We start from the raw sequence: 138,194 nt of genomic DNA, 5'->3' as shown, positions 1-138,194 counted from the left end.
TCTCTCAATGGGTGTGCCATCCTTGGTTACCTGAGGAGACTATCTTCACAAAATCATAGCTCTGGCATGCTATTAAGATTCTACAAATTTTCTCCTCATCCTACAGCACACCTTACCTAATTGGCAATTCAGATGTAGTATGTTCAACCCCCATATACTTATATACTGCAATACATAAAACCCCATCTTCTTTGTCTCAACCAAAATTCCAACACCAAATCACACAAAAACTGTACATGGAACACTCTAACAATAACAAGCAAATAAATTAAGACGGCGTACATTTAACACGAGATGCTACTTGCAACTAAAACCCTACTATCTTCGATTCTTCGCCTAAAGTCTCAACCCAAATTCCAACGCAAATCAGACAAAAAAACAACTGTACAGGGAAGCGCTGTAACAATAATAGAAACGAAACGAGGAGGAGGAAGGAGGGGCAACCTTGGCGTAGTAGTCCTTCCAGACGCGGCGGGCGATCTGGTGGCCGCCGAGGTCGAAGGCCTTGAACTTGATCTTGCCGATGCTCAGCTCCTCCGACGTGGGGTACTGCGTCGGCTGGTGCTGTACGAGCCGCTGCGATCAATCCAACAAACCAGATCAGGAATCCCCGTCATGGGAAAACAAAACAACAGGACTGGAATTCGCAGGGGAAAGGGCGGTGGATCGGAGGGGGAGAGAGACCTCATCCTTGAGCATGTGGAGGAGGGTGGTCTTGCCGGCGTTGTCGAGGCCGAGGAAGAGGATCTTGGCCTCCTTCTGCCACAGCCCCAGCGACGCCAGCACCCCGTAGAACCAGTCCACCAGGAACATCTCTGCTCTCCTCGCCCGCGATCTACTCCTCCTCCTCTCCCTCTCCGCAGCAGATCGGCCGACGCCTCCTACTCTTCCTGCCGCCTTCTCTCTCTTTCTATCGACGCGAAGAATATTCCTTCCTCTTTTCTTCTCCTTGTGGCCTGCGTGGCCTGGCCGCCTGGCTGCTCCGTTCTAGATTCTTCGGTGGCTTCTACTAGTTTGTTGTTTCTAGAAGAACCTCCTCCGCTAACGTCAGATCAGGACCATTGATGCGTTGGCCTCCATGCGGATTAAGAAAAAAACCGTGACCCTTTATTTTTTTAAAAAAAAACACAACATCAACTACGGAGTAAAACATAATGGAACAGCTAAAAATCATCTAATATTTTTTTATAAAAATAATTAACTTTTCTTTTTACCTCGCATGGCTACAAGATGCGCGTCACACTAAGTTCTTGCTTATATTGCTCCTATTTTATGATGTTGCACTAAGTTTCGTTAGTAAATTCAATAGCTTGGTTTTGCATATTATGAGGAAATGGTTTCATACTCACTATTTTCTCTAATCACGGATATAAATATATAAATATAAAAATATAGTATTTTAAATAGAACACGTGGTGTGTTATGAGAACAAATTTTCATGTAAATCAAATAGTATCAACCTTATGTCGTCACTCTATACCGTTTAATAAAATTTGTGGTCAAAAGCTTAAATTAAAAGGTTTTCTTAACAAAAAAATAAATGGGCTTCTTTTCGTTGTCAGAGGTAGATTTCTAACTCATCAATTGATAGATCACGCTAGCTCTACCATGAAACAAAAAGCTAAGATGCCTGTCAAAATGCAGCTACGTGCTTATCGATAACTGTAAATTTGCTAAGTGGATCGAGAGGATTAGGTTAGACGTTGTTGGCCAAATCGGAGGAAAGTTGGGCCATGGTTATTGGTGTCGTTTAGGGAGGAATGCAATGTGGGATGAAAAAAAAATCTAATATAAGGGAGAAGAATAATGGATCAAAAGAAGATAAATGATGTGTGAGAAGATGGCGGGGAGTGCGCTGGACGATGTTCATTGACTGACCATATTGGCACTTGGTAGGTGTAGCGTAACCAAGAAGCGCGGATGGGGGAGGACGGCTCTTCTTCCCCTTTTTCTCTTCTCTGCGACTGTTCCTCTTTGTTTTCTTTTCTCATCACGTTGCACTGGAACTTCAGCACTCGCTTCACACCCCAACCAAATCAATGTTAAATCTTTATGTGGGCCAGCTAGCTTTAGCCATTTAACTCGGCCCAGCTTTTCAGTTGCCCCGGCCTGGTAAACGACTTGTATTAACTCGGCCCAGTTTAAGTCGCTACTAAACGACTTGTAAACGCTGGTCCTACTGAATGTGTGCAGTTTCCGGAGCTGATTCGGCTTGACTTTGAAAACTATGGGGTGTTTGGGAGCACTCCACTCCACGAAAAATTGCTCCACTCCACCAACTCCGAAAATTTCGCAGCCAAACGCGTCTAGCTCCAGCAACTCCGGCTCCAGGAAAAAGGTGGAGCAGGGGGGTAGATCCACGTTTTTTGTGGAGTACCTCAAGGGGTGCTCCAAAAACCCCCTTTACAGACCTCCTCGTGGAGTTGGTGGGTATTTACCCACCATTGCCACTCGTTACACACATACCGGTTCGATTCAAGGAAAAAGGAAACACCCATCGCCGCCCCTCGCCCCAGCTCGCCGTGCTGCCCCTGCGCCCGCCGCTCGCCGCGCCGCCCTTGCGCCCGCCGCGGCGCCGCCGCCTGCCGCGCCCCGCACCCACCGCCCGCCGCTCGCCGCCTGCCGCGCCTCGCGCCGCCCGCCCGCCGCTCGCCGACCGCCGCACCCCGCGCCACCCACCCACCACCCCTGCGCCTCGGGAGAAGAAAGGAGAAGGAGAAGAAAGGAGAAGAAAGGAGAAGGAGAAGAAAGGAGAAGAAAAGAAGACTGACAAGTGGGACCCATTCACATGGGTATAATAGACCATTCACAACAAGTGTTAATGTTTTTGGAGCTGGAGCACTGCCATTAGCCAAACACGTGCAGCAGCTCCATATTTTTTTGGAGTTGATGGAGTGGAGCTAGGAAAATATGGAGCTGGTGGAGTGGAGCTGGTTTTTTTGGAGTGGAGTGCTCCCAAACACCCCCTAAGTGCTGTCAGACGAGTGCTAAACCATGAGGCCGCATGGCATTTCGATTTGTCACTATAGCACTGCCTTATGCCCTTATCCTAAGAATAATAACCAGATAGAACGGAACAGGGCGAAAATGGGTATTGGGGCAAAACTATATATTGCTTTACATGCATTAAGAAATATATAGCTTACATCATTCGAGCTAAACCTGAGAATACCTAAGGCGACACACTTTATGGACACTACTATCCCCTAATGCAAACACCATCTTTCATGAGACAAGTTTTGACCTTAACCTGTTCTGTCCTGCTTTTTCCAACAAATGCAACAATAATATCCTAACGACATCCACATACAAATAAGTCAGTTCAATTAGAAAATTTACAGAGAAAACTTCAGCGATACATCTATCTTTGGATTTGATCCGCGGCGGGGTTGCTAGTAGCTGATGATGCCGGCGTCTTGCCATTGGGAATCCCATTGTCTGCCGGGGCGGGTGTTCCCCACTTCCCTTCGGACTCCAAGGGCTCCAGCACTTTAACAGACCCATCTGACAGCCCGACCGCGAATTGGTTTGGCTCATTGGGATGTGCAGCGACGACAAGAGGGTGAACAGGTGGATTGCTGGAATCACGAGACAAACATTTCTTAGATGTCAGGGGCTATATAACAGGATCACATGACATTATGGCAATCTATGTATCATGAAAGGGCACTCAAATGTACAGTATGCCTGAAAGTTCATTATCCGATATTTTCTGAATCTGCCATAATAGCACCTCAACTGCCTGAAGCCCTGAATCAGCTCAATGGCGCTATGATACTTAGGGTTGGTCCATGTATGTCAACAGTTGCCCCACAAGTGTATAATACAATAATCTCAGAACAGTGACGATAATATATCCAATCTTCAATCACCAACAAAATCCAGAATATGCATGATACTCAACTAGCAAGCTAATAACTCAAAATCGATTACTCACTAAGCCGAACCACAGAGAAGCTCCCATCAAAACTTAGCCCCACGAAAAAGCCAGTCATTTATTTTTAGCAAACTTTGCTAAAGGTAGCAACTAACTAGAATAGGCATTGGAATCAGGACTCAAACATTACCAAAGTGAAATAGAAAACACACCAGCACAAACGAACATTTCATATGGTCAGCTAATACGCAATAAGTGTACAAATCGGGTACCTGTTTATGGCTGTCGAAGACATGTATACAGATGGCGCAATTCGGCATCTTAATCTCAAGTTCTCCGCATCAAAAACACCTACATTACCATCAGCGAAGGCAGCAAAAACCAGCTGACTGTTGCACGAGTACGATGCATGCGATATAGGAGCTGACAACGTGTCCTGGGGTATCCACTGAAACAAGAGAAAGACAGTTAATAGGCAATTAGGCAGTGACAAAATATTGACTTTCGACAAAATATATAGTGTGTCACCTGATAGACCCTCTCCATTTTTGACGCATCATATATAGCTAGCTGAGTTTCATGTACTACTAGCAAGTGACTTTGGTCAGAACTAAACTGGACCCTTGTATCGCCTGAAGCAGTCTTTCCAGCTGGCATCTGTATAGAAATGGTTCTCTTTTTCTCCCAGGTGTCATTGGCCCACACACACAGCTGAAAATATGAGCATCGCTACTATCAGAATAAATTCAGACAGAAAAACAGTAGAGGTCGGATGTGGGGGTTGTTAAAAATATGTTCATCTTGTAACATAAACAAGAACTGCATTACTTACCTGTGCATCAGCGCCAGAAGAAACAAGTACACCAAGGTTGGTGGAGAAAGCTAACCCAGTTATCCTCTTTTGATGTCCTTTGAGTCTAGTTTTTACCTGAAAAACCAAAAAAGGTCAGAAGGCTGAATGAAATGATTCAAGAAAAACATAATCTGCGCAGGCATTAGGCAATTATTACCTCATCTACCCTGACATTGTATATGTGGATGGTTGAATCTTCCATTCCTATTGCTATGATGTTATTGTCTTGAGGGTGAAACGCTAAAAATGTTGATGCTGGTGGAGGTGGCATGAATGTTGTCATCACCTGCACAGAAGATGCATGAGTAAATTTTCTTTATGCCTGAAAATTGCATCCGTATAAAATAGTTAAACGTTACCTTAAATGTCATCATGTTAAACAAGGAAACCTTCCCACCACAAGCGGACATCACATAAGAATCATTCTTGGAGAGTGCGATGCATGGAACTGCCTCCTCTGGATTGGTATCTGCTGTATCATTTGTCATGACAAGACCGCTATTTGGCTGCCAATGGTGTGGCACAACACCGGCTGTGGCCTGCTTAATAGAATGGAAAAAAATTATACCACAAACTTGATTAACATAAAAAAACCAACAGAAAGTAATATATACCTTTCCACTCGGATTTTGCTCATTTCGACTCCATTTCCATAACCTTTGAATGGCATTAGACCCTAGTGCTAGCAACCCAACACCAGAATTTGTGTACAGAAGGCGGACGACCTGCACATAAATGTTGTTAAACCCTCTCACATATTCCACGATGAAAAGTGTGAAACATACATCAAGATAAAACAACCTTTCTGGGCTGGTCAGGAGTTTCTGGCATTGTGGCTACACGGCATTGCTGAGGATTTAAGACCTCCATCAATTCCCAAGGTTTTGCCTTATCAGGTTTTTCTTCTGAGATTCTGGGCTTTATATCAATGCTTCTTGATGCTGTATCCCCACCATTCTATTCAAATTTATATTAAGTCAGATGTTGTTTAAATTGTTGATAAAATGGTAAGCAAGGAGGAATTGATCTCTTTTAGTCTGAAAATATGAACCACAATACCAGTATAGGAGATGGCTTTGCAGGAGAATTCCTATCTAAGTGATCCATTCGGCCTATGTTAGGAGAGATGCCAGTAACAACAGGAGCACCTGAGACCTGTAAATTCAAAGTAAGTGTCAAGATCGATCTAAATCGAGGCTGTGAATCATGAAAGAAAAATAGCAGACGAAAAGTCATGTAGGAACCTTCATAGAAGAAGCTTCATATTGCGGCCTAAATGCTTCAAAAGGTCGGCTTCCAAAAGCGCGTAGAGTTCTGAGTCCATCAGCATTTGCAAGTATCTTAAAACCATTGTCTACTGTAGTAACAGCAAGAAGGTTGCCTTCTTTATTGAACCTCAAGCGAGGAAGAGCCTGGCAATAATGTAAAATGGTTAGATTACACCACCCCCAAAACAAGGACAAACATGATAGGGAGCAGAGACTAACTGGGAGGCCTCCATCAGCTTCCGTGCAGGTCAGCATATTAGTGTTATCAACATCCCAGAATTTAATCTGGTTATCTTCACCAGCAGCCAAGAAGTGATTCTGAGCAGTATCAAACTGCACTACACCAGCAACACCAGCTGACCTTTTACGAAATCCAGAATATGTCCTCTTAATAGATCCTTCACTCTCATTCCACTCAACCAAATATGAGTCTCCCTCTTTGCCCGTTCCACATGAGAACAACCTTCATATCGACAAGCAAATTGTTTCATTAGTAAAAACTGAAACAACTGGAACCACTTTTGGTGGAAGAACAAGGGCTAACCTATATATCCTTACCTAGTTCCATCAGCACTATAGAGCATAGTAGTACACCACTTCCCAGGAGCATCATAGTCCACCCTAGATCCCACATTGTCATAAAGCCAGGCCTTAATTTTTCCATCAAGGGAAGTTGAGAAGATGAACTGCGTTAAACATAAGAAAATCATGTATAAGACTTGATTTTGATAAGGCTCCTGAGTTCTCAGAATAAGTGAATATTACAAGCATTTTAAATTAGATAAGACTCCTGAATTAATCAAATAAATTATGATGAAATATCAGGTCAAGAATTTGATAACATCATATTTCATAATAATAAACAATATGGAGTTATGTACATGCTCTAGAACAAATGTTATATATCGAATAAAAGGGAGGTACCATAAATACTATAAAAATCAATATGTGTCTTTAAAATCATGCTCTTGCAAACCTCCCTCTTTTCCACTTGAATAAACATATCATTCTATTGTGTGCAATTATGTAAAAGTAGAAATCCCATGATTGATTCCGTAACTTTAAACTGGAGCAAAGTCAAACTTGGTATAGAAAAAGAATCAACAGCAAAGATTATTGCATCCTGAGATATTGATGGGTTCATGATATGAAATGCACCTGAATACTCTCTTTATGATGAGGGCAGATAGAATACACAGGCGCCTCATGCCCTTCAAATGTGAATAATTTCTGTCCGTGCATATCCCAAACCTACAAAACGAAAAGGCAGTTCAAGGTGACAGGTCAAGTATGAGTATTAACCTGGAAGTCACATCTCATACCTTAATCAGTTTATCATCTCCACATGTGACAACACAAAGTTGCTTATTTGGTCGGGAGAATGCTATGTCATTTACTCCTCCGGAGTGAGCCTCAATCTGACATGACGAATAAGAAATTTGTAACACAATTGATTTATTATATCACATTTTTAAATATCTATATGAGTTTGTTGTAGTACCTCTAGAACATGGCGTGTCTCATTTGGTTGTTGATAAGCATGTAGATGAATCAAATGTTTTGTGAATGCGACTCCTGAAACCACAAAGGTAAATTTAAATGAAAATTGTTGCCTTCCAAAATATTAACTGAAAATGCACAGTATTGACACTAACCAATCAATTCTCCATCAGGGCTCCAGGTAACTCGATTAATGGATATTGAGGAGTCTTTGACCACAGCATTCTGTCCATAGGAATAGGATAGGCAAATAATGAGGCTCATAAGATGAAAACACACACACACATGTGAAGGAAAAGGTACACGTAAATAGCAATTAGAACTACGAAGTAAACTACAGCTATGACTTCAGCTTGTATATACCTGAAACTGTGGTGAACATGCATTTATGTCCCGAATTTTGAAGGGCCTTGAAAGCAACGTCTCACGCAGACCAATCTCATAAAGTGTGAATTCACCATTAGCAGATCCAACTGTGGAGTAAAACACATAAGAAAATCAATATATTGGTGTATATCAGAGTTCACACAGATTACATGAAAAACACATTTTTAAAGATAATCAAACAGCATAGTTATCTTGATAGTACCTAGAAGTAGTGTATGACGAGTCGGATGGAAATCCATGCTAGTTACATTAGATCCATGTGACAGTGAACAAGCAACTGTCCTAGGAAGATCATCCACTGACCAAGCAGGTTGAGGGATGGGGGCAGGATAGGTGGCCTGCATAAGCATGGTTGATTATTAAAATTCATACAAAATAAAAATGTCATGTTTTCTGAGTGCAAAATGCAATATTACCTCATCAACGCCATGTCCACTAGGCCTCAGTCGCTTCATTAGTTGCTCAGACTCTGCACTTTGATAATCTGTTATGGTTGGCCGTTTCAACATGGAGACAGCTGAGGAAACAATGTAATATAAATGCATCATGTGAAGTTTTGAGACATACAAATAACTGACAAGACAACATAAAGACATTTCCCATGACAACATACAAAACGGTTCTAAGCAAAATTGAATGCTCCCTTTTGTGAGCTTAAGCTTTACCAACTAATTGTTGTATGTGTAATGTCATACTTATTACTACAGAGGGGGGGGGGCATGAAAAGCACAAAAGGATAAGACTACGCCACGAACCATAGAGCAAACAGCATAAACTACCAAAGAGAGTGCTATCATACAGCAACCAATAGAATAAGATTGAAGCATACCCAAAAAAATAAGATTGAGACCATTAATGCATATAAGATACATTCATCATTGAATAATGTGTAAATTACAAGAAATTAGCAGCATCCTTTATATGTCTGGAACTGAAGTTTCGCATGTTCAGTTGTTTCAGGAATGTACTGATGCAAAGTACAAGGCGTACTAAACCATGCACTACAAATTTTGGTGTTCAATGTATCCATTGAATTGCACAAAAGATAGAAAATCGAGAAAATATATTCACGCAGATATGCTCAAAACAAGCAACCAGACGCATTTTGACGGAAACGTAGCCCACACATCCATACCTTGATTTGGTGCAACAGGTATTGATGCTGCTGCTACAACAGCAGACTGAACAGATGAAGAGGCAGCAGCATTTGCCATCCAACCAGCTAAAGATGGACCAGGTGGAGGAGGTTGGAATGGCTGCATGAACAAACACGTAATGTAAAACACAAGAGATCATAAAAGACATGCACAAGCAGAAAATTATTAAGCAAACATACAGTATGAGCTGTAAGTGGTGGGTATGCGGCACCAGCCTTCGGAACAGCTGCTAGAGGTACAGACACCGGTGATGCACGAGCTCCATTGGGAGGTGAGCAAGTATGATCAGTGAATAAAGTTTTGATATCTGGATTTGGACGAGGGTTCTTACAAAGCTGATGCTGCCAATTCAAGCTGCACATGTTGCCAAAGAAAAAAAACACAAATTCAATAAACATGAAAACAGAATGTCTGGTAATGTAACGATTGTTACTTTCAAACCTTTGGTTAATCAGAGTCCGTAGTCGTGATGCTTTAAGAGTCGGAAAGACAAGCTTTTCCCGGAAGAGGGGGTTTGCTTCAATAAGTTTTTTAAGCTCAATCAGCATAATACTGCGAGCTGATTTAGTATCCCCATACTTAGACAACTGTTCATTTTCTCTGCAAAAAAAGCGACATTTATTTGTCGATTTGAGATAAAAACTGAAAACAGAAGCAGCAGAAGGAATTCCAATACTTGGAATAAAACATTCAGAGGCAATAGTAATAAAATTTTATTTTTAAGCAACCAACATTTTCCATAAAAAAATATACAGGAAAAACCAGCATAACATAAAATCTATCAAATGAATATCTTGAACAAAGCTTAACTTTTTTTACAATTAAGCATCTGGCTTAGCTAACAGATTTACGCCACTGCCAGCTTGCCATGCCCACTCAGTTAACATATCAGTAGTAGTTGCTTGCCATGATTTCCTAATGGTTCATGATCTATTAAAATACGTGTCCGATTTTCACCACCTGTGAAGATACACTAATTGCAATGCAGCAAACAGGAGATGCTTTTGAATGATTATCTTAAAAGGTCTAAGAAGCTCCAAGAAATGTCATTTAATGCTTCTCAACCAACAATCTGATGCCATAGTAAATGATGACATAAAGCAAGACGAACAGACCTAAAATTCTCAAGAGTGAGAAGCTGTGTTATCTCCTTATATAACTCCTCATTGAATGTCGAGAAGACTTTAAGATCCTTGACAAGAATATCTACAGCCTTTGCTCTATCATGCCTGTTTGGAACATATAGAAGAGAAGTTAGTAAATTTTACAATAAAAAAAAGGAATGGAAAACCTAGTTCCTCTTTCAAATGAAGTGAAATATTAAAGAACAGTACCTATCAAGCGCTTCCAAATACTTCTGCTTCCTGATCTCAAAGAAGATCTTCATCGAGTACCTATTGTCATCTACCTTGGTGAATCCTGACAAGTATTTCTCCACCTCATCCCACTCCCCAGCATGGACCTTCTCCTCAAAGTACTTCATATTGAAGAAAAACCCTGACTCTTGCTCAAGCCTACAACACAATGTGGCATAGGATACACACTGAAGACCAGACCACGGATAATTCTAATTCTTAGAGAAAAGAGTGTGGGAGAACATGAGCTGCTAACTTTTCCAATCAGTCAACAGAATGAGTACACAAAAGAGCCCACGACTCCAGTGGTCAAAACATGGCATAAACCAAACAGCCAACCACACTGAAAGTTTTGAGCTTGGAAAGCTGGTCCTAAATCACTTTAACCAAGTTCATGCCATTTATTGCAGAAGACTCAGAAGTCAAACAGTCCAATTCTGACAAACCTCCCGGTGTGTTCTGCAATGCATAACGTGGTGGAGCAGAACAGAGCAGAGTGCAGAACACATTAAAGAGACCGAATTGCGAGGCCAAACTTCAAATTCCTCCACGAATTCTGTCCAAAATGATGCAATCCAGCTAGATTACCACCTACTGCATGGTTACTGATTACACGCAGGACACGACAAGGGGACCAGAGCGCCAGTACACCAATCACACTAATCTATGTGTTCCGACGAAATTAAGTAACCGACAGAGAAGACGAAGCCCAGCCCAGTTGACAAAAGAAGAAAAAACCATCAGGCACGCGATTGGTGTAGGAAACCGCACATGCAAGCTCCACAATTTCAAATGCGCCCCTCAATTTTTCGCGAAGAAAAGAAAAACTGAGACCACGAAAATCGATTTTGACCGGATTAATAAATAAAACAACGACTATCACGGAGAAAGCCACGAGGAGGGATATAAATGTTTTGACCGAAATAACCCCAAACTTCCATGAATTTACCGTACATAACAAATCCAACAGAGTTCGAGAGAAACCTTTTTTGGGGCAACAACTCATCATCAAAGCCCAGAACCAGGAACAAAAAAAGAATACGACCTAGAAAAACAGAGCCGCGTCTGGCCGAATTCATCACGAGAGAAAAGCGGGAACAAGACAAGCGGTGTGACAAATCAAATCCCCTAAAGCGCAGAAGAGCCCGATCGATCCCAACCACCCACCAACCGAGCACGCGCAGGTAACCACCGGACGAGAGGGAGACGGAGGAGGGGCTACGCACTTGTGCACGGTCTCCTTGAACTTCTCCTCATCGAGGAACTGGAGGATGAGGAAGACGAGCTCGCGGCTAAGCGATGACATGGCGGCGGCGGCGGCGGCGGCGGCGTGGACCCGCGCCCGGTGCTCGATCCGCGCGCCCCGGAGCTCGGCTGGCGCCCCCCGGCACGGAGGGCGGGGTGGTGGTGGCTGTGCCGCCCGGGCGGCCGCGAATCCTAGGGTTCCGTCGTCGCCCCCCTCTCTCTCGCGAGCGAGGCGGAGACGAGAGAGAAGCGGAGATGTGGAAGAGGTTGGGGAGGGAGGGAGAGAGAAACTTTAGTCTCGCTTTCTTCGATGCGTTGCAGACCTCTCGCCCTTTTCTCTCTCCCCACGCCACCCACCACTGGCTTATCTGCGATACGCAGGTTCCCCTATCGATAAGTGCATGTGCCTATAGGTAGGTCAATCCGCTTATATGATAGGCCGGGAGCGGCGGAATCGAAGGGGCCGGGATTAAATCGGGTGGATATTCGTGAGCTGGCGTCCGGTCGTGAGGGCGACGTGCGCGCGAGACGCTAGAGATCGCGTGGCGCGGGGGCGGTTCGGCGCGATTGGGGAGGAGTAGCAGACGAGACGAGACGAGATGGGACGGCACGAGACGGGGGCTTCCATTTATTGGTTCCGTTCACGTTCAGGCTGGAGAATGGCCGTTCGCGTCCGCTCCGCGGTTTCTCGGGATCGGCCGCGGTCGCTCGCGTGGCGTGGGAAAGGAAGCAGTGGCGCACGGCACCGACTGCGGGGAGGGGGGTGGGCCAGGGTCACGTGTCTCTGTGATTAATGGGGTGATGCCTGGTAAACCCCCGCCAGCCGCCCGCTTCTACAAGGGCTTTTTGCCAGGTTTTTATTTAGCCGCGTGAGTGGACGGTAGACCTCCAGCTGAGCTGACGAAAAATACTTGACACTGTGCAAATACCATAATTTGTGTGTTTTATTTTAAGTCAAATTATATTGATTTGATTAAATTTATAAAAGGATATGATATTTTTAATTTTAAGTCAAATTATAATGGGGTGATGCCCTGATAAACCCTGCCAACCGCCCATTTTTACGAGGCTTTTGCCGGGTTTTTGTTTAGTATTCGCGCGAGTGGACAGTAGACCTCCAGCTGAGCTATCGCTTTCCATCATTCGTTGGAGATAGTGGAGTACTTGCTACCATTTTCGTCCACATGACATGATTTGTGGGTTTTATTTGAAGTCAAATTATACGGAGGTTGACTAGATTTATAAAAGAACAATAATATTATTACGATACTGTATCAAATAAACATGATTAGATCCATTGCGAAATACACCTTTTCTAGTCTATTATTTTTTGGTATAGTACATGTTAGCAATAAACTTGAGCATATACTTATGAGAGTTTGAGTTAGAAAGCAAAGTGAGTTATGTCCAATTCTATGATGCATCATGAATCTAGACTAAAAGCACGGATGACCATAAGTTGAGGCAAGAGAAGAATTCAAATAAGGTACAGCTTACTATGAGCTTTTCTCATCTTGTTTTAGCACGCTTGGTCAACATATATCTTATTCTTTCCTACTTTTTATGGAGTTGTACGAAGACAAGACTTGCGTGTGAATTTGTAGTGATGTTTTTTTTTATTACAGGATCACAATGAAAACTTGTGTGAATTTCTAGTGAGATTTTTTTTTATTACAGGACCACAATGCATTACCATCAGTTCTTGAGATGCAAGGACAAGTGCGTGATTGGCAGCCATGACCACAATTTGAGGGAAAGACATTCATGTGGAGGTTATTATTGCTCTAGAAGACAAATGAAACATTTTGGTGAGTGTTGCGTGGTGTGAAAACTGAAGCATGAACAAAAATACAAGCATATGATTATTAGTGATGCTATAACAATACTATGCTTGCCATTCTCTTTTATGAGGATTTTGTTAATTTTGTTCAATTTATATACTCCATCCACCCATACAAAATAAGTGCATCTATACAAAATCTTAGACAGATTGTTGTGAAAGAGAAAATATATAGTCGTCATTTAGTAAACCTCGTTGCCTACAATTGATTTATTTGTCATTGCACCTGATAGATTGATGACCTTTGGCTTGCAACGACTCGAGGAAGGGAGTAACGTGTGCATGACGTTTGAATGAAGATAAATGATAAGATACAAATCAATACCCTTATGGGGGCAAAAATGTTAGGTATACATGCACTTATTTTGGGATGATGTTACGACCATAATACTTTTCTGTCGTTACCTTGATTTAGGACGATACGGAAAAAGTTCTAAAATAGGCACCATTCTACACGAGCCTAATCTAAAACACGTAGTATGCATGGGGTGCCAAAGATCATTAGAATTCTCCTACGATGAATGCTAGAGAAGAGGTGACAGGAAAGGATTATATTCACAATCTAACACGATTCTTTGTCCTATTAAAAAAGCCGGTACTAGGATTTTTCCAAACACTTCCTAAAATGATCTCACTACATTATCTTTCCATCTTTAAAACAAGCGCGTTATCTTCCACAATAGGAACATTCCGGTACTACTGTATCTCATCAACTTTAAGTTTTAACTTTTCATTTTTTGAAGCAAGCTCTCTCCGTTCCAAATTACTATTCATTTTAGCTTTTTTAGTACATGACTTTTATTATGCACCTAGATACATATTAAAAATTATGTATATAGAAAAGCTAAAATGACTAGGTTATGTATATAGAAAAGTTAAAATGAATAGTAATTTAGTATGGAGGGTGTAAGTTTTAACTTTTCTAAGAGCAGGAATGTTTGGCCAGGCACTTCAAATCTTCGATCCGCGTAGCTTGCGGCAGTAACCTCCGAGAGGTCTTAGTTAGGCTATGTTTAGTTCTCTCCAAACTCCCAACTTTGACACTATGCAAAAAGAAGATTTCCCATCACATCAAACTTGCGGTACATGCATGGAGTACTAAATGTAGACGAAATTAAAAACTAATTGCACAGTTTTGTTGTACTTTACGAGACGAATCTTTTGAGCCTAATTAGTTAATATTTGAACAATAATTCACAAATACAAACGAAACGCTACAGTTGTGCATTTATGGCAAAATGTCAATTTTTGCCACTCCCAAATTGGAAACTAAACCAGACCTTATTTCACCCTGCAAGCAAGGTAACCAGATGCTTCCTCGTCAAGTTGGAACTTGCAACCACTTTCCCTCCCCGCGCCCACGATGACGAGCGGGTGCGCCGGTGCACCCAAAAACCGAAAAGGCTCCGCGCCCTCCTCATCTTTTTCCCTGTGCTAGCTGCTGATGCCCATAAAAGCGGGGTCGGCTTTGGCATGTGGAACCTAAGAAAAGTCGCCAATCAAAGAATGGGTAAGCTAAAACCAACCCCTCGCGCGCCCCATCTCTCCTCTTCACCTCTCGTACTCTCGCGTCTGCTAGTAACGATCTCGCGCGTCGCGTCAGGCGAGCAACCCGCACGCGGGATCACGTCTCGTCGTCCGCTGCGGAGGCACGAGAAGGAGACGAGGACCAGGTAGGGAGGAGGAGAGGACGGGGTGAGGAGGAGAAGGAGCGAGCGAGCGAGCGAGGCCGACAGCGACGGGTCTGTTGCGCCACCCGGGGGCCAGCGGTGCCGTCGGCCTACGGGACGGGTGGTGCTGGATGGATCTCTCTAGAAACCACGCGGCCCCGGGACGGGAGATCATCTCGCGGAACCGACGCGTTTTGGTGAGACGCGAGGACGTCGTCTCGTGCAGCTCTCTCCCGCTTTGCGTTGCGCGGCGAGAGGAAGTCCCGAGAGAGAGGGAGGAGCGATCGGAGGGTCCGTTACGTGTTGCTGCTCGCGGAAAAAACCGCACTTGTTTGGAATTAAAAAATCTCGTTGCGGGTGGTGAAGTGGACGGGAGATGGAGTGATCGACACGGCAGGGCCGGGGGCAGCCGCGGCAGTGGCCAGTAGGTGTAGGGGGCTGGCCGCTGCTGGCCTGGCTCTGGCCTCTGCCTCTGGGTTTGAACGAGCAGAGCCGCAGAGCTGCTGAGACGACCAGGCCCAGGCCTGGCCAGTGGCCACCACACAGAAGGGACTAGGGAGAGAGAGTGAAAAGCTGGGGGGGGGGGGGGGGGGGGGGGGCGGGGTGGCACGGATGGAGGATTAGCCGTTCACGAGCGTGTGTGAAGAGGAGTGAGCCAGTGGGGCGAGGAGATTCCTTTCGGGCGTCCGACAAGCGCTGCCGCGGGGAGGGTGCAGTCACCTGCGGTGAGCAACGAGCGGGACAGCACCTAGCCCTTGGATTTTTGATGCACCACTTGGGGGGCAGGGTACTTGCCAGCCGTGACGTGCCTCGTCGTCGTTTCCTCATCCCTCGGCCCAGCGATGCGGATGCGGCCCCGGGGGCGTGCAGCCGGAGGCGGAACAGGCAGTTGTGCACTCTGCCGGGGGGAGGACCGGACCGTACGCTGATCCATCCACGATCCATCCCTCTCCCTGAATCCATCCCTCCCTATCCATCTATGATCCATCAAATTTATATAAAAATATACTTACATTCACGTCCCCAAATAGATTTAGTATATGATTAATTTATTGATATTTATTTTGTATCATCAATGTTAGCACTATTTTTTATAAATTTTGTCAAATTTGAAATTAGTTGACTTCCCAAGAAGCGAGTTGCATTTCCTTTAGGACGGGGAGAGTTATGTTTATAAAAAACATCACATAGGACGAAAGGTTCTTTTGTATTAGGGCAGTTTTTAAAGAAACTTTAACAAATGATTTGGTATCATCAAAGAGCAAAGCAGTACTACGTGAAGGGTGCAGCTAAAGACCTAAAGTCATGTTGCTAAAACCGGCAACTCATTAACATCACTTGTCCCCACTTGCCATCCGTATGTCGAGCTTGCATCTAACGAGTGTTACATCAGTATGTACGAACTTGCCTCGTATGGAAGCAACGTCAACTTTTGCTTGCGATTCAGCGACTGCGATGAACTGATGATGTTGTACGTTAATTCTCGGAAGTTAGGGGATGTTTGTTCTTCATGAGATCCTAAAATTCCAGTCACATCGAATATTTAGATACTAATTAGGAGTATTAAATATAGACTAATTATAAAATAATTGCACAGATGGAGACTAATTTACGAGATGAATCTATAAAACCTAATTAGTCCATGATTTGATAATGTGATGCTACATTAACCATTTGCTAATGATTGATTAATTAGGTTTAATAGATTCGTCTCCTGAATTAGCCTCCATCTGTGTAATTAGTTTTATAATTATATTTTTTTTATTTGTTAATAATTTAAGGATAAATAGTTCACTAAGGAGAAGATAGAATCATAGCAAATGAAATTTCTAATTCAGATTAGAAAAAAAAAAGAATGAATACGAGCTCTCGGTGGTTCATTCATTTGGCCATAGATTAGATATTTAGTCCTCATAATTAACATCCGAATATTCAATATGACACAAACTAAACTTTAATTCATGGAACCAAACAGCCCTTGCTACACTAAAAAAACTACACTACACAAAGGCGGGTCATTTCTTCTTCTTCTTTCTTCCTTTCCTCAAAAAGTAAAAAAAGCAAGAGAGAGAGAGCTGCTAGTGGTGGTGGTGCAGGCGCTGCAAGGCTGATGTTCCAGTGGAGTACTGGAGTGGTAGCTGGAGATGCCGCGAAGGTGCCAAGGCTATCGGCGGTGGAGTTGCGGCAAGATGACGATGTTGTGTGGCATGAGTTGATGTCTCAATCCAACCGGTCAAATGATGTTTGTTGAGTTGAGTAACGAGTTGCTTGGTGCGGTGTGGTTGATGTTCCAATCTAACCGGCCGATATTGTTGTGTAGTTGAGTTGAGTTTGAGTAGTGCGATGTTGTGCGGCGCGTGTTGATGTCCTAATCTAACCGGCTAGCGTTGTTGTTTGCTCGGTTTGGACTTATTCTTCTTTTTAATATAATAGGCAGCTCTTCTACCCAGATCGATTAAAAAAATAAAAAAACAAAAAAGGCACTGAGCGCAGAGTATTCCCTGCAAATCAACAGTGGACATTGTTGAGCATGACATCCACTCTGCTCAAACCAGTAAGGAGTACGGCAAAAAAAACTCCATGCTCAATTTTAGAAAAAGAAAATCTTTATTTCAAAAAGAAATTCGAAAGGAAAATCTTTGCCCGATCGAGAAACAAATAAATACTACTGGTTTCAAAAAAAGATTAAACCTAACAGTGATTGATCCCTACTTGCTTCATCATAGTAGTAGTTCCTTAACCTTACTCCTCCTTTTTCCACTCATGGTTGTTCACCAAAATGGTTTCTTTAATTTGACCGCCACGTCCCTGGACTTTCCTACCTCCGCTTGCTCTGTCGGCTTGTGGCATTGCATACAACAATTAGCCAAAGACGACATTTTTTTCCGAAAGCCACAAAAGGTGCCTCATATTTGATTTATATCAAGAAAAACAATAGAACATAAAACGACATCTAAAAAAATAACTTTCTGGTTGTCTTCTTCTTTCGATTGTTGGTCGTCCACCGGAGCTTGAAAAGTGCACTGGAAAGGCAGTAAAGGAAAATGACACCTACCAATACCCTCGCCATACAAGACTTTGAAGACCGCAAAAAACACTCGCCACTAACAACGAGATCTTGAAACCATTGAAAAAACATCGGCTGGAGGAACACCCTAAGCAACACAGGCTTGCAATCCATCACCACCAAACACAGAGGGTTGAAGAAACCGGATCTTGTCGCAGAACAAACCGAAAGAAGAGGTCGAAGTCGTCACAACAAAAGGCAGCCAACTGCATCTCCTGATTGACACATCAACTGTAAAGATTTGGAGAGAACCTACAGATCTAGCAGAACCAACTCTCACTGGCCCTTCATTGAGGTAGGGAGAGGCCGGAGAGACCTTATTCCAAAGCACCATCGACGAGGTGGCGTCGATAACGCTGAAGAACCAACCCTAAAAGAAACAAAGACTAAAAGATTAGATCTGGGACGGATCCCCCTCCTCCACCCACCAGCCTCGTCGGAGGGATAGAGGAGGGGGACCGAGGCAGCGGCGAAGAGCGGCTTTTGGTGGCGGTGGCTTTACAATATCTAGGTCATGAATACACGAAAATCATAGCAACCTAGGGGCACTTGATCTAGCCAAGGACGATATTGACTTCTACTGGTTCTGATTTCCACCCACATCCAGACCTCTCGCTCTAACGTTGTAACGTTTATTAGTCAATATTCAGTGATCAGTAGTCACCCCCTAATCACATGCGCGTCAGTGCTAACACTTCCTCTTTTTTTTCCCCAAGAACGCCGCACGCAGCTGCGTGCGCTTCCGGAAAAGTAGGGATAAAGCTACGTCTCCTTTGGCGCAAATACAATGTGGGTGTGGGTTCGCCGAAAGCCGAGTGGAGAGGAATCCGTGTCCTGTCCCGGGCCGCCGACCTTCCCCGTCCTCCGATCCCAAGCACTTCGGCGGACGCTGGGCGCCTGGCGGATCCGCGCGTCGGCAGGTTGGACCGCGCCGCCCGTGCGGTCTCGCCGCACGCCGCTGCTGGGTTGCGTGGCGCAGGCCGATAGCTCCGTCTCGAACACCCTCTCCCTTGCGAGTTGTGATGAGCTGATGACTCGACGATTCTCTCGGTTGCCGTGGATCAAGCAACCTCGTACGGACCACGAGTCGTTCAGGTCTCCTGTTCTTGTTTTTCTTCTTCCTATCTTTCTGGTTTCTGCATAATGGAGCTTTTTTTTTTTACTAACGACTGCATGAAGCTTTGACTTTTCTGCTAGCTACACGCGTGGTTCAATGATGAACAAATCAAATGCCTGTCTGCACAAGGCGCAGACGATTGTTTTTCTTCTCTTACCAAAAAATAAATAAATAAATTCGGCTGCGTCCTAGCTGGGGCCGCTCTCAGTGAGGGTTCCATCCATCAGTCCCACAATTAAGCTGTACCCATAGGCAATTAGTTTAGTAGCGCTACTAATCGGTAGTGTACCTTTCGGTACTTGCTTGTCCGCGGACGTATCGCACATTCGCGCTAATCACCCATGCGACTCGTCTCATCCATGCATGCTAACTAATGCCGTCGCTCACCAACGCCATGATTGCGACAGGATCGGATGATTAATAGAACTAGTCAATTGCATATGGGACTCGTATGCAGCAATGTCCATTTAATTTGTATATTCTGCCGACCAGGTAAAATGGGCGAGACTGACCTTTCGGATCGTGAAACCTGACAGCAGTTTCAGTCCATGCTTGCTTAATTCGCAGCGTTAATCCTACTTAATCTTTATGGAAAGCAGACTGGTGAAGCTGTGGAGCGTACGGCGTAGTTTCCGTTACGACTAACTGGGACCTTTGCCTACCCAGCTGCGCATCTGAGTACTTCCTTCCTCCCAAATCGTAGGTCGTTTAAAAAAGTGTAGGTCATCTACAATTTAAAACATAGAGGGTAAACTGCTGGGTATCTGTCTGTTGGTATCTCCCCATGTCAAAGGCCTCTTCTTCTGTGTATAAATGGCCATGGTCCTTCGATCCGTCCATTTCATAGTATTTGCGACGACCCCTAATGACCTAGTTGATGACATGCATGTTTGTTACAGGTAGTACTCGACCATTTTCACAGCACCAAAGCTAGCAAAGGCAGAGAAGTTACGTGGAACTTGGTGCACGGACAATAGCGTAGCAGTCAACTTTCAACAATGGTGACTCGATCGGAACTAGTTTAGTGGAGCGACTGAGTAGGCAACATCGTCGTATACTTTGGGCTGTCGGAAGTCGTTATCCTAGACAAGGAGTTTCTATATCATATTATTCTTGGCAATCGGAGAATGGCACAGTTCATTCTTGGACCATTTTCAGTTTTCTCTTCTTTTCTTTTCTTTGAACACAACACAACGTGCCTACTACTAAAACCAATAGCCGTATGGCCCGTATATCATCGAGACGCACGTACATGATATCGATGTCAACCGCTGGAGATTTAAGGCTGACAGCGGCACAGCTAGCCACCTTGCACACCAAGAGAAGAGCCAAATGTTTGGCTCTCCTTTTTTCTTCCTCCTTTTGATTTTGAGAATAAGTGGCAAAGGCTGCCTGAATCTTTATCCTCCGTTTTATTACTGCTGATAGCGAAACGCGTGGACGATTTCGGAAGAAAAAAAAGGAACTCCACGTAAAAGGACCGTACGCGTAGGTATCATCAGTCCGGAACGAGATGGTAAGGCCCCGCTCGGACCTGGGACCTATCACATCAAATATTTAGATACTAATTAGAAGTATTAAATATAGGTTAATTACAAACTACTTGCATAAATGAAGGCTAATTCGGAAGACAAATCTATTAAGTCTAATTAATCTATAATTTGATCATATGATGCTACAGTAAATATTTAATCATAGATCTATGATTAGATTTTTATCTCGCGAATTAGCCACGACTTATACAATTAATTTTATAATTAGTTCACTTTTAGCCCAATTTTTAGTCCATGTATCACGCCCCTAATACTGGTCGTCACGCGACGGCGGTCATATCACGGCACGGCAACGGTCAACGTTGGATGTGGATGTTACGTCAGTCGTCGTCGTATTAGCTTTGCAGCTTCCAAAAAATCACTCATGTTTTAGAGCAATTGCAAGAACATAAAAGAGAGGATAATCCCAGTAGCTGAGAAGTCGGAACAACAAAATCATTCATTTTTTTAGGGATGAGGACCAGGTTTAAAATCTTTATCTGTCTGCAGTGCAAAAGTTTGACTTGTGAGGAGGTATGGAATATGGATGTACTACAAGACCAGCACAAAAGTAGTACGACGTGGTAGGAAGAAAAAGAATGCATCATCCTGTTCCTGCCAATGAGTTTGGCGCACCGAACGTCACTAGCACCGGTCCCGAATAGCTCTGCTCTGATGAATCGCGTCCTCGCCAGTCAGTGACAGGATGTGATTGGAAGATGGAATGGATCACTCGACGCAGCGCCACGCGTTTAGCCTTGTGAAATCACGTTGTTGGGTCACGATACATGGTATCAATCATTGATCCCACGAGAGCTGAAAGAATGCCCCCCCACAAAATTGCAGCGACATTCGTACGCGTGGGGGCTGCCTACTTTGGAAACAGGGGAGACAGATGTGTCCGTTCCACTCGTCTGTGACGAGGATTTCGCTTGAAAAAATATTCTTCTCCCTTCGCCTTCAAAGGACGTCAAAATTTTGATCAATGATTAGTCAAATTATCTAAAGTTTAGATAAATAGATTCATATTCCGAAGACCCTTTAATATGCCATTTGGTTTTATAGAATATAATGATAGATTGTAAAATGTACACCTAAAATTCTAAATACTGTTTCAAATCCTAACTAATATGCCTAATAAAACAAGCCCAGGTACGTTTCAAATCTTAACTGATATGCCTAACAAAACAAGCCAAGGTACTCTTTCTGTCTCAAAATCTATTTACTTGAGCTTGTTTACAGCGGCTTCGGTTGCATCTGCAGGCCGAGGCAGCGGTTACTGCAGCCCAGCCGTTCAGCTGCCTACGTTACACGCAAGTTTAAACTCCTCATTTCTATCAAATCTCCTTGTTATGTGTTTTTTAATTGCTGTTGTAATCCAACGCGTTTGCGTGGCTGCAGCACAACCAAAGGCTTGCAGGGCTGCAAATAAGCACATCCCTGATAGGGATTTATGAGTTTGTTCTAAACCAAACTATTCTAAGGTTAACAAATTTCTTTATAGAAAAGAACAACAAATAGTTGCGATGTCAACTATCAAATGAGCATGGTTAGATCAGGTACTAAAATAATTTACTTCTTTGATATAATTATGGTGGTTGTTTAACCTTTTTTCTATAAAATTGGCTAAATTTAGGATAATTTAGCTTAGGATAAGCTCAGAAATCTATTTTTCTTGCACCACAATAGTCTTTCAGGATTTGTGCACAGCACTATTCCCGATTCCTTCAACTGCCATAATAAACATACTGTTATACTGCATCTTTCCAGTGTCTTCAACGGTTCAACTACTAACAAGAAATCCCAGAACAGCAAGAATACCACCTCAAACTTGAGGTAGTTCCAGGCTTCCAGTATAGGCATTCATACCGAAGAGAAAGGAATTTAGCATACATATATCAATACAATGTACCCTCGGATTACAATAAAACTGTAGCAAGATGTAATCTATCCATGTTCCATTTACTGGGCTGCAACAACCAAAAGTATCCAAGCGGATGATACAACAACAAAATCAGTTACATAGTTGGGGTTTAATTCCCCTCGACGCCGGCTGCTGTCACGGCTGGTCCTTTGCCTACCCAGTATTTGTATGCAGCATAAACGGAGGACACAACTACGACACCAAGGACCAAGTAGGTGAAGATGGTGGTCACGCTGATTTGGCTAGGGCCCTTCTTCACTTTGCTTTGTGCCAACAACGCCTTTGGCTTGATCTTAGCCATGCCGCGCTTCTGATAATGCAAAGAGAAAAAGGGCATAATCAGTTTAAGCAGTCTGTGGATATTATACCAAAAATAAAAAGACTAGCATGGTTTTTGTCGGACATGTCAATCAAATAACATATCAACAGTAAGCCTGTCGCTATAAAGCGTCACGTTGCCAAAACAAAGATGTTGTTGAGGTGATTGTTTCTTCAAGCTAATAATACCAGATTCAGAGTGTAACATAGCAGGATATGGTAATCTGAACATCTGAAACAAGTATATAACGGATCCAATGATGGGATCAGAACTTCAGGTTGCAAGTGTTGCATGTGGGGGCACGGAATGGAAATGATTAAAAATTATTGCATCTCGATTGAACCAAATTTCCAAATGGCTTTCAGACATTCACAGAGTACAGTCTCTAGATATTCTGATTCCAAAAAAGCAGCTTAACAAGTGATGAATGCAATTGGGTGCAAACAGAGTAACAGTATTTATATTGACGCACTGAAAAGTTGCTGACATGCAAACTATTGTATTTGCCATTCATGGTTGAAAGACCTGATGGACAGGTAAAAAAATCATAGCCTCATGGAGTTTTATGATTACTGAAACCAGAAGCAATGAACCCATTTGGAAATTCCATACATAACACAAGTTTCAGGGAAGTGTTACTGTATGCCATGGCATAGGGGGCACTTAAATAGAGATGGACACAAATATAAAAAAGCTCATGAATCCATTTCTCCAACTTTGCAGCCTGACTTGACTTCTGCCCTCTATCAGTTTACTGGCTTGATAGGCGGCAGCAACTAGCTAATCAAACAAGTCATTCCGCTCATCCATCCTCCTCCAAGAGTCTCTTACTACTTAAAATATGGCCAAGGCATGTTCATACTTTGCTTTAACGGAAGTTCGAAATCTCAGCAATTATGCTTAACTACTATGTAGAAAAGACCAGCACGAAATCTAAATGATCAAGAAAAGATAATTCAATCAGCAGACAGTGAGTTTTTAACAAGAACAATTTTGGGAAAAATATTTACATTAGTATCGTATTTTCCTTTTGCTCTGTATATGCAAATGCTAGCTACAACAAGCCCACGAAAACACTTGTTTTTTTCAATCTATATCGTGAACAATGTCCTAAAGTAAATATTCACTTGCCACCTCAAAGCACCTTTGAAGCCAATATTGTTCATATAAAAAAGAAATTGGAGGACACACTTTGTTTGATGTACACATCCCCCGCTTACCATCGAAGGTAGCTTCCTTTGCTAAACAGCACAATGACTCTCTTAGTTATGAGTACAGACCAAGGTTCTGCATACCCACCATATCCTTGTGCTCTCAATCAGACTAAGATAACCACGGCAGACCTAACCGAGGGCACAGGGATCCAGAATTCCAGATGCACCACCCCAAACTTTTTGTGGAAAGAATGCTATCCAGGGGCAGGGGTTTGGTCAAAGTCTGACTATAGGACTAAGACTGCCCGGGGGCAGATTCAATGCAGTTTTCTGGGATCCAGATGCACCCCCAAAAATTTTCCGGGGAAATTTTTGCTATCCAGCGATCCGCGCAGCAAACAAACAGAGTGGAGCATCCACCCCAGAAAGAAATAATCGGAATTCGATTTCTCTCTGCCTCCAAGCAACAAAGAAAGGGAATAGCAGGACACGAACGGATCCAGAGCACGCGAATTTTGCACGGCTTGCCGTTGGGAACTAACTAGGCACAGATGGCTTATCAGGCTAAATCCTGCACGTACGCACAGAGTGCAGACTGCAACTCCACAAGCGATCCCAGCATCGCTATTCACTAGGCGTTGCTACCATCTGGACGGATCCATGCGCAACAGATTAAAAAACAGCGACGAACTAACGGATCGGAACGGCGACCTGCGCGCAGCGCGCTCCAAGCGAATACAATCCTTCAATCCATCTAAGCGAAGCTTGGGATTCCTTACCAGAGAACGGAGAGAGCAGCTCCCAAGCGCGAGACGAGGGCGACGAGTCGACGAGGGAGCCGAGGACGAGGCCGCCGCCTACGGGGCGAGTGGAATGAATAGTCTCGGGGGGAAGACTGCAACTCGGGAAGGGGGATGGAATGCCTGGACTGGATCTGGATCGAGGCGTCGTGTTGGAAGTTGGGAGGAAACGCCCGAGGCCGAGACGCGCTTGTGCCGTTGCGCGCCGCTCCGTTGGGTTTTAGCCGGGGACTTTGTTTGTGGGAGCTGGAAAGGAATCAGGTCCGGCTGCCCTGGTGATCTGAGCTGTCCGGCTGGCTGTTTGGACGCGAGGGGAGCTGCCCCATTTGCTTGGCCAATTTTATAGAAAAAATAAAAAGGGCTAGTTGAAAATAAAAAGGGCTAGTTTACTCCACCAAAATAATCAATACTACAACGTAAATAAAATGTAACAAAGTTAATATGCCTTTTGGTACTACTATATCCATCCTTATTGTGTGTGCTCTTCCAAAAATAAAATAAAATGAACCCATGCATTCGCACTGGCCGTCGTCGTCGTCACTTCCTGAACAGGTCGGCCGTGAAGGTGACGCCGGTGCCGGGCAGCCAGGCGAGCCCGTCGATGAACCGCCGGACGGTGAACCTGCCGGCGACGGCGGCGTCGACGATCGCGTGGTACCCGGGCCACCTCACCCGGCCAGCGACGCCCGCCCCGGGCCCGTAGTTCCTGTATTCCCCGTAGAACAGCGTGGCGAGCGCGACGGCGTGCTCCCCGGCGCCGGTGGCGGCCCACTCGAGCCACCCGCGGGCCTGGACGCCGGGGCCCAGGTAGGACTCCATGACCACCACCCGCGAGAAGGGCTTCCACGGCCGGCCCAGGAACGTCGGGTGCGCGGCCTCCACCACGCAGCCGTGGAAGGCGAAGCCCGTGTTCTGGTTCGGGTCCCTCCGGCCCTGCGCGGTGACGCTGCCCGTCTGCCCGGGCGCCAGCGGCAGCGTGGCGACGAGGGTGCGCTGGAGCACGGCGATGCCGTTGCCGAAGACGAAGTCCACCGTCCCGGCGACGCGGCAGTCGCGGTAGAACTGCCGGAGGGAGTGCGCGTACAGCGTGTCCTGGTACCCCTCCACGGCCACGCGGAAGAAGGCGGAGCGGTCAGAGTCCACGCGCAGCGCCACCGCCTGGTGCGCCGCCGGCCCCGCCGTGTTGCGGATCGTCAGGTCCCGCGCGACGAACCCCGCGCCGGCCACCGCTGCGCATGACAAGCAAAGGTTAAGACAGGGACATGGCGACATGGGTGGGATAGCTTGCTTCAAGGGAAGAACACGTGCATCCTGCCCCTCGGAACGAAGTAATGCATGGCAATAACTCTGCCGCCGCGAGCTTTTTTGTGATCACGTAGCTGAGATTATTAGAAAAGGAAGATCGATGGACAGCACGGCATGTACTACATGCTTACCGAATGTGGCGCTCCGGAAGGTGGTCCAGCCGCCGGAGAAGCTCCGGCTGCCGGAGATCACCGTCTCGCCCATGCCTTCGCCGACAAGCACGATGTTGGTCTTCTTCTTCCTCACCTCCACGTTCTCGTGGTACACGCCTCGCTTCACGTAGATCACGTACTTCCGCTTGCTGTGGCTCGGCGCCCGCGCCACCGCCTCGCTGACGGTCCGGTACCGCCCGCTGCCGTCCTGCGCCACCACGACGTCTACGCGCGTCGGCTTGCTGCCGCCGGTGTGGGCGCTCTTGGGCTTGGGCTTGGGTTCCTCGTCCTTGCCGCCTTCGCCCTCGACGTCCATCACCCACGGCGGCAGCTCCGAGCCGGGGTCAGCGGCGGCGCCGCCTGTGCCGTTGCTTCCTGGTGGAGCGTGGCGCAGCGGCGTGATGCTGCGCAGGCGCTTGTGCATGGAGAGGAGGTTGCTGACCAGCTGCGTGAGCTGCGCCACGGCCGCCTCGACGCGGCGCATCAGGCGGCCGTCAGTGCCGCGGAAGCCCTCGACGCAGGTGTCCTGGTTGCCCAGCGCCGCGCTGAGCCACGCGTGGAGGTCGTCCTCCGCGCGCCGCGCCGCCGCTGCGGAGCCGGGCGCGTCCGGCTCGACGCCGCCGTCGCCGGCCTCGGCCATGGCGTCGAGCGCCCAGCCGAGCTCGTCGACGGAGTATCCCAGCAGCTCGACGCAGTCGCGCACCGCCATCTCCTCGCGCGCGTGGTTGGACAGCGAGGCGAGCCCCCTGACCGCCCCCGCGGCGCCCACGGCCTCGCCGAGCGTGTCGCGGAGCGCGGCGCGCAGCACCGGCACGGGCCCGCTGCCGGCGCCGCCCCGCGCCGTGTCGAGGCGCGACACGCAGGCCTCGCGCCCGCCCGCGGAGACGTTGAAGCACGCCTGCCGAAGCAGCGCGTCCTCGAAGGCCTCCGCCTCGCCCTCGCTCTCGAACGACAGGCCGGCGAACACCGCGGCGGCGTTGCCGCGTCGCGCGGTAGCGAGGAGCAGGAGCATCAGCAGCAACTGGAAGTTGGTGGCACTCGTAGCAGGCGGCGCCATTGAAAAAAACGAAGATGCATGCAGCTTGCAAGTGCCCGCGAGCTGAGGAGTGTGTTGCCATGAGCACGAGGCGTGTGTGGGGGTATATAGAGGTATCCGCGTGCTCTCCTTGGTGCGAATGGAGGCAAGGTATAATTTGTTGTGGAAGAAAGGTGTGCACGATGGGCAAGTCTTTGCGAGCCCTTTTGCGCTCTGAGCAAAAGGGGGTTCGATCCTTAAGGCGGTAAGCGCTTACTGCTTAGTTCAGCCATGGTCCATGATGATAAACTTTGGAGCAAATCAATAAGTGACCATGCAGGATGCTGCAGATGATACAGGATTCGCAAAAAGATGCAGCATCTTTAGTGTCGGTGAGATACACTTGGCTCAACCAATAGATCTCAGTTCTCAAGCAAGCAATAAACGAGAGGAATCCGGATGGATGCATGAGGCGATGAGGAAGATGAGGTTGTGCCATGCTTGTTGTGCAATTCACATGCGCGTGCATGCATCGGATGCGCGATCGCGAGATGCTCTGGGCTGTGGCTACTTCCCGGAGCTGAAAAAGTGCGCGCAGCAGGGGCCGACCACCCATTGTGCACTCTCATAGGCAAATAGCTACTACCATAGATAGCAAGCTCAGGGCTCGTGACTCGTGAGAGCTTGGCATTAGATGCACCAACACTCAAGGTGTCTATTCCTTCGTTTTGCTTGGCGCCGCGGGCTTGTAGATGCGCTCGAATCAGCAGTGATGATTCCGAATCTTGCTCTACACAAAGTCTTAGACCAAGGGCACTTGCTTAGTGGGCCACCTTGTCAGGCATCACAAGCACACGCCACGCGGAACTGTCGTCAAATGCCTCACCGCACCGGCTACCCGGTGGGCCAACTCGATCGGCCAGAGCCCAGAAGCATGACGATACAAGGTAAATCAATCTACTACTAATAAAACTAAGTTAGACGCTTGAATTTGTGGAAGTGTTGAATTTGTGGAAGTGAAAGAAAGAAACCTTATTGATGAACCCATCTATACTATAAAGATTCTAAATAATTGAAAACGTTTTCCACCAAAATAATTCCTCAGTACCTCTCACGGAGGCCTCACATGGCAGGTCGAGGGGGTGTTGGAAAGGGGTGAAAACAGGGCGTTGAAAATGACTGCTGTTTGGACACTACTTTTTTCACCGGCGATTTTGCGATTTTGTTTAACTGCTCGCATACCCGCGCATGTCCCGCCCGTCAATTGCGCCCATAGATCGTGGCTCCCGCTCCTCTGTGCATCTTCTGCACTCATCTCTATCAAGGTGTTGATCTGATTAGTGGTACGAAGGAATTTCATGTGGTGCAGAGGCTTGATTTTGCCCAATACAATTAAATATATTTTTTTTCATTCTTCACCATCATTTTTGTGATATTCCTCTTTCATCAGATTTGTTTGATAGACTGAATCCAATTTTCCCATGACATGGTAGGACAGGAGGATAAGGTTGGTAGCCATAATTGATGATCTCTTGCAAGCATGTCGACCAAAACAAGTAAGCGACCAAACCCGAATCAGGATTGGAACTGTAGTCTTATGATGGGTTTCTCAGATGCAAGCCTGACCTGCAGTCCTTCTCCTGTTCACTCCATTTTACTCATTCCATATTCAAATGTCCTGGCTTGGGGATGGGGCATAGACATGCCCTCCTCTAAACCCTCATTCTTATGTTTTCTGGTGAATTCTGTGGCATGTGTTGTGATTAGAGATGGTATTCTTGGTCATGGAAGGCGGAAGTACCCAATGAAAGAAGTGTCTTAATTGAGTTCACACGGTGTGCTTATACTAGGTGACAAATGATGTTTGTTTAGCCTTCTCGATCAGTGGGGCACTTGGTTGCAATTCTCCAGTCGCTTGTTAATTAGCTGGTGTGGGTGTGAGTTTGATGCCGGGTGATGTCCATTTATGGTCTCACGTGCTACCTGGTAATATAATTGACTTGGTGGTTGACTATTTGTTGTCAGCTTAAGTTAATAGATGTATGTTCCATCTCAATAAATAAATTGAATAATGAGAAATGATAAGGGTGGAATGACAGGGTTGAGAGGTAGAAACAGGAGGGAGGTGGAGAGGAGTAAAGAGAAAACTAAAGCGAGAAGGCATTCACATGTTTTTTATCTGCACTTTGTTTTAAAAAAGCGATCATGTACTTTCATTCAGCTCTGCTGAAGTACTTAGACAATTTAAATAGTTTATTAAACCTTGATTTAATAATATGTTTAGATAATTTTTATGGCTTTGCTATTTATGCTGATTAATAAATATATAATTAGTCTATTTTACGAAAGTAAAATGGAAATCATGTTTTAAATTTTTCGAACACGTGCGTGCCGCAAGTGCATTTTACTAGTACGGAAAAGGATATTTGCATTTCAACTTTTTAGTGAAAGGACTCGATGGTAATCATGCAATATTTTTTTGCTGAAGTGCATCATAATCTCACAGATGAAAACGATGTTTATCTCTGCACACCTTTGGGAACAGAACTACTGAAATATTGAATGTTTTTTTAAATACAACACAAATACTGAATAGCAAATTACGACAGAGTTCACAGACTCATTGGTTAATGAGCGCCCAGCAGCACAGAACAACAACAACTAGTACTCATAAGGAAAAAAGAAGAAAAACAAAACAAACTTAAATCACACTGTTACCACTAGCTCATGGATCAATAACTAGCGAAATGATGATAAAGCGGCCCTCCCAGCTGAGGGAGCCTGTCGCCGCGCACGGACGCGGTGACGACGGCGAGGACGGCCATGGCGAGCGACACGCGCAGCTGCGAAGTCAGGAACGTCAGCAGCAGCACGAGGCTGGAGGAGGGCACAATGAGCGCACCCAGCTGGGGAGCGTGTCGACGCGAAGGTACTTGGTGAAGACGGCCAGCACGGCCATGACGGCGCCCCAGATGGCGAGGTCCATGGCGAGCGAGGTGCGCGGCTGCGACGTCACGAACGTGAGCACGAGGCTGGAGTAGGCCACCAGGAACGCGTACCGGACGAGGCGCGACTTGGCGGGCACCCCCGTGAGGAGCCCCAAGGTGAGGAGCATGGAGGTGCCGAACGCCGCCCAGCTCCCCACCATGAACAGCCAGTAACGCCGCCGGTGCTTGTCCCGCATGATCGGGTCGCCGGCGACGTGCCCCGCGCCGTCGTCCTGCCAGTAACCGCCGGGGATGTTGGTCCCCACCTGGTACGACAGCGCCGTGATCAGCGTCGCCACCACCAGCAGCGTGTCCGTGCCTTTCCCGGCGAACTTGGGCGCGCAACGTCCACCGCCGCCGCCATCATTCTGCGGGAGGCTATCGCCGCCCGGCCCCTGCTGCTGGCCCAACTCCTCCGTGTCTACGCGGACACCATTGCGGGGGGTGCTCATCTATTCGGCTGTGCGCCAAGTACTCCTAGAGTGGCGTATCGATGTTCTTGCTTGAATCTTGGGTGGACATTTATGGAGGGGGGATTCCCTTGGTTGCCTTGCTCCCAGTCCCTTCCTATAAGGAAGTGGTTGACCGACCTGTTGGTGCTCTGCTTGAAAGTCCTGACGTGAAGTCCTCGTCAAGTCGTTGTTTATCCATGGCTACCTCTCTTTTGTTCTTGCTTGCCTGTTGCTTGCTGGTTTCCGCGAAGGGGGCGTTTGGTTCCTCGAGCTAGAGTTTAGTCCGTATCACATCGAATATTTGAGACTAATTAGGAGGATTAAATATGAGTTAATTATAAAACTAATTGCATAGATGGAGGCTAAACGACGAGACGAATCTATTAAGCCTAATTAGTTCATAATTTGACAATGTGTTGCTACCTCCATCTATGTAATGGCTTTTGTAAATAGTCTATATTTAATATACTTCTAATTAGTATCTAGATATTCGATGTGACACCAAACACCCCCGAAGTGTATGCCATTCAGATTCCTTTGTGAAATAACAATACTGCCAAGTGGAGCCTAAGAAATTGAAACTAGGAATGCGTGAGGTAGATCTGGCCATCCGGGAAATCCTTGTTTAGTGCCTGCAAAGCTGCAGTTCACGCGTTCTCATGCCGCCGTGCTTGGATGCATCATCCCGTCGTTTTTGGCGTATCGATGTTCTTGCTTGAATCTTGGGTGGACATTTACACTGACTTATTTTTAGCACCCGTCATATCGAATGTTTAGATACTAATTAGGAGTATTAAACGTAGACTATTTACAAAACCCATTACATAAGACGAATCTAAACGGCGAGACGAATCTATTAAGCCTAATTAGTCCATGATTTGACAATGTGTTGCTACAGTAAACATTTGCTAATGATGGATTAATTAGGCGTAATTAGGCTTAATAGATTCGTCTCGCCGTTTAGATTCATCTTATGTAATGGGTTTTGTAAATAGTCTACGTTTAATACTCCTAATTAGTATCTAAACATTCGATGTGACACGTGCTAAAAATAAGTCAGTGGAAGAAAATTGCCCCTTATAATAGAGGGGTGATTCCCTTTGTTGCCTTGCTCCAGTCCCTGTAAAGTAATTCCCTCGGGACGCGCAAACTGTGAGCAAGGCTGGCCTTGTTTAATTGCTAAAGTTTGGAGGTGCCAAATTACTGTTACAGCACTGTAGCACACTGTAGCGTTTCGTTTGTATTTGTGAATTATTGTCCAAACATTGACTAATTAGGCTCAAAAGATTCGTCTCGCAAAGTACAACAAAACTGTGCAATTAGTTTTTTATTTCGTCTACATTGAGTACTCCATGCATGTACCGCAAGTTTGATGTGATGGAGAATCTTCTTTTTGCATAGTGCCAAAGTTGGGAGTTGGGGATGAACTAAACAAGGGCACTCCAAAATCCCAACTTTGGCACTATGCAAAAAGAAGATTCCTCATCACATCAAACTTGCGGTACATGCATGGAGTACTGAATGTAGACGAAATCAAAAACTAATTGCACAGTTTTGTTGTACTTTGCGAGACGAATCTTTTGAGCCTAATTAGTCAATGTTTGAACAATAATTCACAAATACAAACGAAACGCTATAGTGTTGCTACAGTATTTTTTGTCGTTGTCAAGATCAGCGGATCAGGACTTAGACTAGTAAATTTCTTTTATGTGCGTGAGCCTCAGATGGTTGCACGGGAGACACAGATTAGACTGGTTCGGGCAAAGAAGCCCTACGTCCAGTATCGAGGATGTTCGTGTTGCCCCCGTGCGGGGATTCTGTAGTAGGGGGTTACAGATGGGTGAGAGAGGGACTGGTACCAGGTCTCTTCAGTTTTCGTGTTCTAAAAGGAGTGTTGATCTCTCGATCTGCCGATCCCCCTCCCCGGCTCTAGGTTCCTCCTTTTATATCGCAAGGGGCCGGCCGGAGTTACAATTGGGGACCGGGTAAAAAGCAAAAGAGTAAGATGGTAAAAAAGGTCTAGCGGAAAAGGGGGGCAGAGGCCCCCGGCGCCCGACGTCCTGCTGACCCTGAACGCGTGCCGTCGTGCATGCCGGAAGGGGTGGCCGCCGGATGCCAAGTGTTGCAGCTCTTCGGAGGTAGCTACTTCGACGTTCGTAGGTATCAGGATAGATCATGATGAGGGGGTTTCGTCGTTACCCCGCCGTCCGTTAGGGAGGACGGTGGATACCGCCGCTCCGGCGATAGCTTGTAGAGAGGGGGAGCTTCACACCTGTACTGCCGTTCGTGCGGGACCCGAGGGCGTGCGGGACCCGAGGACGGGGCCGCTCCCTGCTTCGCTCCGGTCGCCGCAGGTCATGAGTACCCTACGACGAATAGAGACCGGCCGCCGGCACTGTAGCTCGCGCAGGCCGGTCGTGCTCGGGTACTTGCGCCAGGTTGCGTGAGGGGCGCGGTCGCCCTGCGCCCTGCCAGCTCTGCGGCGCATTTATGGTGAGGCCGACGGGGGGACCCACAGGGTTTTGTCCTGTTTATGCGGATCGTATCCGAGGGGATTCTGACCCCGTGACCCTCAACGCGCCCGACTCTTTCGCTCGGGGTCGGGCGAGGCGGAACTTGCGCGGTCCAGGGTCGGGCGTTCCCGACCCTGGGGTTACAGTCGGGCGAGACGGAGGCCTCGCGGAGGGAGGTCGGGCGCTCCCGACCCTGACGCCTGGGTCGGGCGAGGCGATAATTTGATCATGCTTTGGTGGGCCTGGGCCTTTATGTTTGTTTCCTTAAGCTGCGTTTTAGGGGTTCGTTAATATTTCCCCCCAACATTTTTAGCATCCCAAAGTTGGGCAACTAAACAAAGCCTAAGAGCTAAGTGTAAGTATAATAGCAGCCTGTAAGTAGGCTGAATATTGAGGTGGAGGAAAGAGGAGAGGAGAGAAATGAGAAGTAGGCAGTAAACTTATGGTCCGCTTAGACATAAGAATCAAGAAACTTTGTGAAAGAGATAAGTGAATCTTGTATTAATATTAAAGAGCTCACTAATATATGAGTGGGCTGAGAGGTAGGCTATAAAGATATTTACAGCTAGCAGCCCGAAGTGCGAGTGCAATTGGTTGACTGACCGACCTTGTGCTCTGCTCAGCGAAGACCCAAGTCCTTGTCAAGTCGTTTCTCACTTTCCCTCGCACCTCTGTTTCTCAAATCTTTGTTCTTGCGTTTTGTCTCGCACTTCTGTTTCTCAAATCTTTGTTCTTGCTTACTTGGTATCCGTGACGTCCTGACGTGTATGCCGTTCAGTAATGCATGAGTTGTGCTCTGCCCTCTGCAATAACAATACTGTCAAGTGGGACGTAAAAGATCAAAAGGAATGTGTAAGGGAGAAGGGGTGGCGGCAGGGGTTGCCTGCCGTATCATTCGGTTGTCTTTGGACTTTTGATAATCATTAGGCTATGGATCATGTTCACATAAATAAAACTTGAGCCTTGAGGTGAATAGTAATGTGGAAAAAAAGGGAATCATCTTGTGTAACTTTGTATCACGAATCGGTTCAACTGAACTGCATTCGTTGTCATTATTTCTTTTTACCATGAAAAAGGAAAAAAATCATAGGTACAACACAAACATGGCACACTAAATTATGCTTGATCTGTCTCGATTAAGAGTTTATTAGATCACCTTAAGTTAATCCCCTACTAGTTGGGGTTCATATTCTCCCATTGATTGAAACAAGTCATTGTGGCTCGATAAGTCAACGGGCAAGTATAAACGATTCAAAGGGCAGTTGCTTTGTGGACCAAGCGAGCATAGTTTAGGACCTGTTTGGGACTGCTTCGCTAAAAAATAGCTCCACTTTCTGAAAAAAAACAACTCCACTTCACCAATTTTAAGAAAATACGGAACTATATACCTGTTTGGCTACCGAATGCAAATTCAACTCCAGAAATTGTATGAACTAGTGGAATAGTCACTTTTACTCTTAGGTGGAAACTAGCGCTCGCTCCTCTAACTGTAAGATGGATGCTGCGACTTGCACACCCTACCTTGCCTTGCATTGGGCCGATATTTTTGACGACTCTGCAATCTCAGTTAACCATGCTGACAGCAACCAAAGCAGCGACCATAATTTCCTTCTCGATCGCTTTGCTTGCTCTTTACCTTGATCTTCTCTGTCAGTATGTACACTGCTGAAGTGCATCATAATCTCACAGATGAAAACGATGTTTATCTCTGCACACCTTTGGGAACAGAACTACTGAAATATTGAATGTTTTTTTTAAATACAACACAAATACTGAATAGCAAATTACGACAGAGTTCACAGACTCATTGGTTAATGAGCGCCCAGCAGCACAGAACAACAACAACTAGTACTCATAAGGAAAAAAGAAGAAAAACAAAACAAACTTAAATCACACTGTTACCACTAGCTCATGGACCAATAACTAGCGAAATGATGATAAAGCTAGCGGCCCGCCCAGCTGAGGGAGCCTGTCGCCGCGCACGGACGCGGTGACGACGGCGAGGACGGCCATGGCGAGCGACACGCGCAGCTGCGAAGTCAGGAACATGAGCAGCAGCACGAGGCTGGAGGAGGGCACAATGAGCGCACCCAGCTGGGGAGCGTGTCGACGCGAAGGTACTTGGTGAAGACGGTCAGCACGGCCATGAGGGCGCCCCAGATGGCGAGGTCCATGGCGAGCGAGGTGCGCGGCTGCGACGTCACGAACGTGAGCACGAGGCTGGAGTAGGCCACCAGGAACGCGTACCGGACGAGGCGCGACTTGGCGGGCACCCCCGTGAGGAGCCCCAAGGTGAGGAGCATGGAGGTGCCGAACGCCGCCCAGCTCCCCGCCATGAACAGCCAGTACCGCCGCCGGTGCTTGTCCCGCATGATCGGGTCGCCTGCGACGTGCCCGTTGTCATCCTGCCAGTACCCGCCCGGGATGTTGGTCCCCAGCTGGTACGACAGCGCCGTGATCAGCGTCGCCACCACCAGCAGCGTGCTCACCTCATTCGCGTCGAAGGTGGGTTTGGGCGGTCCACCGCCGCCGCCGCCGCCGCCACCATTCTGCGGGAGGCTATCGCCGCCCTGCCCCTGCTGCTGGCCCAACCGCTCCACGTCTACGCGGACAGGATTGCCGGTGCTGCCCATCTATTCAGCTGTGCGCCAAGTACTCCTAGAGTGGCGTATCGATGTTCTTGCTTGAATCTTGGGTGGACATTTATAGAGGGGGGATTCCCTTGGTTGCCTTGCTCCCAGTCCCTTCCTAGAAGGAAGCGGGACGCGCAACTGAACTGCGAGTAAGTGGTTGACCGACCTGTTGGTGCTCTGCTTGAAAGTCCTGACGTGAAGTCCGCGTCAAGTCGTTGTTTATCCATGGCTACCTCTCTTTTGTTCTTGCTTGCTCAGTTGCTTGCTGGTTTCCGCGAAGTGTATGCCATTCAGATTCCTTTGTGAAATAACAATACTGCCAAGTGGAGCCTAAGAAATTGAAACTAGGAATGCGTGAGGTAGATCCGGCCATCCGGGAAATCCTTGTTTAGTGCCTGCAAAGCTGCAGTTCACGCGTTCTCATGCCGCCGTGCTTGGATGTATCATCCCGTCGTTTTTGGCGTATCGAGTTCTTGCTTGAATCCTGGGTGGACATTTATAATAGAGGGATGATTCCCTTTGTTGCCTTGCTCCCAGTCGACCCAGTAAAGTAAGTCCCTAGAAGGAAGCGGGACGCGCAACTGAACTGCGAGTAAGAGCAAAGTATAATAGCAGGATGTAAGTAGACTGAATATTGACGCGGAGGAGAGGGGAGAGGAGAGAGGAGAAGCAGGCTGTAAACTTACAGCCCACTTAGACACAAGAATCAAGAAACTTTACGAGAGAGATAAGTGGGCCTTATATTAATATTGAAGAGCGCACTAGTATATGGGTGGGCTGAGAGGTAGGCTGCAAAGATATTTAAAGTCAGCAGCCGGCTGTATTATTAGCCTTGCTCCAAGTGGTTGAAGTGCGAGTGGGAAGCGCAGCTGGAATTAAAGTGCGAGTGGAAGTGGTTGACTGACCGATCTTGTGCTCTGCTAAGCGAAGATCCAAGTCGGGCGTTTGGTTCCCTTTGCTTATTTTTAGCACGTGTCACATCGAATGTTTAAACACTAATTAGGAGTATTAAACGTAGACTATTTACAAAACCCATTACATAAGCGGAGGCTAAACGGCAGCTAAATGGCGAGACGAATCTATTAAGCCTAATTAATCCACCATTAGCAAATGTTTACTGTAGCAACACATTGTCAAATCATGAACTAATTAGGCTTAATAGATTCGTCTCGCCGTTTAGCCTCCACTTATGTAATGGGTTTTGTAAATAGTCTATGTTTAATACTCCTAATTAGTATCTAAACATTCGATGTGACAGATGCTAAAAATAAGTAAGAGAAACCAAACACCCCTCAAATCGTTTCTCCCTTTCCCTCGCACCTCTGTTTCTCAAATCTTTGTTCTTGCTTTTTGTCTCGCACTTCTGTTTCTCAAATCTTTGTTCTTGCTTACTTGGTATCCGTGACGTCCTGACGTGTATGCCGTTCAGTAATGCATGAGTTGTGCTCTGCCCTCTGCAATAACAATACTGTCAAGTGGAACGTAAAAGATCAAAAGGAATGTGTAAGGGAGAAGGGGGTGGCGGCAGGGGTTGCCTGCCGTATCATTCGGTTGTCTTTGGACTTTTGATAATCATTAGGCTATGGATCATGTTCACATAAATAAAACTTGAGCCTTGAGGTGAATAGTAATGTGAAAAAAAAGGGAATCATCTTGTGTAACTTTGTATCACGAATCGGTTCAACTGAACTGCATTCGTTGTCATTATTTCTTTTTACCATGAAAAAGGAAAAAAATCATAGGTACAACACAAACATGGCACACTAATTATGCTTGATCTGTCTCGATTAAGAGTTTATTAGAGCACCTTAAGTTAATCCCCTACTAGTTGGGGTTCATATTCTCCCATTGATTGAAACAAGTCATTGTGGCTCGATAAGTCAATGGGCAAGTATAAACGATTCAAAGGGCAGTTGCTTTGTGGACCAAGCGAGCGTAGTTTAGGACTTGGGACTGCTCCGCTAAAAAAATATAGCTTCACTTTCTGAAAAAACAACTTCACTCCACCAACTTTAAGAAAATAGGAAGCTATGTACCTGTTTGGCTACCGAATGCAAATCCAGCTCCAGGAATTGTAGGAACCAGTGGAATAGTTACTCTTGATCTTAGGTGATTTTTTTCCACGTCCCTACAGAAACTAGCGCTCGCTCCTCTAACTGTAAGATGGATGCTGCGACTTGCACACCCTACCTTGTCTTGCATTGGGCCGATATTTTTGACGACTCTGCAATCTCAGTTAACCATGCTGACAGGAACCAAAGCAGCGACCATAATTTCCTTCTCGATCGCGTTGCTTGCTCTTTACCTTGATCTTCTCTGTCAGTATGTACACTGCTGACTGCTGTCACAGTTTACCTTTGGCAGCAGCTAGCATCAGGTTAGTTTTAGCCTTTTTTTTTTAGACTTTCTTCTTCATCGCGGCAGCAGCTAGCATCTGGGTGTTTGGATTTTAGTCCTCTTGAAAGTTCATGTCACATCGAATGTTTAGATACTAATAAGAAATATTAAACATAGACTAAAAAGTTCATGTCACATCGAATATTTAGATACTAATAAGAAGTATTAAACATAGACTAATTACAAAACCAATTACACAGATGGAGACTAATTTGCGAGATGAATCTTTTAAGCCTAATTAGTCCACGATTTGACAATATGATGCTACAGTAAACATGTGCTAATGATGGATTAATTATGCTTAATAGATTCGTCTTGTGAATTAGCCTCCATCTATGTAATTAGTTTTATAATTAGCTCATATTTAGTCCTCCTAATTAGCATCCAAATATTCGATGTGACACGAACTAAACTTTAGTTCATGGAACCAAACACCCCTGTCGACGCGAGGTGGTGTGAGCAGGCGTCCTCGAACATGCGCCACTTGCCGGCAGCACGGTTGTTCCAGGCAACGACGCTGAGCCCGAGCATCGTCTTGCCGAGCGGGGTGTCGGGTCGAGCTTGCTCTCAGGGGCGAACGGGTACCATCGGTCCAGCCAGTCGAACCGCTCCTTCGCGGGAGCCGACACTTCGTCGGCGCGCGGCGCCTCACGCGCCACGGCGGACGCGACGCTTGGCGGCAGGCGCCGCCGCGACACCGATGACCCAACGGGACGAGGCGGGTGGCACCTCACCTTGTGGAACGCGATGGCGGCGTGACGGTGGCGGCGAAGGGACGCGCGGGAGCGCTAGGAGGGCGAGAGGGTCCATGGCGCGCGCGGCGAGTGAGGAGCCCGGCTTGTCGTTGAGGAGTGGTGGGAGCAACGACAGCGACGGATCAGCCAGCAACGAGCTCGGCCATGGGTGCTGGCGGGTGGAATGAAGTTCGGCCGGAGGAGCGGGAGATGCGGAGGCTTAGGCAGAGGTGTTGCGAGGGAGGAGGCGGCAGCGGAACAGGAGACGTTCGAGGGAGGGGGCGGCAGCGGAACAGGAGACATTGTTTTTTTCCTCGAAGCGGTATGTGTAAATAGTGTGGCATTGTTGGGCAATTTCCACCTAACTCCAAGAAAAGGTGTGAAACTAGCTTTTTGGAAGCACCCTTTGAAAAGCCTAAAAAAACCTTGGAGTTGCCTCATATTCACCTTTTTCTAGAGTTGGTACAGTTGGAGCGGGAGATGTTTGACAAGATAATTTTGGAGCGGAGCTATAAAACTTGGAGCGGAGCAGTCCCAAATACACCCTTAGTGTATAAAATATGAATTAATATGTTTATACTTAAAAGTCAATTTGGATTGATATTGAGCCATTACTAATTGGCATCATATTATAACAGAAAATAACTTTGGAAGATTTTTCCCTCAATTTAAACACGCCTATCATTTCTCGATAGAGGGAGTACTATTTTGGTTTATAAAATTGATATATTAGATTATCCAATATTATTTGGTTTACAAAATTAATCTATTAGGTTAACCAATACTATCTCGATTACCTTTTTTTCCAAAAATAATTATTCTGATTTCTAACATCCAAAAATAAAATAAACTTAACTTTAGGGTATTCTTTTTGGCCCAAGACTTTGCCGGTGTTTAGTCTATGGCTACTTAGGTCATTTCTCATGACTACTAATCTGTATAAAAAAAATCTTTAAAATGCATTTGTTTTAAGAACTATGATTAATTAGGTGAATGGAGAAGCTATAATATTTTCAACAAAATGTCGGGTTTGCTAGACATGCGCAGTTAGCTTAACTACGTGCGTACGTACGGCTGATCGTCCATCTCCTAGGATATGATGTCATGGTTGTTCCTGTCCTGTGTCGGAGAGTGTGATTTTTTGAGCTAGTAGCTACTATCTGACACCACCCACATGTAAACTGGAATTCCAGCCCCCATCAACGACTTGTTCTTCGCTATCTGGATTTACCGCGTATCGTTGCCGGCGAATCAATTCCAAAAGAAGATACACAGCTTCTATGATTAACGTCTCCCAAACAATCTCATTGGTTAAAGGAAGCCGAGACTCTCGATTGGTTAAGTCCGGCAGAACGCGCCGTTTTCCCTTTGTTGGGCCGCCTGCAGCAATCGCTATATAAACACCGTGAAATGCACATAGCCCGGCACCGCAGCAGCGCAAGGCAAGAGCAAGAACACTGCGCAAGCAGCAATGGCGAACGCCAAGCCTCTCGCCGCACCACTACTGGCCGTCGTCGTCCTCACCCTGCTGCTGCAGCTGGCCTCGGTCTCGTGCGCCCGCCACCACTCGCCGGCGGTGTCGGCGCACACCCCTGCCGTGATGACGGTGAACGGGTTCGAGCGCGGGGGCAGCGGCGGCGGGGCGTCGGCCTGCGACGGGCACTTCCACAGCAACGGCGAGAGGATCGTGGCGCTCTCCAGCGGGTGGCTCCGGCTGGACGGCACGCGGCGGTGCAACCGGATGATCCGCATCACGAGCCGCGGCGGGCGGTCCGTGGTGGCCAAGGTCGTCGACGAGTGCGACTCCTCGCGCGGATGCGACGACAACATCGTCGACTCGTCGGCGGCCGTGTGGAAGGCGCTCGGGCTCGACACCGACGTCGGCAGGGTCCCCGTCACGTGGTCCGATGCCTGACGACGGCTGTATCAGTCAAGTGCACTGGCAACACATGTTACGTACGTGAATGTTGCATTGCCACACAGGGTGTGAGCCGGTGATGATCGGGTTAACGTGATGCTTTGTGTTCATGGCTTCATGCAGAGCGAGGTCAGAGTACGTAGCAGAACACGTGTGTGATGATATATTACGTCAGCAATCGGACGAGCTTGTCCTGTTTCTTTTTGGGTAACTGTTTGTGTTAGCTTTGCTGGTTGTAGCTATTTTTAGAAAAGGTTCATGTTAAAGTTGTACACCCTAAGTCCTATTTTTAGAAAAAAAAGTTCATGTTAAAGTTGTTCTGCAATTTTCTGATACTTTGACCAAGTTTATATGAAAAGGTATCAACAATTTTAACATCCAATTAATTTCATTAAAATTATTATGAAATATATATATATATATCTTATTACTGCATTATTTGTCCAGTAATAGATGTTAATATAATAAAAACTTGGTTAGTTAAGGTATGGCCGTATTATGGTTCCAGGAACGGCTGGCTCTATCCATCGTCGATCGTTAATAAGAGGCACGGGCGCAAGATACTTTTTCAACCCTTCAACATGACTTTTCTATCCGCTCCGCTGCCCTTACCTGTCTCTGCAACCCCCACAATCCGGCCACCACTAGTCTCTCTCTCCTCAATTAATCGATTCGATTCATTATTCCCTCTGCCGCCACCGCGGATCCACGTGTTGTAGCCCCTTTCGGTCTCGCTGCTGTGGACATGCTCCGCCCAGGGCATCCTCAAGCGCATGCTCCTCGCCGTCAATGCTACAACGCTCCACCTTCTCTCCGGGGCATTCCTCGCCGTCTCTACCAGCTGGTCCCTCTACCCGGCTGCGACCGCTGCCTCCGATAGGACGACAACCATCCAGGCCGACGTCCTATCACCGGAGGCCTGGCGCATGTGCAACTGGCGCAGGATCACCACGTCGTCGTGCTCGCAGCCCACCTCACCCAGGGCATCCTCTCTCCAATGTCCCGCGCAGTGTGCCTCGGCGGCGCGTAGGAGGCACTCGCGATACGTGAGTTGAGGGTGGTCGGCGCCGTCGCTGTCGAGAAGATGGGATCTCCGTATGCAACATGTGATGGTGATTAGCTAGGGTCTCCAGAGATTTTAGTTATTTCATTTTAATTCTCCCATTTTCTTCATTAATCTGTGCTGATTCCATTATTCTCATTCAGATTGGGACTCGTTACCCTCCAATTTTCCGTTCCGGTAGAAAACTCGTCTTTTCCCGGTTGTTAGGGAGCAAATCTCTCGAAAATCCATCCGGGACAAACCAATGGAGACAAAAGGGGGGTCTTTTATCCCGGGTCACCACACTAGGCGCAGTCCAAAAAAAAAGAAATCCCAGGGGATCCCCTCACGCGCACGTCGCAAGTCACGTGATTCTTCACACAAAATATGCGCGTGTGCGGTGTGTGGGATTCGAACCCACGACCTCAAGCCTCGTGCGTAGCTTCCTTGCCATCCCACCTACACAACACATTTGACTATATAGGGGATGCAATCCTTTTGTATTAACTCGTGGGGGACCCTTTTATCCTGGTTGGAAACACCAACGAGGATAAAAGGCCCCCTTTTATCCCGGTTGGTATTACAAACCGGGATAAAAGGGTTCGAGGGATTTCGTGTTTTTTTAGTCATCCGGGGGACCTTTTTATCCTGGTTGGAAACACTAACCGGGATAAAAGACCCCCTTTTATCCCGGTTGGTATTACAAACTGGGATAAAAGGCCCTTGACCCTTTTGTCTTGGTTGGTAACACCAACCAGGATAAAAGGGGGGGTCTTTTATCCTAGTTGGTGTTTCAAATCGGGATAAAAGGCCTCTCGGGGTGTTTTTTTCCACTAGACTTTGCAACCGGGATAAAAGGTCCCGATTGGTGAGCCCCCTGCCAGTGACCGAGCTTTAGTACCGGTTTGTGAAACTTTTTTCCCAGACTAACTTTAAATCGGGACAAAAGGGGGCGCTTGGAAGGTGAGTTCTCCATTAGTGTTACCACCCGGAGAGCACCAGGCAACGACATGAGGGGATTTCCTTGGTCTGTCCATTATTGCCCCTTCAACCCGTTCTCCACCCTTTTTCAGTCCTCTTGTTTTCTCCTACCATCTACGATTTACTCCCATGCCTTGTAGTCTAGTCTTAGGCCATTTTGTGGCGTGGATTTGGGGGTGGATCACATTTTTGTGTTGTCTATGGTAGTTTATTTATGGCGACCTTTGAGGTGATTCATAGTGGTAGCTAGCTAACTGATTTTTTGATAGTTTCATTCTGCCCCCACACCATTGAGGTAATTGAATATATTTGCTATGAGTTTCAACAAGTTTTCACATATGCGAGGCAAATTTATCATAGGGTCATGTGCATTACTAGAATACCCACCCCCTCTGGATTTAGAGTTAGACACGCTTTATTTCATCTCTATGTCAATGTAGGCATGCTTTCATATAGTGTGTTAGAAGCGTCTTTGTATGTACCATGTCAGACTTTGTAGAGATGAATTATTTAAGCGTTGCTATGAACGAAAGATACATTTTATAAGTTAGATGCATATCTAAAAATATTGATACAATTTTGCACACACATGTATAAAACATCTCTAGTGGTCGTAGTATAGTAACGCTTCATTGCGTGTTAAGAAATATAGATACAATTTATAGATACATATATAAAACATGCCTACTAATATAGACGCTTTTTATAATGACGCCTTATTGTGCAATAATTAGTATAGAGACGATTTAGTAGAGCGTGACAGGTGACGTGGCAGGTGACGTGGCGGGTGACACGTTTCATAGTAACACCAAATTGCGTGTTAATAAATGTCAAAACAATATCATAGATACATTTTTATTACGCGTCTATAGACACGTTTTATAGTAACACCACATTATGTATCAAGAAATGGAGAGACGATTTATAGATACATCTATTTTCATGTGTACTAATATATAATGATTATTTTATTTGCATTTATAAATCCAATATATCATTTTATTCTCTAATAGGTTAATAATGCCTAAATAAATTATCCATGACATTGCATTGGCAATCGATTCTTTGCTTCACCAAAAAGAAACTAAGTACTTCATTCAAGAACCAACATGTTCATTAATTAAAGTACTGTCAACAAGACAATTGCCTTGACAAAGAAACACAGATAAAGTGACAATATCATACAATTATTTCTAAATTTTTTAACCTACGCTTCATTTCCCGTTCTTGCCCCTCTCTCCATCGCATCTTCACTTCTCCCTTGAAAAGTTACATCACCAGGTTATTTTACATTTGAACTTGTAGCTTTCTTCACCTGCAACGGGGCATAGAGTTAGATGGATAACACAATTTGAAGATATTACGATACCGTAGGTTTAATATTTGAAAAAAACTTACATGTGAACGAGGCCAAGGTATAGTATAGCCAATAGCATCTATTAGTGTACGAATCTCAAAAATAGGTCTAGGTATCAGCTCATCTCCTTTATTTCTATTGTCAATATTTTTAAGACCTTCAACATAAACCCCAACATATTCCTTTCCAAGCATACTTCCTCCAATCTCTTGTTTGCCATCAATAGTCACTAACTTCGCTTTGGCCATAATTCTTCATTTGTTTCTTATTGAAAGAAGATAGACTGGAGAACAGTTCTACCATTTTGCAAAACATGAAGATAAGAGTTTCGTGCATTTAACTAATTTAATTATAAAAGAAACAAGAAAAATAGAAGCATACTGATTCTGGCTAGTTCAAACTGGGAGCTTTATCTCTTCGATTCCTCTAGCATAGGCAGAAATTATATTAGTCAAAATACAGCATCACTAAAGTAAGTTCACTCATTATAAACAATATTGCAATGTTAGCTTAGACATACCATGTTTGTCAACATGGGATTTTGTGAAAAATTTGTGGCTGCATTACCATTATCTTCATGAATAGAACTCTGAATATGTGCCTCCTGCAGCCACAACATAGCTAAGTTTATATTAAAGTTAACTAAAGAAATATTACAGGGTAGGTATACATGTAAGTGTATGAGGTTGTGTCTACTTAATTATGTCATACTCAACTAGTATGCTCTGAACAACACAAGCATACCTTGGCAACTATTTGCTCACTAGGTAAACATGTATGGTCTTCAGTGGATGTCTCCTGCTGCAAAGTGTCATCAACCATATTACATAATATATTAGCAAAAACTTAAATATTATTATTGTTGATGTGTACATTAGAAATATATCTACTCTATTACTTGCCCTTCATTTGTGGGAGAGTGCACATTACCAATTAAGTGTGCAGGCTGTGATCAGTATGACTTTCTTGTTCTGTAAGTCCATCCTTTAAAAAATAAATGATTCAAAGAGGGAGGGCTTACTTCCAGGTGGTAGGCACAAGGGGTGCCAGGCCAGAGGCGAGCTCCTCCTCCTCCCCCACGCTGCCCTCCATCTCCCCCGAGACAAGGACAAGCCAAACTATTTTTTGCGACTTCTTTCCCAACTCTGGTGAAGCAAGATCATCGCCGATCTCCTTCACTGCCACCCTACTCCAACCTATGGCTTTCTGAATCATGTTTCCCCATCCTAGGTGAGGTTCCCCTATGGTTTCCCTCTCCTCTCTCCTCTATTGGAAGATTCTCCATTAACCTCCCATGGAAGCTCAATCCAGTTGATCTTGCATGTCGTCCAAACCTTTGTGCATGACATTTTTATGACCCAAAATTGAATCTCCATCACCTAAGGAAGCTCTGGGATCAAATCCCACTGCAATCGGTCGCTGGAATCACCGGCAATACCATTTTCACAGTTCTTCCATTGAGGACATGAATATATCCTTGTTTTGTGTAGGATTTTAAGTGTTCTATCATGTACCTTCTTTTCCATGCATCTCATACATCATTGCACCATATTCATGTATTTTATTAATTATGCATCATTGCATTCGCGTAGAGATCGAAACATCGGAGCAAGAGGAGGGTGAGCTCGGCCAGAGCCCGTCACCGATGATGCTTCCTTTGAACCCCCAACGCAGGCACCTAAGCATCCTATAGCCCTATTTTGGATCAATGAAGTATATGTGTCTTGTATGTGCATGAGTTAATACTACGTATATGTTTTCTTAGCTCATACTTGATGCATTACCATCCTTGATCTAGAATAAAGCCTTTTAGGTGAGTATGCTTGTATAGGTGTCACGAACTTAATTGCTTATCCATGCTTAGTTTCGGTAGAAGTCGAGAAGTGGCAAGGTCACCGCTCGCGAGTTATAGGCATGTATGCTTAATTCTTACTAAGTAGCTAAGTAAATAAAAGTTGATCAGCATTGAATCATGAACTGGACTTGAGCAAGAATGGTAGGGCCATGTTGAGATTGGAGCTCACTTGGCTTAGACTTGTTTGAGTTGGTTAAGGACCAATCTTTGTAGCTAGACTCTTGAGCACTATCTAGTACAAACCACATGCTTAATATGGGAATTGTAAGTCAAGTAGCATAAGTCACACCTTGCCTTGACCGGATTCGGTACGGGAGGGGACGAGGTGTGATTGGTCGTGTCTGGTGCATCTATCCATTCCGACCGTTCGTTCATAGATGGGTGTGGGTATGTGAATGGTCGGGAGCATGAATCAACACTTATCCTAGACCTAGGGTATGGTTGTTGGTCTTGCGCTTCATGTGGGAAAGTTGTACACCCATGGGAAAGTTGTACACCCATGCAGGGTATTAACTATTGCAATAGCCACGCTCCCGGTCAAAGAGCACGCTCATGAGTTTGGAAACTCAAAGTAGAGTTACCGAATGGAGTTCATGGAAGATTGAGCTCACGTTCAGAATCACATTTAATTATTGCAATTATTTGATGCTTGACTTAGGGATCATAGAATGCTATGTCTTTTGCTTATTATAACTTCATCAAATTTAGATGCTTTTATGCAAATTAATTATCTATGCCATTCCTTGCTACTTAACCAAATGCATTCTCCTTATAGAGTCAGGTAAGCATATACCCATATTTTGTATAAGACATGTTGAGTACCTTTTTTACTGACGGTGCCAACGTTAAGTTATTGTAGGTGATCCGCAGCCGGATGTCGTCTTTGGGTACTTCTTCCCCACGAATAGAGGTCCAAGGAAGAAGTAGATGGCCATGGCTATGAGGGCACTATCAGCATATAGTGTTAACCTTCTTATTTTGTGTTATATCATGTGAGCGCAATGAAATAACTTTTCGCTGCAAAACTCGATGAGAACTTGGACCTCTTTATGTAATGTGATGGACTATATATGGTTATACTTATGTTGTGATGATGTTCAACTAGTTATGATTGTGGGTGTGTTTAAATCCTAGGCATTGATCATGACATATCTCAAGGAAGACAATTCATCCAATAACATTGTAACGTTCCAGCCTAGGAAAACAGCTCATTCCCGCTCTGCACGCTGAGTGAACCACACCTACACTGCAACATGTTTACACTTTCGTGCTCGCTTCGCGTAAAAAGGTTAACTCAAGCTATTTAAGTTGGCCTCACTCATTCTCCACTTCCAATTTGGAAGTGAACTTCCATAACTACCATGCAACATGCATGCTACTCCAAATTATTAGCCCAACCAGCCCATGAACTGAATGTTACAGGCATCCAATGCAACCTTTGCATTCAATAAGCAGAAAACATTGGACCTTGAATACCACCTCTAATGCTACGTACCCAAATGAGAGGAAAAGGAAAAGCAAGTTGATACATTGCAAATGATTTCTCACGGAATCAAGAAATTTCATACCACAGATAATCCAAACCTCCTTGTTCTACAGCACGCACTCGTCGATACATTACATATATATAAACAAAGCGGGCATGTGAGACAAGAGGCACTACACTGACAGGAAATTATGCTTATATAAACCGATGCATTCCAGTCACATCACCACCCCGTACACCACCACGCCACGACCAGAACGCCAACCCCCCACCCACCCTCCAGGCGGGAACCAGGATACATTCCTGACTGCACAGCAAAAATAATTTATGAAGGAATCCTTCGCGCTAAGCTTGACCAGATTTCGGAGCCTCAAGCGCCTTCCAAGCTTTTTTAGGCTGCAAGGACTATTATCACTATGAGCAGGACAACTCCGAAAATAACCAGCAACAAGCATATCTGCAGCAAGGGGGAATAAGAATGTGTGGCCAAGTGAGCAACATAAATATCCCTGAAAATAATTTATGAAGATGGAGGATGTTGTTTCTCAAAAAAAAAAGATGGAGGACATTAATGAAGTCCAAAGGGCTCCCGAAATTACCAGTGAAGAGTTCGACTTCTGAGTTTTAGCAGCTTTCGAAAGCTGGCCTTTTGCCTGCGAAGTTGATACAACAGCATTCTCTATATGCGAGTCAATATCATCTGCAGCACAAGACAAACAGAATTAGACGGGGAAACAGGCAGACCTATGCTTTGAACATATTGAAATGCAGATATATCATCTGTCAGCCCAACAGGTCACGTACCAATCATTGCTCCTTGATCATGGACTAGCACAGCAAGATCTTTGAAGATTTCGTTTACTTCAGTAATTTGGTGCTGAATCTCTTGTATTCCCTGATCCCTCTCCTCGATGATGGCCTCATTGAACACAATTTCATTATCCAAGAAGACAAGCTCTTGCCTGTGGTAAATCAAAGGTATAAAATTAGCACCTTGACATATTCAGAAAGATGACCCTTTTTTTAAGGGGGAAAGGCTCATTCTTGACATCCAAATGGAGGCTGAATGGGTTATCCAAGCATCTGTACATCAAGGAATAGATATCTCCAAAGTACAGCTTGAACAGAGCTAAGACATCTATACAAAATAGATCCACAAAACTCGACAGAACCTGTACAAAATAAGTTGTTCCACAACACAACAGGCATAATCAACTTACCTTCTAGATTCTAGAAGCTGTGTGCGCTGTTCAGCCAATTTATCAGCGCCATTATTCACCTCGCTTGAGTTGTAGCTGCAAAAAAATGGTCACTCTTAGGTTAGGCATATGGTGGCAATAGACTTAAACTGCTTTAGAAATAAACTAAGGCAAACGAAAAGAAAAGGAAGCAATGGTTGGTTAAAACTTATTGAGTTCGCAAACTATAGAAGGAAAATTATTGCAAAGAGAGGTATAGTAACATGAAGGGGAAATAATGTCAGAAGGCATAGCTTACAGTGTCTTGAAGAGCCAACTAAAATAAACTACACAAGAAAAATGACAAGGGCGTTCGGTTCTGGGATAGAAAATTCTCGCCGCAACATGAACACTATGTTTGATGCAACATTCACTATGAAACATGCGGAAACAATAGTTGCAACATCGATGCTTAACTACTGGAACATATGTCGAGCCATTCGATTTTTTTTTTAAGATTTTGGATGTCTGTTCTGTAGCATTACCGAATATTTTATCATGTGAAATCAAGACCGCCACATTTTCCCTAACTTCTTGCAACAGAAGTATTCCCAGCTAGAAAATGAGATTATGGAAGCAGGGCTCAGGGCCTTGCAAGCCACGGCTGCAATCATGAACCAACCAAATGCTAGTGTGCTAGGTCAAACGAGCTTAACTTTGTTGTGGCAAAATATGGCAGTGAACCAAACTTCTTTCCATAAGAGGCAATTAGACTTATATTAAGCAGAAATTATTCAATTTAAGGGCTCATCTCAGAACAGAATATAACTGATATTCTAGGTTAATGGCAGGTTGGATTAATTTTCAATCGATGAGTAACCTTGCACTGAAATTTACGATCAGGAGGTCCTGAAAGGAGTCAAGAAAGGTTCACTACAATTAAATCAATTTCCAATATGTATCTTTGTGATGTTAATAGGCATCTTATTGCACTTAGCAACTGGCTCGCAAAAACCTTGACCATTTCTAGAGTAACCAACAATCGAAGTATCGGGCCATCTCTAGATCAGCCACCCACCAGGAAGGCATAAGGGAAGCCAGAAAGTCAAGACAGCAGGAATCGGACCACTAACTCCAAATTCATTGGACTTTTTGTTATTACAACAGAGGCATGATAATAGTTTTCAGGAATTCTACTCTTACAGGCTACCAAGAAGGGTAGAAACGAACAACAAATCAAAAAGCTACAGGGCAATCATTTCGTCTCAAAGAAGAAGAATCCCTGTAGTAATGCAAAAATAAAACAGTAGCATGTGGCACCAGCGCAGAAAATTCTGAGCAGCAAATTACCTCTGGGGCAGGCCCGCTTGAGAAATGAAAGGTGCATATGCAGCTTCTCTCTCTACTGCTAACCGTTGAGCTTTCTGGAATTCTTTTAGGACTGCTTGGAAATCCTTAGCTAGCTTTGCATCAGCGATCTTCTTGGTAGCCTGCAGTTTAATATGATGCCATAAACACAATTTGTATTTAGACAAACTAGCAGCACATGAGGAAAACAAATTTTCCCTAAGTAATGAAGATATGAGCATAGGTAACTAAATGACTAACATTAAACACAGGAGCTGATATAGGACTCATCTTAAATGCAAATCTAAGATCTTGCTGCATCTTGTATCACTATGAATTCATGCCATAATATGAACATTGAAGTATGTTGCAATAGTGAAGAAAACTTCTACAGATACATAGGAAATTCATCTAAATTCCTGTTACTAATGGAAAAATTACATAAAACAAAACACAGCATAATAGAGTTGATCTTCCTAATCAGAGTACATGAGTTGTCTGTGTTCCGTTACTCCCTTCTTGTGTAGCAATGAAGATAATAAATGTCTGTGCTGCAAGTTTTGGCCTACTAAAAGGTAACATATTCAGCAAGTGCCGCAGAAATGTCAACGTTTGCTGGCTTATTTGGCAAAGAAAAATAGAGTGTGTTATAAGAAATTAATCAGTCAGTTGGATATTCAGGAGAAGTAATTTAATTGTTCGAATTTTTTTTCTTATTTTATTAGCTCGAATTCAGAAGGCGCTTGTTCCATGACAGGAGTGTGGACAACATAGAGAAGTACAAGGAGGCAAAGAAGATCACAAAGCGAGCTATAAGTGTGGTAAAGAGTAGGGTGTATGAGGATCTTTACCAACGATTAGGTACGAAGGAAGGAAAGAAGGACATCTATAGGATGGCTAAGGTTCGTGAGAGAAAGACGAGGGACTTCAACCAAGTTAAGTGCATCAAGGATGAAATCGAGAACATTTTGGTAAAGGAGGATGAGATCAAACATAGATGGCAAGAGTATTTTGACAAATTGTTCAACGGTGAGAATGAGAACACAACCTTGTAGTTGGATGACTCTTTTGATGACACCAACAGGCACTTTGTGCGTAAGATCCAAGAATCTAACGTTAGAGAGGCGTTGAAAAGGAGGAAAAGTGGTAAGGCGATGGGCTCGCATGGTATCCCAATTAAGGTATGGAGATGCCTCGGGGATATAGCCATAGTATGGCTAACCAAGTTGTTCAACCATATTTTTCGGTCGAACAAAATGTCGGACGAGTGGAGGAGAAGTATATTGGTACCAATATACAAGAATAAGGGATATATTAAAAGTTGTAATAATTACCAAGGAATTAAGTTGATGAACCATACTATGAAGCTATGGGAGAGAGTTATCGAGCATCGTTTGAGAAGGATAACACGGGTCTCTATGAACCAATTTGGTTTCATGCCTGGAAGGTCAACCATGGAAGCTATTTTCTTAATAAGACAAGTTATGGAGCGGTATAGGGAGAAAAAGAAGGACCTACACATGGTTTTCATTGACTTGGAGAAGGTGTATGACAAAATACCGAGGAATGTTATGTGGTGGGCTTTGGACAAACATAAAGTCCCAACGAAGTATGTTGGACTTATTAAGGACATGTACAACAATGTTGTAACTAGAGTCCAAACAAGTGATGATGACACAGATGACTTTCCAATTAGAATGGACTGCATCAAGGATATGCTTTGAGCCCTTATCTATTTGCCTTGGTGATGGATGGGGTAACAAGGGACATTAAAGGGGATATCCCTTGATGTATGCTCTTCACGGATGATGTAGTGCTAGTTGATGAAAGTCGAGCAGGAGTAAATAGGAGTAAATAGGAAACTGGAGTTGTGGCAGAGGACCCTAGAGTCAAAAGGTTTTAGACTCAGCATAACTAAAACTGAATATATGAGATGTGACTTTGGCACTACTACACATGAGGAGGGAGATGTCAGTTTGGAAAGCCAAGTAGTGCCCAGGAAGAATACATTTCGATATTTGGGATCAATGCTACAACAAGATGGGGATATTGATGAGGATGTTAGTCATAGAATCAAAGTGGGGTGGATGAAGTGGTGCAAGCATGAGGATTTTTATATGACAAGAGGGTACCATTGAAGCTAAAAGGCAAGTTTTATAGGACGGCGATTAGACCTGCAATGTTGCATGGTGCAGAATGTTGGCCTACAAAAAGACGACATGCCCAGCAGATAAGTGTTGCAAAAATGCGTATGTTGCGTTGGATTTGTGGTCATATGAGAAGGGATCGAGTCCGGAATGAGGATATACATGATAGGTTAGGGTAGCACCAATTGAAGAAAAGCTTGTCCAACACTGGCTGAGATGGTTTGGACATGTCCAACGAAGGCCTCCGGAGGCACCGGTGCGTAGTGGAACCCTAAGACATGATAGTAATGTGAAGAGAGGTAGAGGAAGACCAAAATTGACATGGGAAGAGGCAATAAAAGGAGATTTGAAGGGATGGAATATACCCCAAAGATTTAGCCCTGGATAGGAGTGCTTGGAAAACAGCTATTCATGTGCCCAAACCCTGATTTGTGGCTCTTGTTGGGTTTCAACTCTAGCCTACCCCAACTTGCTTGGGACTGAAAGGCTATGTCGTTGTTGTTGTTGTATTAGCTTGAATTCAGAACAATGATATATGTGATAAGCTAGGGTAGCACCAGTTCAATAAAATCTTATCCAACACCAATTGAGATGGTTCAAACATACGCCACACAGGCCTCCAGAGGCACTAGTCCACAGCGGAATCCTAAGGCACGACAACAATATATGGAGAGGCGAGGGCCGATCTAAGTTAAAATGGGGGAGAGACAGTAAAAGGGACTCGAAGGGGTGAAATATACCCAAACAATTGTCCTTGGATAAAAACACGTGGAAATCAGCAATCCACGTGCTTGAGACATGATCTAGGCTAGAGCCCCCAGTAATATGGCTATTATTAAGGCCTTTTTAGATTTTATGCATTGCTCTATTTTGTTAGTGGCTCATGTTGTGTTTCATCGCTAGCCTTCCTCAACTTGCTTGGGACTGGAAAGGCTTTGATGTTGTTGCAGATTTTAGTTCAAAGTGCAGCATCAAATGTATTGCATAATAACCAGCCTACATAAACATGAAATATTTGCTCAATTTATTCCCAAACTAGAGGCAAACACCAAGGCTACATTATGAAACCATGAAATTAACAATGCGAAAAGAGCATGGTTCCCAATCCCATCATATCTTGGTAAAGGAGGAAAATAGAATGTGGAAATGCTTCAGGCCATAAAACAGAACAAAACAGTACCATTCAAATGAACAAAAAGTTATATGTAGAGATAGGCACATACGCTGACTTCAACACGATGATCCGCCTCACTAGCTTGTTTAAGCTTGTCCGATGTATCCTTCACTAGTTGTGTTATGTGTTGCCGTGTCTTATGTCTGCGAGCAACACCAACTTATAGTTAGCTGACACATCAAAACGATTTCAACTTGCAAGCAAACTTGCCTGACCTAGAGTCTGCAAAATAAAGCTTAAGGCACTAGAGCTTAACTAAAATTTTTTAAACTAAATTTCACAAAAACAACACGGCGTGAATTAGATGTGAGCTAAATCCCGTAAAATTCCATATGAAAGGACAGCATAGGAATTGATTTCAGGCCCTGAAATTATTTGGGTACTACACCCTATGGCGTGATTCACCCTATTCAACCTCCAAGAAGGCTATCAGCCAAATCACGAATAAGGAATGGGTAACGTGTGGAGTTGGCAAATTGAACACGTAAGCAATCTCACAAAAAAATACGGGAAAATTAATCCCTAAGCAACCCTTAGAAGCCAGCATCGACGCATCAGCCGAAAACCTAAATCGACTCCGCACACGGATCGGGAGCAGCGCTGACCGAGTCCGCGGAACCGAATCGATCGAACTCGAGGGCCAAACCACAGATTCGTGGGGGGGGGGGGGGGGGGGGGGGGGTAGGTAGGTAGGTAGGGCGGACGCACATCCTGTCGCGGAGGTCGGGGGTGTCCTTGGGCGTGCCGAGCGTGTTGACGAGGCGCTGGAACGTGGCGACGGCGGTGTTGATCTGGAAGACCCCCGACGCGACGGCCTGCGACGCGCCGGCGCCGCCCGCCGCCGCGGGGCCCCCACGGCCGTTCCGCCGCCCGCCGCCCAGCGGCGCCCCGCGGACGTTGCCCGCCTCCAGGTCCTGGAAGCTCATCCTCCTTTTTTTTTTCTCCCCTCCCCCTGCTGCCCTGCCTACCGGCCGATCGGCAGGCGCGACTCCCGCGGCTCGAAAATCGACGCGGCGGCGGCGGAGGAGGAGCTGGGGGCGAATCCGACGAGGGGTCGAAATCGAATCGGGGTCCCGGCCGGCCGAGTCCCTGCGGAGGGGAATTGGGAATTGGGGGAGGCCGCCGCGTCGCCTCTCTCTCGTGTCGTGTGTGTGGCGTCGGATTGATTGGGGGGATTCCGGAATTCACTCGCTGGGGGCAGGTAGAGGAAGGAAGGGAAGGGCCGGAGCGGAGCAGCGATAAAAGAAAAAAAAGCTTGTCGCGGGTGAGCGGGCGTTAATTATGCGGTTGGCTCTGGGGTCTGGGGCCAAGCCAGCCGCTCAGCCAGGTTGCCCGCCGGGTCGGCCTCGGCTGGCTGGATCGCGTGCGGCGGCCGGTTGGTTTTGGAATTGCCCCGCGTGGGTCACGCGCGCCGGCGGGCTCAAGCCGAAGACGACTTGGATTAGCGGTGAGTTAATTAGCTCGACGTGTCAGGAGGAGTAATCTACTGGGAATCGGATTTGTTTAAGATAGTTATAACTTGGCGTGGTGATTGGCAGTCGGCAGCGTCGACGTTGGGGCGAAGGAAGGAAGGTGGGGCCGCGAGGTGAGGCTGAGAAGGACGGGTAAACCTCACCGGCGAGAACGATTCTCCGGGGTCAGCAGCGGTATGCGAACGCGGCAGGAGAGTTTGGTTTGTTTTTGCTAATGGCGCGTCGCTCTCCGATCCTCTTTTATCCTCTCGGCCGGTGCAGCTAAGGGGTGTTTGGGAGAAGGGAGCTAAATTTTAACCCCCGTCACATCGAATGTTTGGACACTAATTAGGAGTATTAAACCTAGATTAATTACAAAATTAATTACACAACCCCTAGGCTAAATCGCGAGACGAATCTATTAAGCCTAATTAGTCCATAATTTGACAATGTGGTGCTACAGTAAACATTCGCTAATGATGGATTAATTAGGCTCAATAGATTCATCTCGTGATTTAGCCTAGGGGTTCTGCTATTAGTTTTGTAATTAGCTCATATTTAATTCTCCTAATTAGCATCCGAACATCCGATGTGATAGGGCTAAAGTTTAGCTCCTATCTCCCAAACATCCCAAGTGTACGTGCACGCGAGATGACGTTACAGACAAAACTAGCTTCAGGACATGATCCTACCGCGGTTCGCCAGTCGCCACTATCCCAAACCAACGTGTATTCTCTGTGTCGCGGTGCCACATCGGCATGGAGTGATGATGTGCACAACTGGCCGGCTCGATCGTGCTCCCCTCCCCCGGCTACGTGCCAGAGCTCTACTTTCCTTCGTCTTCATCATTTCTTGTTTTTCTTTTCCAGAGCATTGGAGAATGGAGATGTTCCTCCCATCATGGCATCATATCGTGCTCGTGCATGCCTGCCTCTCTGCCCATGTGTGCTTCGCCACCTTTTGACTAGGCCTGCTATCAGGAGGGTACAGGTAAATCCATTAGAATGTTCACATAGAAATCCAAATAATTATTATCAACTCCTTACTCTTCCCAATCCAACCTATATCCCATGAATAATTAACTTTGTAATACACATATATACTGTTGAAATATGCAATGCATACTTGAAACATTCTAGAAGATTGTGAAGATCTCAAGAGACTAACTTTGCCATGTATAGGGATAAGATCATGGCAAGCTAAGAAGGTTGTAGAAAATTGGAGAGAATGTATAAGTCATAGTTGTCATGCTTCATGGTGAAGTGTAGAATACTCTAAAACTAGATATTTTAGCATAGTAGAAATATAAGAAACTAGATAAGGATGAGGAGGGTTCTAGAGTTAGGATATTTTGTATGGAAAAATGTGGAAGTTGCCACATGGCAACACCACAATGATCATGAGCTTCCCCTCCCTCCTAGCCATACCATAGCATAAGAGGTCTCAAGTACAAGATTGCAAGATAGCCATGTAGTATAGTGATGTCATGGTAGGATAGCTACACAAAGAGTGTGCAAGTGAGTCTGGTATGTAGTGAATAAATGTTTAAGTTTCTTTGTAGAGAGTTGATCTCCCGCATTGGTATCAGTACGAATATCTTTTCGAAGTAATGTGGGTAAGGGTCTACAAAAGAAGTAGTAGCACACTACTTTGGTGCCACTCCTAGTAAATCGGTGTCAGGTTCGGGACGTCGATTTCTCAACATATACATATCCAATTAATTAATTGTACCTTTCCCATTTCTAATATGTATATAATTTTCTACTCATAACCTCTCTATTTAAAATGGGTGTGGATTTAGGAAGAGGGTATGGATACCTGGTGGCAAGCCTACTTTTGACCTCCTTTCATGTTGCAGGCGTTTTTTTCTTCTTTCATTCATCAGGTAGGATAACTCGTGCTGGAAAGTATCTTTCTTTGAAGAAACCGTCGAACTCGATCAAGCGGGACGTCCAAACGCAAAAAGTTCGGTCTTGTGAGCTGTAACGAAGGGAAAACAACCGGTGGTAGCTAGCACGGCCACAGCTGCCTGCGTTGGACCAGTTCATTCGGTTGGATCTGTTGCCATTCAAGAAACGAGATGGACCAGCGGCTGATCCGTTTACTTTTTGCCACCCTGTTCTCCCGACGAGCTCCGGCAATTCACTTGATCTGGGTCAATCTCCCGAGTTTGTTAATGCGACATCGTGCGTGCTGTTTGACTTGGTCACAGCTGAAGCTGATGTAGTGATGTGTATATACAACAATTCTAGGGGTGTTTGGTTCTTTGGTCCGGACTAAAGTCACTGTCACATCGAATGTTTAGATACTAATTAGGAATATTAAATATAGACTAATTATAAAACCAATTGCACAGATGGAGGCTAATTTGCGAGACAAATCTATTAAGCCTAATTAGTCCATGATTTGATAATGTAATGCTACAGTAAATATGTGCTAATCATGAATTAATTAGGCTTAATAAATTCGTCTCGCGAATTAGCCTCCATCCGTGTAATTGATTTTATAATTAACTAATATTTAATCCTCCTAATTACCCTTCAAAGATTTGATACGACATAACTTAGACTTTAGCTTAACGATCCAAACTCCCTCTCTGTGGAACCAGCGCGTACGGTGAGAAGTTATGTTCTCTGCAGCCCTGCGCCCCTGCCCATCCATCGAGCTCCCTCGACCGTGGGCTCCAATCCAATCCATACTGTACTGTGAGGTGCAAGGAATTTTGCCCGCCGCCGAGTAGGTAAGGAGCGAGGCAGCAGGCTAGTCAGTACTTGTGCATTGATGGATCTCGTGCGTGAATTCATCCCTGACGCGCGGTCGAGTTCCACCCCTCCTCTCCAGCAGTCCAGCTCTCTTACACAAATAATCTGGAAAAAATTGAAGACCTAACTCACGTCTGAACAAACTGCTCTGACCGATCAGTGATCCAGCTTCAACGCTCCTTCGGAGAGATTGCCGTGACGTTGAGCTTCCGTTCTCTGGACCCTTGTCATACTTTTTTTTTGCCGTTCTAGATAAGCTGGTGGAGAACAAGAAATTAAGCTTGCTTTACCGTATTAATGCACCCGTTTCGATTTATATATCGTTATTATTAAAAAAATTCCTATTAGGATTTGTTTGTTGATCGAGGATGTTTGGAAGAACGAGGTGCAACACCGGGCCAAAAAGGTAGCTCGGCAGCTGGGCTGGTAGCCGCACAAATCAGCGGTAAACGCGGGCTAGAGAGGCCCATGACACGAACGGGTCGCGGCCCACCGGGTAATGAGCGGCGATGAGAGAGACTACGTAAAAGTGGAATGCAATTCCTCTTGTTCCTGTATTTCTTCCTTCCAAATTAAAATGGCCCTTCCTCTAAACAAATTACTTAGGTCTTCGAGGGGGATCCGCCGTGACATCAACAGCCAAATCGAGTGGCTGGAAGAGGCGCAGCACCCGTGGCTGTTCACCGGCGCCGTCTTCTTCGGCCGTGTGTCGGTTCCATTAAGAAAAATTCAGGAATACAACAAAAGCCAAGTCGCTTCCCTTTACCTTTGGGCTACACCGCTATAGCTGTGTGGCTTTGATCTTTGTGCGCTACTGCTCCTGCCCTCTATAATCCCATCTACGTTTATGTATAAGGGCGTATCTCCTCTCTGTAATCTCAATGGTACGTATACCACACCGCTGAATTTGAATCATCACCGCGCTCTTTGTAGTGGGCTAGTGGTACATATACAATTGATCATTGTGATATCTGCGGCAGTGGGTGACCTACAGGGACAGAGGTAGGGGTGCCTGGAGGGGCCATCCCCCCCCTCCTGGTGAAACTCCACAGTATACATGTATGCAAACAGCCTTGTCAATATACATAAGGTAAAGATTATATTTAAGATCTAAGCAGCCACACCGGTCTCCCTTTTCCAAAAAAACAATTACCAGCATTGGGAAGAAAAGAGCTCCAACAGTCTCTCAAAACATGTCTCTTTTCCCAATATTTTTTGGTTCATCCCAATATCCTAGCTCAACTCTCCCCAAAGAGAGAATTCAGCCCATCCAAAAACGACAGTTCTGGTGCCGCCAATTCTTTTCCAGCTCATTCCCCTCCTGCCGCCTGCCTGTTCTCCTCCCGCTGTCGCGCATAGGGCCGACGGTCACCCATTCCCCGCCGGCGGCGACTGGCCAAATAGAATCGCAGGAGTCAGGACCCCCACCTAGCCGCGAGCAGCCCGCGGCAACATGCGTTGGCTGGGGCGGCGCCCCAGGGCCTTGCGGCCGAGCCAACGGCGGCGTCCGTGGCCGCAGCCCTCCTGACAACGTTCTAATGCCCCAGACAAGCTGGAGAAAGAAAAAGCTTTGGTTTGCAGTCTCTATTCATCCGTTTGAAGTTTTCGAAAGTTTGGAACAACGAGGTGCAGCACCGGGCTTAAAAGGTCCGGTGGACAACCTCGGCAACTTGGGGCTGGTCGCCGCACAAATCAGTAAACGCGGCCATTTTCAACCTTGCCGAGGCCCATGACAAGAACATGCCACGTCCAAGGTGGTAACGGATAACGACACTTGTTTCTTTTTCACAATCCAACTTAGCTCCATCTATTTTTAATTTAAAATCGTATAATATTATAGTTTGATCCTTATTGAATTCCATACTTAAATTTGCTAGGCTAAACTAGATGACCCTTTACCATCCCTAGCCACGTCCTCCTCATTGTGAAGTAATAGCAACAAGTACGGGATTCGTATCTATCTTCTGGAAGATTTTTATCAACTAATCTTCCACTGTTTGAGATGTGTGCAAAGTCTAGTCTGTCGAGATTATACCGGAAGAAAGCTCACATGCGAAGAGCGTCCACTACACAGGCGAAGCAAGCACGGGTCAACACATAGCACCAGCTTTTCAGGGACACGTGTCGTGACCTGGGAGGTGGGTGGGAGGCTAAACAAATTTCACTCTCATTACATTTGATTTTAAATCCATTTGAATCATAATGTTTGTTAGAATTAATGCAACAAGATCCAATATACTATTTTAATTGTTTATTTTAATATTTCAACATTTTTATATATCGTTTCAACATTTATATTGTACTATTCCAACTTCTTTAAAAAATGTTGATTCACTCTAACAAATTTTTCTAAAAAAATGTTGTATTAGTTTTCTCAAAATGTTGAACATTCTTTATATGTCGATTCAACATTTATACTACTATTTTAACATTTCTGAAAAAATGTTGTATTAGTTTTCTCAAAATGTTTAACATTCTTTATATATCGTTTCAACATTTATACTATACTATTTCAACTTTTTTAAAAAAATATTGATTCCTTCTAAAGAAATTTTCTAAAAAAATGTTCAACATTCTTTAGATATCGTTTCAACATTTATGCTATACTATTTCAACATTCTGGAAAAATGTTGAATTAATTTTCACTAAATGTTGAACTAGTTTTTTTAAAAAATATTGATTCAGCCTAACAAAATTTTTGAATATACCGTTTCATAGTGATCTAGTAGGAAAAAAACAAAGCGAAGTATAAAACCAAAAAAAAAATGATAAAGCATGAGTCTCTTTCCATGATTGGCCCTATCGTCGAGTCTCCCTGCTTGAGGAACGGAGGCACACGCATGCAACGATTCGGCAGCCTGCTTTCTAATTTGCGCACGCGTAATCCTATGTGCCGTTGCTGGGCTATACTGGGCTTTTATAGTTGTATCTCTTATACATCTCGTGGAAGGCATATAGGACCCCCCCAGAAAGTGAGCGTCGATTTTTTTCTTTTCCTTTTGCTTTTTTGACGCCTCGCTGTTGGCATCGGCGTATCGCTGTAGAATCTGTTCATCAGCGAGAGGCGAAAAGACTACGCAAAAATGGACTGCTGACTCCTATTTTCTCCCATTCAAATTAAATACTTACAGGTCTTCCTGTAAAACAACTTCAGCAGGTCTTGTGGGATCCGCCGCCACAACTCACAAGTCACGACGGCCAAATCGAGTGGCTGGAAGCGGCGCAGCTCCGGTGGCCACTAACCGGCGCCGTAACGTCTTTGGCGGTGCGCCGGTCAGAGCAAGAAAAATTTCAGGGAGACAACAAAAATCATGTCGCCTCCCTTTGCCTTTGCGCAACAGGCTACACCGCTCAAGCTGTCTGGCTTCGAACTTGTGCCTCACCCTCACCGACTGCTTTCTCCCCCTGAACCCAATTCTGTATAAATCTGCACTGTTGAATTAGAACCACCGCACTCTTTTGTAGCGTGCGTATGCAATGGATACTCTGCTATCTACAGTGGTGGGTGACCTCCTCAGCCGGTTCATCTCCTTCGTCGCTGCAAAATCCGAGGTTCTGGTTGCCACAGCAAAATACCAAGGCTACAAACAGATTGCTCCTCCGAGGTCGCGTCGTCGTGGAGGCTGAGAGGCGATAATAGTGAGGTATAAATAAATTGCTCATCTTTTCTTGTTATCTTAAATTTTTAGTTGAATTAGTCTTGCATGCAATTCATTAGTATTAATCTTGATAGGTATGATTAAATAAAAATGATTGCACCCGACTTCTACTTCCATATCTGAGGTTTGAGGGAACCTGTAGAGAGGGTTGAAGTATACTTCTTTGCATATGCAACCTTTCTACGTGCAAGCGTGATTAAATAAAAATACAATTATTCTTTTTAAAAGTTATACATGCATATAACTATATGTATAATTTTTATATAATTTTTCGTTTCTTTTGCATAATTTATATATATAATTTTTATCGTAACAAGTTTGGAAATCAAAATTATGCATAAAAGTTATATATATAATTTCATCATTTTTCAAAAATGGAAAGCTGTGAAAAATAATTTTTTTTTAAAAAAAAGACAAGTTCGAGTTGTCAGGAATCTATAGCTGGGAACACCCATGGCGAGCGCCCTATTGAAGATCAGTCAACGAGAGGGACTCCTGTAAAAAGCATGAAAAGTCTACCCCTTCAAAATTATGGAGAAAAAAGTTATATCATAAGTTCGTCAAGTTTGACGACGGAAGTACCCCTCTTTTTCGCACAACGGCATCTTCTTCGAAGACTAGTCAACGAGAGGGACACTTGTGGAAAAATCAGGGGGAAAAAACTACCCTGTCCCCATGTCTGGTAGCCAAGTTCCAGCTTGCGTCCCTCCAATCCTGACTATATGTATGCAGCTGTATCATGATTTGTACAATAATCATTTTATTTCTCCCTGGCACACAGAGATCATGGATACAGTGATATCTGCAGTGATCAGCGACTTCATCAGCCGGTTCATCTCCTTCATCGTTGAAAACTACCAGGCTCATCATCAGGTTGCCACCCATAAGATTTCAAGGCTGCAGCGGCTGCTCCTGCGAGCCAGCATCGTCGTTGAGGAGGCCGATGGGCGGCAAATCACCAACCATGGCATGCTCTTGCAGCTTAAGCAGCTCAGAGAGTCCCTGTACCGTGGCTACTACATGTTGGACACCTCCGACGTTTGGCCCTCTCGATCAAATGGGCTGTTAGAGGTGAGCCAATACAAACTCCAAGTACAATTTATGAGCAATTTAGAAGCCATGCTTAATGATATGAAAGAGTTTCTGTTACTTTTGATGAATTGCCCTCCGATTATTCGTCAGCCATACAGTACATATTTGTTCATGGAGAGGTGCATGTTCGGCCGACAGTCGGAAAAAGAGCTTATTGTCAACTTCTTATTAAGCCCTTGTTCGTCTTTGGATATCCTTCCTGTTATTGGACCAATTTATGTTGGAAAAAATACCCTAGTTGAGCATGCTTGTAGAGAGGAGATAGTGCGAAGAAACTTCTCAAAAATCTTGCACTTCAGCAGCGATGATCTCATGGATCTAGCTAATGGTACTGACACGGATAATCATATATGTAAGAAGTTTAATCCTTCGGGTGGGAGATCCGTGATTGTCGTGGAGCTTGTTCATGACAGTGATGTGGTGGCATGGGGTAAACTTTACCATTCATTGCGCCGTGGAGTCGACAGCAGCAAGGTCATACTCATCAGCAGAATGGATTGTGCATCAAGTTTAGGGACAGTGGAAGCTCTTAGGCTGACAAGGTTACGTGAAGAGGAGCATTGGTACTTCTTTAGAGTCCTTGCCTTTGGTAGTGCAAACCCATATGATCATCATCCAGATCTTGCCTCGATAGCTAAGGAAATTGCAATGGGGATCCGTGGTTCACTTATGACAACGAGAACAATTGCTAGGGTGCTAAGAGGTAATCTGAATGTGCAATTTTGGCGCCGTGCTTTGTGTTCTATAAGAAAGGTAATGCAGGTGCACATTCATGTCTTTGGAGAAGACCCAAGGGAAACACAATCTAGCAATAGATTTTTATCGTATTTTCTTGGCTTTAGCCAGGATAGTCCTCTCATGTTTTGCTATAACAGATACAAGACAAGGTCTATGATGCAAGGAGACATGACCAACAAGAAAAGGGCCGAAGATGTGCTTACTTCAAGGCCTGTGCAAAATGGAGAGATGTTTGATATAGCCGGTCAATCTCACATCCCTCCATATCACAACTACGTATCATGCTGGGTTGTGGAGAAAAATAGAAGAGTTAATCTTGGAAACAAGTGCCTTAAGAGAAAACGAAACTAGCAAACATCCCCTAACATGACCTTTTAATCTGATAGGCACCTAGAATCTCCTATTTCAAAAAAAAAAAACACCAAAAAAGCTAGTGTCGATCGACTTTAGCTTGTGGGTTTGTAATTATTAGCTTTTGTTCCTTGTTTATAATGTTTCGAACTACTCGTCTAGTTTATCATCAAGATTTACTATCTCAAAAAGTTTGATTTCTTTCTGCTCTCTTGCCTTTTCTATTTCGTGATTGTAATCCTACATAGTTAAAATAAAGCAGATACAATTTTCTCAAAAAGGTTTCACCGTCTGTATGCAATTTTCTTAACCAAGTACTACCACCAAGCTAAGTCAGAGATACTACCACCAATCCTAGCACTTTACAATGTAAAAGCTGCTCCACTCTTTCGTCCTCTCCAGAAGCTCTCCTTTTGCTTTGTTCAGCTAAGGGATTTGCCAATCAGCCTCAAGCTTTCAGTAGCGAGCTAACAGCTGAACTGACCGGCTGGTGGTCGTCCACCAAGTCACCAACCGCAGGACGCGACCGTCTGAGCGACCCATGCCGCTTGCCGCCCAGCGTTTGCCACCGCAAATGGAAGACTGACGCTGACACAGAAAATCAGCAAACCGAAGCATCCAATTTACATTAGTATTTTGAGGATATTTGAATTTATATCGGATACATTTTATATAAAAACAGATAAACACAGAAAGTACCTTTATTCGAAATACTGTCCACCTCTAAAAACTTACCTTAATTGCTACTTTGCTAGCGTTCGCCGTTCACCGTAAAATCGACTTCCCTCCCCACGTCCCCCTCCAGTGTATCACCTCATGAACCACCTGTACAAATTTCAAATCGATTCAACAGTACAATCTCTTGTATAAAATGCAACCTCACCTAAAGTAGTCCATTTTCAGTCCATTTTACAAAGGCTAACAATTTCAGTCCATTTTTCTATTTTTTTTTCCTGCAAGGGATCTACCATGGAGAGGACCAATCTTATTACAAATTCTCGTATCTCCAGACGAATGCACACCTATCTTCGTATGATGATATCGCCTTTTCTCTACGACAAGCCGGTTAAAACTTAGGGGGCATTTGGTTCCCTTTGTTTATTTTTAGCACGTGTCATATCGAATATTTAGATATTAATTAAAAGTACTAAACATAGACTTAAAAAACCCATTACACAAACTCTCGCCCGCGCCGCCCGTCCGTTCGGACGCCTCGCACGCCCCAAAATACCCCAGCTGCGTGCTGCGCTCCCAAAGCCACCCGCCGGCGGCCCCCCGCTACAAAAGCAGGCGGCTGCGCGTGCGCCACTGGTAGCAGGCTTGCTGCCTGAGTGAGCCAGGGCGCCTCGGTGAGCACTGGAGCAGAGAGGAGGGCACAGGATAGGGATGGCGGCGGTGGTGGATGGGGTGCGGCACCGGACGGTGGAGGCGAACGGGGTCCGCCTGCACGTGGCGGAGGCGGGGCCCGAGGGCGGCGCCGCCCCCGCGGTGCTGCTCCTGCACGGCTTCCCGGACCTCTGGTACGGCTGGCGCCACCAGATGGCCGCCCTGGCGGCGCGGGGCTACCGCGCCGTGGCGCCCGACCTCCGCGGCTACGGCGATTCCGACGCCCCGCCCGACGCGTCCGCCTACACCACGTTCCACGTCGTCGGCGACCTCGTCGCGCTCATCGCCGACCTCGGCCAGCCCCAGGTTTCATGGCAGCGGCAATCCGTTCGATTCCTCGAAGCGAAGCTGCGAAGCAGCAATCACCTACTCGACGTTGACTTCTATTTTCTTCTTTTTTGGATTGGGTCCTCTGCTCGCGGCAGGTGTTCGTGGTGGGGCACGACTGGGGCGCCATCGTGGCGTGGCAGCTATGCCTGCTCCGGCCGGACCTGGTGCGGGCGCTCGTGAACCTCAGCGTCGTGTACCACCCGCGGCGGCCGGAGGGGAGCCCGCTCCAGACCATCAAGGCCGCCTGCGGGGAAGACCACTACATGTGCCGCTTCCAGGTAACAAGTGGAGTACTCTGCTTCCATTCCCATTGTGTACTTGTACTCACTACTCAGGCAGAATTGACCTTTATTTATGATGAGTAGCCCTGTTCTGTCCTCTGTCCTGGCAACCATTAAATGGACGAGGTTTGGCACTGGCGATGGACTCGTTTAATTTGGCAGATTGGTTGGATCGATGCTGGAACGATTACTTGGTGCCTACTTTCTGTGCAATTTGTATTCTCCTGGCTGCTCTAAAATAGCGAAATGAAGGAACAGATTTGACGCCAGATAATACTGCGAGTGACCAATAACAACTATCCAGAATTGTAGATAGATAAGGGTTACGAAATAACTGCTAATTGAGAGATTGCTTGATTTAGAAGATGAAGAAGCAACCCTAGACTTGATTGAGAGATTATTAGCAGATCATTTTATACAAGCTTAAATACTCAGTCCATGATTTCATTTTTCCTAAAAGAAAGTAGCATCAGCAAACCACCAGTTAATAGCATTGCTTCTTGGAAAATATCAAACCTTCTTTGGGATTCTACCAACTGAGCATATGCACGCAGCAGCGGGTCTTTCAAAGCTGTAAAAAAATTAACAATTCAGATTGTCTCAGTGACTTCAGAATGACCCAAAAATAACAGGGGTCAAGGTCGGCCAGTGAGACGATGGGGGATAAGCTTCATCGTCTAATAATCAGTAATCGGTCTTGAATTCCAAGATTTTTCTTCATTCTAGATCTTCAAGAACAATAATAACTCTTGGGATGGCACTCTCTTGAAATCCTCAACTTCGTAACACCCTTTGAATATAAAATGCAGCATTCCCTTAGTGTGGTTGTATGGAGTCAGCTATTGATTTTTATTTTTATATGATATACTTTGTGCATATTGATATCGCTTGAGACATGATTTTTCTTTTGAGAAATATTGCGCATCTGAATTGCATAATGATGCATGCAGGAACCTGGAGTTGCTGAAGCTGAATTCGCTCAATATGATGCCAAGTATATTTTTAATAAGACATTTGGCATGCGCAAGCCAGCTCCTCTTGTTCTACCCAAGGACAAGAGCTTCTTTGACTCACTTGATTCAGACGGAACATGCCCTCCATGGCTATCAGAGGAAGATATTTCCTACTATGCAGAAAAATTTTCAAAGACAGGCTTTACTGGAGGATTTAACTACTACAGATGCATGAACCTGTATGTCTTTTATGGTTCACTCTCACAATTTTTATTTTCAATTTACTTCTTTATTCAGGCAATCAATTATTTGCCATCCGCCAAGTCAACTTTCAGTTCACTGTTGGCCAGTGTTATTGTTATTCTGTAGTGCATACCTTTGTGATTTTACTGTTGATTTACTGTCGTTTGATGCCTTCAAATGTTTAAATGGTTTCACATTCTGTAGTGCATACCTTATGATTTTGAATTCACATGCTAGGAGGATCTATCACCCTGAAATGTTTGCCAAAACTTAAAAAGGAGAGGAGTTAATGACAGATGTACTGAAATACATTCATCTTAATAAACAATAGTTGGTATGTATGACTGAATTAGATTTCAGATAGTGTCAGCCAATCAAATTCAAACTTTATGTATGGGGGCTTTGTTTAGAACTGACCAAGGCATTGATCTCATCAGATTCATTTTATGTTCATGCAGGAATTGGGAGCTTTCTGCACCATGGACTGGTGCTCCGATAAAAGTTCCAACAAAATTCATTGTTGGGGACCTGGATATTACGTACAACACTCCGGGGGTACAGGATTACATCCACAAGGGTGGCTTCAAGGCAAGCGTACCAAAACTGGAGGATGTTGTTGTTATGGAGGGAGTGAGCCACTTCATCAATCAGGAGAAGCCTAGTGAGGTCTCTGATCACATCTGTGAGTTCTTTAGCAAGTTCTGATATAACGAAATCCTATGAAGCCTATAAGCTTTAGGGCTGCTTATGTGGCAAATACAGTTGTGGGATCACCATACTGAATCATATAAATAAAATACAATTTCTCTCTTGGAGCAGAATTTGTGTGGGTTCCCACTTCTTGGATCTTGCACAGTGCTTGCTATTTCCTCGCACTGGAGCAAAATGTAGCCAGCTTGGAATGTACGAACTGATACTAGCTGAAACCCAAATAAATCCACCAATTGCGTATCCTGTCCTGGGACATCTTTGTGCTGCTACTCTGGCAGCTGAATTTTGCACAGCGCAGCAAGGATTTTTGGAGAGCTTCGTTCCTCTTCTTTTTTACTAGTATATATGCTGGGGAATTTTTCGTGCCTACTATATGAGAAGAACTATGGCTCCATTGTAAACCTGTTAAAGGAAATACTATTCAAATATGTACCGGGCAATATTGCTGTTTCTTGGCAAGATTACAGTGGCAATGCCTTGATGGAATATTGAGCACCTAGAGGTCCTCCCTTGGACAACGAGCAAGTAAGTTTCTTCTCTGCCAGTCAGCATATCTTTCCTGCCTTATTACCAAGCATTGCGTGTTTGCAAAGAGGGGAGAAAAGATATGGTCCGTGTGTCTGAAAGCGAGATGGCGCTAATCTTTTCTGTACTGGTGTACCCGGTCGTCGGCTAATGCATCTCGGTCAGTGACCTGTGACAACCGTAACCGCACACATAATCAATGGCGAATAAAATTCCAAACCAGCATCCTACTACGTTCATACGTCCATTGCTGTTCAGTCAATGAGGAGTTAAAGGGCCTGGGGCAGGGAGGGGCATTGGTCCTTGGCAATGGAGGCGCTGCTGTCTGCAGTTGCTAGCGACCTCGTCGGCCGGTTGATCTCCTTCCTCATCAGCAAGTTCCAGGAGCCCGGCTCCACCACCACCGACGACGACGTCGTCAGGCTGCAGCGAGCGCTGCTGCGAGCCCGCGTCGTCGTCGAGGAGGCCGAGGCGCGGCAGGTCACCAACCGGGCGATGCTGCTGCAGCTCAACCAGCTGAGGGGAGAGATGTGCCGGGGCGCCTACGTGCTCGACGCCTTCACGAGGCGAGCCATCGAGCGCAGCAGGAGGAGACCGCACGCCACGGCGAGGCGGTCGCTCGGCTTGCCTCCGGGCAGTGACGCCACAGGTGAGCTGTCTGTTCTGGTGGACACCCTGGAAGCTGCGCTGAGCGACATGAGGGAGTTCATCGTGCTCCTCGGTGCCTGTCCACGTCTCAACCGCCAGCCGTACAGCTTCTACCTGTTCATGGAGACGTGCATGTTTGGCCGGCAGATAGAGAAGGAGCAGATCGTCAGCTTCCTGCTACAACCTGCTAAAGATTTGGATGTTCTTCCGGTCATCGGCCCTCACGAAGTCGGCAAGCGGACTCTGGTTGAGCACGCGTGCCTCGAGGAGAGGGTGCGAGAGAAATTCGCCAAGATTCATTATCTTAACAGTGATAATCTTATTCTACCGAGCCATGAGCATCATCAAGGGTTGATCGACACCGCTGCTAGATCTCTGTTCGTGATCGACCTCGCCGGCGGCGACGTGGACGAGGAGGAGCGATGGAGAAGGTTCCGCTCGTCCGTTCGCCGCCGCGCGCACGGAGAGAGCAAGGTCGTAATCATCAGCAGGACGGAGGCGCACTCGGGCCTGGGCACCGTGCCGCCGCTCAGGCTGCGCAAGCTGCGCCGGGAGGAGCTCTGGTACCTGTTCAAAGCGATGGCGTTCGGAGGCGCCGACCCGGAGGAGCGCCCGGAGCTGCTGCGCGTCGCCATGGCGCTGTTCGCCGGCATCCCGGACCTCACGCCGTTCGCCGCGGTGAACAAGATCGCCGCGTCGCTCCGCGCCGACCTGAGCGCGCGGTCCTGGCGCCGCGTCCTGAAGGTGTCCGCCGGAGTCACGGTGCTGCAGCTTGGCGCCGGTGAGTGGTGGATTTATTACCCCCGCGTGCCGGTGAAGGGCGCGCCGCCGAATGCTCCGTGCTTGTTCTACGACAGGCGAAAGTCGACGGGCATGGCACGGAGCGAGCTCCCGACGGTGACGATGCTGGAGGTTGGCAGCGGCGTCGTCTGGGCCGGGGAGAAGCGGTTTGACGTGCTGATGTGGCAATCCCGCATCCCTCCGTACGCGAGCTACGTCGCGACGTGCGACATGGAGAGAGCTGCTCAGGTGGAGGCCGGCAAGAAACGGCGTCTGAATAAGAGGAGGAGAGGCCAACTGGTTCGTGGCTCCGGCAAAGAGAAGGCGGAGCTAGGGGAAGACGTTCAGTGATGAAGGTGGAGCGGCGACGGGGAATGGAGGACGCCGGAGGGACGGCGTCGCGCGGAGAACACCAATGGTATGGATCAACAGATTGTGATGGTACGGTGCTCCAGCACTTAATTTTCAAAAAAACGGTGCTCCAGCACCCGAGCAGACTGCCAGGAATGCAGCAGCGTTTTATCTGGCCAATTTACACACCGCAGGTTTATGGGGGTACATGTATCATGTATGCCGGCTTTTACTGGTATTGATCGCTTGTGTACAAGAGAAATGCTTGGCTCAGTCAAGACAATGATAATTATTTTTTTTTGCCAAAATCAACACAAGGGCACTCAAACTAGTGGCTAATATGGGTCAATTTGGTATAGCTTGTCTAAAAAAATTATGGATCTGTTAAAGGTAGATATTGGTAGCACTAAGAAATTTTGGATCTAGAACTAGACGTAAGTCAGGAACATTTAGTGAATAGTTTTGTTTATAGTGCAGACTAACCTTTGATGCTTCTCAAAAGGCGTCTCCACCAGTTTTTGGTGAAGACGTGGTGAAGACGTACCAAAGGAGCAACTTCAAAACGGCTTCACCATCGAAACCGAGGAGAAACCATAAAACGGCTTACACTAAAGAGGAGGAGACAAAAAAAGTGGCTTCACCAACTTTTCCTCCCTTTACAAGTATTAATTGACCATAAAATTATCCATATTGACGTTGAGAAGCCGTTTTACTACTAAACGTTTTCCAAAACAGTCCACTGGAGAAGTCACTCCACCAGAGGAGCCAAAGCCGGAGCCATTTTGATAGGAGCCGGAGCTCTACCAAACGGTGCCTAAATATAAATATTTGGACTAGTTTAATCTACTGTGTACAAACTACAGTTCAACCTGAATCTCGAAGCTGAAGTTGTGCAAGACAGATCCTAAGTCAAAGCACCCAGTTGTGCAAGACAGATCCTAAGTCAAAGCTGAAGTTGTGCAAGGCATTCGTGGCCTCGTGGGTGAGCAGAGCTAGGAAGACCTGGGCCGCAGTGCGGTTCGGAAGAAAGAAAAGAGGAATGGACAATGAAGGACGAGCACTATCGATAAAGTAGTGAGCTCGGGTGTTTTGGGCCTTCATAAACACCTAGGTGTGATATAGTCTTTCCCCCCCTATGCTTTGTGTCTCATCATCTAAGGACCGTAAAAGATATCTTGATAAGCTATTTCAGAGGAAGTTTAGGATCAATCAAGCTACTGATGTAAGAGCAGGTTTGACGCACAGACAGAGCACATACAACATATCTAATATGTTTGCCAAAAGCAAGCAAAGGGCAGTCACAGAAACCAACTGAGCAGATACTTTGTTGGTGTTTTGTAGCCGTTAACCTACCGAAAGTATTCCTGAGATAGTAAATTGTTAGGTGGGGAAATCATCGGATCTGAAGCTTGTGATAAATCAATAGACATAAGACACAAATTTATACATGTTTGGGCTATCAGAGTAATGTAATACCTTACGCCATATTTGAAGTGGAGTATATTTATTACGCTATGCGCTTGGATGTATGAGGTATGAGTTGTGAACCCCTGCCCCTTTATATATCTCAAAAGGTTACAATGTATAAGTCTTGATAGAATTACAAGGTAAAGGTAAGAGTTCTATTAGGATTACAAATATACTCAAGAATCCTAATATGATCCTATCTTCTTCCTTCCTTACGGTTACTAGAGGATCTATCCCCACACTTGTGCCTTTGCTTTATAAATGAAGACCAGCTCCAAATTTCCTATATATTATTTAAGAATAATTTGAGTGGTTATTCCCTTTAAAGCTTGAACAATACTTCATACATAGTCCATGTATACCAACTAAAGTATTGACTCAACACCCATGTTCAAATCCTTTATTTAAATATATATCCTCATTTCTCACAGGGCTGACTTATGTGGCAGTATGGGGATATGACCATTTTCCTGTAGGCTGATCACTGTGTTGTATGCACTTTCCTTGAAAGGAGTGAACTTCATACCCAGAGCCCTGAGCCGTCGCACAGAGAACTTGTAAGGCTTCACCATCGGCGTACTGTCGTTCTCACATCTAAATAATGGGCAGACAAAGACAAGAGAAATTAAATTTGTAAATCAAAATACTACCTTTTCATTTATGGAAGCTGGGACCAAACTAAGTTGCTCTGATGATAGATATTTTTTATATTTTTTTGGTGAGTGTTTAGGTTGTTAGTAGGAAAAAGAACCAAAAGTTAGTTGAAGTAATACATAGCACTTTTCTATACCGCACTTGATGAGTATGACAATAGTTTCACCTTTGCAGCAGCACTAGTAATGTTATGAAAATAATATTACTTTAGGTATTTTTAAAATTTGATGAAAACCTCTTTTTTATCATGGTCGTTGCCTAAAGTAACTCAAATTTCGAAAGAAATGTCAAAAACATCATGTAAAAGACTGTGCAACAATGGTATATACATGTAGTTTGCCATCACTTAATAACATATAAAAATGGCTACTTAGAATATTTTACATAATTAAGGAGAAATCCACAATATGCACTTGTGGCTCACTTGTGGAACCTGGACCTTCGTTCCAGTGAGACATCAAGGACATACAACGAACATATGAATAGTGATATTTTTGTGTAATACTGAGATGCAAATAAAGGGTAGCCAAATCTGTGCAACTCAAACTAATATGAACTCTAGTTTAATGCACACCAGGGACATCATTATAGTTTAATCTATATAGAAATGGACCTGGGAGCAGTATAATTGTATTCAAATTCTGAACACATAAACTAATTAATCCTCAAACTTCCGGTTGACACAGACTTTTTTTTAAAATATTCAAAATTTTATCTATGGTTAATCTCAAATTGGATTAACTTTAAGTTGGCAGTCTAATTTTGATTACTTTGCTTTATAAAATTTCATAGCTTTTCTAAAGGAATATAAAAGATTAAACAAGGCCACATTTGAATGAAATATATGTCTGAAATTTTAATGCAGAGTGCAGAGATTTACTTAGCGGTGACAGGATATTGTGGGAAGAGCCCTCTCAACATTTGAACAAACTTCGACCGATGTAGCACGTCACCTATGCAGAGGTAGCGTCCATGTGCATTCTGATCTTGGTACACCAAAACATGGGCAAGAGCAACATCCTGCACATCGACATATGCGGCAACTGCATTTGGATACGCCTTCTTTGTGCCATTCATGTAGGTGGCGACTCCGTATAAACTTGCGTTCAACGTTGACTGTAGCATTCTGCCTATCGTGACTGCAGGGACGACTATTATTAGTTGTACCCCTCTCTTTGATGCCTCTTCCACTGCAGTCTTCTCAGCAACTGCCTTTGCATAGCAGTACCAGTTCTATAATTCAATCATAATAAGTCCATAATATGATGCATGTTAATCATGGCAGGTGTGCTAACCCAATAATGATGGTTATATTCCCGTGTCATAAGGTTTTTACGAGACATGTTTATCTATAGCGTAACGTGCAATAATGTCAAGGAATGTGCATGCACTTTCATCATAAGTTATAGACCCATAAGGCAGGTGTACTACATATATGTGCCACTCAAAAAATTCTCAGTGGAAATTAAATTTCCAATATAATGGAAAATATGTACTGCATTTATAATGGCAAAGATTGTTAGTTTATTTATATGCTTCTAACAAAATTATTTAGTGACACAAAAATTATAGAGTTAATATAATGTGGCAACGAACATGCTTTCATAAAAAAAATGAGATGGCATCTGCAAGAAAATGTCACAAATAGCATTCAGAAATGGTCATTACTTGTGTGGTGATTGGCATGAAGGATATTTTGATATATTTCCATGACAAAAATACACTCTTTCTTGAATTTTTTGTCGGTGTATCACGTTAGAAAAGGTTTGTTGTGGTGTTACCTTAATTAGATTTAGTTAACTCCGCTGTCTCCTATTTATTTTCATCGAATGCTTATGTGATAACTAAAAAGGTGTGCTTCATTTACCAAAAATATCATTGAATAGTGTAATTATTTTTGGAAGGGTTCTTTTATATGGTAGAAGTGGTGACCTGTGTTTCCTTGCAGTACTCAAGGTCACTCCAACAACTCTCATCCAGAATCTGATTAGGGTTCCTCTTAGGGTTCATATGCACAGCTCCATAAGATGAGGTAAACACCACACGCTGCACTCCCATGTCTGCTGCAGCGTTGATGACATTCTTTGTTCCCTCAATAGCGACCTGCACAAGTTCCTGCATATTTTCATGACACGTTTAACATTTGTCTGTCGCTTCAATTGGAATAAATTAAATAGGTTCATGTTAGACATGGATTCAATAATCTTTCTGAGCATGTAGGAGACTTAGATAGATGGTACTTATTATAGGAAGTATTCTGACAGGATCATTCGATACTGGGGAGGCAACATGGAAAACACCATCACATAAGCTGAATGCAGGACGAAGTGACTTGTAGTCCAACACATCAGCACGGTACAGAGATAACCGTTCTTCAGCTCCATCGAGTGCATGCAGATGGGCGTTCTTGCAGTCCTCTAGCACCGTAACAAAAAATTAATCATTAATCTATAAATTACAGAACTAAAAACAACTAGTGAGATAAATATACACACTTCTTGCGGTCCACTGGAATCATGTTAGCAGATGCACAAAAATCAGCAACTAGCTAGCAACATTTTGTTTGAAGTTTACACAGTTGGCACCTAGTAATAAGAGATTGAGAGGTAAGAAGGCATTAAAGGGCGTGTGGCATGCTATATATCATACATGGCTGGTGAGGGTGGAGGAAGGAGATACGTTGGTGTGGCATAGTGAGTGGGAAAGCTAGGACAATGGGTGCTCCGACACTAGTTGGTGAGTCCTTTGAAAAATCCATGCAAATTTAGAGACCAATCACCCTTGATGGACGCATTACACCGAGTCGCTGACTCACCAGGGTCTCTTGCGGTGCCTCTTACAGCATAGCCACGGTGGAGAAGCTCCTTGACTAGCCATGACCCGATGAAGGCTCCAGCTCCGGTCACACAGACCAGCTGCTCAGTTGCTGCACCGAGCATTGTCGTTAATCCGTCTTGGGAGATGCTAGCATTGCCTTGAGCTCTTATATAGGCTATCTTGGTTGGCAACTATTGCTTTGATCACTAAAGCACATCTATTTTTAGTGAGGTGGCGTAAATTTCGAAAACCTAAAAAATGTTGTCCATGTGTATAGGCGCAATAGACCAAATAACTAACAGGTTCCTTAGCTTAACAATTTTTAGGCAATGGGTTGCAACATTGAAAATCAACGTCCAAAACATAAAAAATAAATTATGTTTCATATTCAATTCACTTATAACACTTGAATAGCGATGTACGCAATATCAGATACCAACATATGCAACATCACGTAGCAGCATTTATAATATTGAAATACATTGCATGAAACAATAAAAATTTTCAAGCACTTGAAATATAAGAGGTGCCAAAAAAAAACATGTTCTTTCACCCATCTCCATGGCCCACGAGCATGCCTCTTTAGCCGCTGATGTATTATTAGATAAAGAAGAAATGGCATGGGTTGATGAGCTAAAAAAAATTCGTCCAGTAAAAAAAACAGTTCCATTTTTTCCTAAAATGCACGGCCACATTGCATAGATCATGTTTGAGCATGTTTATTGTCTACAGTCGGCCTCTATGGTAAAATGTGTGGGTGAGCTAAAACAGACTTATCTATACTAATATGAAAAACATCAGTTACGCTGTAGTCTTCTTTCTAATTGTCTTTATTGGCCTCTATGTTAGGACTAGTCGAGGGCTTGAGGCAAGTTGTCATCGTATTCTCTAGGGGAAAGTATAGAGCCCACGCAAAACAACAAGAATGAAATGAAAAACACATGTGGCTTAGGGCAATAAACATATTGCACGACCATAATAGGTTGTCATTTTTGTCGTACAAATGCATTGGCTATAGGAAAGCTAACTGAAAATGATGCAAATTAAAAGCATGATGCTTACAGCTTTGAAATTAAGATGGTACTGCAAGAGGTGGACACATGAAGTAAATTTCTCATAATCATTTCACCCACCTAAACATCAGAGTTCTTTTATTTATATTCTGTTCCTGTATATGACCAACAAGGAGTCCTCTACGCAAATTGATAAACCACCCTACACACTTTTATATTTTAGGAAAAGGAAATGTTTTAGACCTCTGCCGGACGCACACAGTCAAATTCTCACAATATTCTCAAGCATTGTTCACGAGGGCGCAAGAGGGGGGGGGGCACACAAATGAAAGGAAACAATTACAACCAATTTGCAAAGTCTATTACTGGTTCTCCACTATTTTTGTGAAAATATTCAAAGCAATGACTTCTTGCTAGGTGGACTGTCTCCCTATCTGCACGCTGCAATAGTGTCCAAAATCATAGCTAATATGTTCTCTCTAAAAGTAGCCTGCATAAAAGAAAAATTGTTTTCATATTAAAAAATAAATCATTGTGTACATCAAATACCCCACAGAAGTTCTACAACCCCACAAAGATCATTTTTCTTCTTCTTTTCTATGCCTGTTAACCAATTCCCCAAACATATGAACTATAGATCTAGGTGAAGTTAACTCGGTAACAATATGAACAATCCTCAAAATTGCTTTGGCATGGTAGTCAAATAAGATGTGTTTAGTTGTTTCCTTGCAATAAAAGAAACAACACTTTTGCCTCCCAAATCAATTCCTTTTGGCCAAATTATCCTTTATTAAAATTATTTCTTGTTGGAGGTACCAATTTTTAGAGGATTTTTTAACTTCCATATGAATTTCTTACGGTTGGAAATTGGTTAATTAGGTATTGATACATTGATCGTACGGTCCCATGTTTTTTTTGATGGTAACAGGAGAGGAGAGCCCCTACTGATTATATATATTAAAGGAAACAAGAGTTTAGCTTACAAATAAAACCTCAAGAAACATAAAAGGAAACAAAAAAGATAAGCAAAATTACAATTGAGAGTCTAGCCATAATTGCATAGAATATTTGTGTGATGTCTCTGCTCTACAGTCCCATGTTTATGTAGGTTGAAGGTAAAAATATCCCACTCGTTAGAAATCTGAAAGTTATTTGAGCTACCGTATTATGCCACACTGTCAACTTATCCCCCTACTAGAGCTCTTTGAAAATAGATATTGAGTGGCATTTGATGTATCACATTTGTCATTGTAACATGAGGGTAATAATTGACTATCTTATACAGGCTAGAAAATTTTTCCTTAAGTGGTTTAAGTCCTATCCAGATCTCCTACTAGAATCTGGTTTGTGAACCATTTTTTATTTTGAAGGTCCCACCCAGAAAATCCTAGCTGAGCTTTAAAAAACCTTTTCAAAACCACGAATCACCAAGTTTGGTTGGATACTAAGAAAAGCTGTGCACAGATCATGCTAAATATCTATAGGTGGTGAACTAAGCGTAGTTACTATGATTTCTTGTGGTAGAACCTACCCACTCGGTTCGAGTCCTCGACTTGGAATATTTCCTAGATTTATTCTAGGAATTAACAGATGCTAAATACTATTCTTTCAGTGGTACCTAGACGACATGTCCGTCTATAGTGAGGTACACGCAATCTCGAGATCTGTCAGCCCAGTCTCTCGAATATGCTCATAGGGATTGGGTTGCATGTGTATTCATAGGGATGAGTGTGCATGTGTATACATGAACTTATGCATCTATATGTGTTTTGCAAAAGAAAAATAATATTGGTGTCTCTCGAATATGCTCATATGGATAGGGTTGCATGTGTGTATTCATAAGGGTGAGTATGCGTGTGTATACATGAACTTACTGTGTTTTGCGAAAGAAAAATAATATTGGTGTCTCTCAAATATGCTCATATGGATAGGGTTGCATATGTGTATTCATATGGGTGAGTGCGCGTGGTAACTCCTACGGTAAAGCACGTTTGATCTTGTCAATTCCTCGATGAAATTAAGTGAACGAACGGAAGGACAAAAGAGATTGAAAGGCACAGCTGGTTTAGAGAAATAGACATATTGTAGCTACTCGAATAGCTGCCTTGTTGGAAAGTTAGAATTAAATTCACGATGATAATGACTCTGGAAGATAATAGGACCACAAGGCTTGAAAGAGATCTAGTTCTTGCTATCGCTCCATTACTCTTGATAGAAGATTATTATAGCCCACCAAGGAAGTACGTCACACAAGTTACCTTTATAGCCCACCAAGGAAGCACGTCGCATGCGTAACCAAATTTGAAAACATCGTTTATGAATCTTGGATCATCCGCGGTATCGAACGTTATCAAAGTGGACGTTGCGACGACCGAAATAAATGATGTCATCGATCTGGATGACTTTTCACGTGATGGCATGTATCACGTCTTTTCTTTTAACGTGGCAATTAGATCTAGCAGGTAAAGTCGATTGCGATTAGATCGAAAATCTTGAACCTGGATTTGATTTGCTTCCACAATTTAAGGGATGCTGCAGAATGGGGAGGATTCACGAGAGGTGTCGCCGAGGACCTGCGTTCCGACTTCCATGTCGGTGTAGCTTTTTCTTTCTTTCTCTCCGTGGGTGACAAGGAAAGAGCCGGATGAAGAAGAAATAACGTGATTCCTGGGATGGATTTTTTTCTTCTTTTCCTTGATTTTTTTAATTTCTTGAATAAGTTATTCTACAAATCAACGGCTATGATTTATGTGAACTCCTGTACCTCCTGGGAAGTATCCGGCGCACTGTAGCAAAACCCAAAATGGAACTAATAAATTAGAGGTTCAAATTGAACATAATAAGTTTCTAACCACAGACTTTTAATTTTAGGGTCTGATTAGTTGGGCACCAAAATGTGCCCTACCAAAATTTGCATGCCAAAATCTGAGCAAAAGTTTTAGGATGGCACTTGGTTGGGTGCCAAAATGTGGCAGCCAAAATTTTGGCCCCCAATTGGTTTGATGCCAAAACACAACTGCCAATGTTCATGATTCATACTAGCACACACTTTTAGAATATGCAGCTTGCATAACAACGGATGGAAAGATTTTGCTACCCCATCTATACTCAAGGTAGTTCCCTTTAATCTTCAACGGGAAAGGGTGGTGGTGGAACTCCAGCTCCAGTGCTTTGTTGTTGATGGGTGAGAACCTGGGTACTTGAGGAGAGGAGACGATGACGGGTTGGCTGGAGGCTGCAAGAAGTGAGATGACAGGTAGAGGACAATAGCGCAAACTAGTAAGGGATGGGAATACGGGAGCATGGCAGGGACAGCCAAAACGTGGGCAAGCTGAACCTTGCCGATGTGCCAGAAACTTTGGCACGCCAGTTTTTTGGATTTGAACCAAGCGAGCACTAGAATCATTGGGCTTGCCCTGATTTTGGTTTGGCACATTTTGGTGCCCCACCAATCAGTCCCTTAGTCCACAAGATATTATGTGATAATAGTTATCACTACTGGAAAACTCAGCATTCATCCTGAGGCTCAGTACCGGACCTAACAGCTAGTCCCCGAGGAACCCCTATGACCCCCTTTAGTACTGGGTGGAGACTTCACCTGGTACTAAAGTCACCCATTAGTATCGGTTGAAGCCTCCAACCGGTACTAATGTGCCTGAAGGCCTTTAGTACCGGGTGGACGCTTCACCGGGTACTAAATCGCAACCTCTCTTCACGCATCAGTCCTCCCTTCTCTCTCTCACCCCCTCCCCACACTTATCTGCTCGTCCCCCTCATCCTCTCACCTGCGCCTCTCTCTCTTCTTCTCCCCGCCGAATCCCCTCTCTCTCCGCAGCTGAATCCCCTCCCTTTGTCCCTCCCACAGATCCCATTGCCGCCTCCCCCCCTCCCCCCGCCCCCGTCGCCGCCCCTCTCCTCCCCCCTCCACTCGCCCCTCACCTCTTACATGTGGTAAGGAGCGGCGGCGGGGCAAGGAGCAGCGGAGGCAGGAAGGGAGGGTGCGGCAAGGCGGTGGAGCGTTGGCAGGGCGTGGCGGAGCAAGGAGCGGCGGCGGGGCAAGGAGCAGCGGAGCTCCGGCGGGAGGGCGCGGTGGTGGAGCGTCGGCAGGCATGGTGGAGCAAGGAGCGTGTGGATCTTGGAGTAGCGGCCACCTCTCCCTCAGATCCGGCGGTGGCAGCAATCAGCGGCGGTGGCTGAGCAGCGTAAGTACACCGCCTCCCTCCCTCCCTCCCTCCCTCTCTCTCTCTGGTGCGGGGCTCAGGTGTGCGGCCGGGGCTCTAGGGCTCTAGCGGATGGCTGCAGGGTACGGTCAGGTCTCCGGTTGGCGGATTTCTTTTTTTTTTATTTTTTAATACCCCTTTAGTACCGATTATTTGATCCGGTACTAAAGGGCGAAATAACAATACCGGTTGCACAACCGGTACTAAAGATGGATTTTGACCAGGTACTAAAGGCGCATTCCCCAAAAGTGTACTATTCCTTCTATTTGTGGACACACAACTATCCCATTTACGAAATAGACGTTTGTTACCAAAAACATGTAGCACATCTATCTGTGGACACACAACTATCCCATTTACAAAATAGACGTTTGTTACCAAAAACATGCAGCACAATTACCGCATATAAGCTTCTGTTGCAGCTAATATTATACCTGGAGAAGGAACTCATTTTAGTCTTCATTTTTATTAAATGGTTGGAACTTTGCAAGCTCTCAATTGCCCGTGTTTGTACCATATTACCTTCGAGCATTTGTCACGGACTTGATTTTAAGCAAGACTTTGAGTTATTGGATAGTTCACAGCAGGTCGTTTTCTGAATTGATTGGTAAACTTTGTGCTCATTTTTATGTTTGATTTGCATCTCGTAAGTCGAAAAAAGTTATCCCATTCGATTGACCAGGGGGGAAGGTCAGACCATCCTTCACTGATTTGATCTTAATGGCTTAACCCAAGATTGGATCTGTATCACGTTGACTGCTAGTGCGTGGTTAGTGGTTGCACCTGGTACAAAGGATCGGGTTACTTGCAATTGTGCGGAGGCTGTCAGGTTTCTGAATACCTGGCAGCTAGATCTTCAGGATGGTAGGTAAACTGAAAAAACTAAAGATCATGAGGATGCTGACTAGCCCATGAAAAGAAACTGGGATGCTAGGTAAACTGAAAAAACTAAAATCATCGGCTTCAATCTTTGAATTGAAAATGATCTCGAAGGAGAAAAAAATGGGACATAAGCAACATTCCAGCCGTGGATATATGCACACAAGGAATGGATACAAAATCTGCTGTAATTTTCTCTTTTCTCTTTCTCTTTCTTTGATCTTTTTGTTCCCTGTAAAATACTTTATTTATTGTTTTAATATATAACTAATAGGGGGTCACACAAAAATATTCGGTGCAAACCACCATCTCGGTGGAAACGTGAAAACCCCTTCAAAAATCATATTTGTAAGTGTTCAAAAAATCCATAGATGTACTTTGTGGCAAAAGTTGCGATGCAAACTCAAAATAGGAAAATTCAAATGAAAATGATAAATTTCATGTGCATAAACACTAAAAGATGAAATTCCTGGAAATTGGTCTTCTAGTGCATATGCACTTGAAATTTGTCATTTTTGTATGAATTTTTGCAAAAATGGTTTTGCATCCCATCTTTTGCCACAAAGTGTGTCTATGGATGCACTATGAATGTGCATCATTTCAAAAAAAAATTAATACTTGAAAGTATGATTTTTAAGGGATTTTCACATTTCCACCGCGAGAAGGTCGTTTGCACCGAATATTTTTCTGGAGGTCACACCCCTCCTGTTACATAAAAAAAATTATCCTCAAAGACTCACAAGCATACAACTAATTTCAAATAGAGCAGAAATAAGGGTGGGATGACAACCGGAACCAAAGTTTATTTGTATGTGGGACCAAAAATGGAACATAAGCAACATTCCAAACGTAGATATACACAATTAATGTTGGTCTAAATTCTCCTCAAAAACTAACAAGCATAGAAAAAATTTCAAATATAGTGGAAACAAGGGTGGGATGACAACTGGAACCAAAGTTTAGTCTCAATAAAAGTGTGATTGTTACCTCCACTCCAATGGTCTTTCCACTGTGTTGTTTGTTTGCGTTAGGCATGGAACGCACATGTCACCATGGAGAGGGACCAGAACCCAAAGCTCGCGGGATCTGCACATGCCGACGTAGCAGGATCTGGTGCGGCTCAAGGAAACTCCCCCCGTGCATCGCTAGCTGGGAGTTGAGTAACAAGAGGTGGTGTGATGGAGCATATGTGAAGCATGCGGTGGCACTTCAACTGGTGGGTGCAATCTCTCGGTGGATTCCTAGTGAAGGGGACAGATCCGGTTGGAGAGCACATAGTGTGGCTCTCGGGATCTCACCGCTGTGAGGCGACTTGGTTTCCACCCAACGAGTGGCACCAAGGGATTGAAGCTCATCACCAGTTTTTTCTTTCCTTTTAATTATTTTCCAAATTTTATTGTGTGTTTCTACAATTATTTTTCGTCTTCATCCTTTCCCCCCTACCCCTCCGGTTGCCCTGACAAGTGAGTGATGTGGTGTGGTGTCCAAGGTAGAGTAGTGGCATAGGGCATGTGTGAGTCCAGTGGGTCATTACCACCGGCGGATCTACCCACTGCCCCATCCTCCCCCTCCATCCTCTGTTTTCTTCAATTGAAATTTTGGTGTGCCCATCTCCTTGACCTAGGGATGGTGAATGTGGCGACCACCCCAGGCTCCAGGTTTTGAAGCGGCCCCGCCTACATACGCACTTAGCCAACATTGGTTCTTAGTCCAAAACTCTACTACATCCATCATTTGCAACCTTTAGTCCCATCTCTTACAAATTGCCACGCAACCATATGATCAGGAGTCATCAAGGCCACTAATGATGAGAAATGGCTAGATCCCTAGATTAACTGTTAGAGTGCGTAGCAGAATCCACCCGACCTGTTATACCCACGAGACGGCGCCCCACCAGAGCCCACAACAAGGACTTGGGCCTAACTCAACCCAAAAGACTAGCCCGATGGGTGAGGGCTACCCCACCTATATGTTGTGCTCCCCCCCCCCCCCAACCCACCCCCCAATCAATTTCCGCACTCTTAACAAGTGGAAAATATTATTAACATTAGCCACCGAGAAAAATATTATTACTCTTAGAAATGTGTGCAAATGTCATTAATAGTTGGAGTACTTTGGTAATGGGTCCATTCTAGTTAGAATTAATTGGAGTTGTTTCTCTCTATGTGTTTAGTCATAGTTTATAAAACTGTTGCAAAATCTCTAGTCATCACTTGGTTGGTGAGATTTGTAATGGTGGAATATGATCATCCAAGTTCGAGTCTTTGACTCGATGCGAGTACTTGCATTTATGGCTAATTTTTGTAATAGTAAGTGGTGTACCGTTCACAATGAGGTGGATGTGGTAACTTTGATATTCTCATGATCTGTTCAAGCAGTCTCTTGATAATTTTCATAAGTGTGAGTAGTGAGTTCATGTTAGAGTCGCATGAATAACACATATAATAATAGTAGTAGGGTGTCTATCGCCTTCATGTCTCCTAACAAAAATGGCACGCAGGAGCTTTATTTTCTTTCTTGGAAAGGTAAAACAAGCCCATTTTTTCAAAACAGCGATACCCATGCAGATGTTTACGACAATTACCCATATCGATACAAACACACATCCTACTCTTAGACGAGCATTGTTGAGAAACTGAGCAACAAATCTTGAGATTAACAAAGTCACCATAAGCATTTCGTTGTCAACGGGCATACCACTTACCACTAAAATTAAGAATAGCATGGTTAATTCTTGAAATAAATATAAAAAAATACAAGCACCTACGTTGAGTTGAAGACTTGGATGGGCAGTTCACTAACTCAGTTCGCAAAGAGCTACTAATTTTAACTTGAGAGAAACTAGCATCACGCACCTCTTCTACCAAAATCATGCTACACTTCTAGGCCCTGTCTGGATCGGCTAAAGTGCGGATTGTTGGTTTTAAAAGGTCTGGTTGATCTAAGCATGCCAACTTTTACCATCTTTTAACAATCCCATAAGTTGCCTCTCATTAGCTTTTGCCATCTTGTGCATTGAAAAAAAAGACCAAATTGGCAATTGGATTTTACTGGAAATGGCCACCTTTGTCATTCACATACCCACGTCTCCACTAACGGTATTATAGGCTGTTGAAATCTAGAAGTAGTATTTCAAATCCCTTTGGTACCATCAAATTTTGAGTTTCCTTCTATGCCACCAGTTAAAAATTTTCTGTTCCCTTCCATGAACGTCACGTTCCATACCTCTGAGCTCTGTTAAGGACTAAACTGCCGTGTCTTCTCCAAAATTTCTGATGGCACCAAAGAGATTGGAATTTTCTTAATGGCATAAAAGAAATTTACTCTTAACAATTCACAAGCTAAAGACGTTTTTTCACAATCTCTAGTTGATCGGGATCCTAGTCAAGGATTGTAAAAAGGTTCTTTAAACTACCCTGGGCACTTATTTGTTACCTGTGGTCAGCATATCCTTGTTGTGTTACTCAACATCATACATTCCGGTGAACATTGTCAGCCTTCTTCAATTCTGAGCCCAAAATCTTTTGCAACAACAAATCATCTTGAAAAAAAAAAATGCACACCCCAATCCCCATTCTTGTTTTTAGGGTTCATTGTTCTCTGAATCGGATTTTTTAAATGGGGTTGTTAGACGTCGTACGTTTGAAAGTTCACTAAATCTTATTCAACCATTTCTTCGGAAACACCATTGATGAAACAAAAAAAAAGACTTCGAGTTCGATGTTTAGGATGTCTTTTTTTTAAAAAAAGAACAGTAAACAGATTCTGGGCTGGTCCTTTTTATGTTAACATTTCACAATAAATTGATTGCTTCACCGGCTTATCAGCTGTATGCAACTTTGACGAGTGACGACCAGCCGCCTGCTTGGAAGGGGAACCACAAACCGGGACAGTCACCGCCGTGCTGTCTCAGGGGTTGACCCTTGACTTGGACCTCCACATTCCATCCATGGCATCAAACTTTTTCTCGCGAACCGGCGGGAATCCACTCGTCGGTTCAGTAATCACTAACCAGCAGCCTGCAAGAAACTCCTCGATCAGTTTCAGCAATGGACGCCTTGGCCTCTGCGGTGGTCAGCGACCTCATCGGCCGGTGCCTCTCCTTCCTCATCGCCAGGTACCAGAAGCATGCCGCCGCCAGCAAACTTGGGAGGCTGCACCGTCTCCTCCTGCGTGCCCGCGCCGTCGTCGAGGAGGCCGAGACGCGGCACATCACCAACCGCGGTATGCTCCTGCAGCTCGGCCGTCTCAGGGAGGGCATGTACCGGGGCCACTACGTCCTCGACGCCTCCCGGAGGCTCGCCGCCGTCAGCACAAGAAGGCGCGTCCTCGCGGCGCGCCGCAGATCCTCCTCCTCCTCGCCGTACTTCGACGCGGCGGCGGTCGTCGACGGCAACAACGGTGAAGGAGCAGTGGAGGTAAGCGGAGACAGCATGAACGAGCTCCAGGCCGTCGTTGACAGCCTCGAGGCCGTGCTCGGCGACATGAAGGAGTTCGTCGTGTTCCTCGGCGGCTACCCGCGCGTCGGTCGCCAGCCGTACAGCACGTATCTGCACATGGGCCGGTGCATGTTTGGCCGGCACGGCGAGATGGAGAGGGTTATCGAGTTCCTGCTGCGGCCTTGCTCGCTTCCCGGAGTCCTCCCCATCACCGGCCCACCGGAGGTTGGGAAGAAGACTCTCGTGGAGCACGTCTGCGCCGACGACAGGGTGCGGAAGCAATTCCCTCTGATCACCCATCTCTGCGGCGACGAACTTGGAGACGGCGAATATGATCTGATTCCTGAGCACCAGGAACACGTCCCGAGCGGCGGGGGATCACTGATCATCGTCGAGTTTGCCGGTGCGCCGGATGCCTCAGCTTGGAGAAGGTTCTACTCCTCTGTTAGCAACAGCGACAAATCAAGCAAGATCATCGTCATCAGCCAAACAGAGCAGGTCTCAACTCTAGGAACGGGACAGGCACTGAGGCTGGCAACCCTGCACAAAGAAGAATACTGGCACTTCTTCAAGGTCCTCGCCTTCGGCAGCGCCGACCCGGGCGACCACCCGGAGCTCGCTTCCATCGCCATGGACCTCGTGGACGAGCTCAAGGGGTCGTTCATGGCCGCCAACATCCTCTCCCGGCTGATGCACTCGAGCATGGACGCGCGGTTCTGGCGCCGCGTGCTGGAGGTGGTCAGGCGCGGCGTGCGCGCCAACTACACCGCCTTCGGCGAGCACCCGAGCCGGCTGCCGGGCCGCAGCAGGCTCGCCTACCTCTGCGGCGCCGCCGAGGACGCGCCGCTCTGCTTCTACTACGACTGGCGCAAGCAGACGGGGACGTGGCGACCCGGTCCGGCGCAGAGCGCCGAGCTTCCCAAGGTGACGCTGCAGGACGTGCTCGACGGCCGCGCCGTGCCCCGTGGCGAGGACAAGATGGGCGTGCTAGCATGGCGGTCCCCTATACCGCCCTACTACAACTACGTCACGAATTGCGCCGTGGAAGCGGCGGCGGAGAGCCTGGCCGTGACGAGAAGCAGTTATTTGAAGAGGAAGAGACTAAGGTAGCTTTTGATTTTGGGACGATGTGAGTTGAGTTGGAGCCATCTCATCTCATGTTTGGATGAGTAGGTTGGAGCTGATCCATTTTTTTGTTTGCTTGATGAGGTTGAGAAGGTTAGGATGGATGTCCTTTTAACACCGTTAGTTGTGGGCCCCACCTATCAGTTGCGGGGCTCACCAGTCAGCCTCTCTTTTTTTCCTCCCTTCCTCTTCTACCTTCTTCCTCCTCCCCGCACGGCTCCTCTACTGGCTCCTCCCACGCACCCCCTGCTCTCCCTTGCCGCCGCCGGCCCCTGCATCCGCCGCGGTGGCGGCCTCCCCACGGTGGCGACCTCCCCCGCCACCTCCCCGCGCCCGCCACCACCCGGCATCCCAGCTCCTCCCCAGCGCGCAGGCAAGCACGGAGATGGCGTCGGACTGGGTTCATGCAGTCCCTCCGATTTAATGGGATGCGCTCGACCCGGATCTCGTAGGAATATTCCCATCTGGGTTGGGAATTCAATCAAACATGGGGCAAAGTGGGTTGGCAACCCACTTCAACCCTCAATCCAAACACAGAGTGATGCTGCAAGACTAGTGTACCAGGTTCTTGTACATACTCTGTTTTGTAAAACCCATCTCAACCCACTTCGATCCTCAATCCAAACACAAAGTGATGCTGCAAGACTAGTGTACCAGGTTCTTATACATACTCTGTTTTTTTACTAATAATAAGATTTGTAACTAGTCATTCGTAAGCGCCATGACATGATTCTGCAATTTGTCGAGGCCAGGGACCTCATCTTCTTCCTGGCCGCGAGTTACCAGAACCAGACCACCTTGAACACAAGAATCTAGAATGTAACTGAAAAAATAAGCATGAAATTGAAAACAAATTCACCTGACAAAAAGAGAATTAGAAATCAATGGAAAAGATTTTTAAGTGGAACTTTACAGATGACCTATAACTGGCATAAATTCGCATCAAAGTCTCACGAGCGTGTAACTTATTAGATTCTCTTTGGTTCATGTTTTTTAATATAATTCCTTTCTGGAGGCAACCTGTGTTTGTTTAGACGCTGGCACAATCAAATCCCACGGAGATAAGGAAAAACTAGGTAAACAGATACTGCTGCCTACCTAGTGTAATGAGGCTCACTGCCCATTCTAATCCTCGTGTCCGCTTGCTTCCTACGTACTTCCTGGAATTACTATTCGTTTTGATCTTTTTAAATATGTATTTAGAAAAGTCAAAACAAATAGTGACAGAGAGTACTCCAGAAGAACAACGTCGAACAAGTCCTTGAAATTAGATGCACCCTGACCTCGTCTCCACAACGATCGTGTACACCTTGCAAATGAACGCCCATTACCGCCACAGCCTGCAGGTTGTCAGGAACATTATGGTGCTGTTGCCAGGGCAAAATGCCAGGCAAAAGATCTTTATCATTGTCACCGTCTCGTTGATCATATATACTTCTTCTTTAATTTTTGTTTTTAACACCATACTTCATTATTGGGCAAAACCAAACAAAATAAGTAATTGCTTAAATCGTTTACGATTATACAACTCTTCCATTTTCCTTATATGCTAAGGTTTAAAGTTGACAACCAAAAACTACCTAACTATTTCAATTACCAGAAAAAAGAGGGATGGGACAGGGGCCGCTAGAATGAAATCTCAAAGACTTTGGAGCGATTGTTGCCTTCAATGACCATCCCACTAAGTTGCTAGTTGGAGACTTAGGAGTTATGTATGGATCATACATTCTTCCCATGGTATATAGTTGAACTTGTTTGCCCCTGGTTAGGTGATCTAATTTCGCTGTATGTGGAGTCCCTACAGGTCATCAACACGTTGTTGACATGCACCGCTGCCCCTCTTCCCTTTTTTCACGTGAGTGTGCCTGACTCAGAGAACCTTTTCCCCTATATCTTCTATCGACAAGAGCTCCCTCTCATTCCCTTTACCTTTTCCTCCTCCCTCTTTTCTACCCTGTTGGCTTCCACAACACACCGCAGAGGTGGCTCGAACGGATCTCAGTACACCTCCCCTGCTCCGCGGCCACCTCCGACTCGCCATCAACAGGTGAGGCAGATGCATGCCGCCATGGGGGATAGGAACTCAGAACCCGCGAGATCCACATATGCTGGCATAGCGGGATCTGGTGCGGCTCGAGGGCTGCTGATTGGGAGCTGCGATGTGGCTAAGACTATGCTTTAACTGGTACCATGAAGGGGAGGGTGAGCAAACTCTCTCTCTCCCTCCTCCCTCAAATTCTATCCCTCTCCCCCTCCCTCTCTCTCTCTCTCTGCCCCAGATTATGTGGATTCTCGATGGAAGAGGTAGTCCCTTCCACGGTTTTTCATCAAGGCTAACGGATCCTAGCGGACTGCATATAGTGCAGATCCTAGCAGGCCGCGTATAGTGCTGATCTCGGCGGACTGTGTATAGTGCGGCTCTTGGAAGCACGCCGTCATGAGGTGATTCAGGTTCCACTCAACGAGTGGCACAACAGGAACCTCGTCGCAAGATTTTTTTTTCCAAATCTTTTATGTGTTTCTATTGCTACCTTTCCCCCTTCAATTTTTCCCTTCTCTGGTTGATCCGGAGAGCGAGTAACGCAGCATGGTGGCAATGGTAGAGCAATAGCATGGATCGTGTGCAAACCTAGTAGATCGACGGCAGCAAATCCGCCATCATCTCTTTTATTCCTTTTTTGTTTTTGCAATTGAATTTTTTTTTTGCGCATACAGCTCCGGCCTGCATATGCAAAGGGGCCTCGCCTGCATATGCACTTAGCCGATGGCCCGATTGATCACTAATCCAAAATTCGATGAGTGCATCCATCATGTGTTGTCCATCTGCTGCCAATACACAACCAAAATGCTCAGAAGCCCTCTAGGCCACTAGAGAATAGAGATGCAATCTGGCTAGATCCCTAGAATAACTGCCGAGGAAATATTATGTGCTAATCGATCAAAGGTTCTTTGTAGGTCATGTTGGGAACTGTGTTTTTGAGAGAGAAAAAAATCATGTTGGGAATGTAGAAAAATTCCATTCTTTCCAAGAAATACTACTTTGGTAGTAGGACCCATTCTAGTTAGAATTAATTAGAGTTGTGTTCTTTCAACATGTTTAGCCATAGTTTTCAAAAGCTGCTGCAAACTCTCTGCCATAGCGACATTCTAGGTTGATTAGATTTTTTGGTTGAACTTGCTCATCCAAGTTCCAAGTCTCCAACTTCAAGACAATTGCTTGCATTTATGGCTAATTATTCTTTTAGTAGTAAGCGGCGTACCCGTTCATAGTGAGGTGGCTGTGGTAATTTCGTCATTCTCATGATCTGCGGGTCCAGTATTTTTTTATGGTACTCTAGGTGCATAGTATTTAAGTGTGCCTTTTTATATGGGTAAGCATTTCGTGCATGTATCTAGGCATCTATATGAGGGAGGAAATCTAAGGTGTTGCATCAAAAAATCTGGCAACAAAAGTATGATGTCAACTTAGGGGGTGTTTGGATACCCCTTGGTAAACTTTAGCAGCTAAAGTTTAGCAACAAACCCTTGCTAAATTTTGCTAAACTATGGTTGCTAAACTTTAGTCCTTTAACAACTTTTTGGTTGCTAAACCTTGCTAAACTTGGGGCTGGACACTTTTTGCCCCTCATTATTGCTTGTCTGGACCCTCTCTCTGTCTCCCCCCTCGCATTAAATAAGGGCAGACAGGTCTTTCTACACCTCATTAAATGATGTTTAGCCCATGGATCCAAACAGTCATGGTTAAAGTTTAGCAACTCAAGTTTAGTAAAGTTTAGCTGCTAAAGTTTAGCTAACGGATCCAAATAGACCCTTAAAACTTATCCATACAAACACACACATCCTTTCCCTACGAGTACATATGAGATATATTGGGCTAACAGATCTTGAGATTGACACAGATCTTGAGATTGACGAAATCACCACAATAACCTCGGTATCGACGGGTACATCACAAACTATTAAAAAATATAGTCATTGATTCTTGATATAAATTCTGGAAAATACGAGTAGCTGTGTTGACGAGTCGAGCACTTGAAGTCGGATAGGCAGGTTAGGCAAGTTCCATCAGAAGAAAAATAACCAATTGAGATAAATTCTGTACGCTAGATCAGCATTTGGGAGTACATGGATTTGAATCGCATCCCATGGTAAGTTTAGGAGGACAGTGCAATTTGAAAGTACACGGACACTTAACGCTGCCATGCACTTTACTCGTCCGTTAGCAATTGGAAAAATAGTCTGTATTGGTTCCCCAACTTTGCTCAAAGGATCGGTTTCGTCCCCAAACTATCAAAAGTACCAATTTAGTCCCTGAACTGTTGTTTATAGTTCAATCTAGTCTGCGGTCTTATGTGGGACCAAGTTACCATGCCACGTCATCTGACTGCTACGTCCTCTTGCAAAATGTCCAAATTACCCTTCATCTTTTTTCCTCATCCTCTCGCTTCCAAGCAGGTCCCACCTGTCAGGGTTGAAATGGTTGAGGGAAAAATAAAAATAAACCAAATAAATGGTTGAGATGTGGATGTGTCGCCGAGCCTCATGAAGAAATTGAAGAAATTACGCATCGCACATGCAAAAATATAAGGCCAAGGCAAGACGTAAGACCAATGACATCCTTTGCCGATGCATCTTCGTCTAGCCGGTCTTCCCTGCCGAGCTGTATTGGTCTGTTCGGCTGGACTTATAAGCCGGCTGAAAAGCTGAAACAGATGATTTGTTATGAGAGAAAAACATTGTTCGGTGGCTGATAAGCCGGCTGATAAGCTGAAGCGAACAGGCCAATTCATGCGCTCCACCTGCTTGGCCGGCCGGCGGGATGGGACCGGGAGCCACATGCACCACAAGGGATCGAAGGACCGGACCATTTTTTTTTTAACTGAGAGGTGGGATCCGCATGGAAGCGAGAGGGTGAGAAAAAAGAGGACGGGTAATATGGACATTTTGCATGTGGGCATACCGGTCAGCTCACATGGCATGCCATGTAAGACTAACGACTAGATTGAACTACAAACAACAATTCAGGGACTAAATTGACCCTTTCGATAGTTTGGGAACTAAAACAATTTTTTGAGCAAAGTTTGTCTCCAACATGACCCCCTCCATAAAAAACAACGTCCCCACCATTCGCACGTAATATTGGTTAGAACTCCATCTGATTCTCTGAGAAAAGTGTTGAAAACGATTCTATTTAATTCTCTAGCATAAACTCTTAAAATTAGAATGGAGAATTACTTCACAAAATCAGGAGAAACTACTTTTTTCAGCTCCCAGCCTCTTAGTTCATTTCAGAGGATTACTTCACAGAATCATTAGAGAATTACTTCTCTCTAAAAAACTGTTTGGCAGAGTTCCTACTGGATTTAGTGGAGAATCAGTTTTGAGAGTTCTGCCAAACGGGACCCTAGTAGCCTCAGCGGATCCTCTAAAGGTGTATATTGTGTAATTGTGCATGCATGTATGTAGGCTTCTATATATGTACTTTTATGGGAGGTCTCTAGATGTGAAGGTGTTGCATGGAAAAAAACTAGCAAAAAAAAAGTGAAGTCAACTTTTCCATACAAACACACACGTCCTATCCCTATGACCATATCTCAGAGAGATTGAACTAACAGATTTTGAGATTGACGAAACATAAGGACCTCGTTATTGACGGGTACATCGCTAACCATTAAAAAACATAGTTATTATTTCCTAAAATAAATTTAGAAAAATATGAGCACTCAGTGCATTTGAAGTCAGGTAAGCAGGTTCCATCATAAGAAAAAATAATCAATTAAGCTAAATTCAGTTACTTAGATCAGCATTTGCAAACACATGGACCTAAATTGCAGCTGAGGGTAAGTTTAGGATGCCCGTGCAATTTGAAAGCACACGAACATACTTATATATGGTCTATTTTGTTGAACTGTGAGCTGTGAAAAAGTTGATGTGAGCTGCGGGTTATGGAAAAGATGCTATGAGGTGTGAAAAAGCTGAAAGCCGTTTGATTGAAACAGCTGTGATACTGTAATTTTGGTAAGAAATGACTATAATACCCTTGAAGGTTTGCAGGTTTGCGAGACTGTTGATATGCAAATGTATGGTAAAACACTGTGTTACATTATTCTACTAATTAGAATGAACCATATGGTACAAGCAAATTGGTTGAACCACTCATGTAGAATCATCTATGCATATATCATGTGGTGCATGCAACCAAATACACCTTGAAAACTCCAGGTGACACCCTGGATGACCGGACAGAGAAAAGGCAGACATCATTTTTGCATCGTGGTCTTCATACGTCTCTTTGAAACTCCAGAACACGTAGGGCTCCGTAACATTTGGCCATTTGGGTCACATTAGAAGTTGCTGGAGACACACACGCGCACTGTTAACGACAAATTTTTTTTTATAAAGAAGGCATATTTGGAACTCATGACTGTTCTTGTCTTACTCTCGACTCTACGAGGGCTGAACTGCTCCACTTAAAATTTCTGCAACGGTTTCGCAAAATACTCACATTGCAAACGGAACTGGACCAACCTCATGGACTCTTTATTTCGGGCCGGTTCTGTATATGGAGGCCCATGGCTCAGCCCAAAGTTCCCAGTTTCAACACTTTCACCTTCTCTCTTCTCTCTGGCCGCCGGCTGCTAGGCAGATTCCACTGCAACGCGCACGCGCACGCCCACGGTGTCTGCTTCTCGTCCTCGCCCAGACGCCCACCATCGCCAAAAAAGCGAGGAGAGGATTCCTCGAGAGGGAGGAGAAGCGTGCCCGGCAGCTCTGCTCCACCCGCCCTCGAGAATGTCCGACGAGGCCAGGCGCGGGGCCGGGGGCGCCGCGCAGGCGGCGCTCCGGGCCTCCTCCGAGGACCGCAAGCCGGTGGGCGCGGGGTCCCCGCCGCCGGCCGCGGCGGGGCACAAGATCCAGCTCAAGAGCGCCGATATGAAGGAGGAGATGCGGCAGGAGGCCTTCGAAATCGCCCGCATCGTACGAACCTCGTGCCTCTGCTCTCACTATTGCTTTCTTTCCTGCTCTCGATTTGGTTTTCATATTACTAGTTGTTCGTTGGGGTTCGGGGGATTTTTTTTTCAACCTCTCGCTCTTTCGGTCAGGCGTTCGAGAAGCACACCATGGAGAAGGACATCGCGGAGTACATCAAGAAGGAGTTCGACAAGAACCACGGCCCAACCTGGCACTGCATCGTCGGCCGCAACTTCGGTAATGCTCTCCTCTTGTCCGGGAGGACTCCTTAATTAGCGCGGAACATGTGGGATGATTGCGCCTGTCCTGAGGACAGTTGTTGATATCTGGTCTGGTATGCTTTGCGTCGTTGGTTATTCCATGGTCGATTTCGTCCGTGCCTGGCCCAATAAAGGTCCGCACGTGATTGATTGAATGGACCTTGTAGGACTGCTTATGCTGTCAATAGAAGCCACAGGAAACTCATTCCCCACCCTCACCCCCACAAATAAGTTGTACACAGGAGGAAATGAACTAGGAAAACTGAAGAAGCTGAAACGGTTATTGCAGTCAACTGAAATTATGCTTCAAATTTGACAAGGGAATGTTGAATGACCTGTATCTTTTTTTATTGAATGTAGCACCTGTAATGGAGTGGGTGAAGTATTGTTTCCGGGAGTGTGTATAGTGCAAGTATGACAATGTCTTATTTCTCGAATTTGAAGTTTACCTCCTTGCTTCTGGCTTGGCTTAAATTCTAAAAACTTTATGTAAGCATTCTCTAAGCTTTGCTCAGCCAACAGGGTAGGCTATTCCTGATATCAACCAAATCCAACTTAGCGAGCTACTCCCTCCGTTCCAAAATGTAAGTCGTTTTGGCTTTTCTAGATACATAGATTTTGTTATGCACCTAAATATAGTGTTATGTCTAGATACATAGCAAAATCTATATATGTAGAAAAGCAAAAATGACCTACATTTTGAAACGGAGGGAGTATCATTCAATTTTACACATTTTTAATTGACTTATTCAATTTTTTGTTCAACTCTTTCTTATCTAAAACTAAATTTTTTGTTTCAATAAATTAGTAGCACATGCTTTATTTTTCAGTTCCTTAACTTAGTGTCACTGTACTCTGTTAATCAGATGTAACAAAGAAATGGCATGGCATTTTATGTAGACTTGCAACTGACTGGGCATGCTGACTGTCATACTGTCATGTCACTTATATTCCGTGTCAACTGGCATGGCACATTACTTATTCACTTGACAAACACTCCTGCAATTAGCAGTGCAATAAAGGAAGTTTAGAGACCTCTAATGCAATTGGCCTAACCAATTTGTGATATTGGATCTAAGCTAACAATTTTCAGTACCAGATTGAACAGCTTTTGTGTTTTGCAGCAACTGTTTAACTCTGCATTTGTTCTGTTTTTTTATTGCAATTATGTGGCTATGTTCTTATCAAACATAAGTTTTAGCTGTTCGTTTTTCGACTCTCCTCTACAAAATGTTTAATCTTATACTTCAGGTCATATTTTCTTATAGCAATTTCTCGACTGTGTTCATATTCTTCTACATGCTATATAGCTTTACGTGTAGCATTGGATCATTTATAATTTCCTGATTTATCTCCCATTCTAGCTTCTTCTCGATCAAGATGCCAAATTATATTGTTATTGGAAATTTTCCAGCATGCCTAGTAGCTAGGTCTTATCACTGCAACTTCTATATCGTGCATAACAAATAAAGCATATCATTGCTTTCTTTCTCTCCTTCCTTTGCATTCTCTACAAGCAAGTCAGACATACACTATTTTGGTTTTCTTTCAGGCATTGTCAATTATCATAAAATAGCCATAACTCAAATCTGCACATTTTTTATTGGTTTTTTCGTTCTGGGCCAATATCTGTTAATAAATTTTGGAGTGTGCTTCTGATAATTGGTGTACTGCAACAAGTCACCAAATTCTTACGAATTCTGCCACTCTGACAAGGCTAGAAAGATTTGACCAATGGCTGAATGTCCCTTTTGATTGAGCACACATTTTAGCACTGAAAGTATTAGCAAAATTAAAAAGGTTTTTCTCTATCGATGGCATAGAAACAAGAGGCTGGTTGTTGCTGTCTCTGAATTCCAGTCCTTTTTTATTTTTTTCCTTTAAATTTGGTCACCCTTTGTTGTTCCAAACTTGGGCAGCACTTCAGCTTTCTTTTTACTAATAAGAAGAGAAGGACAAACGTTAGAGAGAATGACACACTCACAACTGACTGATTCTGTCACACAAACTAATCCTAAGACACTTCGGCGACCTGTCTTAGTTCCCAGATGTTTCTATTTGATTGCACTGATTGTATCTCAACCTAACTCTAAGACTGAATGATGAGCTGTTGTAGTTTCCAGATATTTTGACTGATTCCACTTCACAAACTAATTATAAAACTCAGTGAAGAGCTGTCTTAATTTCTACATGTTTCTGTTTGACTCTATTAGGATAGGAACTCAGTGAAGAGCTGTCTTAATTTCTACATGTTTCTGTTTGACTCTATTAGGATAGGACTATGGGAGAAATCTTTTCTTAAATTGTTTCTCTAATTCTAAGACTGAGTGATGAGCTGTCGTAGTTTCCAGATATTTTTGACTGATTCTACTTCACAAACTAATTATAAAACTCAATGAAGAGCTGTCTTAATTTCTACATGTTTCTGTTTTACTCTATTATGATAGGATTATGGGAGAAATTTTATCTTAAATTACTTCTCATAGCTCGAGAAATGATCAATTAGCAAGTTAGAAGAGCGTTAGCCTCTTCTGCCTTTGTTTGATATTTATCCGGCATCTTGTTTACTATGTCTAAATACCATTTCTGTAACATGGGATAGTTATTCTAGCAGTGAGACAGAACATATGCCAAGTCCTGCTAGAGTTTCTCCATTATAAATTGGTTGGATTTGTTAATCTACATTAAAAACATCCAGTTACTCCTTTTGGTTGTGGAGTATGTGGTTATGTTGACCGCTGAACTTTAGTGGCATATGCATAGCTTGGGAATGGAAAAGTTAAGCTGAAAATAGTGAGAACTTATTAACCTCTTCCATTTATGAGTCCATGATATGTATATTGAACGCCCACGCTTTTGCTAACCATTTTTCGTCTATTGCAGGTTCGTATGTAACGCATGAGACAAACTACTTTGTATACTTCTACATCGATTCCAAAGCCGTCTTGCTATTCAAGTCTGGGTGATTGGCACAGCCAATGCGATCACCCTTGCATGCCTACATCCGGTTACTCTCCTGTATGTCCCCCTTTTCTCTGAGTCGTCTGCAGCCAAGCTGGAAGCCGGTAAGGCGATAATCTTATGAGTCTGCATGTTGATGTATCAGCGACGGATTGTCCTCCGTGTTCCAGCAGTGTGAGATCAGATTGTGTATCTGTTTTGCGTCTGATATATCTAGGTGTCGTGAGGACGTTGTCTTATTGCAATATGATTGCCCAAAAAATTGGACGAACCCTCCGATCTGTTTGAGATTTGCTTTGGAAGCAGCTCTTGCTCACGCCCAATGCTTGTGGTTCTTACTGTGGGTGTTAATGGGTAGTTTGTGGCCCATGTGTGGTGATCTGTATCTGTATGGGCTGTGTATGTTTGCATTCCTTCAGATTTCTGTGGTCCAGATGATAATCTGTTTGCACATATTGAGCGGGCTTAAGACAGTACTAAAGGTTATGGCGTAGTAAGAAAATCGCACTACGCATGTGTTGAAGAAAATTGACACTCCCTTTCAGCTGTGTTCATTATTGCCCAGAAGCCTTCTCTTTTACTGAAAGCTATATGGACGCTAATTGATGCTGTCAGTATTGGGTATCTCGGGAAGGATAAAATAGCAACTAATTGATGCTGTCGGCAATGGGTATCTCGGGAAGGATAAAATAGCAAGAGATGACTTAAAAATGGGCTGAAGTATTTGTTCGTCGGTGGACTACAGCATTTCAAATAAAATTTGCACACCAACTAGCCAGATGACCTGCACCGTTCGCATTCGAACCTCGGCGGCCGTCGTATATACATCTACGAGTTCATCAGGAGATTTGGAGAGTTCTAGGTACAGGACTGGTACAAGATGTGAAGACTATGATGCAGGATGGTATGATTTACGTGGTAAGATAGGAACTAGTCGAGAATTCGAAAAACTACTCGTAATAATTAGAGTATGCCTTATCTAATCGAATTCGACTAGTATTCTTATAAATCAACCAACCTGTAACCCTGCTCCCGATAATATAAGGCGAGGCAGGGATCCTCTTCAAGGCAATTCAATCCAACCGACACACAAGAAGTAGGGTATTACGCAATCTAACGATCCAAACTTGTCTAAATCGTATGTCTGTGTTTACCTTCAAATTCCTAATCTTGACAAGTCTCGCGCACTCAACCCTAACTCGGGTAGCCTCGATAGGTTGTCGGATCTGAACACGCCGAAACTTTAATATTTTTTGAGACCAATCTCGACGGCTACTTTATTCTTTTGTGAGACAATCCCGGCGGCTACTTTATTCTTTTTTAGTGCCACGTTATAATATCTGATCTTCTCGGGGATTGATCCCACGCAGGGCGGCCCATTCCCAACAGCTTTTCTTTTGCTGGAGCCTGGAGGGTATCTTGGCAGCGCGTCATGTGATGAACTGATGACTGGTCCAGGTCGCCTTACCTTCCTGATCCTTCCGTGTGCCGACCTGCGCGTGGTAAATTTGAGCTACCACTGGTGCTCAATTCAAATATTCAATGGCCAGGCCCGTTCACTGTCAATTGCCCTCAGCCCAAGTTGATCCGAGAACGGAGCCAGCCGGATGCAACTATGCACGGCGTGTTCGCTTCAGCTTGTTCATCCGGCCTATCAGCTACCAAACAGTGTTTTTTTCTCACAACAAATCAGCCATTTCAGCTTTTCAGCCGGTTTATAAGCTGAAGCGAACAGACCCGCAAGCCCTGCGGGAGCTTCCCGCGCCGCCGGTCGCTGTCGATCACCGCCGCGTTAAATAAAAGAAAGAAAGAAAGAAAGGCTAGCAGAGACGACGGCGTCCATGCCGTCGGTCGGTGCGGGAGGCATGCGCCACGATAAGGTTCACGGGCACCCGCGGTGGGGACCCAATGGTATTGCCACTGGTTTCAGTTTCACCCCGGTCGCGCCCTATCGCTGGAGCACGGGAAATTCTAGGCGCCGCAGGAGTCGGTGGTGGTCGGCTGGAGTGCAACGGGGATCACCGGGCGCTCAAGCAATACCAATCCGCGATCTCGTGGATTTCTCGAGTCTTGTGTGATAAAATTGCACGGCTCTGTGCTAGTGGGGAAGCAGTGCTGGAACGCTCCTATAGGCACGAGGCCTACTCGTAGGGCCGGACCACACCACACGTCAGACAGTGAGCGGACGGGACGGGTTCTCTGCACCGACCGGGGCACATTTTCTTTTAGTGCGGCCACGCACGCCTACCACAAGATTTTTTGTAGGGATTTTCGCAAGGAAAATGCACTAGTTCGCATTTCAGACGATTTCGAGTACAGTTTCTGTGCTTGTCTATTTTCTACAGGTTCTCCTGTTCTTAGACACTATATCCAATGTTGCAACGATGGTAGGAATTAGAACAAACTGCAAGGAACTTTTTTATTTCTGGTGATAGCGAGTAACAAAACGTAGAACATCAGCAAAACCCTGCTCTGAATCTGATAGGATAGGAGAGCGCTAGCTGAGAACAGGGCATCCAGCCCACACACACACGCACACCACGGCGACCGGAGGCCGCTCTTCCTGTATTGTATTGTATCTTCATTCTCCCTTTGGCCGAGCCGAGATGATGAGGCGTCAAGTTGCACAGCGACCAACCGAGGACTTCCTCCACGGCCATGCCGGCCCGCCGCCGTCACCGGAGCGCGCGCGACGACGACGCCAAGCCAAACGAACCCCCACCACCCCTTCCCCTTTGGTATGTTATATCAGACGGCGGCAAACGGGGCCCTCCTCACGCCCTGGCGTAGGTGCGGGCGAGGTGCGCGGCGCGGAGGTCGGCGGGGTCGGCGGCGGCGGCCCAGTTGGCGGGGCGGTAGTGGCCCGTGACGGGGTCGGGGACCCACGAGATCTCGGCGGCGGCGCCGCGCCCGGCCTCCTTGGCCTCCCCCGCTGCGGCGCCCTCCGCGGCCGCCGCCGCCCGCCGCATGGCCCCGTACGCCGCCGACGCCGCGTAGCCCCTGGTGGCCGAGGCCCTCGGGGCCAGCGTGGACAGGGCGGCGCGGAGCGCGGAAGAGCCGGAGAGAGCGAGAGCCATCGGATCAGCCTCTTGCTTTTGCGGCGAAGGATCGGACGGCTGCTGGCGCTCTGCTCTCTCCCCTGCTCTGCTTGGTGCTCGCTGCTGCGCGTGGTGAGCTGGGTGGGGAGGAGATGAGTGGAGGGAGGCGGGGTTTATAAAGAGGTCGGGAGGAGCAAATGGCGCTGGTGCCCTGCGCTTTTCTTTTCTTTTTCTCCGATCGCGACGGCCCCGGGAACCGTCGAGGCAGGCACGTGCGGAGCAGGAAATGGCGCCGCGGGTTCGCTTCGCTCGCCGAGTCGTCGTCGGCGGGCTCGCGCTCGTCGCCGCTTTGATACGGCCGCGTGGTCTGGTGGGATCTTTAGCGCTGTGCAAGTTGGGTACGGTGGACTGTTTCGGCAGCTCACGGGAACGTAGCGGCGACGGCGACGGGTCGCTGAAGAGCGGAAGACACGAAGTTGCCTTGTTCTTCTTCACCGTTTGTTTATAGGAGGAAAAGTTGGCCCAGCGATCGATCAGTGAGTGGAGGTGGAGCACTCCCGTTTCTCCACTCGTGGGGCGTGGTAGGATGATTGCCTCAGCTCAGAGGTGATTTTCGCTCAGCTGGGGCCTGGGGGGCTACGACTGCGTAGGCTGACGATGGTTCAAGCAAAGTCCTCGCTGGATCACTCCGACGTCCGGGCGCGGTGTCAGCGCGTTCCGACTCGCACCACCAGCAGCATGGCAGCCAAAGGTCGCTGGCAAAAGCTCCGGCAGCTTTTCTCCGAGGAAAAAGGGAGCGAGATGCCGAGCCGAGCCGGCGTGGCGGGCCTCCAGACACGCTGGGCCCGGCGCATCAGCCGCGCACCGCCGCCGAAAAGGCAAGGGCGCGCGGAGGTGCCGGCCCGTTTGTCCCTTGGCGCGGCGGAAGGGCGCGTGCCGTGCGGCGCGGGCGAGGCGCCGACTGGTGGGGGCGGCCGACGGCCGACGGGGTGCGCGCGAGGCGGGGAGCGTCGGCTGGACAGGTCGTATCTGGCGTGGGGGTGCTTCTGCTTTTGCGTGACCTTGACAGGGGTTGACTGGTCGGAGCTGCGCGCGACCTGGTGCGGTTGTGCAGGGGAGCCGACCGCGACTCGCCGCGCGGCTGGGTCGTCGCCGCGCGCGGTGGGGATTTGGGGGTACGTAAAATATAAAAACGTGACGTTGACCAGTAGACGGGGTTACGTGCACCGACGGTTTTGTTCGTTTCGGATCATGTTTATAATATTCTTTTTCTTTTTTTATTATTGGATATTGCCATATTGGACACCACATCGTCTCTTGGGCTGCTTTACTTCTGCGGGCTGCCGTGCTCTCTGATGGATGTATAAATGGGCTGCGAGTTTATTTATTTGGGCTTCAATTTCGGCCTTCTGTTACGACGGACGGCTCGAGAACAAGCAAGACCGTGCGTCGTGGGCATGTCGTCGTGTGAGAGCCAAGATATTCTCGAGGATGGACCATGGCAGGCCCAAATCAAGGAGCCTGATCAGCGTAAGTCGCATTTGAAGTCCATGGCATGTCAAACCAAGCTAGGGAGCATACAAAGATGTTAGAAAGATTTCCGTACGGTCCGGTTTAGATATCTCGTGACCTTCCCGTTTAGTAAGGCATGTCAAAGGCAAGCCGAATCAGATTCAGGAACTGAATAAATTCAGAAGACAGCCTCTCAATTCGTTTATCACAAACCAAGCCGGCCACAGAAAGGCTGGGCCGAGCTAATAGACCAAGGCCTCATGCAACCCAGCTGGCCCGCTTCAAGGGCCCCCTGTGGCAGCTTCCATCACGCTAGCAAAAGCTAGCCAAATCAAACAGTTCAGAAGACCTCGTTAACCAAAGCCGACCGTAGGACTGGGCCGACCAAGGCCAAATGCAAGGCCCATAAAGATTTGACCATTGATTTGGTTGGGGTGCGCCAGGCTAGGGCAGTAGTGCAAAGCCCAAGCGACGCTCGAAGATCCCAGTGGCAAGCCACTGTGGTGGATCCTCCCCCACAAAAAATAAATTTAATATCGAAGTGGGCACATGGCCCACATATCAGATATTAAACTGATAAGAACAGATACTACACTTGATCTTAGCCAAAAGGCCGAGAAAGGTATGAGTTGCAGCAGGGCACCCTCGCCTCCTTTTATCCTCGCGCCTCGCCTTACTCCGTGTTGCGCGGGCGAGGTGGTACTAAGCCAGCCGTGCGTGCCCCTTCTCCCTTACTTACGCCCGCAGCCGAGCAGCTCCTCCTCCCCCACCGATCGAGTCCGACGCTAGCTTGGGCCGCTTTTGCTTCAGGGTCCCGTTAATGAGACGGCGGCCCAGTTGGTGGTAGAGCGGCAAAGGCTGGTCATGCCGGCCTTCTGCTACGGCGCAGCGACGAGGATGGCCGACGGCGACCCAAGGCGTGCGTCAGTGCGTGTGCTCTCGCGCAGTCAGCTAGCGCGGTCAGCTGTACGCACGCGTGAACAAGCACGGTTAAGGCAGAGCGTGTGTTGCAGAGAGCCGGAGAGCGTCAGCGCGATATGTTTTCATTTTTTTTTCCCTTCCTAAGAGGAACTTTGTTCACGTTGGACATGAAGGTGCCCGTTCGAACGCGATCCGTATTGCCACGGGAGAGACAAAAATGGTCTATGCCTTAAATGTGATGAGTCATAGCACACTTTAAATTTGCAATAATAAGGAATCAACGAGCTCAGGATGTGTTAAGACTATATATACATGCTAACGTGACGTGTAAGGTGCACGCCTTCACGGGAGATTGATCGGCATTTTTGGCTAATATCAGATTTTACAAATTGAGATGCAAAGATTGTAGCCACAAGACTTGAATCTTGTAGTAGTTTGCACGCCTGATTGACCGTCTAATGATCATGCTAGATTTCTGTCATACTAGCAATGAGGATAGTGGTAGGCCAGCAGAGAGGGTGATCCTATTCTTAAGATATGGGCATGGTTTTCGCCGCTTTCCAGTTCTCTCTGTTTCGTATCCTGCTAGGAATCGCTACCTCTGATTCGTGAGAGAAAATTCGCGCTGTACTTTGATTCAGAAAGAGACAGTTGCATCAACAACCTAGCATTTCCAATCACCTTGGACACTATCTGGAACTAAATTTAGGGGGCGTTTGGTTCCCTTTGCTTATTTTTAAGCAAGTGTCATATCAATGTTTAGATACTAATTAGAAGTATTAAACGTAAGCTATTTATAAAACCCATTACATAAGTGGAGGCTAAACAGCGAGACGAACCTATTAAGCCTAATTAATCCATCATTAGCAAATGTTTACTGTAGCAACACATTGTCAAATCATGGACTAATTAGGCTTAATAGATTCGTCTCGCCGTTTAGCCTCCACTTATGTAATCGGTTTTGTAAATAGTCTACGTTTAATACTCCTAATTAGTATCTAAACATTCGATGTGACGGGTGCTTAAAAATAAGCAAAAGAACCAATCCAGGCCTTAACCATTGAAGTTCCTACCTTCACCAAATTGAACTATGGGCATGTTCCACTCCCCGTAGAAAAAATTAAACGAGTCTGGAATAAAAAATTAATTATATAAAAAATGGTACTCACTTCGATAAAAAAAAGCCACGTCGTAAGGAGAAAGGTAGCATTTGAATTTATGCATGCTTGCTTGAGCCAAACAAAACACAAAGTAACTTCATGCCGCGATCAAAAATTGTTCGAGACCCAGGGTCACAGTCACACAACTTTTGGCAACAGTGAAACCATGAATCGTCTCTCTTTATTATATCATAAGATAAGTAAACTTGCACATACAAAACACCAAGACAATATTACAGGAGGCATACATAGATTTTAAAAAGAAAAAAAAATAACTTATTCGTAACAACCTATTGCTAGCTTGAGGTATAGCTATAGCCTATAGGTGTCGACTCTCGAAGATACAACCTGGAAACAATTGTGCAGACAGTGAGACAGGTTTCACGGTTACTAGCACGCATTAGCATGTGAACGGGCACACGCTTCAGAGTGGGCAGGTAAACCCAGGAGGGCATGTCATTCCACACTCGTTGAGAAGGAGATTGACATCGACCGGGACACTAATAAGGTTGAGAACCTTGATGACCCCGCACACGCAGAGCGCTGCATCAGCATTGGCAACGCCTTTGAGCAGCGTACAGCATGGCTGTGGAGGAGCGTTCAACCGGATCTTGAGCAAGTACCCTAGCAAATCGACGCAGACGCTGAGGTCAGCCGTGTTGATCGGGCACGTAGCCCCCGGTGGGGTTGGCACGGCAGGCGGCGGTGGGCTGGAGCAGCTGTACTGCCCGCATCCATGAACTGAGACGGAGAAGATGAGCGTCATGGTGATGGTCAGGAGGACGAGGAAAGCAGGGGATTTGGCTGCCATGGTTGGGTGTTCTAGCTGTTGCTATAGAGCTCTAGGTACGACTGCACTTAGAGGAAGGTATAGCTGCGTCTCTGGCTTGTGGAATTTTGTGTGCATAGTTAAGGTGATGTATTTATAGGCTGGGATTGAAGAGGGCCATCGCTTTTTCATGGAGAAGAAGAGAGCATGGCATGCGACGAACATGGAGCTGGAGGGCGAGGTGTCCATGGAGTACGTGCATGCATGCAAAATATTAGGGCGTCTTTCTTCATACACTTACTACGTGTCCCTGCCACGTACAGTTCTCATCCGTTGACTTGAATAACAACTTGTAATGTCAACCATCGTATAGCATCTAGTACTGCTTATTGTACTAGCAGTATATCATCCTATACATGGGGAATGGTGCGGCAGTGATTTGTCATCAAGTTGACACGGCACAGAAAAGTGGTATGAGTATTACGTGTCTACGGAGAGCTGTTAGTTTACTGGACATACTTAACTCTCAAACAATTCAACTGACCCCTTGTTTACTTCACCCTAACTCCTAACTTTGGCGCTATGCAAAAAAAAGATTCCCCATCACATCAAACTTGTGGTACATGCATGGAGTACTAAATGTAGATGAAATTAAAAATTAATTGCACAGTTTTGTTGCACTTTGCGAGACGAATCTTTTGAGCCTAATTAGTCAATGTTTGGACAATAATTCACAAATACAAACGAAACGCTACAGTGTGCTACAGTGTCAGCACAGTAATTTGGCACCTCCCAATTTGGCCAACTAAACAAGGCCTGAACGTCGACAATGTACGAACTCACTAATAAATTCTGCTCTTATTAGGAGCCTCGAACACTCATCGTCTTAGGTAGGTTCATCCATACCAGTAATATTAGAGCTAGCATACAACATTGTAAGAGGTAGCGGCAAGAAATCCTCCAAGTGTTAGACCTGAGCAAAATAGGTCCGGCCCGACACTCATTTAGGGCCAGGCGTGGCGTTAATTTTCGCGGCCCGAAAAAATGGGTGGATTCGAGCCCAGCCCGAATAATAAAATGAATTAAATTTACACTAGAAAATAATGGGTGGCCAGCCTGAGCTCAAGCCTGGCCTGAATTGGGCCCCCGGTGAAGTTAATGGGCGGGCTTGGGTGGATATTTTGGGCCTGAAAGAAACTGGGCTTTTTGCCGGCTCGGGCTCAGGTTTGCTCGGTCTAAGTGTTATACACCAGCCAATAAGTTTATGTGCTGGCTTTTTTTTTATAGCTGGCACGAATACTTTCCCGCGGTTATAAATTATTTTGGAAATTCACAAAGTATGCATATGGACTTAGACAATGGAGACAAGCTTATGAAAATTGTAGGTTCAACCAAGATCTACATCTTTGTTGAAATTTTTGAATTTGAAGCCGTTTAGATATCCAAATAGTTAAGAAAAGTTTAGATAACACGAGTCAAAAGAAATAAGACTCCCTACTGTTTAATACTCTCTACGTCCATCAATGTAAGGTATATATTTTAGAATGATGGAAAAGTATTTGAAAGTGTTTTCCCTTTCTTTTAGTACCGGTCTCCAACCCCTCTTGAAGAACAATCCCTAGGGTACTTATGCACAGCACATCCAAACTCCAAAGCACCTTGGACCAATTCAAAATACGCGAGTACAGGGTATGCTCCCTCAAGGTTTTGAAGTAGCACAATGGAGCAAGTGCCCATGTCCAGCAAGAGAAGCAGAGCACAAGCTATGACTAAGGTGTGTCAACTGTCAAGCCGGATGATAGTCAGGGAAGTGAAGTGTGCTCAACAACACTAGTTTTGCCCCTACAGCATCAGCGCAGACTAAGGTTCTAAGAAAAATTAGCCATGTTCAATCAATCACAATATAAAGTATAAATACACATAGTAAAGATGCATATAGTGGCTGAACATTGAGTGATTATTCATAACTGAGAGCAGTAGTAAAAGTAAAAAATAAAAGAGTATAATGATGCATATCCAACCGCCAAATATCTGCTAGAAGATGTTATTAGATAAATGTGAGTTAAAAGTACCTTTTAGAATTGAGCTATCCAACCTCCTCGCCTAGCTGCCAATTGGGAGATATATCAATGCTTGAGCAATTGCTACCACTGCAAACCTGATAGACTGCGCATGGGAAGTGGGGCTCTGAACTCTTTCCTGCAAAGGAAAAGCAAATTGACAACACCTTTGTTGAATGAAATTAAATTTGATTGCCAAAGAAAAAAATGTTCTGCGCCTGTAGAGGTGAAATCCCCATAAGACTATCAATTCAGCCTGAAATGTGAATCCCACATGGTAAAATTTCTTAAAACGCCACCACAATCACACCCAAGAAAGTCAACAGTAGAAGGCACAACCAAGTAAAGCAAAGATTACACGAAAACCTGTTACCTAACAAAACTATTATTTCCCTCCAGGTCGCAAGGAAACTCCAAACGCACAAAAAATTACCAACACTTAGTCTGAACAAACCATGGTATAAGAAACGGAAAGAATGTTGCCTTAGAACCAACTGCAATTAGGGCGACGTGTTAGCAATGATCTTATTAAGCGGAACTCAACAAACACTATGAAATAATAAGACCATCCTAAGAATTAAGGCAGAAGATGGCAAAATCAATGGTCTGGAGTTCTGCACTGCACCACAAGCATCCCTTTGCACCCTGGACCGAGTGTACCTCTCAAGGGCCAAGAGACATTTAGCAAAGCAGGGTATTTAGTGTGAACCAAAGTAGCAACATTAATGTGAATAAGGTTCTCATATCATTACAAGCTATAGCATCACCGGAAGCTACTCTGAGTCTGGTGTAAATGTTCAAATCAGACAATAACCACAGATTGCTCAAAATATCAATTGAGTGCCCTGCTAGTCAAGACGGGAGAACTCATTGCATTATCTGATAACAGAAACAAAAATACAGCCATTGTTCAAGAGTTTCAATGAAAATGTCACCACTTGGCATAGCAGTTCAAGGCAGTAGAATAGTAATAAGTAATAACCTAAGAATGGTACATTAGCCACAGCAGTTGCAAGGGATACAAAGCAAGAAAGGGATTTCAAGTTCCCCCCGCAACTCCAAACAAAGAAGGTAGCCAGCCACCATAAACTACACCTATTGTGCCTCCTCTGTATCTCGGCTCTTCTTTTTCTTCTCCTTTTTCTTCTCACTCTTCTCAGCTTCTCCATTCTGAGCACTCTCTGGATCAGCAGCATCACTTCCTTCCTTGCTCTTCTTCTTCTTCTTTTTCTTCCCGCTGCCCTTCTCATCTGCCACATCGACCTCCTCCTTGACCTCCACGGCCTCAGCTGATCCTGATTCACCCTTGTCTTTCTTTTTCTTCTTCTTCTTCTCACTCTTCTCCCCTTCAACTGTCTCAGCAGCTTCCTCAACCTTGATCTTCTTTGAAGGAACAGAAGCATCAGCATCATTGTCCTCCTCATCCTTCTGCCTCTTCTTTTTCTTCTCCTTGACCTCGTCAGTCACAGCTGCCTCCAGTTCCACCTTCACCTTCTCTGGCTCAGGAGCAGCTGCAATGCTGGCAATTGCAACATCACCACCAGTTGGAAGCACCACATTCCTAAGCCACTCAGCTGGGGTCTTCTCATTTGGCTTCCCATGCTTGTCAAGGAGACCTTCAGAAATCAGCTTCTTCTTCTTGAGTGCCACCGGGCCAAGCCCCCACTTCCTCGGGTATGTGTCTCTGTCCATCACTACCCTCTTGATCTTTGCAACTGCACCATGGTCACAGGTGGCCATCACAGCAGTAGTCATCTCAGCAATACCAATTGCAATCGCCTCACCCTTTGTCGTCATGAGAACCACCTCCTCCCCATTCTCAATATCATTCTCAAATCGGAGCAACCCAGGGATCATAAGCTTAGCACCATAGCATATAGCATTCACGGCAGAGTCCTTCACCACAAGCCTTTTGTAGCTAGTAAGCAGTACCTCAAGCGGCATCACAACACGCCTCAAGTAGGACTCATCCTTGTGGTTGTCAAGCGACCACATCGAGTCCATCACATCATGCATGGTCACCATGTTGTCCTGCTCCCCGAGGATCCCCGACCTGACACGGCGCAGCTCCTGCATATGGGCGCCGACACCAAGAAGCAACCCAAGGTGCACACAGAGAGTCCGGACATAGGTACCTGCCTCGCAAGAGATCCAGAACACGGCGAGATGGCGCTCGGGATCGTGCTCCAGGAGCTTGCTCTCGTAGATGGTCCGCACCCTGAGCTGACGCTTGACCGCAGAGATGAGCGGCGGACGCTGGAACACCGCGCCGGTGAGAGCCTCCAGCGCGCGGGCCACGCGTGCGGTGTCCGGCACGGCGGCGTGGAAGCGGGCGACGCAGACGTACTCCTTGCCGGCGCCCTGCTGCGACTTGACGAGGCGCGTGGCGCGGTCGATGCAGACGATGAGGTTGCCGGTAACCTTGGGGTCGAGCGTGCCGCTGTGGCCGGTCTTCTCGGCGCGGAGGATGCGCTTGATCCAGGCGACCACCTCGTGGGAGGACGGGTTCGACGGCTTGTCGAGGTTGATGATGCCGTAGCGGAGGTGCTCGGCGAGGGGGCGCTTGAGCGGCGAGTGGCCGGAGGGGAGCGGGGTGTAGTGGCCGGTGCGGACGTTGAGGCGGTCGTAGTTCTTGAGGAGGAGCGGCCAGGTGGAGGCGTCGAGGGACGGCACCAGGGCCTGGGGCTTGATGAGGTAGCCATCGGTCTTCTCCTCGGCCTCAGCGAGCGACGGCGGGTCGGCCGCGGCGGCGGCGGCAGGGTCGTCCTTCGACTTGTGCTTCTTCTTCTTCGATTTGGCTTGCTCGGAGGCGGGGGACGCGACGGCCGGCGTCGCGGACGACATGGCGGCGGGCCGGGGGGTTGGGTAGTTTCTAGGGTTTTCGCGGCGGAGGGGAAAGGTGGGCGGCGGCGGCGTGGCGGCAACGGAGGAAGGGGGTTTTTAACGGGAAGGGTTTAGGGTTTAGTGGCGGGAGAGTGGGCCGGTCGTGGCTCGGCCTGATCGTCTTTAGCATGGACCAGGCCGGATTAAATGTTAGAAAGGAGAAATGGAGCTGATTTGGCCCAATAACTTTAGTTATTAGAAAAAGGTCAGCACATTTTTTGGCCACGTCATAATAAAATAGAGCAAGGACTCGATTTGGGTCAAGGTCAAGCACGACAATTTCTTTTTCTTCTTCTTTTTTCCGCATCAACTGCAGTGTAAACAGGGAGAGCGTAAGCACTGCAATCCATCTCACAAAACCCGGCCTGGCGGCCTGCCAAAGGATACCTGGACATCTATTCTCCAGATAACCAGGTTACAGATTGCTCCCAATTTTTTGCGAGAAGATTGCTCCCAAATTTTGTTATATGGTAGTTCTGTTTGAGCGTAATTTTGCGTGTAATGGCCTGCACGCTGCAGATGGTATCGTTAAGGTACACGCTGTTGCAACTTTAGGAACGCAGCTTTTTTATTCTCAAAAGAATAAAAAAATACAGCTTTTTTAGAATCCATAACCAGCAATTAGATGTTAGGAATACAAAGCTGAAGCAATCAGGTTCTAAAGTATCATCAACAGCTTTTGCTCGAAAAGCATCATGCACGACTTTCTCCGAAGTGTTGATCTCACCATCAAGCAGCGACCTGAAGCATCGTTAACCTTAAGGTACCAAGGTCAAGCAGTTTGCGCCTGCAAACGAGTATTTGCAAGCAATGTACAATAAGCAGGTTAAGAGAGGACAGTTGACAAGTGATTAGGCGTCCAGGACATCGAAGCAAACGATAAAGTAGAGTTAACTTAAAACGTGTTAAGCACTTAAGGTCTTCAGTGCCGATACCACGAACAAGGTTCACTACGAGACACTCCGGTGTCACTAGCTATTCACGAGGAGGGTAACCTGGCCTAGCTAATTCTTGCTTAGCGCCTTGCGCAGCTCGGCTGGATAATCACCAAACTGGGTCACGGAGGGAGGATGCATGTTGAAGATGTAGGTGACTGGTGCTGAGACTTGCATCCCTCTTGGATGCCTGGATATGTCCGAGAACCATCCCAGAGTTGCTTCATCAAACATAAATGATTCGCTGAGGGAAAAGAAGCATTCCCTCGCCAACCTTTCCACCTGAAAAAATTAGTGGCAAAATTATATTTCGCAGGGAGCTTATCGTCACCTGTCCACTACAGTTGGATGCAATGCGCCAAGGCACATTTTGAATTTTGCTATGAACCTTGAGGAATGGCGTACCTGAAACTGTATGTATCTTGTGTTTTTCATGATCAAGATGACCTTCAGGTCAGACAGCCTTTCTGACAAGATCTTGATGGCCATATTCTCAAATAATTTCTGCAAGAGAGCCTGCTCACTGGCTGATTCTTCGTTATCAAAATCAGCAAACCAGAAAACTCGCTTCAGTTTTGTCCAAGGAACTGGTAATTTATGGTCACGTCCAGTGATTAGACTAGATGGATCAGCCACATTTTGGAGTATCTTGAGGCCCTTTGGAACTGAATGGGACTCAACAGGCTGCAGACCAGGTGTACCAGCAACAATCTTACAGGCATCATAATACAGGCTAAGCTTACTAGTGAACTGCAGGTTTTTATCATTCAGGATAAGAATATGCCCATCTCCATCAGCAGGAAACAACCTTGTACAACATAGTGAAGTGGCTCTGCCTTCTTGAGAGCATATTCCAGATGTGATAGGCGTAGAAATCAAGAAGCCAGTATCATGTGAGTACGGACAAGAGTTACCATGACGACAGCCCTGATGCAAGAGAACGTCAGACGACTCAAACAGAGGAATGTTAGTGGTAAGTGGTATCATTCTCTGGTATAACTCGGTACCCCCTGCATTTAAGAAAATACAAATCTACGCCAGATAAAACAGAGTCATTTGTAGTTTATTCAGTTTGTTGCATTGAATTCTTTCATTCAGAAATATTATGACAAGAACTTGCTATTAGAAGCACAAGAAAACAACCCAAATTGGCAGCTCAGGCTACAAACTTAGAATGATGAAGACATGAGCCAATAAAACATGAAACATCAACCATGAACATTTAATATGCAAAATCGTACCTGTAATGTGAGAAAGAACTTGCATGCTGGTTTAGGAGCAAAGGATGAATGAGAAAAGCGACATGCAGCCCCTTGATTGCATGATCCATTAACAAAGAACACACACGCCTCAGTTCCCAAGGTTGGCTTCATATAAGGACCAAGCGGTCCCTTATAAGAAACTTTCTTTTCCTCGACATGTTGTACCTTAATCTGTGGAGCAAATAACAACCATTATGGGTAGCACAGAGAATAAATCACACTGCATTCCATATATAGAATGTTCATAGGGTGTGTTTGGTTCATTGATTAGAACACACCTCCTTGACAAGTGTCTTCAGCATTTCAACAATGATAGTGGTCCCAAAATCAGTTTGCGAAACATATGGAGTTGCAGCACACCGCTTAGGTAAATCGCAGTGAGAATTCTCAGCCTCTAATGAGAGTGAATTCATATCCTCCTCCAGCTCCAGTGTTTCATGATGGAGACACGTGTGGTTGAATTTAGAAGGCTGAAGATGCTTCGGAGGATTTATTTTGACAAGAAAACTAGGTCGAAAACGGTGCAGTTGCTGCATAACATCATCATCTGTTCAAAAGAACTAGTTAGCTGACATATGGCACTTGTATTGTATGGAAATAACTTGCACTCCTCCGAGTAAATCCTCACACCAATTAAACTTTGTTTGAACAAAAGCTAGTTCCAAGCCGAACAGTAAGCTACCTTTTCTACTATCTCCTGTAAAATTTTCCAAAATATATTGGAAAATGTAAATGGCAAGAAAAATGGCGTAACTAAGGCACTACGAAATGTAAAAATAAATATTGTATTAGGAGCACCTACGCTCACAAATCAAAAAAGTAAAGGGAAAGAACATACAAATTTCAGATATGTTCTTAAACGCTGCAGGGACAAGATTATGAATTGCACACCACTCCTCTTCAGGTTTAGCAAGGAAGGTATGTGATTCTTCTGATTCTTCAGTGTTCGCCACATCTTTTAGATAATCCAGACGATGCTTGTCCTGAAACATAAGATGAGAAATCTAATCCCAAATAACAGACAATAAAAATTTCATGTGCATTTTTTATCCTTTGATGAAGATGTAAAATAATGTCTAATATGTTAGCATGGCATGGAATGTTGGCAAAAAAAATAAAGCAACAACCAAATGCCTGAATGACCAATGTATATGCACAGCGATTATTACAAAAAAGATATACCTTCAATACACGCTCCCAAAATTGGAATGCACAAAGATTTCCAACAGTAGTAGCTTCCTTTTTGCCAATTTGTACACTGCCATTTTCCTTGAAGTAATTGTCTCTATACTTCTGGCACTATAAATCAGATAATAGGGAATAACTACCACAACATTGCGAATTGGAGATAAACGATGATCTATAACTCAACAAAACATACCAGTGCTTGATAGCCAAAAGGTTGCAGGATAGGAAGCGGCTGGATGTCCAACAAAATGCTTATCAGAATTCCTTCATGGACAGCACCAAGCTCACAAAATTTTAGGGTAAGAACAGAAGAATCAAATGACAATGGCAAACTATTGAGCAAACAGCCATAAAAAGTGGGCTGATAGCGTCCAGGGCCTGTCTTCTCCAATGCATGAATTTGAACAAGTGATTCTAACGCATCTTCAATAGCATCTGAATCTGGTGGGTTAAGAACTTTTTGCAGAAGTGCTGGAGAAAAAAAAACATAGTGAGAGTTTCATCTTAACCTAAATAGGTAGCAAAAATTTGGACCATTAAAACACAAAGAAGTTTTTGGACTAATTACATGAATATAGCATTATTAATGTATTCTTCATTGGAAGTATCTCCATGGTGTATTAACTCTTTTGTGATTTAACAAAAAAATATGGAATTGTGAATTGAATTGTCAAAGTTGTGCTTCGAATGTGTGATAAGTAAAAAGTTCAGTGACAAAATCACCAGGGATAATCATAGATATAAGATTGCTTCAAAGAAAAAACAACGAACATAACCCTACAAAATCACAAAAACAAACATGAATTAAAAGGTGGCTTAGCTGCAGAAAAAAAAGAATTACCGCTAGGGTCATTCATAGATCTGGGCTCTGCACAACAAACCATGAGCACTTGCTCCCTTAAGGATAATCTTAAAATGGCAGGATATTCATGATCATTTAAACTGCTATAAAACGTTCCAGTCACCAGACGATAAATCTGACCATCACAGGTTCGTCCTGTCCTGCCTTTACGCTGCTCAGCCTAGGAAAAGATTAAAGAATAGTGACAAAAAGTTTCAGGGTCAAAAGTAAAATTGAACAAGAAAAACATTGTAATATATGTGGAGTTACCTGAGACTTTGAAATCCAAACAAGCCCAGCTGCGTCTGTTTTCCTAATTGGGTCCCAGTAGACTTGCAATGATCTACAAGAATCAATAACATATGCAACTCCTGGGATAGTAACAGATGATTCAGCAATGTTTGTAGCCAGTATCACCTGCAGAAAAGAAGAAAAATACAAACTCAGAGGAAAGGATCTTCCATTCGCTCTATTGGGAACAGCGGATTGTTTTAATCATCTCAATACAAAACCGCATCCAAACAAAGTTCTTTTAAACTGTTATGAGGTTCCCATGTAGTCCAGTCAAGCCCAAGATTACAGTGGTTGAGGTTATTGGTTCAAGCCATTCTCCTTTGTAAAAAGTACTCCTTCCAATGTAAGTCCAACTAATGCAAAGGAATTAAGGCGGTGGTACAATGGTTATAATACCCCCTCAATCACTAGCCTAATTAAGGTAAGGGTGCTTAAATTGTTGGAGTTATATATGGTGAAGTGTGAGAGGCTAGATGGACCAAAGATGTATTTAGTTCCCCTTACCCTTTACAGGATAGGAAACACGTAAAATGCTGGTGTGAAAATTAACATATACAAGAAAACTCAACAGCTAATCAGGAATGACATGTAACTGAGACATGTAACACATACTCCGTCCATTCAGAATGTGTGCCACTATTTGACCTGGTGTGGTCTCCAATGCTACACTTTGACTGTTAATCTCTTCCTGTGACATAGCCCATGACCATAAAATTGAAATCATGTGAGACTAAATGTATATCTGAATACAATGGTACCGATCACTGAATGGTATCTAACAATCTAAAAAAAACTCTTGAGCAACTTTCTGGTAGAAGATCATGAAGTTTGAATCTTGAAATACATGTGCACCTTATAAAAAGAAAATGAGGGAGTAGAAAAAGGAAATTCCGTAAATAATATCATTATGCCTCATGGCTGCTGGCACCACATAGCTTTTAGAAATTGAAGCAAGACTCTAAAGGTAAGAAATACAACTATGATAGGCTGTATACCTTTCGGCAAGACTTTGATATCTTCATAGTTTGAAGAGCTTCATCCATGTCAATACTCCGATGAAGAATATGTACCTTAAAGGTTGAACTATAAGGTAGCAGACGGATCCATTGCTGCTCCAATGCGTAGTATGTAGGGAGGAAAACCAGAATACTCTTGCCAATGTCTGGTTCACTTTGGTGTATATGCAACAATAACTTGTGGATAAGTTCATAAACATCATAGTTAATTTCAGCATCAGCAGAAGCATCCAGGCCAGAGCAATATTTTGTTGAAAGCGATTGAGAATTTATCTTGAGAATATCAGCAATCTGAAAAGAATTAAATTGTAATAGGTTATAATTAACAGAGGAAACAAGCTTCAGGAGATGAATATAAATTACCATCTATCTTAAAAACACAAACCAGGTGATGGAACAGAAAATGAAGTCTTATGGCAACAATAATGAAGTTGGCAAAGTAATGAAACTGACATTAATGACAAACATGAAGTGCATCAACGTGTTTTATTAGCAGGTCAATAATATAATTTGTGAAAATGGCAAATTTTACATGGGATCAGCAGTACAATGGTAAGTCATCATAAAAAGCTGGAGAGTAATTGTAAATACAGAATTAAACTCATCTTGTGGTGCAATCAGACATCTTAAGATTTGAAGACACATCATGCTAATTGGTTAATTGTAAGTTTAATGATATATGATGAACGAAGATAAGAAACGCAATATTTACCTGCTCCAGGTATAGGACTTTCCTCTGAAAAATGTTTGTACGTGGACTGCTGGGAATGGCAATCACTTCAACCCTTTCACCTCTTCCTAAATCCCTAAAATATTCCTTATATCTTGTAATGTCAGCAGTGGCAGACATCAAAACCAACCTGCCAAGAGTGACAAGGTGGCATATCAACCAGCAGGTAGGCAATTACTTGTTTATTTTGTGAGACAGGAACATTACTGCTAATAGGCAAACATAATGTGTGCACTAGTGGACATTACTACAGTACTTACCTTAAGTCACTTTTTCTCATCAAAAACTGCTTGATACTAGCAAGGACAAGATCAGATTCCACAGATCTTTCATGTACCTCATCAAGAATAATGACCTTATACCTCAACGCAGCAATTCCCCTATCACACATTTGCTCCAATACTACACCAGCTGTTTTGAACACAATTTTGGACCTGATTCACATGTCAACTAAGTAGAAAGTCAATAATGTATCATAACAGGATTGAGTACAAAATCAATAAGTAGGTAAAAATGGATCATCCAGTTCAGGCAAATCAAATACCCAAGTAAGAAGGCAAGCTACTAAAAATTCATAGCAAGGAAGCTATCAATGAATGGTGGTGGTCAATATTGACAGAAGAGTATGTTAAAAAATATTAAATAACACCCACTGAAATTCAACCATGTCAGACTCTGACACCCCTGTCAGATTCTAAAGTGCTCTTTGGCATCTCCTCAAAAGATCCGCCGAACCATACACCCACACCGAGTCAGGCCGTGTCCATGTAAAACTGAGAAGTCCCATACAGTGTATCGATGACATGTGCGACCAAGGCCCCACATGTCTTGGCCATTGCCCTGTGGTGGTATCTTGATAACATAGGGTTTCATCTCTGGTCTTTGAAAAATAGTATTAGAAAGATATGCCAAGACGAAAAGATGGAATAAAGGAGCACTGAGTCTAAAATGCAATGTTTTCAGGATCAGGGTTTAGGGTTCTAGCAAGGATAATTTTTTAATTGGCAGTTGAAAAGGATAGGGAGGGTAAAATAAGATTAATTGTACCCACAAGACTTCAATCAAGTTTGCATTCGTGACAGATGCTTGAGGTACGAACCCGAGGGGATCAATGCACACTTAAAAGCTTACTGGAGCACCAACCCAAAATGCTTAAGTGCAGGATATCCTTCCTGAAGAAACTTAGCACCCTAGCATATTGGAGCCAAGCAGTCCACCAACAACCAGAGCACAAGCTATGACTAAGCTAATGTGCCTGATAAGAAAGCATTTGTCAAGCATGCTGATTGATAGTCAGACAAGCAACGTAACACTCAGAAACACCAATTTGGCCCCTACCACATCAGCAGACTAGGGTGCTCCGATAATTAGCAGACTAGCTGAGTATTGTGTGATAAGTGAGAGTGTGAGACTTGAGAGCAGTCAAATATCTCTAGAACAATGGCACCGTGTAACTGTGAGTTAAGTACCTTTTAGAGTTGAGATCCGACACATTTGAGTGCCCTATGTGATATCCAACCTCCTCGCCTAGCTGCCAATTGCGAGATTCCGCTATCGCTCGAGCAATTGCTACAACTGCAAACCTTCTAGGCTGTGTGCACAGAATGGGTTCCATATTTTCTTCTAAGAGGAACTGGGGCACTAGAGAACTCTTCCCTGCAACAAAACAGAAAAGTGAATACATTAGTAGATTAAATAAAAATCAATGTTTGTTTACAAGACAATTGCATCTTGCCCAACATTCTCCATTCTGAATCTGAAATTCGAACCCCATACGGTGAATTTAGGCACTATAAGGTAGAATGTACTTCACACAGGCATCAAAATCAAAATATAAAATGTGAAGAGAAGACTAGTACAAATTTCACTGTAAGGTACAGAAGGTAACATCACACAGGCATAAAAATATTAAAAGAGAAAGAAAACACTAATAAAGAGAGAACTGAGGAAACAACCTGAATAAAAGTTCAGACTGCTAAAACCCATCGAGTTTCTCCCCACTACGACAGAAACCCCATCCAAAACCACAGCAAACGAAGGAAAAATAAAAGTTTCATGAAAACCTAGCCAACAAAAATCTAAAATATGCATATAATTTTCGTTTCCAGGCCTCAACAAAACCCCAAAAGCAGAAAAAAGGCCTCATCGCAACGAACCAGCAGAGACGCACACAGTCGAACCGATCTAGGAGGGAATGGGAGAAAGAAAACCCCGGCGATTACCGCATCCGGTGTCACCAACGATCAGCGTGACGCGGTTCGCCTTCACCTTCTCGACGATCTTGTCGCGGAGCGCCTCCACGGCGAGCGGCGGCCGCGGCGGCGGCGCTTCCGGCTGCTGCTCCCCCTCCTCCACCACCACTACCCCCGGCGCCATGGCTGCCGGCTAGGGCTCCTCCCGAGACGGCGCCGCCTTCGCCTGCAAGCTTTCCGCCTCCTTTGGGCTTGCCTCCAATGGCTCGCGCCTTCCGTGGCAGTGTTTTTGCTTCCCTTTTTGAAGGGGGTGGGGTGGTGGCGATGCGCTCGGGAGCGGCCAGCGGCCCCGGGTGCATGGACCGGCCCCACGAGGCGAGAGCACGGGAGGGGAAGGGCCACAAGTCTTCGGTGCACCAAGACCGGATCCAGGTAGGTATGGCGCTGTGACCCGGAGCACAGCTGGCGAGGGGTTTCCAGGCGCTTTCTACCGAGGGCATGGTGGCGGTCGTGTTGATGGGCCCACCTGTCAGTTTGACGTGTGCTCCTGGTGGTCAACCAGTTGAAGGTTGGTCAGATGACTGGAGGTTACAGGGCAGGTAGATGGGAGATCTTTTCTGTTTTATTTGTTGCCGCCTGCGCCATGTTCCGGTACCATTCGCTCCTCGTAATTTTTTTTTGCTGATTTTTATACATGCGGACGGCCTTGTGATGAAGTATTTTTCATCAATCAGGTGGCATCTACCTAGGCATTTTTCTGCAAATCGAAGTGCGCTCGTATACACGGACCCAAAGTTTGGAGGTGCCAAATTACTGTTACAGCACTGTAGTATACTGTAGCGTTTCGTTTGTATTTGTGAATTATTGTTCAAACATTGACTAATTAGGCTCAAAAGATTCGTCTCGCAAAGTACAACAAAACTGTACAATTAGTTTTTAATTTTGTCTACATTTAGTACTCCATGCATGTACCGCAAGTTTGATGTGATGGAGAATCTTCTTTTTGCATAGTGCCAAAGTTAGGAGTTGGGGGTGGGCTAACCCAAACGCACAGTCGTATGTCCTACCTTCAAAAAATCAGACCGGAAGATATTGAGATTCATGAACTCACCAATAGATACTTCGCTTATTTTTAAAACAATAGCGTTGGAATAAACTGAGAAAAAAAACGGAGAAAATACTTAACACTACCCTTAATTATTCATTTTGTCCCACATTTCAAGGTTGTTAGCATATTCTCTTAAATCGACTGAGTTTGCAATCTAAATTGCTAATAATTTGACCCACGGCTAAAAGTTACTTGGTAAACTACGATAAGAGACGTAGCTAAAAAATGTTGTGCATGGCTTTTACCAGGAACGTGGAACATGACCATGTTCCGGGAACAGAATAATTCAGTGTAAAAACCTTTCATAAATACCATACCACGTTTCTCATTCCATGTTCCTGATCCTACTATCATTCCGGACTGCTTAGGATATGGATTTTGGAACGCTGCAATAATCTACGGTGAAATCTTGCATACTGTACTACTAGTAACATTCTTTAAGGAAAATTTTAAAATAAAATTCGTTCGTTCGGAAGTGGTAGGTCCCACTCCCCCACGGCTAGCCTTGGAGTCAGACCTCGCGCGAGTGGATGGACGGCGCATAGGCATAGGCACCACTCGTAGTCTCGTACTACTCGTCACGTGGATAGGGTATTAGCGCGCAGCGGCGCACACTGTAGCTAGCGTTTGCTTCTGCTCGTAGCCCGAGAGTAGATGACGAGGCTGCTGCCCCCGCGTGTTGCTCTGCTCCTCGTCTCGGCGGCGGCGGCGGCTGAGGCCGTGGGATGGGCGGCGCCGGCGGGGAGCGGCGAGCTGGGCGGGGGCCTCAGCAGAGACGACTTCCCCGGGGGCTTCGTGTTCGGCGCCGGCACATCAGCGTACCAAGTGAGTGATCGATGCTAATTTCTGATCGCGGGATCTAACGCTGATTACGAGACGTTAAACTTCAACAGTGTCATATCAGATATTCGGATGCTAATTAGAGAACTAAATATGAGCTAATTATAAAATTAATTGCAGAACCCTGTGCTAATTCCCGAGACGAATCTATTAAGCTTAATTAATCCATCATTATCAAATAGTTACTGTAGCATCGTATTGTCAAATCATGGACTAATTAGGCTTAATAGATTCGTCTCGCGAATTACACTCCATCTGTACAATTAGTTTTGTAATTAGTCTATATTTAATACTCCTAATTAGCATCCAAATATCCGATGTGATAGGTGTTAAATTTTAACACCCTATTGCCAAACAGCCCCTTAATGACGCTCAAGCTGCGCATTTCGGGCAACTGGCAATGGCATTATCCTGATGAATTCTTCTGCCGTTGGCTTCTTTCTGGTTTAGTGGGAGGGCGCGGCGGCGGAGGACGGCAGGGGGGCCAGCGTCTGGGACACCTTCGCGCACGCCGGTACGTCAGAGTCTCACAGAGACGGAGAGACCACACCACTCGCTTCGCCGTTCGCTCGCACAACAGAAATCGATATGGGCCGTTAGTCAGTGAAGAAAAGCCCAGCGAGCACGAGCAGTCCCTGCTCCTTCACTCTCCCTTCCCCACTCGGAACCGCTCCGCCGCCGGCGCACGTCTCGCCGTCCCCGGAGGCCGGAACACCCCTGCATTGCCCCGCCCGTCTGCCGACCGATAATCCCTAGGCTTCGATGGAGCCCGCCGCGTCGGGGGCTGTCGGCCGTCGCTGTCCAACGTCGTGAGCTCACGACCGCCCCTGCTCTCGTCCAGCTGATGCCCGCAAAGCGCCGGCGGCTCGACCCAGAGTCCCCGCCGCCGCGTGCTGTGGGAAAGCAAGTGGGCTGTGAATCGGTAAGCGTGCCTCGCGCTGATACCTTCCCTGGCGTCATCAGAGCAGGTCGTGATGATGATTGGAATTTCACGGGCACAGCGGAACCACCATTCTGCGGATTCTCCAGAAAATGGCAACTCGTGCACTTGTTCGCATTGTAGTCAAGTTTAACTGTAAATGCACGCTTATTAAAAAAAAACTATTGATGCACTAAAGCTAGTGCAAGTTATTGGAAACTTGTTGCTTTCTCGAATACACAGATTATACACAAGTAGCAGTATAGACTAATAATAGTGGCAATCAGAATGAAATGATTTTAGTTGGGGGGGGGGGGGGGGGTCTTCTGTGGAACATGACCGATAGATACTTTCTACTGTCCATTTGCCCCAAGTTCTGCATTTGGGTAAGCCTATGCATTCATGAGTTAATTCTGCAATACAGGCCATTACTCTGGAGATGGTGATGTAGCAGCTAATGGTTACCACAAGTACAAGGTATGCTGATTCCTATGCATGGATTCTATCAGTTTTTAGTTATCTGCTGTTGTCTGACGTCTCATGGCACAAATGCTCCTGTAATCAATGAGCAAACCCTTCACAACTAACCTATTGGGTATTGCTGGGAGGCAGCCTTTTCACGGTTCTATTTTTTGAGGGAGTGGAATGTTTGGGAGATGTATAAATGAGGGATGGCATTTTGTAGACGGTTGCTTTAGTAAAGGCTAGTTGAGTTAAAAAGTTTTATTGAATAAACATTTTAGCTTCTCAATCAAATATTATAGTTTCCCTTATATTTAACCCTTAAGGTATGGTTATTCAGAAGTGTTTCAGTGTTAATAATTATGTGTGATTTATGTTGAAGCTGTAGTGCAAGGGATGTTGCACTGCTTATTAGAGTTGAGCTTATTGTATTTTTAGTAAGGTATGTTACCATTGGCAAGACTGTAAAACTTGATCAGTATATTGGTATCACTTATTTTGAGGCACTTCAGCAGGCCTACATTTTAGCATAAATAAACCCAATTTGCTAAGTTATAACAAGGACCAACTCTAGTTTTGTCAGGCATGAGAAAAAGAAGTTCTGGGTAAAATGCTAAGCGCTGTTCCTTTTCTGGGAAGCTGCTTGTTAATAAATAATAATTGTTCACCTTTTCTTTATGTTTGTTATAGGAGGATGTAAAACTAATGAAGGAAACTGGATTGGATGCTTATAGGTTCTCTATCTCTTGGCCAAGGCTTATTCCTAGTATGATTTGTTTAACTTTTACCAAATTGTCATAATTGGATTGGATTTTCTTAAAAGGATGTAACACTGATTACCTTTCACATGCCATAGATGGCAGAGGAGAAGTCAACCCACAAGGATTGGAGTACTATAATAATCTTATCAGTGAACTTCTGGATCATGGTAATGTACTAATATTGTATACCTAGTAGTTTACTTATTAGCCGTTAGCATCATCATGACTAGCATGAACCCCAAATGTTTGCAAACAGACATTTTTGCATGCGCTCGGTAAAAAGTTTTAAAGATGCCCACAGCCTACCGGTGTACACTCCCTCTGTCAATTTAATGCATATTTGATTTGAAAAGTCAAATGTTGTAAGTTTTGACCAACAATTAATCAAATTATTTGTGTTCATAGTGTACAAACATTGCACTAATTCGAACCTGTTTGAATGATTTTAAGATGGTACTGATTTTTCAGCACTTGGCATATTGCAAGAGAAATTAATTAAAGGTCAAAGGTAGATATAGATGTTTACTGTGTTTCTGTTGCCTTCTAGTGGAAGATATAGATGTACTTGGGTATTATTTTTATTGTTTGAGAACCCGTAGGCTTGGATTGTTGACTGGTATTGATGAAGGATATGTATTATGTATATGCTTGTACCTCTCCTGTTAAAATACAATTGCTCTTTCAGTATTAAAAACTTTTGTGATGAATTTGCAGGAATTGAACCACACGCTACCCTTTTTCAATATGATCTTCCTCAAGCCCTTGAAGATGAATACAATGGATGGTTGAGTCCTCAAATAATGTATGTATTTTATTTGCATTCACTACACATTTTGTCTTCGTTGATGAAAAATTTGATGTGTTAGTGCTGGCACACTAATATTTATCAATCATTATAGAATGTCATATGTTATGCATGATCATGCAGAAAAAAGGTGTGTTGAACAATATGCTGTCTGCAGAAAACATATATCATGTCCGGCTTTTATGAACTTTCTTTTGTATTAAACTCTGTTTTCTTTTTCCAGTGATGATTTTACAGCATATTCAGATGTCTGCTTTAGGGAATTTGGCGATAGGGTTACGAATTGGACTACCCTAAATGAACCTAATGCTTTTGCATTGCTTGGCTATGACATTGGAGTGGCACCACCAGGGAGGTGTTCTGAGCCATTTGGCAATTGCCCCAATGGGAATTCTGTAACTGAGCCTTACATTGTAGCTCATCATAGTTTGTTGGCTCATAGCTCAGCTGTATCACTGTATAGGCAAATGTATCAGGTACTATTTCCTTAAGTGTTTGTTGAATATTTAGATCTAATATTTGAATAGTGTTTTTAACAATTTTTATGCTCTGAAATTTCGAAGCTAATTTTGTTCTTTTCATGCTGATAACTTAAAACATGTTTATGGGGAAAGTTTTCTATACTTTCACTTGCCCTGAAATTTGTTCTTTTCATGCTGGTAATTTAGAAGCATGTTTTATAGGGAAAGTTGGTTATACTTTCGCTTGCCCTGAAATTGCTATATGAACTCTACTTGGACTCTTATAGATGAATTTTAAAACCATCATTATCCATCCATGACAAAGAGCATGCATACTTTTAGCAACCAATAAATATTTATGCTGCAGGAAAAGCAACATGGAGTTATTGGCATGAATATTTTTATATATGACTTTGTACCTTTAACCAACTCAACAGAGGATATAACTGCAACTGAAAGAGCAAAGGCCTTCTACACTGGATGGTACGTGATCATCTTCTTGACTTTTTATCTTTACGAGGCCTACATCTGTTTGGTGTATGGATAGTCTGCCTTAGTGAAAAAAAACTCTATAAGGCAGCCAAACGATGAACGCCCAAATAATTAACCTTTGATAGCCTGAGCCCTGAAAGATGCCACTAGCTCTTTGTCTGCTATATTTCATCTCATCTCATCTCTTGAGTCATTACAATGGAACCTGGTCTATTTTTCGATATGCTAAACATATATTATGTGTCAGAAATAAAAACAAGGTGTGATTTTAGTAATGCTCTGTGAAGCATTTGTGGTTAATCAAAGAATCTACTTCACGATTTTTATCATTGCCTCCCTATTATTCTTGCTTCTTAAACAAATACGTTCTTTTGAAAGTATTAGTGCATGGCTATATTTGGTTCGTGTACGTACCATGCAGCAAAATAAAGTGATATGTGCTCAGTGTGCGTAATCGCATTTGTATCGAGGTTGACTGGCTCTATTTATTTATTTTTCCTCTGTCAGCAACTTCTATATGTTTTTTTTTCTCGAACACATGGGAGATCTGTGTATCATTATATTAGAGAAGAAAAGAGGGTATAAGAACCCTTACAACCCCCCCCCCCCCCACACACACACACCCACACCCACACCCTGTTATGGTAGTGGGACCGGCTCTAGGCCTGAGCCCACTGTACTGTAGCGCGTGAACAGTACCGCGGGATCAGGATTAGTTTGTTAGCAGATAAGATTAGTTAGTTATTTGGATTAGATTTGTTAGCAGGTTGTTAGGTGCCTAGTCTATAGAGGCAGCCGTGAGTTATGGGTTAGGAGGCAGAAAAGAGAGCATCTCAGAGCCTCCTGTGGGAGGGCGAGTTAGCCGATCTATCCTGCTGTTCTAGTATCCCATAATCTGTCCACAACACACCCACCCACCCATACAAACCTTGGATATGCGTGACTGCATAGATAAAGGAAGCATAAATAGAAATTCTTGGCAGGGCAGGCCCGTACCTGGAGCTGCCAGTGTGGCCAACTGGCCACCATTTCCACTTTTATTCATTGCACCAATAGCTTTCATTATGCAACAAAGTAGACTAAATATGAAACATAAGTCTGCAAACTACCCCTTACCTTAATTGCCACCTGAAGAGTAAAGATCATTAAAAATTAAAAAACTTGATGCAAACACATCCAGGTTTACTCCACATCGGTTTGCTTTAAAATTCAATTTTAGCATCTACCTTTTCCTTTATTTAATTCGTTTTCCTTTAGAAGGGATGCTAGTTACTATAAAGGCCAAGGCTTACCAACCAAGAATCGTGGGATGAATTCAGATAAGTTGACAAAAGAAGACTCAACTGCTTCTTTTAAATATAAGGTGGTATTAGACTTGGTTGTGATGGGGAACATGTTCAGTATGACTTATGTTAAATGTCTGCTTCCTCTATCATCTATTTCTGGGTCCAACATTGGTTCTCCATATACACACTTGCATAAGAGAATTAATTTGATTTCTCAGTGTGTAGCTGATAACAAGGCATTCTATGAAAATACTTACTAATATTATTTTTATAAGAATTATCTTTATTTTGTTGTGTGGTGTGCAAATGCCTGTGTAGTTCCACATGGATGCAGCCCTTTCCACAATTTGATAACATAACATCAATATATTTAGTGTAGTTGTGAACTTAGACTTTCAATATCAATCTTGACACATTGTGCCAATAATGGTGAACAATAGTGGAACTTTCTTAATCCTGAATTCCTGATGTGTCTCTATGTTAGGTTCTTGGATCCGCTTTATCATGGAGACTATCCAGATATAATGAAGAAGATTGCTGGTTCCAAGCTGCCAAAATTCTCTAACAGCCAATCTGAACAATTAATCAATTCTGTTGACTTTCTTGGTGTAAATTACTACTCAATAATGTATGTGAAGGATGATCCACATGCTGCTCCTAGCAATGAAAGGGATTTCCTGGCTGATACATATGTTAAAACAATATGTGAGTTACATACTCGGCTTTGTCCAGTGACTTAAACATACATTCAAATTTTTATTGTTATTCTCATGCAAGATCAAACACAGGGAACAAGTAGCACTAATATAAACATTTTAATTTAGTTGATTTTCACCATTTTCCATGGAGTATCATTATTTATCATAATTCATACCTCCTACTCAATGGTAGAATGTATATCTGTTTATGAGCTTGTGGAGTTGTGGTCAGAAGTCAGATAGATACACTTTGGACGCAAGTTCTTCAACTAAGGAAACTTAAAAACTATCTATGTTTTTTACCTTTTATTTCATAAAATATTTCACTTGTTGACATTCAAAAAATCCCTCTGCTTGTGCATGCTAATAGTTTCGCTATCCATAAAGTTGCTAATCTAACTGTAATTACGTTGTGCATGATTTGGTATGGTACTGACTGATAGTTACTGTCAGTAAGTGGGTGGCTTATACAACACCTGTCAATTTTAATTCTTACAATGAAATGAGTTTGATCCCATATCTTTCAGCTGTTCAATCATATAAAACTTCACCATACTAACAGTGTAATTTAACTAACGCATGCCACCTTATCATGCCTAATCAATATCTCTGTTGCAGATATGAATAATTCTACCACTCAGGTAAGAGAAGCTTTCAAGCAAATTTAGTCATACATAAATGTATGATAGCATAGTGCTGATGTGTGGTGCTACTCAGCTCTATGTGCCACCTTATGGTCTCCAGGGAGCGCTTGAATATTTCAAGCAATCTTATGGCAATCCGCCCATCTACATCCATGAGAATGGTAAGCTCTTGTAACCATTCCTGAATCCTGAGAATAAATAGTCTTGCGATTTGGTACCTTTATGTATCTTTTTATTGCCTCCTGTGTTATATAAGTTTTATTTTTCTAACGCGTCATTCAGTATTATAACATCGAGTTTGCATATGCATCTATTCGACACATTTACATCACTGACCAAATACTTCATTTTAGGTTATCCAATGAACCACGATGTGGTATTTGACGATGGCCCTAGGGTGGAATTCTTGAGTGAGCACCTTAGAAGCCTAAAGGACTCTGTCAGGTATTGCTGTATTACCCTTCTTCCTTGTAGTCACACGTCACCTCTTTAGTTAGTGATTTGGCAGTTCATCCTGTTTAATGCAATGCCATGGAAATCAATCAGATGTGAAGATATAGAAGTAGTGTACATCAACGACGATATTAGAAGTTTACTGTGTGAATTATAAAGCTGATGCCCTACTGCACAAAGCATGGAACTGTTGTTCCGCATAACACAATTACTGCATAGATGCATTCAGTAACACACTAATCATAGTGTACTTATTGTTTCAGTGCGTCATGCCTTTTCTTAAAGAACTGGATTAGGTAGCTAGTCACCAAAAAGGGTTTAATGGTCAGCACTGCAATATCAAAACTGTTAAACTGAAGATATGCGGAGAAACAATATTGGGTTTTTTCATGCCTACTGTGTAGAATTCAGATAATAAACTTTGTTTGAACATTTGCTGAAACCAATGACTTTTTATAAAAAAACGTTGCTGAAGTACTTCCAGATGAATAAACTGAAAGGAGAAATTCACTGAGGCGGAAAGACACAAAATCTCATTGATGCTGCAACAATCTGACCTAAAATTTTCCCTGCAGGAATGGTTCAAACACCAAGGGCTACTTCGTCTGGTCACTGATGGATCTATACGAGCTTACCGGTGGCTTCAACACAACATATGGCCTTTACTACGTGGACTTTGCAGACAAGGAACTGAAGAGGTATCCAAGACGCTCTGCAATTTGGTACACAGATTTTCTGAACGGCAGGAGAGCTGCGATGCCCAAGAGATCTTCAGATTCCTCGCTGCCAGTATCCAGTGTTTAAGCAGCACTGATAGCACTCAAAGCGCTCTTGTGATTTCGATATTTTATGAAATTAGAACTTTTGCTCGGGGAAATTTCTCCTTGGTCAAACTATGCAAAGGATTGGCACTGTTCGTGTGCTGCGGCTGTGCCGTACCGAGCGTGGCACCGGAAAATGAATGTCAAAACCACTCTGCAAGAGCCATGTTAGGATGAAAACTAAAGCGAAATTGCTGTGGGGGTATCTTTATGTCCGGGTTGAGTGTCTGGAGTCTTAGGTTGCGAATGTCCGCTTTTAGAGTTGAAGGTTGAAATGCGTGCGGGTTTTTGTTATGGTTGGAGGTTGAATCGCCGGTTTAGGGGAGGTTGCTTTGGTCAAAATAGGCAAAATTTGGTCCCGGACTGTGGCATTCCATTGATCCATTCAATGGGCTGACCTATCTTTCTTCGTGTGACTGAAAGAAAGTGATTTATGCAGGAAGTAGCCACAATAAACTGAAAGTGACTTTATGCAAGAAGTTTTCACAATAAAGTGTTTTTCAGATCCCATATCATGTTAGGGAATCACCTCACATAAATAACGTTTGGCAGATCACCCTAGAAGCTCTGCCAAACAGAACAGGGCCTTCTCTAACGCACGGAACTGACGTGACCAGGAGTGAATAAGCTCCCTGCAAGCCTAAACAACCGTACCCTCTTAGGTACCACATTAGCCTTTTCCTGATCTTTGAAACCTGAACGTTGCTGCATCGAAAATTATAAGTATTATAAGGTCCCGTTTGGTTCTTTAGTCCCTCCTAAAATTCCTATCACATTAAATATTCGGAGATTAATTAAAAGGACTAAACATGAGCTAATTATAAAACTAATTACCTAGATGGAGGCTAGAAGAATCTATTAAGCCTAATTAATCCATCATTAGCACATGTTTACTCACATCAAATATTCGGAAATTAATTAGAAGGACTAAACATGAGCTAATTATAAAACTAATTACCCAAATGGAAGCTAATCTATTAAACCTAGTCTATTAAGACTAATTAATCTATCATTAGCAAGTTTACTGTAGCCTCACATTATCAAATCTGAACTAGGCCTAATGGATTCGTCTCGCAAATTAATCACCATCAGTGCAATTGATTTTGTAATTAATCTATATTTAATACTCCTAATTAAATTTTAGGAAGACCTAAAGAACCAAACGGGACCTAAGGGCCTAATTCTACTTTTAAACAACGCATGCTGAAAATGCAGACATTCAGGAAGGCATGAACTCGCAATAAGCCCTGCACATAGAAGCGCAGCTATCTCAATACTCAGCAACATCAACTAGCCACTTGATCTGGATACTTCTCAGCAAATGAACAGATCTGACTCATACTCCAGATCAAGTGAACAATTTTGAGGAACAGGGGCAAGTCTGGCTACCGCCTCCCCCTCAATGTTTATATCACACGAACCATTTTGGTTTTTGCCACGAAAACAACCAACCAATTCCAGCTCCATGGTTCAAGTCCTAAGCAATCTATGCAACACAGCTACAGGCCTTAAAAAGCGGCATTCTCCCATGTGACGATCAGCTTCAGCCACGGCCACGGCCCCCTCCTGCCAATAAATAGAAGCATGCAACAGATTAGTATCTCTTGAAATTGGGGAACTGAAAAATGCTTCAAGTGGTTAAGAAAAGGCTACCTTTGTTACCACCTTTGCCACCAATTCCACCCCTTCCACGGCCACCACTGCCTCTGCCTCCATCATCTTGGCCACGTCCAATGCCTCTGCCTCCAGGCTTAGCACCGACATCCCCCCTTCCTCTTCCACGGCCAACACCAGGTGGCTTCCTATCTGCATTTACAGAATAATTCAATACTGAATTGGCAATCAACAGCATCAATAATTCAATACTAAATCGGTAACCAACAGCATCAACAATTGAATCCTGAATAGGCAACCAACTGCTATCGTATGTACTCAAAACTCCCCATGAACAGATATCACAATATTTATCCATTCATTGACAGAATATAACTGATGACAGCAAATACACTATTGCCTGAATGGAAGAAAAGAATGGAAACTGTCCATACCAACACACTGCAAACTGTAAAAACATGCAGTGACAGCAAGCATTTATAGATGGGGACATCAAGATTGAAGATGAGTTAAGAGACAGAATTTTCTTTAATAAAACTATCCATATTCCATAAAATGACGTTCTGTAAACATAGATGCATTCACCATGCATAATTTGAAACTGAGTCTATATTATACTAGATCAGAAACTTATGGATGTAAACGAGCAGCGGAATTACTACCTCTTTAACAAATTTAAGTCAGGAACCAGTGAAGTTTATGGACCAGACTTATCTTACTTACTGATGAAATTAAGAATGCCAGTCAGCCACACAAAAATGGTACCAATTATCCAACATGCTTTTGAAACATAATACTTTGCATTCAACCGATAACATACTACGATTGATGACAGAAGCAAAGAATGCCTATTAGAGACTCACATGTCATAGATAACACCAATAGCATATAGTTTGAATTCAAAATTATGCTAAATGAACAAAGCAAACATGTTGCATAAGTATTGGTTAACAGCTTCATACCTGATCGACTCTTGGAAGTTTCCTCCTGAACCTTGTCAATCACCTGAGAAAGGAAACCAACTCATTCAAATAAGGCTATACTTACTGGATAATAGAATAATGCTAATGTATCTTAGTGTACTGAAAGTAACAATAACAGAATATAAACAATAATTGCATGGGAAGAAAAGGCTACAATTACAGAAAAAGAAAATCCTAGTGTACTGCAAAAAAATTGATGGCTGCAAAGCACATTTAATTGCAATTGATGTTCTAACCTTTAGTCAACAAATGAAAGTTAGACAGACTGAAGGAAGCGTACAAGAGCATGAGACCAGATAAGGGAAACTGAGCTGAACATACACAACTTATTCTGCATTTTCAGTTGATTTATGAAAACCCCAAAAATTCTCACAACAACATCGTTCTGCGCACACCAGACAGCCAAAAGGCAGTGTTGAAATATTTCTTGTTTCCCAACTCTATCAATCATTTGAGTACTTCTGAACTATTTCAGACATGTGCCAAATGCAATGCTACAACTTATTTCATCGAATCCAGTAGACGAAATTTTAGAGTGCACTGCACAAAACTTCAAGTCTTGTCACCATTGTACACAAAACTACAAGTACTTGGACCTGTACCACATAACTACAATATAACAATTACACCTCAACTGCCAACAGAATAAGGTTTTTATGTGGAACTCATGTACAATACTTTTACAGTTTTACTTTTGTGCAGTTCATTAGAAATTTGCTTGTACTTGTGCTTACTATTGATGTCTGATTGTCTGCATCAGAAAGATATGCGTTCATATTGTTCCCCATAATCTAAGTAACTTATCCACGTTATGTTTTCCCAGGGGAAGGCTCTTTGCAATTCTAACGATCTAGTAAGACCAATCTTGGTGTCATACTTAGTAATGATCTTAAACAGAAAAAAGAATCAGCGCACAAAGGCTCATTGCTCTAGTTTCTTTTCAAATCATTCAGTGTCACAATAACAATGCAAGGACAAGAACTCATGTATAGCCTGCAATCACCCCAAACACTCCCTCAGCTCACCGAAATATAAGTCCTATTCTCATGGTCTCCAGGATTTCAGTTTGACTTGACGGCTATACTCTATCATAATATACAATAACAAAAACTGGAAAACGGTTTTATGGAAGTACAAGGTACTTGATGCAAATAACCGTTCTCATGAATCACGATTTGGACATAAATACTTCTATATACATATTGTTGGTGAAATCAAAATAACTGTCACATACCAAAATAATAACTTTATTTTGGCATGGAGTACTTTTCCAGAGAGGCAAAGACATGCAGGCCAACTAAAAATTAGAAGACAGCATACTCTGTGCCTTATTTATTGAAGAATATGAGATGAAAATTCGTAGCTTCTTTTACGATTCATGTACAAAATACCAGTTCATTTGCTGCTACCATTCAGATAATAAATGCTTCAGCTTGTCAAGGCTACAGTATCTACTTAAATAACCAACTCAACAAAAGATCAAGTACTCCAAACAGTCATGTCCTTTGTAATACATTAGGGAGTTTGTAAGCTTAAAACTTACTCTAAACAATCAAATTTTAACCAACAAATAAAATTAATATCTAATAAAGACCTACAAGCAGATATTGATCAAAATTTCAAGCAATACAAAAAAATGATTCCTGAGGGAAATACACATCCTAATGACAGGGAATGAAAAGCGCAAGAATCTAAGCAACTGAACAAACTGAGAATAGAGACTAGCTAAGCTCATTAACCCAGAAATCCATACCTCATCAGGCACTCGAAGATACTTAATGGTGTTACCGCGGATGTAACACTCCGGCATCCTCCAAAACTTGTCACCATCCTGCAATTCCAGCAATCATAAACCATAAGTACAGGAAATCCGCAAACCATAGACGTCAATAGAACCCCACCATATCACTGTTTGAATTTCTTCAGATCAGAGAAGTGATTTACCCCAAAATCAAACATTGTACTAACTAATCTTGTGCTCACTAAAACCTATCACAACATGAATAAGAAGGGCACGAGATTTCACCTTTGAGGTGCAAATAACCTCCCTAAGGTGGATGTTCATCCACGTGTCGCAGTTGACCAGATGCCCGTTGTACGTCTCTCCATTCTTCAGCTCCACGAGCTGAGATCACAAAGTTTGAACGATCAGAAACAATACGAATCCAACGACGACGAAAGGCGAAGCTAAGCACCGGGATCTTACCATGGGATGCCCCTGGGCAGTCTTGAGAAGCGAGAGGGGAAGCTGCACAAGAACAAGAAAAAAGGTCGAATCAGACGCGGCCAACCAACCACATCTCGGTTTTGGGGATCGAGATGAGAGCGAAGGGAAGGGAAACTGAGGGAGAGACGCACCATCTTGGGGAGGATCCGGGGATCAAAAGGGCCGGATCGGATGAGGGAGGCGGTGGTATCGCCGGCGTGCGGCCTGTCGGCGGCGGCGCGGCAGCGGCGGCGGCGAGAGGAGGTTCCGGGAGCAAAACCCTAGCTTCGTCTCGGCGAGAAGCGAGAAGAGGGCAGAGCTCGAGACCGAGTACAGAAAGCGACCGCACCGAACGGGTTCCGTACGAGTCTTGCCCTTCACCTTTGATGAGAACTTAACGTTTTTGGCATTTGATTTGAATTAAATTCGGGCCTCGACTTGTTGCAAAGCAGCGATAGTTTATTCGAAAAGCAAAGTTGGATACCACGGCGTAGATCAAATTAATATAGTTTTTAAAACACAGCATGATTACATATATATACATGCGTGAATACTCACTTTATTTACCTATATGTACGCAGATGTACTATACTACTATGTCCTTTTAAATCTCTACAAGAAACTTGTTAAGCAACGTGACAACTTATATATGCGGCATATGTTATTTTCTGAACAGCTATAGGCCCTAAAGAAAACCATGCTTGAAAGGAAAATCCTCGAGCCTAGCCCAATTTTGACAAGCCCATTGATTGTTACGGATGGCCTTTCACAACAAGCTCAATCCGAGCTTATAATGTATAAAAAAAATACAAGATTTATTTATATAAATATGGGTAAAAAAGTTCAAGTGATGGGTTTGGCACTCAAGACAGCCAGACACAAAAAGACTAAGAGCCCAACAACAAGAAGCATACTGGAGGCGGCTTAGGAGATGACGCGACCCACCTCCCGACCTCCCTTGGTTAGGGGCTGAGGGTCAAAACCTACCAGTCTAGCTAGATCGGGGGGGGGGGGGGGGGCTGCAAGGGGCTCACAGCACCCCATCCACTCCTTGACTAGGGATGACCTGCGCCGTACCGAGAGCATTAAATGCGAGGCGTGGCCTCCCTAACCGCCCCCACGCAGGGACGTGACCAGGCACAGTGAGCCAACCTTTAACCGGGGGTCCAAGAGTGAGGCTACACCCCTTGGACCACTCAGGACGACCTGTAGGACAAGACCACGCGTGGTTGTACGTGCCCACGTGCCCCGACATCATCATCACCCTCACCGCCAGGGTGACCTGTCAACATCAAGGTCATGCCACCACGCCAGGCCTGGTACGGACCCGCAGGCAAGGCGGGGCCCAGCGTTAGGTGTAACGATGTAGAGTGGCCGTGAACGCACCAAGGAGGTCAGGGAAAGCCGAGGGAAGCGGCACGCCCTATCTAGGCCGCTGGAAACAATATCAGCAAGTACGCTGGGGACACGAATCCCAACGTTTGGCTCGAGGACTACCGGCTCAGCCGACGATGGCTTCATCATCCAGTACCTGCCGATCTTCCTCGCTGATTCAGCTCGGGCATGACTGGAATATCTTCAGACGGTCTGCATCCACAGCTGGTCCGACCTCTACTGGATCTTCATCGGTAACTTCCAGGGTACGTACACCCGACCCGACAACTCTTGGGACCTCAAGAGCTGCAAGCAAAAGTTGGGGGAAATGCTCCGAGAGTACATCCACCGTTTCTCCCGGTAGTGCAACGAGCTACCCGACGTGATCGGCGCCGACGTGATCGGGGTGTTCATCTCAGGGACCACCTACAAGACCCTCATTCACAAGCTCGGGTGCTCCAAGTCCCACTCCACCAAGGAGCTGTTGGACATCGCCACCAACCATGCCTCCGGAGAGGAGGCGGTGGTCGCGACCTTCGACAAGGGGAAGGACGTTGTCAGGCGCGACGGCGAGGGAGGAGGCGGTCCCTCTCGCCATAATGGCAACAAGAAGAAGAGCAAGAAACACCATGAGGGCGACCTCGTGGCCGCCACCGACCGCCCCGGCAAGCAGCAGAAGGGGGGAAGCCCACCCTCGACCGACCACTTCGAGAAGATGCTCGAGGGACCATGCCCAAACCATGGCTATCCCGCGAAGCACCTCTACAAGGACTGCGACTTCATGAAGCGCTACCTGAGAGGCGACCTCAAGGTCGGCGCAAAAGGGAAGCAGCAACTGGACGCCACGTCAACGTCGGGGAGGAGGACACCTTCCTCGAGCCACGAGATTGCCTCATGATCTTCAACGACTCAAATTTCTACAGGAGTCGCAAAAGGAAGAACACGGCCAGGCAAGTATTGAATGCTGACCCCGTCATCCCGACCTACCTAAAGTGGTCGGATACGGCGATTATCTTTGACAGGACGGATCCCTCGGACCACATCGGGGCGCCCGGGAGGCTTTCTCTTGTGGTGACCCTGATCATCGCCAACTCCCGCCTGTCCAAGGTCCTCATGGATGGGAGCTCCGGCCTCAACATCATGTACATAACCACCCTGGATGACACGAAGATCCTGAGGTTGGAGCTCCAACCAATTAGGGCACCCTTCCACGGGGTCATCCCGGGAAAGCAGGTGGTCCCCTTGGGGCGGATCGACCTGCCCATCACCTTCGGAACCTGCACCAATTTCCACATCAAGATCCTCACCTTTAAGGTGGTAGACTTCGAGGGGTCATACCATGCGATCTTCGGAAGGCCATGCTACACCAAGTTTATGGTGATCCTGAACTACACCTACCTCAAGCTCATGATGCACGTGCCCTACGGTGTGATCACGGTCAGTGCCAACCACGAGTTTGCACTTCTCTGCGATGTGGAGAACTGTGAGCTAGCAACACAGACCATTTGCTCCCTTGAGTTCTTCGAGATCGAGCAGATCACGCAGGAGGTCACCCCGAACTCCAACAAGGCCTCGACCTCGGGGGCCTTCAAGCCAACGGAGGACACCAAGATGGTATAGATCGACCCTGAGGACTCCAACAAGGTGGTGCGGATCGGCATTTTGCTGCCGGCCAAATAGGAAGGCAAGCTCATCGACTTCCTTCGCGAAAATCAGGACATCTTCGTATGAAAACCCTCTGACATGCTAGAGATCCCGAGGGAAGTTGCCGAGCACGCCCTCGACATCAGGCCGAACGCTCGACCTGTGAAGTAACGCGTACGCCGCTTCGACGACGAGAAGCGGAAGGCCATTGGAGAAGAAATTGCCCGGCTCCTAGCAGCTAGGTTCATCAAGGACGTCTTCCACCCTGAGTGACCGGCCGACCCCATGCTGGTGAAGAAGAAGAACAGGTCCTGGCGCATGTGCATGGACTACATGAACCTGAATAAGGCATGCCCAAAGGTCCCATACCCGTTGCCTCGCATGAACCAGGTAGTCAACTCGATCACAGGACGCGATGTCCTCTGCTTCCTCAACGCCTACTCGGGCTACCACCAAATCGCAATGAAGGAATCCAACTAGCTCGCAACCTCCTCTATCACTCCGTTCGATGCATACTGCTATGTCACGATGCCGTTCGGGCTCAAGAACGCGGGCTCCATGTACCAGAGGTGCATGCACTGCTGCCTCGACTACCTGGTTGGGGACATAGTGGAGGTCTACATTGATGACATAGTCGTTAAATCCCGCAAGATAGAGCTGCTCATCGACAACCTAAGAGACACGTTCGAGTGTCTCGGCTGCTACAACATCAAGCTCAACCTAAAGAAATGTGTCTTCAGAGTGCCCAAGGGCAAACTCTTAGGCTTCATCATCTCTGAACGCGATATTGAAGCCAACCCAGAGAAGATCACGGCCATCAGGAACCTGGGGCCGATCACCAACCTCAAGGGCGCTCAGAAGCTCATGGGGTGCCTAGACTCCCTAAGCCGCTTCATCTCGCAGCTCGGGGAGCGCGGCTTGCCCCTATACAAGCTCCTAAAGAAATCTGACCAGTTCCGCTGGAACGAGGAGGCACAGGAGGCGTTTGACAAGCTCAAGGCATTCCTCGCCTCACCCCCGACCTTGGTCTCACCAACGCTAGAGGAGCCTCTATTGCTCTACGTCGCCGCGACCACTCAAGTGGTCAGCGCGGCACTCATCGTAGAGCGCGAGGAGCCTGGGCACTCCCTCAAAGTATAGAGGCCGGTGTACTTTGATAGCGAAGTACTATCCGACACCAAGGTACGCTACCCTCAAATCTAAAAGATGATTTATGCCATCTTTATCTCGGAGCGCAAGTTTCTCCACTACTTCAAGAGTCACCCGATCATGGTGGTGACGTCAGCACTGCTTGGGGAGATCATCCAGAACTGCGACACCTGTGGTCGCGTACCCAAATGGCCAATGGATCTCATGGGCTACTAGGTCAGCTACGTGCCAAGGACTGCAATCAAGTCGCATGTCCTCGCCGACTTTGCCGCAGAGTGGACTGAGACCCATACCCCCCCACCCCTGACCAGTCACAAGTACTGGACAATGTACTTTGACGGGTCGATCATGGCGGCGGGGGCTGGCATCGTGCTTACCTTTCCAAAGGGGGACCACCTCGAGTATGCAATCCACCTCCACTTCCCCGCCACCAACAATGTAGTGGAATACGAGGCCCTCATCCACGGCCTTAAGATCACCTCCGAGCTGGGCACCCACCGCCTCTACATCAGGGGCGACTCGGAGCTGGTCGTTGACCAAGTCATGAAAGAAGCCTCGTGCCGTGATGAGAAGATGGTCGCAGACGAGGTGCAAAAGCTCGAGGAGAAGTTCGATGGCCTCGAGCTTCACCATCACCACTGATTTCCTGGTGAATCTCGTGTTAAGCCGCGAGCATGCCTCGCTGGGAGTCATCGTCAACGACGGCTATGAGCCGTCGATCAGGCTCACCAAGGCTCCTAACCCTTCGCCAGAATCAGCCAACCCTGACCCAACATCGGAGCTTCCTACGACGGCCAAGCAAAGCACCCCCCCGACCTTAAGGTTGCGGCGCTCGAACCGAACTAGATCGCGCCCTTCCTCAACTACCTCCTGCGGGACACTCTCCCCACCAACGCCACTGAGGCGTGCCGCCTCACCAGATGGGCGAAGGCCTTTGTGGTCATCGGAGAGGAGCTGTACAAGCACAACACATCGGGCATCCTCCAAAAGAGCATTCCCGCCGATCAGGGGCGAGAGCTGCTCCTGGAGATCCACGCTAGCATCTGCGGCCACCACGCGGCCCTAAGGTCACTGGTCAGCAAGGTGTTCTGACAAGATTTCTACTAGCCCACGGTAGTAGCAGACTCCCAACAGATCGTCCGCTCCTGCGAAGGTGCCAGTACTATGCACGGTAGACTCATGTGCCGGCTCAAGAGCTGCAGACCATCCCATCACATGGTCCCTTGCAGTATGGGGCCTCGACCTGGTCGGGCCCTTCAAGAGAATGCACGGGGGCTACACCCACTCCTCGTGGTGGTGGACAAATTCACCAAGTGGATCGAGGCAAAGCCCATTACCAAGGTCACATCGGCAGCCGCGGTTGAGTTCTTCCTCAACATCATCTACAGGTTCGGAGTCCCAAACTCCATCATCACCGACAACGGCACGCAGTTCGGGTGGGGTGGGGGGGGGGGGGAATTCCCGCATTTTTGCGACGACTACCACATTCGGGTCAACTGAGCCTTCGTGGCCTACCCACACACCAACGGACAAGTTGAGCAGGCCAACGACATGGTCCTACAGGGCCTCAAGCCTCGTATCTTCAACAGGCTTAAGAAGTTTGCAGGACGGTGAGCTAGAGAGGTGCCCACGGTGCTCTAGAGCCTAAGGACCACCCCGAATCGGTCCACGGGCTTCACACCCCTTCTTCATGGTGTATGGCATCGAGGTCGTCCTGCCTACCGACCTTGACTACGGGGCGCCCCGCGTCAAGGCATACGATGAGGCAAGGTTGGAGGTGGCCCGCCAGGAGGCACTCGACCAACTCGACAAGGAGCGTGATGTGGTGCTCCTCCGATCAGCCAAATACCAACAAGCCCTCCAACGC

General features: G+C 45.0%; 18 protein-coding genes and 2 non-coding genes across 27 annotated transcripts in view; 7 read left to right on the top strand and 13 right to left on the bottom strand.

Annotated features, from left to right (window-relative positions):
- Positions 1 to 992, bottom strand: part of LOC117857807 (small COPII coat GTPase SAR1A) — a 3,607-nt gene extending 2,615 nt beyond the window's left edge. Inside the window, exons 1-2 of the mRNA XM_034740675.2 lie at positions 685 to 992; positions 445 to 576 (exon numbers count right to left, since the gene is read on the bottom strand). Of these exons, the coding sequence (XP_034596566.1) occupies positions 445 to 576; positions 685 to 813 (261 nt within the window). The 5' untranslated portion in view covers positions 814 to 992. The remainder of the gene's footprint in view (positions 1 to 444; positions 577 to 684) is intronic.
- A 2,102-nt stretch (positions 993 to 3,094) lies between these two features.
- Positions 3,095 to 11,934, bottom strand: LOC117857805 (protein TPR1). 2 transcript variants are annotated; one of them, XM_034740672.2, is made up of 25 exons: positions 11,624 to 11,934; positions 10,377 to 10,556; positions 10,158 to 10,271; positions 9,484 to 9,642; positions 9,222 to 9,396; positions 9,021 to 9,141; positions 8,302 to 8,402; positions 8,088 to 8,223; positions 7,862 to 7,971; positions 7,654 to 7,723; positions 7,500 to 7,573; positions 7,321 to 7,416; positions 7,157 to 7,249; positions 6,557 to 6,684; positions 6,218 to 6,461; positions 5,975 to 6,142; positions 5,790 to 5,885; positions 5,532 to 5,687; positions 5,345 to 5,455; positions 5,090 to 5,269; positions 4,888 to 5,016; positions 4,710 to 4,805; positions 4,406 to 4,588; positions 4,150 to 4,325; positions 3,095 to 3,578 (listed from the first exon to the last, which is right to left on the bottom strand). In XM_034740672.2, exons 1-25 carry the CDS (start codon positions 11,701 to 11,703, stop codon positions 3,362 to 3,364), a joined length of 3,393 nt encoding a protein of 1,130 aa, XP_034596563.1. In that variant the 5' UTR covers positions 11,704 to 11,934; the 3' UTR covers positions 3,095 to 3,361. The 2 variants fall into 2 exon arrangements, with proteins under 2 accessions (XP_034596563.1, XP_034596564.1); XM_034740673.2 differs by having other exon boundaries at positions 8,302 to 8,354.
- A 13,493-nt stretch (positions 11,935 to 25,427) lies between these two features.
- Positions 25,428 to 27,749, bottom strand: LOC117858501 (putative pectinesterase/pectinesterase inhibitor 22). Its single transcript, XM_034741574.2, has 2 exons — positions 26,502 to 27,749; positions 25,428 to 26,294 (listed from the first exon to the last, which is right to left on the bottom strand). Exons 1-2 carry the CDS (start codon positions 27,577 to 27,579, stop codon positions 25,603 to 25,605), a joined length of 1,770 nt encoding a protein of 589 aa, XP_034597465.1. The 5' UTR covers positions 27,580 to 27,749; the 3' UTR covers positions 25,428 to 25,602.
- Positions 27,750 to 30,388: 2,639 nt separating this feature from the next.
- On the bottom strand, positions 30,389 to 31,186 carry LOC117855474 (uncharacterized). Its single transcript, XR_011898334.1, has one exon. It is a non-coding gene; the product is annotated as an uncharacterized protein (transcript).
- Positions 31,187 to 35,212: 4,026 nt separating this feature from the next.
- On the bottom strand, positions 35,213 to 36,183 carry LOC117855473 (uncharacterized). The gene has a single exon (XM_034737831.2). The coding sequence runs from the start codon at positions 36,120 to 36,122 to the stop codon at positions 35,529 to 35,531; it is 594 nt and encodes a 197-aa protein (XP_034593722.1). The 5' UTR covers positions 36,123 to 36,183; the 3' UTR covers positions 35,213 to 35,528.
- Positions 36,184 to 40,347: 4,164 nt separating this feature from the next.
- Positions 40,348 to 41,451, top strand: LOC117854847 (putative ripening-related protein 6). The gene has a single exon (XM_034737099.2). The coding sequence runs from the start codon at positions 40,725 to 40,727 to the stop codon at positions 41,166 to 41,168; it is 444 nt and encodes a 147-aa protein (XP_034592990.1). The 5' UTR covers positions 40,348 to 40,724; the 3' UTR covers positions 41,169 to 41,451.
- A 6,495-nt stretch (positions 41,452 to 47,946) lies between these two features.
- On the bottom strand, positions 47,947 to 55,004 carry LOC117858125 (syntaxin-22). Its single transcript, XM_034741129.2, has 7 exons — positions 54,447 to 55,004; positions 53,788 to 53,881; positions 50,421 to 50,560; positions 49,113 to 49,187; positions 48,697 to 48,854; positions 48,492 to 48,592; positions 47,947 to 48,349 (listed from the first exon to the last, which is right to left on the bottom strand). The coding sequence occupies exons 1-7, from the start codon at positions 54,662 to 54,664 to the stop codon at positions 48,284 to 48,286; spliced, it is 852 nt and encodes a 283-aa protein (XP_034597020.1). The 5' UTR covers positions 54,665 to 55,004; the 3' UTR covers positions 47,947 to 48,283.
- Positions 55,005 to 61,832: 6,828 nt separating this feature from the next.
- Positions 61,833 to 63,992, top strand: LOC117857864 (putative disease resistance protein RGA1). Of its 2 annotated transcripts, none has more exons than XM_034740759.2 (2): positions 61,833 to 63,455; positions 63,578 to 63,992. In XM_034740759.2, the coding sequence occupies exons 1-2, from the start codon at positions 62,286 to 62,288 to the stop codon at positions 63,674 to 63,676; spliced, it is 1,269 nt and encodes a 422-aa protein (XP_034596650.2). In that variant the 5' UTR covers positions 61,833 to 62,285; the 3' UTR covers positions 63,677 to 63,992. The 2 variants fall into 2 exon arrangements, with proteins under 2 accessions (XP_034596650.2, XP_034596649.2); XM_034740758.2 differs by having other exon boundaries at positions 61,838 to 62,681; positions 62,793 to 63,992.
- Positions 63,993 to 64,982: 990 nt separating this feature from the next.
- LOC117857865 (epoxide hydrolase 1) lies at positions 64,983 to 67,935 on the top strand. Its single transcript, XM_034740762.2, has 4 exons — positions 64,983 to 65,483; positions 65,603 to 65,785; positions 66,739 to 66,980; positions 67,443 to 67,935. Exons 1-4 carry the CDS (start codon positions 65,178 to 65,180, stop codon positions 67,687 to 67,689), a joined length of 978 nt encoding a protein of 325 aa, XP_034596653.1. The 5' UTR covers positions 64,983 to 65,177; the 3' UTR covers positions 67,690 to 67,935.
- A 594-nt stretch (positions 67,936 to 68,529) lies between these two features.
- On the top strand, positions 68,530 to 69,999 carry LOC117854907 (putative disease resistance protein RGA1). Its single transcript, XM_034737169.1, has one exon. It carries the CDS (start codon positions 68,530 to 68,532, stop codon positions 69,997 to 69,999), a length of 1,470 nt encoding a protein of 489 aa, XP_034593060.1.
- Positions 70,000 to 71,528: 1,529 nt separating this feature from the next.
- Positions 71,529 to 75,065, bottom strand: LOC117858418 (cinnamoyl-CoA reductase 1). The gene is made up of 5 exons (XM_034741481.2): positions 74,936 to 75,065; positions 74,383 to 74,537; positions 74,053 to 74,235; positions 73,001 to 73,353; positions 71,529 to 72,060 (listed from the first exon to the last, which is right to left on the bottom strand). The coding sequence occupies exons 1-5, from the start codon at positions 75,057 to 75,059 to the stop codon at positions 71,892 to 71,894; spliced, it is 984 nt and encodes a 327-aa protein (XP_034597372.1). The 5' UTR covers positions 75,060 to 75,065; the 3' UTR covers positions 71,529 to 71,891.
- A 9,885-nt stretch (positions 75,066 to 84,950) lies between these two features.
- LOC117854904 (uncharacterized) lies at positions 84,951 to 86,941 on the top strand. Its single transcript, XM_034737167.2, has one exon. It carries the CDS (start codon positions 85,099 to 85,101, stop codon positions 86,596 to 86,598), a length of 1,500 nt encoding a protein of 499 aa, XP_034593058.1. The 5' UTR covers positions 84,951 to 85,098; the 3' UTR covers positions 86,599 to 86,941.
- Positions 86,942 to 93,243: 6,302 nt separating this feature from the next.
- LOC117857397 (uncharacterized) lies at positions 93,244 to 97,077 on the top strand. Its single transcript, XM_034740045.2, has 3 exons — positions 93,244 to 93,591; positions 93,717 to 93,822; positions 96,729 to 97,077. The coding sequence occupies exons 1-3, from the start codon at positions 93,406 to 93,408 to the stop codon at positions 96,809 to 96,811; spliced, it is 375 nt and encodes a 124-aa protein (XP_034595936.1). The 5' UTR covers positions 93,244 to 93,405; the 3' UTR covers positions 96,812 to 97,077.
- Positions 97,078 to 99,200: 2,123 nt separating this feature from the next.
- Positions 99,201 to 100,017, bottom strand: LOC117857398 (uncharacterized). The gene has a single exon (XM_034740046.2). The coding sequence runs from the start codon at positions 99,881 to 99,883 to the stop codon at positions 99,581 to 99,583; it is 303 nt and encodes a 100-aa protein (XP_034595937.1). The 5' UTR covers positions 99,884 to 100,017; the 3' UTR covers positions 99,201 to 99,580.
- Positions 100,018 to 101,785: 1,768 nt separating this feature from the next.
- LOC117859412 (U2 spliceosomal RNA) lies at positions 101,786 to 101,982 on the bottom strand. The gene has a single exon (XR_004641203.1). It is a non-coding gene; the product is annotated as a U2 spliceosomal RNA (small nuclear RNA).
- Positions 101,983 to 103,861: 1,879 nt separating this feature from the next.
- LOC117854897 (cortical cell-delineating protein) lies at positions 103,862 to 104,248 on the bottom strand. Its single transcript, XM_034737159.1, has one exon. It carries the CDS (start codon positions 104,246 to 104,248, stop codon positions 103,862 to 103,864), a length of 387 nt encoding a protein of 128 aa, XP_034593050.1.
- A 2,854-nt stretch (positions 104,249 to 107,102) lies between these two features.
- Positions 107,103 to 109,190, bottom strand: LOC117856075 (H/ACA ribonucleoprotein complex subunit 4). Its single transcript, XM_034738499.2, has one exon. The coding sequence runs from the start codon at positions 109,108 to 109,110 to the stop codon at positions 107,362 to 107,364; it is 1,749 nt and encodes a 582-aa protein (XP_034594390.1). The 5' UTR covers positions 109,111 to 109,190; the 3' UTR covers positions 107,103 to 107,361.
- An 810-nt stretch (positions 109,191 to 110,000) lies between these two features.
- On the bottom strand, positions 110,001 to 117,882 carry LOC117856074 (zinc finger CCCH domain-containing protein 4). 2 transcript variants are annotated; one of them, XM_034738497.2, is made up of 14 exons: positions 117,638 to 117,882; positions 116,885 to 117,071; positions 115,676 to 115,849; positions 115,398 to 115,545; positions 114,665 to 114,976; positions 113,646 to 113,792; positions 113,376 to 113,556; positions 112,728 to 113,005; positions 112,529 to 112,645; positions 112,185 to 112,329; positions 111,625 to 111,893; positions 111,326 to 111,517; positions 110,490 to 111,011; positions 110,001 to 110,366 (listed from the first exon to the last, which is right to left on the bottom strand). In XM_034738497.2, the coding sequence occupies exons 1-14, from the start codon at positions 117,789 to 117,791 to the stop codon at positions 110,154 to 110,156; spliced, it is 3,039 nt and encodes a 1,012-aa protein (XP_034594388.1). In that variant the 5' UTR covers positions 117,792 to 117,882; the 3' UTR covers positions 110,001 to 110,153. The 2 variants fall into 2 exon arrangements, with proteins under 2 accessions (XP_034594388.1, XP_034594389.1); XM_034738498.2 differs by lacking the exon at positions 117,638 to 117,882 and having other exon boundaries at positions 115,676 to 115,865; positions 116,885 to 117,026.
- A 1,380-nt stretch (positions 117,883 to 119,262) lies between these two features.
- LOC117856078 (beta-glucosidase 10) lies at positions 119,263 to 127,562 on the top strand. 5 transcript variants are annotated; one of them, XM_034738501.2, is made up of 14 exons: positions 119,263 to 119,540; positions 120,006 to 120,069; positions 120,899 to 120,951; positions 121,627 to 121,702; positions 121,793 to 121,864; positions 122,412 to 122,499; positions 122,597 to 122,632; positions 122,726 to 122,978; positions 123,331 to 123,446; positions 125,226 to 125,446; positions 126,058 to 126,080; positions 126,157 to 126,244; positions 126,437 to 126,527; positions 127,112 to 127,562. In XM_034738501.2, the coding sequence occupies exons 1-14, from the start codon at positions 119,370 to 119,372 to the stop codon at positions 127,338 to 127,340; spliced, it is 1,581 nt and encodes a 526-aa protein (XP_034594392.1). In that variant the 5' UTR covers positions 119,263 to 119,369; the 3' UTR covers positions 127,341 to 127,562. The 5 variants fall into 5 exon arrangements, with proteins under 5 accessions (XP_034594392.1, XP_034594395.1, XP_034594393.1 ...); XM_034738504.2 differs by lacking the exon at positions 122,597 to 122,632 and having other exon boundaries at positions 122,762 to 122,978; XM_034738502.2 differs by lacking the exon at positions 122,597 to 122,632 and having other exon boundaries at positions 119,265 to 119,540.
- A 1,030-nt stretch (positions 127,563 to 128,592) lies between these two features.
- LOC117856079 (probable U6 snRNA-associated Sm-like protein LSm4) lies at positions 128,593 to 132,533 on the bottom strand. Its single transcript, XM_034738507.2, has 7 exons — positions 132,313 to 132,533; positions 132,161 to 132,202; positions 131,981 to 132,079; positions 131,708 to 131,785; positions 129,934 to 129,976; positions 129,011 to 129,163; positions 128,593 to 128,923 (listed from the first exon to the last, which is right to left on the bottom strand). The coding sequence occupies exons 1-7, from the start codon at positions 132,313 to 132,315 to the stop codon at positions 128,901 to 128,903; spliced, it is 441 nt and encodes a 146-aa protein (XP_034594398.1). The 5' UTR covers positions 132,316 to 132,533; the 3' UTR covers positions 128,593 to 128,900.
- Positions 132,534 to 138,194: the final 5,661 nt, after the last annotated feature.

This window comes from Setaria viridis, chromosome 5, assembly GCF_005286985.2.
Source record: "Setaria viridis chromosome 5, Setaria_viridis_v4.0, whole genome shotgun sequence".
Lineage (NCBI taxonomy): Eukaryota > Viridiplantae > Streptophyta > Magnoliopsida > Poales > Poaceae > Setaria > Setaria viridis.
The sequence above is the reverse complement of the archived record's forward strand: the minus strand, read 5'-3'. Positions and strand labels throughout refer to the sequence as shown.

Coding starts and splice junctions, on each gene's coding strand:
- LOC117855473 (XM_034737831.2), bottom strand. CDS start 36,122: ATGGGCAGCACCGGCAATCCTGTCCGCGTAGACGTGGAGCGGTTGGGC.
- LOC117857398 (XM_034740046.2), bottom strand. CDS start 99,883: ATGGCTCTCGCTCTCTCCGGCTCTTCCGCGCTCCGCGCCGCCCTGTCC.
- LOC117858418 (XM_034741481.2), bottom strand. CDS start 75,059: ATGCTCGGTGCAGCAACTGAGCAGCTGGTCTGTGTGACCGGAGCTGGA. Junction 74,236..74,382: donor CCCCAGTATCGAATGATCCT/GTCAGAATACTT, acceptor GAAAATATGCAG/GAACTTGTGCAGGTCGCTAT. Junction 72,061..73,000: donor CAATATCCTGTCACCGCTAA/GTAAATCTCTGC, acceptor CCCATTATTTAG/ATGTGAGAACGACAGTACGC.
- LOC117856074 (XM_034738497.2), bottom strand. CDS start 117,791: ATGGCGCCGGGGGTAGTGGTGGTGGAGGAGGGGGAGCAGCAGCCGGAA. Junction 111,518..111,624: donor TGAAGACACTTGTCAAGGAG/GTGTGTTCTAAT, acceptor TTTGCTCCACAG/ATTAAGGTACAACATGTCGA. Junction 111,012..111,325: donor AGTTCTTTCTCACATTACAG/GTACGATTTTGC, acceptor CTCTTGCATCAG/GGCTGTCGTCATGGTAACTC.
- LOC117856075 (XM_034738499.2), bottom strand. CDS start 109,110: ATGTCGTCCGCGACGCCGGCCGTCGCGTCCCCCGCCTCCGAGCAAGCC.
- LOC117856078 (XM_034738501.2), top strand. CDS start 119,370: ATGACGAGGCTGCTGCCCCCGCGTGTTGCTCTGCTCCTCGTCTCGGCG. Junction 120,952..121,626: donor ATGGTTACCACAAGTACAAG/GTATGCTGATTC, acceptor TGTTTGTTATAG/GAGGATGTAAAACTAATGAA. Junction 126,528..127,111: donor AGCCTAAAGGACTCTGTCAG/GTATTGCTGTAT, acceptor TTTTCCCTGCAG/GAATGGTTCAAACACCAAGG.
- LOC117857865 (XM_034740762.2), top strand. CDS start 65,178: ATGGCGGCGGTGGTGGATGGGGTGCGGCACCGGACGGTGGAGGCGAAC. Junction 65,786..66,738: donor ACTACATGTGCCGCTTCCAG/GTAACAAGTGGA, acceptor TGATGCATGCAG/GAACCTGGAGTTGCTGAAGC. Junction 66,981..67,442: donor TACTACAGATGCATGAACCT/GTATGTCTTTTA, acceptor ATGTTCATGCAG/GAATTGGGAGCTTTCTGCAC.
- LOC117858125 (XM_034741129.2), bottom strand. CDS start 54,664: ATGAGCTTCCAGGACCTGGAGGCGGGCAACGTCCGCGGGGCGCCGCTG. Junction 50,561..53,787: donor ATCATCGTGTTGAAGTCAGC/GTATGTGCCTAT, acceptor ATTAAACTGCAG/GCTACCAAGAAGATCGCTGA. Junction 49,188..50,420: donor CAAGCGGGCCTGCCCCAGAG/GTAATTTGCTGC, acceptor ATTTTTTTGCAG/CTACAACTCAAGCGAGGTGA.
- LOC117854847 (XM_034737099.2), top strand. CDS start 40,725: ATGGCGAACGCCAAGCCTCTCGCCGCACCACTACTGGCCGTCGTCGTC.
- LOC117857397 (XM_034740045.2), top strand. CDS start 93,406: ATGTCCGACGAGGCCAGGCGCGGGGCCGGGGGCGCCGCGCAGGCGGCG. Junction 93,592..93,716: donor CCTTCGAAATCGCCCGCATC/GTACGAACCTCG, acceptor TCTTTCGGTCAG/GCGTTCGAGAAGCACACCAT. Junction 93,823..96,728: donor CATCGTCGGCCGCAACTTCG/GTAATGCTCTCC, acceptor CGTCTATTGCAG/GTTCGTATGTAACGCATGAG.
- LOC117858501 (XM_034741574.2), bottom strand. CDS start 27,579: ATGGCGCCGCCTGCTACGAGTGCCACCAACTTCCAGTTGCTGCTGATG. Junction 26,295..26,501: donor CTTCCGGAGCGCCACATTCG/GTAAGCATGTAG, acceptor TGTCATGCGCAG/CGGTGGCCGGCGCGGGGTTC.
- LOC117854897 (XM_034737159.1), bottom strand. CDS start 104,248: ATGGCAGCCAAATCCCCTGCTTTCCTCGTCCTCCTGACCATCACCATG.
- LOC117854907 (XM_034737169.1), top strand. CDS start 68,530: ATGGAGGCGCTGCTGTCTGCAGTTGCTAGCGACCTCGTCGGCCGGTTG.
- LOC117857805 (XM_034740672.2), bottom strand. CDS start 11,703: ATGTCATCGCTTAGCCGCGAGCTCGTCTTCCTCATCCTCCAGTTCCTC. Junction 7,574..7,653: donor CCCTGATGGAGAATTGATTG/GTTAGTGTCAAT, acceptor TTGTGGTTTCAG/GAGTCGCATTCACAAAACAT. Junction 5,886..5,974: donor ATGAAGCTTCTTCTATGAAG/GTTCCTACATGA, acceptor TTGAATTTACAG/GTCTCAGGTGCTCCTGTTGT.
- LOC117854904 (XM_034737167.2), top strand. CDS start 85,099: ATGGACGCCTTGGCCTCTGCGGTGGTCAGCGACCTCATCGGCCGGTGC.
- LOC117857864 (XM_034740758.2), top strand. CDS start 62,286: ATGTCTGGTAGCCAAGTTCCAGCTTGCGTCCCTCCAATCCTGACTATA. Junction 62,682..62,792: donor GATCAAATGGGCTGTTAGAG/GTGAGCCAATAC, acceptor ATTATTCGTCAG/CCATACAGTACATATTTGTT.
- LOC117856079 (XM_034738507.2), bottom strand. Junction 131,786..131,980: donor AGGTTATTTGCACCTCAAAG/GTGAAATCTCGT, acceptor CTGGAATTGCAG/GATGGTGACAAGTTTTGGAG. Junction 129,977..131,707: donor ATCTTCGAGTGCCTGATGAG/GTATGGATTTCT, acceptor TTCCTTTCTCAG/GTGATTGACAAGGTTCAGGA.